The sequence below is a fragment of the Amblyraja radiata genome, chromosome 13, assembly GCF_010909765.2.
Source record: "Amblyraja radiata isolate CabotCenter1 chromosome 13, sAmbRad1.1.pri, whole genome shotgun sequence".
Taxonomy (NCBI): Eukaryota; Metazoa; Chordata; class Chondrichthyes; order Rajiformes; family Rajidae; genus Amblyraja; species Amblyraja radiata.
The window spans coordinates 46,906,053-47,050,231 of record NC_045968.1 but is presented as its reverse complement, the minus strand read 5'-3'; the positions used below and the strand labels follow the sequence as shown (position 1 = coordinate 47,050,231).

At 42.2% G+C, this 144,179-nt stretch overlaps 1 protein-coding gene across 1 annotated transcript; it reads right to left on the bottom strand.

Annotated features, from left to right (window-relative positions):
• Window positions 1-54,678: 54,678 nt before the first annotated feature.
• On the bottom strand, window positions 54,679-115,803 carry irs1 (insulin receptor substrate 1). The gene is made up of 2 exons (XM_033031986.1): window positions 112,089-115,803; window positions 54,679-55,719 (listed from the first exon to the last, which is right to left on the bottom strand). Exons 1-2 carry the CDS (start codon window positions 115,360-115,362, stop codon window positions 55,715-55,717), a joined length of 3,279 nt encoding a protein of 1,092 aa, XP_032887877.1. The 5' UTR covers window positions 115,363-115,803; the 3' UTR covers window positions 54,679-55,714.
• Window positions 115,804-144,179: the final 28,376 nt, after the last annotated feature.

Genomic DNA, 144,179 nt, shown 5'->3' with positions numbered 1-144,179 from the left:
TTTTCTGTTTCTGCCCATAATAGTTCTATTTACATGATTCCTGGAATGTGCCACTTTCTTTGTGGACAATTAAACCCAATTGATAAATGGAAAGTAATGCTAAACTAATCAATCTGTAAGCTCATTTGGCTGACCAGTTGTTGTGGCAGTAAAGGTCTTGAATGTTTCCTGGCATTCCCTGACTTCTGATGGAAACCTAACTTGGAAAGCTCGCATGAGTCACTGAATACTTGAAAACCCTAACCTAACATTACTCACTTAGCACAAGGGGGTGATGCATCCTATTACCAGAAGCAAGTGATACATAAGAAAGCATACCTGAGCAGACAGTCAGTAAAGAAAACAGAGCTAAATTTAGCAGGTGAAAGCTGGGGATGGAAATGCAGTGGAGTAGCATTAGTGTAGAGTCCAAACATAAAATGATCTGAGGAAGTCTTCTTGTCCAACTGCAAAAGACTAGAGAGACTTTTCACATGAAATGCAAACGGAAGAGGAATTGAATACATTTTTTGCATCAGTCTTTATTGCCGAAGACACCAGTAACGTATCTGAACATCAAGAGAGTCAGGGGGCAGAATTTATTGGGGTGGCTATTAATAAGGAGAAGATGCTTGGGCAGTTGAAAGGTGTGAAGGTGGACAAATCACCTGGACCAGATTGACTACACCCCAGGCTTCTGAACGAGGTGGATTTAGAGTTTGTGGGGGCATTAGTGGTGATCTTTCGATAATCACTAGAGTCAGGAATGATTCCAGAGGACTGGAAAATTGCAATTGTTACTCCACTGCAAGAAGGGAGCAGAGCAAAAGAGGGGAGACTGACTTCAGTGGTTGGTATGATTTTGGAGCCCATTATAAAGGATGAGGTTTCCAAGAACTTAAAAGCACATGATAAAATAGGCCAAAGACAACATGGTTTTATGAAGGGGAGATCTTGCCTGACTAATATGTTGGAATTCTTTGAGAAAGTCAATAGCAGGATAGGCAAAGGGGAGTCAGTGGATGTGGTTTACCTGGATTTTCAGAAGGCCTTTGATAAGGTGCCTCAAATGAGGTTTCTGAAGAAGTTTAGAGCTCATGGTATTGAGGGAAGATACTAGCATGGATAGAAGGCTGGCTGAATGGCCTCTACTCTTCAGGTAGTATATCAATGATATAGATGGGTGATTAATCTGTGGGATTCATTGCCACAGACAGCTCTGCAGGCCAAGTCATTGGGTATTTTAAAGTTGCAATTGACAGATATTTGATTGGTAAGGGTGTCAAGGGTTAGGGGGAGAAGGAAGGAGAATGGGGTTGAGAGGGAAAGATAGATCAGCCACGACTGAATAGGCTTAATGGGCCAAATGGCGGAATAGGCTTGATGGGCCAAATGGCCTACTTCTGCTCCTACAACATGAACGTATAAGCGTATGAGTTCCCCACAGCCTCTGACACCCCAGAAGACCAATCCAAGTGTATCTAACCACTCATATAGCTAATACCTTCTAATCGAAACAGTGTTCTGGTAAACCTCCTCTGCACCTTCTCAAAAATCTCTACATACTTCCTGCGATGGGGCGACCAGAATGCCACACAATACTCTTCCAGATACTGCCCCTCGTGTGTAAGGGGGTGGATGTAAAAGTGGGATAATGGAACCAGTGTGAACAGATGATGGATGTTAGGCGCCGACTCAGTGGGCTGAAGGTCCTGTTTCCATACTCGAGCTCTAAATTAATCTAAACTAAACTCCATGGCCTGCAACGTACTCCGTAACAATTTTCAAAACCATCAATCATACATTGAAGTACCGGTGGCAGCATTAATCTACATTTTTCTCATTTTTACACCAAAGGTTTTCCAGGATTTACCGGAGAGATGACTGGAATCAGCCATTCCGATATTCTGGCATCTGGACATCTGCAACATTCTATTCTGCACAATTAGACTCCAAGTTATGATATAAGTTTTTCTTAGATTTTTCATTGTTCATGGTGTATTTACATAATGTGGTTTGCCGCACATGTGCCATAAATTTTTCCGCTTACCCAAGTGATATTCATTCCTTACTTGTGTATTTTCCAGTAAGCCCAGTAGCTTCGTCCAAAGACTTTAGTCAATTGCTCTGAGCAGCTGGAACAGTTCTCCAAGCAGTTAGAATGTGTAGGTATGAACTGCAGATGCTGGTTTACACCAAAGATGGACACAAAAAGCTGGAGTAACTCAACGGGTCAGACAGCATCTCCGGAGGAAAGGAATAGGTGACATTTTGAGTCAAAACCCTTCCTTAGATTGAGAATCAGGGGGGAGAGAAACTAGAGGTATGAAATGTTTGAGGACAAATCAGAGCCAGCGCTGATGGCCAAAGAAACATTATCTATTCCTTTTCTCCAGAGATGCTGCCTGACTCGTTGAGTAACTCCAGTATTCTGCATCCATCTCTAAGCAGTTAGTTCAGAAGTCACTGTTGAATGATGAATGGTCAGTCGTTTTCCCGGGGTAGGGGAGGTTAAAGCTTAAGGGCAAAGATTCAAGATGAGAGGGGAATGATTTAAAGGGGACTGACGGGCAACTTTTTCACACAGAGGTTGTTAACTATATGAGGTTTCAAAGGATAGTGACATAGACAGATGCAATTATCTCTTTAAAAAAACGTGCATACAAGTACATGGATCAGAAGGGTAAGAGTGATTTAAATCCAAACATAGGCGAATGGGATTAGCTCAGGTAGGCGATTTGGTCAGTTTGAACAAGTTGGACCAAAGGGCCTGTTTCTATGATAACTATGATTCTATGACTATGCCCATATCACATAACCCCATTCTGTAGTGTTTTACTGACCTGGTCCCCTTCCTATTGCAGAAGAAGGTGATGCAAAGCTAGTACAAGCAGCAACAAGATAGCTGGAACTGCAGGGTTGCAATATTGGGTAATGGACCCATAGATTCACATAGAACCAGGCACTTCAGCCCAACTCACCCATACTGATCATTTTGCCTAAGCAAGCAAGCTCACTTGCCTGTGCCTGGCCCATATCCCTCCAAACCTTTCCTATCCGCGTATCTGCTGAAGTGGGTTTTAAATGTTGGGTTATTGGAATTGTACCCGTTCTTTACCACTTTCATTTTGGTAAAACACGGCGGAGATCCGCTAAGAGTGGATGTGGGGGGGGGGATGGAGTGAGTAGGGGGGGAGGGCAAGGGGCAGAGTGGGTGGTGAGGGGGCGTCACAACAGGAACCCGTCAGCTGAGCCTGCACAGTTGGGGGCTATGCGTGAGTGGTGGAATATTGCATTGGGGGCCCAAGTCTCCCGTGTGAGAATGGGATCCAACAGGTCCCACTTAGTCTTGTTTAGTATAGTGATTTCTTGTATGACAGGAACAGACCTCCCATCCAAGGTTACTGCTCCCTCAATGAAGAGGACTCATTAGTTTCTACTTTAAAGATAAAGCAGGTAAACAGGCCCTTCGGTCCACCAAGTACACCCAGACCAGTGATCACCCTGTACACTAGCACTATCCTACACACTAGGGATAAATTACAATTTACAGAAACCAATTAACCTACAAACTTGCACATCTTTGGAGTGTGGAAGGGACCCGGACAAACCCTATGTGGTCACAGGGGTATTGTACAAACTCCATACAGAGAGCACCCATAGTCAGGATCGAACCCGGGTCCCTGGCGCTGTAAAGCGGCAACTCTACCACTGCGCCACTATACTGCCTCGTTATTTCAGCAAAGATTTCCAAATTTGATATCAATTGCCTGTTAGATATGTGGGGACCTGAAGGAACTTGCAAGATCATTTAGGCTTCTGTACCTCTCCCAGCAGGTTTATAATTCTTTGTATGCAGTAATTTACATACATTGAGAAAGAGTTAAACAGGTACATGGATAGGACAGGTTTGGAGGGATATGGACCAAGCGTGGGCAGGTGGACTAGTATAGCTGGGACATGTTGGGCTGAAAGGCCTGCTTCTACACTGTATCACTCTATGACTATGACTATTTGTTATGTTGTTATGGAACACTGGCCTGGAAGACAATGAGGGCAGATTGTCAGCGATTGTTGCAAGATTATGCCTACCGCAGAGTTTGGCAGCAGCCCCGCCAACTCTGCAGGGGCAGAAGGAGAACCCGCTGCGGTATGTCCCTGTCACACTGGAGATCCTCCGAAACCACAGGATTAAATGCCTTTGCTAAATAAGTGCTGATGGCAAATTCCCATTTCCGTAGAGCAGCTCTGGAAACGACTTCTATCTACAATCACCGCCACTAGAGACGTCTGTGTGAGGTCTGGAACTAATACTGTATATCCTGGACCCGGCAGAGTTTAGTTTAGTTTAAAGATCCAGCATGGAAACAGGCCCTTCGGACCATCGAGTCCAGGCCTGCCCATACCGGTTCCATATTATACCACCTTTGCATCCACTCCCTACACGCCTGGGGCAATTTACAGAGGCCAATTAACCTATAACCCTGCACGGATTGGGGATGTGGGAGGAAGCCATAGCACCCAGAGGAAACCTAGTGCAAACTTCACATAGATAGCATTCGAGGTCAGGATAAAACCCTGGTCTCTGGCGTTGTGAGGCAGCTGCTCTACCAGCTATACAACCGGTTTCTTGTTCAGCATCACAATGCTGACGCTAGTTCACCAGAAAAGCTGCAATAATCTGCAGCCAATGTGTACCACGATGATAGAAGTGTTATGCTATCTGTCTCTTGTTTATTGGACACATCAGTCTAGGGGAGACCAGGAAAAGTGGGCATTTTCAGATCCCAAGAGCTGATCAATATTTTCAGTGGAGCTCTCGACCAAAGCAGTAATACCTCTGACCTGCGAGTTGGCTCAAAAAGGCTACGGTGGAGGGCCAGAAACATGATTCTCTCTTTAGACCTGATAACTCTAGTGAAAGCATCGATTAAGGATATTAGCAAAGAAAGAAAGGCCTGGATAGAGTGGATGTGGGAGAGTCTAGAACCAGAGGGCATAGCCTCAGAATAAAAAGACATGGCTTTAGAAAGGAGATGAGGAGGAACTTCTTTAGTCAGAGGGTAAGAGGGTAGTCAGAGGCCATCGACAGCTGTGGAGGCCAAGTCATTAGGTATTTTTCAGGCAGAGATTGACAGACACTTGACAGGGGTTGAGAGGGAAAGATAGATCAGCCATGATTGAATGTTAGGGTACACTTGATGTGCCGAAGGGCCTACTGCTACTCCCACGACTTCTAAACTTATGAAAATGTTTCTCTGTAGTAACAGTTTTTTTTCCTGAGGAAATGTGCTTTTGCACAAATGAAGAACACCGTATGATTCCATCGTTAGAGATAATAATTCTAGAGAAATTAACAGTTGGGTCCTTCAGAAAAAGAGCAATGGAAATTTATTCTTGTAATGCACAGAGTGCTGGAGTAACCCAGTAGGTCAGGCAGCATCTCTGGAGAACATGGATAAGTGACGTTTTGGGTCAGGACCTTTTGGGTCAGTGCAAGGAAGGGTCCTAACCTGAAATGTCAATAATCCATATTCTTCAGAGATGCTGCCCGATCTGCTGAATTACTACAGCACTTTGTGTAAACCAGCATCTGCAATTCCTTCTTTATACATTCTTGGAATGTTTCACAAAGCTGAAAAGTAAAATGGGTCATTAAACTCAGCGGATTGCAACGTTTTCATAATACCCATTAGCTTCCTATGTTCTAAAGGCACATGACCATACTTACAGGTGGTAGAGTTTATGAGTTTGCCTTTAACTTGGAAATCATTTACTTTTCTTACTGCAATGCACTGGGATCAGCTAACCTCACTGAAACATTGATCAAATATGGTTCCATCCATTCTCCACATTCAACCACATTTAGTGCTATTTTGATCCTTTCAATTTTCATCTAGGCACATATGTTTGCTTTTATGTGATATGTTTGCATTTTACCAATATGGATTCTAAGAAATCAAAACAAATAACTGTGGATGCTGGTTTATACCAAAGATGGACACAAAGTGCTGGAGTAACTCACCAGGTCATGCAACATCTCTGGAGAACAAAATGGGTGATGTTTTGTGTTGGGACCGTTCTTCAGACTTTTGGCAGTCTGAAGAAGGGTCCCAACCCAAAATGTCACCCATCCTTTTTCTCCAGAGATGCTGGTGAGTTTTATGCCTTTGAGTCTCAGCACTGTGTCTATCAATGGTTTCTAAGAATATACTTGTCATAGGCTTTCTGAAAGTTCCTAAATATTACAATTGTGGCAAACCCTTTATATAACCAATTACTTCCTAATAATCAAATAACTACTTTCTTAATTAAACACATTTTGCCTTTTACAAGCGTGTGCTATTTGTCCTTGATTAACCGTTGCATTTCAAAGATTTTACTAATTTAATCTTGATCTGTGGACCTATGAGGTAATTCACAACTGAAGTTGAATTGCTGACATAAGGAACTGCAGATGCTGGTTTATAAAAAACAAGTCGCAACGTGCTGGAGTAACAGCAGGTCAGGCAGCATAACATAGATAGGTGACATTTTGGGAAGGGTCCCAATCCAGAACGACACCTATCCATGTTCTCTTGAAGTTGAATTGTTATCTAGAGAAACAAAGTATATAAATCCATACCTATTCCAACTATATTCTTTCCTCTGGCTTCACATTTTATGCCTTTTCTATCTCATTATCTCACAGCTTTTGTCTTTTTGCCTCTGGCCTTTGTCCAGCCATCTGCCAATCAGCACGCTCCCCCCCCCCCCCCCCCCCCCCACCCCGTATCCTCCTATAAACTTGCCGAGCTTTGTCTCGTTCACACCTCTCTTCCAACTTTCTCCCCACTACAGAATGCAGAATGATCCCAAACTGAAACGTTGCCTATCTCTGTTCTCTAAGCTTTCTGTACAATCTGCAAACTGCTGATGAGTGTTTTGTGCCCTCTGCAAAATGAAATGAAAGCGAAAAATGCTGGAAATACTGAACAGATCATGTGACATCTGAATGTAAGAGAAAGGCAAGGTCAATGGCCTTCCATTAGAATGCACCCACCCACTAGAACAAGCCCCATTTGCTCCACTGCATTCCTCAGAAACATCTCTAGTAATGCTTCACCCACTTCGGACTTGAAACACACTGACCAAGGAAGTTCTCTCTCAGTAATTGTATCCTATCATTGTTTGTACCCTGTTACTTTCTCAAACTATATAATGATAACTGAAGTTATCCATTGTCTCTATTCTAAATTGTTGCATCTTTCTGTAATTTTCCTCCAAATTCCTTACTCTCTTCTTCTGACTATGTTGAGTTTAGTTTAGAGATACAGCGCGGAAACAGGCCCTTCGGCCCACTGAGTCCGTGCCGACCAGCAATCCCCACACACTAACACTATCCTACACACACTAGGGACAATTTACAATTTGACCAAGCCAATTAGCCTAAAACCCAGCACGTCATTGGAGTGTTGGAGGAAGCCGATGCTCCCAGATAAAACCCTCGCATGTCACGGGGAGAACGTACAAACTCAGTACAGACCGCACCCGTTGTCAGGATGAAACCCTGGTATCTCGTGCTGTAAGACAGCAACTCTACCGCTGCGCCACTTTGCCACCCAGATGTATCTAGATGTGTAAGAGCTCTTATTTTATCAGGGTGCATCACGGCTTGGTTTGGGAACAGCTCCATCCAAGACCACAAGAAATTGCAGCGAATTGTGAATGCAGCCCAGACCATCACGCAAACCACCCTCCCTTCCATCGACTCCATTTATACCTCACACTGCCTCGGCAAGGCCAGGAGCATAATCAAGGATGAGTCGCACCCTGGCCACTTCCTCTTCTCTGCTCTCCCATCAGGCAAAAGGTATAGAAGTGTGAAAACGCACAGCACCAGTTTCAGGGACAGTTTCTTCCAGCTGTTATCAGGCAACTGAACCATCCGACCACAACCAAGGAGCAGTCCTGAACTACTATCTACCACATCGGGGACCCTTGGACTAACTTTGATCAGACTTAACTGGCTTTACCTTGCACTAAACATTATTCCTTTATTATGTCTTTCCACTGGCTGGTTAGCATGCAACTAAAGCTTTTCACTGTACCTCGATACACATGACAATAAACTAAATTAAGTTACACAAAACTAAACTAAACCAAATAAATCCTGATTTTGTAACTCGTAAACATGTCATTGTTCAGACTGAAGAAGGGCCTTGACCCAAACGTCACCTATTCCTTTTCTCCAGAGATGCTGCCTGACCCTTTGAGTTACTCCAGCATTTTCTATCTTAGGAGTAATACGTTCCCGTATCTCACCTTTACTTATTGTTCAACTGAAAGTTATCCAGAGCTGTTATCCCATATATAAATAGTAATGTAATGTATTTGATATTCAATGAAATTCTAGCAAAGGATCTCAGAAGTGAAGCAAGCATTGTCTTTCTCCTTCCACAGAGGCTGCCTGAGTGTTTCCATCATTTTCTGTTTCTATCTTGCTCTTAATATAGTGTGTATTAGTTAGGACTTTTATCATGAATAATCTTTCTTAAGTTGTGCTAAGTATGTTTATTAGAACTGGAAGAAAATGCAGCCCATTCAACAAATAATATCATGAAGTGTAATAGTTATAGTTATCGCATTATATCCCGTTTCTGAACTACAACTAATTTGCTTTCTAAATGAAATGATGAAATTATAAAGGGCTTTACAAGAATGATCCCAGGAATGAGTAGGTTAACCTGTGATGAATGTTTTTCGGCACTGGGCCTGTACTCTCTGGAGTTTAGAAGAATGAGGGGGAACCTCATTGTAACATACAGAATAGTGAAAGGCTTGGATAGTGTGGATGAGGAGAGGATGTTTCCACTAGTGGGAGAGTCTAGGACTAGAGGTCAAAGCCTCAAAATTAAAGGATGTTCTTTAAGGAAGATGAGGAGAAGAAATGTCTTTAGTCAGACGCTGGTGAATTTGTGGAATTCTTTGCCACAGAAGGCTGCGGAGGCCGTTAGTGGATATTTTTAAGGAAGAGGAAGATAGATTTTTGATTAGTATGGGTGTCAGAGGTTATGGGGAAAATACAGGAGAATGGGGTTAGGAGGGAGAGATAGATCAACCATGATTGAGTGGCGGAGTAGACTTGATGGACCGAATGGCCTAATCCTACTCTCCCTGAAGACCTTATGACCTTATATAATTATAATATTCACATTGTACAGGATGTTGCCTGAAATGGTGGGCTTTAGTGAATATGAAGAGATTGGATAGGCTGGGGTTGTTTGTTTGTTTGCCCTGGAGTGAAGGAGGCTAAGGGGAGAATTTACAGAGGTAGATAAAATTATACGGCATAAATGGGGTTAGATAATCAGAATCGTTTTCCCTTAATGAAGGCATCAAAAACAAGAAGACTTTGGCTTAAAGAAAGAGGAAGGAGTTTTAAAGGGGATTTCAGGGGTAAGTCTGTTACACAGAGAGTGGTTTATATTTGGAATATACTGCAGAGTTGGAAGCGGAATCAAATACTATTGGTATGTTTAAGAGATATTTAGTTGCGCATGGAATTGGTGAGGCATAAAAGAATACAGACCTAATTAGAGGAAATGAGATTAGTATAGATGGACAAAAAGATCAGCATTGATATGATGGGCCGGATGGCCTGTTTCAATGTTGCATAGCTGAATGAGTCTGACTTTGATCTGGAAACAGTGATGGATGGCAGCCACAAAAGAAATGAACTGAAAACATAAACAAGTGTAGGAAGTAAAAGGCTAATTTAAGAGCCACCCTCCCCATTATCGCTGCTGCCAACAGCCTCTGTGTAGTTTGCATTGTCACAAGCGGTTTCACTTCAGTTGATTGCCTTACAGAGGTGAACGATTGCAGGGAATACTTCCAGGCTGATCAAACTCAGCCCAATTTGTCTTTACACAATTGCAACTGAGCTCAAATTCAGGAAGCAACATTTCTTCTATTTCTCCACAGTTTTTTGATAATCTTTGGCATAGTCACAGTAAGAGGATATGAAAACTCTTTTGAAAGATACCACCAAAGTGTCGTCAGATAATATCCACCCTGGCCAGTTTAACTCTGAACTATGTTTGTGTTGCCAAGACTGAAAGTTAATATATTCCACCATGGCAATTATCTCTGTTTAATAATCAAGTAAAGGAAGAAGCATGTTAAGGCAATTAAAAAAATATTTATAAATTGTGATTGTTGTAGTTCACTTAAAGGCAGTGACTGTAGAGATCTTAAACACATCGCGGGCAGCACAGTGGCACAGCAGTGGAGTTGCTGCCTTACAGCGCCAGAGGCCCAGGTTCGATCCTGACTACAGGTGCCGTCTGTATGGATTTTGGACATTCTCCCTGTGACCGCGTGGGTTTTCTGCAGATGCTCCAGTTACCTCCCACACTCAAAAGAGGTACATATTTGTAGGTTAATTGACTTCAGTAAAATTGTAAATTGTCCTTCATGTGTAGGATAGTGCTAGTGTACGGGGTGATCATTGGTCGGCACGAACTTTGTGGGCTGAAGGGCCTGTTTCTGCGCTGCATCTCTAAAGTCTAAAATCACATATCGGTTGGATGTGCACTTGTGTGAGGAAACATTTCTTCAATGATATGGGCATGATAGAAACATAGAAACATAGAAATTAGGTGCAGGAATAGGCCATTCGGCCCTTCGAGCCTGCACCGCCATTCAATATGATCATGGCTGATCATCCAACTCAGTATCCCGTACCTGCCTTCTCTCCATACCCTCTGATCCCCTTTAGCCACAAGGGCCACATCTAACTCCCTCTTAAATATAGCCAATTAACTGGCCTCGACTACCCTCTGTGGCAGGGAGTTCCAGAGATTCACCACTCTCTGTGTGAAAAAAGTTCTTCTCATCTCGGTTTTAAAGGATTTCCCCCTTATCCTTAAGCTGTGACCCCTTGTCCTGGACTTCCCCAACATCGGGAGCAATCTTCCTGCATCTAGCCTGTCCAACCACTTAAGAATTTTGTAAGTTTCTATAAGATCCCCTCTCAATCTCCTAAATTCTAAAGAGTATAAACCAAGTCTATCCAGTCTTTCTTCATAAGACAGTCCTGACATCCCAGGAATCAGTCTGGTGAACCTTCTCTGCACTCCCTCTATGGCAATAATGTCCTTCCTATGATATCATTTCAGTTTAGTTTAGTTTACTTTCAAGTGTACCGAGGTACAGTGAAAAGCCTTTGTTGCGTGCTATCCAGCCAGCCAAAAGACAATACATGGTTACAATCGGGCCATTTACAGTGTATAGATAGATACATGGTAAGGGAATAACGTTTAGTGCAAGATGTTTCATGGAGAATTGAGTTAATTGGCCTTCATGAGGAAGAAAAACTGGACAATGGAGAATTGGCAGCCTGTCTGATACCTAGTAAACTGAAGTCAATAGGAAATAGAAATAAAAAGTGATAATGCTAGCAGCAGGTCAGGCAACATCTGTAGAGGGCAGAGATAATGTTTTTGGTTTAAGAATAAGGGGTAAGCCATTTAGAACAGAGACGAGGAAACACTTTTTCTCACAGAGAGTGGTGAGTCTGTGGAATTCTCTGCCTCAGAGGGTGGTGGAGGCAGGTTCTCTGGATGCTTTCAAGAGAGAGCTAGATAGAGCTCTTAAAAATAGCAGAGTCAGGGGATATGGGGAGAAGACAGGAATGGGGTACTGACCTTTCGACCGAACTGGAAAAAGATAGAGATATACTAGGTTTTAACATGCAAAGTAAGGGGGTAGGAAGTAAAATAACAAATGAAGCAGTCTAGTGAGGTGGAAGGTGAGTGGATTAAATGACAAATAACGACCTAAAACAAAAGGGAATGTTAATGTAAAGGAACAGCTGAGTTAATGGAGGGTTGGCAGGTTGTTAGAAAACAGGGCTGCTAATTCGTTATTACCCAACGTACTCAATTGCCAAAGACATCTTCAGCCCCAGAAAGATGTATCGTAAAGCATTGAGAGTTGTTCTCATGACCTGGAACTGAAGCCCAAGTGACAGTTTCAGGAAGGAGAAAAGTAAAAAGTCTACAAATAGGTTTTTTTTAATGCGTTTGAAGCAAATGAAAGCAGCCCTTTGCTGGACAAGAACATTAAAAATCTCAAATCAAGAGAGTACATCCCATGCCAGTTATACCCATCATGGTAACTCACTCCAAGAACTCTAGTACAATATAGACTTGTGCCTTCAGTCTGAAAGTCTCTGCCTGAATGGATGAAGAGGCGGAAACTCTTGGTACATATCAAGTAAGTATTTGGAATCATCCTACCACAAATAGTGAGCAGCCCTGAACTACTATCTATCTCATTGGACCCTCGGACTACCTTTGATCGGACTTTGCTGGCTTTACCTCTCCTATGTAGGGGGCGCTCCTCTGTGTGCAGCCATGTCAGCAGCGCGTCAGTTTTTCCAGCTTTTTTAATTTTTTTAGTATGTTTTAAAGTGTGTATTTTGTGTTTCTTCGTGTGTTTTGTGTGGGGGGTGGTGTGGGGGGGTGAGGGGGAAACCGCTTCGGTCGCCTCCTCCATGGAGAGGCGACTTTTTCCAGGTCGCCTCCCCCGTGGCCTAACATCAAGGATCGACGCGGCCTTTCCCGGAGACGCGCCCGGGGCTTCAGCGGCGGGCGCAGCGTGGACTCTCGGCGTGGAGCGGGTGAACCCTCGCTGGGGCTCGCTGGAGGGGAGCGCTCCGTTTCGCTGGCCCGGGGCAGCCGGCAGCCTGAAGTCGCAGCCTGAAGCCGCGGTCTGCAGAGCTCCAGCTGGTGCGGCGTCTACAGCCCGGGATCCCTCGTGGGGGACCCGGGGGAAGAAGAAGCCATCACTGCCGGCCCGCGGCCAACTTCTACCGCGGGGCCGGCATGGACTTACCATCACCCCTGGAGGGGAGCTTCGACCGCCGGCCCTGCAGTCTACGGTGCTTCTGGCTGCGGCGGGGACTTTAAATCTCGACCGCCGGCCTGCGGCCTACAACAATCTAAAGCCGCGGTCTCCGGTGAGGAAGAGCCGATCCTGGACTGACTGGACTCTGGTCCTGTACACGGGGGGGAAATGGAGGAGGACTGGCCAAATTTTTGTGCCTTCCACCACAGTGATGAATGCTGTGGTGGATGTTTGTGTTACAGTTTTATTGTGTGTTCTTTATTATTGTACTGCTGCTGACAACCCAAATTTCCACCAACCCTGGTTGTGTGGCAATAAATTATATCTATCTATCTATCTATCTATCTATCTATCTACTCAACATTATTTCCTTATCGTATACACTGTAAATGGCTCAATTGTAATCTTGTATTGTCTTTCCACTGAATGGAAAGCACGCAACAAAAAACATCACTGTACCTCAGTACATGTGGCAATCCAACTAAATTGTGGCATCAGGGCAATAATAATTAGACTAAATATCCTAGTGATGTCTTTGCAGCCTGTGTACATATTACCTAGGAAATTCTAGTGATGGCGTTGTTTCAACGCAGCTTTTTTACCAAGCTGCCACACAAGGGCGGCACGGTGGCACAGCAGGTAGAGCTGATGCCTCACAGCGCCAGAGTCCCGGCTCCGATCCTGACTACAGTTGCTGCCTGTGCAGAGTTTAGTTTAGTTTAGATTAGTTTATTGTCACCTGTACTGAGGTATAGTGAAAAGCTTTTACTTTAGACTTTAGAGATACAGTGCGGAAACAGGCCCTTTGGCCCATTGAGTGCATGCCGACAACCAATCACCCCATACACTAGCCCAGCACCTGTAATCATGATCAAACCTAGGTGTCTGGCACTGTAAGGCAGCAACTCTACCACTGCGCTTCTGTGCCACCCTTTTGTTACATGCTAACCAGTCAGCAGAAAGACTATACATAATTACAATCAAGCCATCCACAGCATACAGACACATGATAAATGGAATAATGTTAGTGCTAGATAAAGTCCAGTAAAGTCCGATTAAAGATTGTCCGAGGGTCTCCAATGAGGAAGATAGTAGCTCAGGATTTTGTTCGTTCTCCTTGTGACCGGGTGCTCCGGTTTCCTCCCACATTCCATCGACGAGCAGGTTTGTAGGTTAATTGGCTTCTGCAAATTGCCCCTAGTGTCTAGGATGCGAAAGTGGTATAACATAGAACTAGTGTGCGGCACAGACTCGGCGGGACAAAGGCTCTGTTTCTGTGCTGTATCACTAAATTAAACTAAACTAAACCATGAAATGTTAAGTTATCCTTCTTCTTTCACCAACTGTTCCCCAGTACAGTGGGTATCTGAGCGACCATGCAGTCAGTAGAGGCCATTCATTCTGCTTGGGAAAGGGCCAGGACAATGCATCCACTCAGCCACTTGCATTGCTATTCTGCTTCCTTCAACCACTTCATCTGTTGTCTCTGGGAGATGGTAGGCTGCAACTTCTCATATAATTGGGCACGTTTTATTGCTTCTGGTTGTGAACAAAGGCAATGTGTGAGATCTGTGTTGTCAAAGGCATTGTACTGGGACTAGTATAGGCAGCTGAGACTAAGTGCATCCCTGGAGGAGTTTTAGGAACTGACAAGCCTACTGAAGAAGGAAATCAGGAGAGCGAAAAGGGGACAGGAGATAACTCTGGCAGGTAATATTAAGGAACATCCAAAGAGATGTTATGTACATTCAGGGAAAGAGGGGAAGTAGAGAGAAACCAAAGCGGCCATCTCTGTGTAGAGCCATAGGATACTGACATTGAGTATTTCTCATCTGTTTTTACCATGGAAAGGACACCAAGACTGGGGAACTTGGGACAGTTAATGGAAATGTCTTGAGGACAAGGAGGCGATGAATGTCCTAATGTGTATGTAGGCAGATAAATCTCCCCAGCCAAATCAGATATATCCAAGGGCATGTTACACTTGGCGCTTTAGAAATGCTACACTTGTCGCTTTACCTCCCCCCTTGACTCCATTCAAGGACCCAAGTAGTCTTTCTAGGTGCGGCAGAGGTTCACCTGCACCTCCTCCAACCTCATCTATTGCATCCGCTGCTCTAGATGTCACCTGCTCTACATTGGAGAGACCAAGTGTAGGCTTGGTGATCGCTTCGCCCAACACCTCCGCTCGGTCCGCAAGAACCTGCCTGATCTCCCGGTGGCTCAGCAGTTCAACTCCCCCTCCCATTCCGAATCCGACCCTTCTGTCCTGGGCCTCCTCCATTGCCAGAGTGAGCAACACCGGAAATTGGAGGAACAGCACCTCATATTCCGCTTGGGGAGTCTGCATCCTGAGGGCATGAACATTGAATTCTCTCAATTTTGTTAGCCCTTGCTGTTTCCTCCCCTTCCTTAGCCCTCGGGCTGTCTCCTCCCATCCCCCAGCGCTCGGGCTCCTCCTCCTCCTTTTTCCTTCCTTCTCCCCGCCACCCCCTATCAGTCTGAAGAAGGGTCTCGGCCCGAAACGTTACCTATTTCCTTTGCTCCATAGATGCTGCTGCACCCGCTGAGTTTCTCCAGCATTTTTGTGTACCTTCGATTTTCCAGCATCTGCAGTTCCTTCTTGAAAACTGAATATAGAAGTTGGGATGCATGTCGAGAACATGTTGGTGAGGCCGCATTTGGAGTATTGTGTTCATTTTTTGGTCACCCTGCTATAGGAAGGATGTTGCTTAGCTGGAAAAAGTGTGGAGAATATATTTGAGGATGTTGCCAGGACTTGAGGGGCTGAGCTATACGGAGAGTGTGGGCAGACTAGGACTTTATTCGTTGGAGCACAGGAAATTGAGTGGTGATCTTATATAAAATCATGAGGGGAATAGATAGAGCCTTTTAAGGGAATAAAGAACCAGAGGACATAGGTTTAAGACGAGATGGAAAAGATTTAATAGGAACCTCATGGGTAACATTTTCACACAGTAGGTGGTTACCTATTGATCATGCTGCCAGAGTAGGTAGTTGAGGCAGGTCCTATAACAACATTTAAAAGATATTTGGACAGCTACATGGTTATTCAGATATGGATCCATATGGAGGGATATGGACCAAATGCTGGCTGCTGAGACCAGCGGGTGGGACATCTTGGTCGGCATGGCAATTTGGGCCAAAGGGCCTATTACTGTGCTGTATGACTCCATGACTCTGTGATTCTATCCTCCCAAAATGTAGCATCAAACTCAATATACATTCAGCAGAATCCCCGAGATTTTCCTTGTCTTTTTCCTTTAACACGAGCTGCATAAATAGAGATTCCCCTTAGTAATTATGTAGGAAAGCACTCACCATTATAACGTATTCACGAAAAACAGCAAAACTGCTCCACTGGGTTGTGAGGTAAAGAGCTGCAGATTGAGAAAGCAGATATCGCCAGAAGGTACTGCCAATGTTCCAGTTCACTTCAGGGAGAGAGAGCCATGAAACTGGATCCAATTGTGCACATTATTCATGAATAAATCACCCATAAAAGAGATTTTACCCGCGTTGCTTTGCACCAGTGGTTGTTTCTGAGTGAAACTGTGCCCAATGGGAAATTAACAGGATGACAATGTTAGAGTCGCCAGCTTCAGGTTCCTGGGCATGCATATCTCTCACTGCCCTCTCATCTCACTGCTACCATCGGGAAGATGATACTGGAGCATAACACCATTACCACCAGGTTCAAGAACAGTTTCTTCCCAGTAAACATTAGGCTCCTCAACACCGCACATTAGCCTCAGCAACTATATTCTTCCAAGGACTGTGTCTTTGGATGCAGTACGGACTTTGGTTTATACATTATTATAGTGGGCCAGAGTCGGTTGGTAGGAGAGGAGCTGGGCTACTGCCTTCAACGCCTTCAAGGTCGGCTTCAGGAGGCACCCTGGGACTCAAATACAGTCGGTCGAGGAGAGGGATGTCGGTTCGCGGGCCGAGCCGGTCGAGGGTAAGGTAAGGTAAGGTAAATTTATTTATATAGCACCATTCGTGCAAACAGCAATTCAAGGTGCTTTACATGAAAGAAAAAATTAAATAGTCAATACATTACATTATAGAGTTCAACACAAACGTCCCCCCACAGCAGAATCAATAATTTCCACTGTGGGGAAAGGCACCAGAAAGTTAAGTCCTCTTCCTCTGAAACACCCGATGTTGGGCCCATTTTTGGCCTTGCAGCCAGTCCGATGATTTTCAGGGCCCTCTTGCCGTGAAGATGGAACATCCGGCGTTGGGTGAAACATTCCTCAAGCGGCTTGAAAAGTCTGGAGCGGCTGCCTCCTCCCCGGAGACCGGGGCACTCGTAGCCCTCAGGCCGCGCCGGTTAGAGCTCCAACCCCGGCAACTCGATCCCAGGCTCCGCGACGCTCCAAATCCAGCGCCGCCCGCGGCCGGATGCCCGCAGCCTCAGCTCCGCGATGTTAGGAGTCGGCGGCCAAAGCGCTCCGGAGCTTACCGCACGGCGACCCGGTATGGTATCGCCCGCTCCCTGTTGGTATCCCAGCGCTGCGCCGCCGCCGAAGCCGTAGTCCCGGCCGGTCCCGACAGGAAACGCCGCTCCATTCTCGATGGTAGGCCGCGAGGACGGGGCGAAGAAGCAGCTTAGAGGGATGCTGCCTCTCCGACCAAGTAGGGGACTAAGAATTAAAGTTTCCCCCCCCACATAAAAGACCTCCAACTAACTAACTAACATTTTTTAACAGGACTTAAAATAAAAAAAAAAGGTGAAGAGACGGACTGCGGGCAGGCTGCCATACACAGACGGCGCCCACTCCTGCACATCCGCCATCTTTTTTGACAGACAGACAAAGAGTCCCTGCAGCAACCTGGGGCTTACCTGGGCTTACCTAGATCAGGGGCACTCCAGTAGATCCAGCATGTGGCCCAGACAGTGGAACAGAAATACTTTTTCTTTATCTTTTTGTAAATTATGCCAAAATATGACGACTGTGTGGGCATGTGTGAGTTATGCAAAAAAAATGTTACTGTGCAGTGCATACAGGCCAATAAAGAGCCATTGAACCTTTGAACCATTGAATTATTGATAGTTACTGAATATTACAGTTATTGATTTATTGTATATTTTGATGATGATATATTATCTTGTGTTATTGTGTTTATGGGCCAATTCAAGTGAGAATTGAATTGTTTTGCTGTCGGTGCCCGTGACAACAAAACTTTTTTTTTCAACTTCTGACCCAGTGGCGTCCTCGTTCCCCTTGGCAAGGCTGGTGTTTTTCTAGCCTGGGTTGTACTCCTACAAATGTAATGTGTCGAGCAACGCACAATTTTCCCACTGCCAGCATAAACTGAAGTTCCTTATGACCTCCGTTGTACGAGTGCTGCTTATGGCATTTCCTACACGGGAACTGGCAATAAATCAGTCTGAAGAAGTGTCCCAACCCGAAACGTCACCTATCCATGTTCCCCGGAGATGCTGCTTGACCCGCAGGGTTACTCCAGCACTCTGTGTCTATTTTTACTGCCAATAAAATGTTGGTTACAGGATCTTCACTGCACGTCAATGCCACGCATGTAGTATTGTCCAACTTCAGTTTTCATTGTTCATACGATACGATACGTTAGAACGTTATTCATCCCAGGAGGGAAATTGATCTGCCAACAGTCATGAAACTGAAAATACATGAAACATGAAATTAAAGTGACTAGTGGAAAGGATTGGGGATGTGCAATGATTGGGGAGGAGGGGGGATGGGGGGGGGAGGGGGGGGGAGGTTAATTTCACCACCAGCTATCGCTTCACTATGTATGGCCTTTTTGTACCATTTACCTATATCAGGACTGCATGCGGTGATCTCTATCTCGCACCTCACACTTGCATACGGACACATGACACGGGATTCAACCAGGGCCAGACCTTCATGTGTAGGGAGACCAGATGTATGGGAGAACATACTTCTCTCTCCCCCCCCCCCCCCCACCTCACCAGTGCTGCTTTCCTTTTCCTCCACGTTGCACCTCGATACAGCTGTTCTGGGGCTGTCATGAGGCAAGTACCGACACATCAACTAGGCAATAACGTGGTAGCTGCAAGTTCCTTATGCAGCTTCAGATAAAGCCTACAGGTCCCGTAGCAGTGTACAACTCTGCACGTTAAATTAGACAGTGCTGCTTTCAATGCTTTTTTTAAAAACCTATTTTCATGATTTTCTTTTCAATTTGGCTTTCGCGTTTTATGCAGTAGATGTGTAACACATGCACTTTACGGTGAATTCCAGGTTTTAGTCAAAAATGTTTCATATACAGCAATCCTAAATTTTCATTAGAGTTATACCTGTGATGAATCTGATGCTGGGTTTGAATGCCACGGGCTATATATATGAGCCGCATTATTAAAGGGCACCATACAATAGGGGCTTAGAAAACCTCAGACTTTAGCAACACAATATGCAGTTATGTCATGGGTGTTGAAAGATTGATTATGATCTCCACACCTTGGAATTTGTTTTCCATAGCTTCCCATCATTTATTGCTCAGTGTCTCTTTCACCTGCATAACTAAATTCGAGTGTTGACTATCTTGGGGCACTGCTCGACGTCTATTTATGAATGTGAATCCCCATCACACATCAACCAAGGGACAAAGACGCTCATTTTTACGTCCATATGTGGGTTGTCTGACTGACGGATGTCAGGAATTTCATGTTTGATTAGTGTTTCGAATGGAAACAGTAGGTCAGGGGCATTGAGTATAAGAGTCAGGAGGTCAGGGAGTTAGCAGAGTGTGAGTGCCGGTGGTCCGGATGGGTCCACGGTGACCGATGTATGGCGGTCAAGGACGTGCCGCCAAGAAAACAAAGATCAATGTGGGGGGCGTCAGGAATGAAGAATGTCCAGGCATGGAGGGGGGGGGGGGTCTGCCAAGAATGAAGAAGGATCCAGTGTGGGGGGGGGGCATGAACAAAGAGGGACCATTGGGACTACATTGAAGACTTTGTAACTTTGTCGCTGCCCGGCCTATACGTAGCGACTCTTTGCATACTTCCTGCATGGTATGCAAAACAAAGAGTTTCACTGCGACATGTCACTTGTGATAACAAAGTATTATTCATCATTCATTCATTCATGAATAATGCAGCTGTATAGCACTTTGATTGGGCTGCATTTGTTGGATTGGGTGTACTTCCGGTCGCACATGTACAGGAAGAAAGTGTAGGCTTTGGAAAGGGTGCAGAGGAGATTAACCAGAATTATGCCTGAATTAGGGGGTATTAGCTATAGAGGAAGGTCGGACAGACTTGGATTCTCTGGAGCGCCAGAGGTTGTGGGGAGACCTGATAGAAATATATAAAATTACAAGCGGCCTAGATGGGGTAGACAGTCAGAACTTTTTTTCCCCAAGATGGAAAAATCAAATACTATGGGGCATAGATTTAAGGTGAGATGGGCAAAGTTGAAAGGTACACAAAATTGCTGGGGAAACTCAGCGGGTGTAGCAGCATCTATGGAGCGAAGGAAATAGGCGACGTTTCGGGCCGAAACCCTTCTTCAGAGTGACACAAAATTGCTGGGGAAACTCAGCGGGTGTAGCAGCATCTATGGAGCGAAGGAAATAGGCGACGTTTCGGGCCGAAACCCTTCTTCAGAGTGATCGGGGGTGGGGGGGGGGGAGAAGGAAGGAGGAGGGGATGTGTGGGGATAATTTTTTGTACAAAGGGTGGTGAGTTCTTGGAATGTGCTGTCAGGAGATGGTGTTTGAGGCAGATACAATAATGGTAGTTACTGTAAGAGGATTTTGGATAGGCATATGGATATGTAGAGACTGGAGGGATATGGATTATGTGCAGGCAGATTAGAGTTGGTCTTGGCATCATGTTCGGTACAAACATTGTGGGCCGAAAGACCTGCTCTAGGCTTCAGACATACAGTATGGAAACAGGAACTTTGGCCCACCGAGTCCACACCCTGTACACTAGCACTATCCTACACACTAGGAACAATTTACAGAGGCAATTAACTTACAAACCTGCGCATCTTTGGAGTGTGGGAGGTAACCGGAGCACCCAGAGAAATCCCATGCAGTCACAAGGAGTGCATACAAACTCTGTACAGACAGTACTCGTAGTCAGGATCGAACCTGGGTCTCTGGTGCTGTAAGGCAGCAACTCTACCGTTGTGCCACTCAGTGGGCCGAAGGGCCTGTTTCCATGCTGTATCTATAAACTAAACTAAACGGGAAACAGAAAATGGAAAAGGGAAGCCCACACCACAGAGAATACTCCAGAGATGCTGTCTTTGTGTCTATCTTCTTAAACTAAACTATACTAAAATTGCCTGTTCTATTATATAGCTTGCAAAGTATGTCTGAATATTGCAATTTTGAATCCTAGCAATATTTAACCTCCTTGATGTTGCACCACTTACACTGAGACCGAGGCCCCTGTACCTCTCTAATCAAGCTGTGCTGACTGCTTGTGTTGAACCCTTGACCTAGATCCCACAAGCCTGGATCTGATTGCAGCAAAGCAGAATTCCAATGATGTCATGAAAGGAACATTCAATCCTCCGGAGACCGAGCTTATGAAGTGAACCTCTGGAGGTTGCAAATGTCACACTCCAACTTAGTGCTGGCTTTCACATGCCACAGGGCTATACGGTTCATGGTTGAACATCCCAAAATGGAGTTGCAGTGTTACAGAAATAACTGGAAAAATCTTGTTACAGCAGGTGTCTAAAATGGGCCCCATTCACAAATGAAACAAGTTTATGTAATTTTTCAGTTAATATATACTCCTCTTTAATACATACACCCAGTTACTGTATGGTCATTTGGTGCTTACCGTTTTACTTCTTTGGTGTATGCTGTTTTGTAACATTATAAGTATACTCCCATGTTTCTATCAGTGCCACTAATTCAAGTCAAGCATGGCTGAAATTCATTAATACTTTTTAGTTTTCACAGCGTGGAAACAGGCCCTTCAGCCCACTGAGTCCACACCAACCAGCAATTATCCATACACTAGTTCTATCCTACACACTAGGGACTATTTTTTATTGAAGACAATTAGCCTACAAACCCACAGGTTTTTGGAATGTGGGAGGAAACCGGAGCACCCGGAACAAACTCATGCGGTCACACGGAGAACGTGCAAACTCAGTATGGACAACATATATTCAGATCATTTAGTCAGAAAGATCCCAAAAATTAAAAATGATTGAAAATGTATTCAGAACTACAGGGCTAATAACAATCCTCAGTCACCAGAATCAACGTAATGTCTTAAAAAAATAGGTGGCCCTGGACATCATCTGGCATTTACTGAGTGAGAAAGGTTGGGAATCATGATTTACCTCAAGTGTACAAAACATGGTGAATTAGCTGAATGAAAAGTCATCCCAAATTGACAATTTATGTTAGATTATATGGTGGCTGGTGAAAGTCTAAGAGTGATCCACATTTATCAATGATATTTTGAACTTGTAAGCGCATTCACTGTAATGAAACATTCCTGGTGATATTCAAAGTGATATTAACAAGAATTTTACCATAAGCTGCGACTGGACTTAGAGTCATTGTAAGTCACCAAGGAGAGGATGTGATGCAAGTCAGACAGGCAGGTTTTGGATGAGACCAAGTTAAATGGAAAGTGTAAATCAGGGAGATGTCCAAAATGAATCAGGGATAGATTAGACTTTGAATAACAAATATAGACACAAGGAACTGCAGATGCTGGCCTACAAGTGCTTTTGTTATTATTACATGTATGGCTGCAGGCAACAGCATTTCGTTCAGACCGAAAGGTCTGAATGACAAATAAAGGATTCAATTCAAAATAATATAGGTTGGTGACACTTCGGGTCTGGACCCTTCTCGATTGTTCTGCGAGTCTTCAGACTGATTGTGGCTTGTTTTTCCCCCCCTACTACAATCAGTCTGAAGAAGGGTCTCAAAACAAAACATTGCCTATCCATGTCCTCCATAGATACTGCCTGTGCCGCTGAGTTACTCCAGCACTTTGTGTTTTCTTTAGGGAATGACAAAGATATCTTTCAGGGCTTCAGCAGCTTCTGCTAAGAATGCATAAAGGATAAAGAGAAGCCTGAACCTCTTAAGGTGGTCACGTTTGAGGCCATAACTGGTGTTGGAAGGCTTAACACAGATTGTCACTCCTTTAACCATCTCCCTTAACTATAATGTTTAAGAAGGAACTGCAGATGCTGGAAAATCGAAGATAGACAAAAATGGTGGAGAAACTCAGCGGGTGATGGAGCAAAGGAAATAGGCAACGTTTCAGGTCAAAGAAGCCTATTTCCTTCGCTCCGTAGATGCCGCCTCACTCGCTGAGTTTCTCCAGCATTTTTGTCTCCCTTAACTATAATATTTCCTTTATCGTTTGCTTAATGATGACCTTCCTGTTCCTACACATGTGAACCACCCAGTGCCAGTGCCAAATTAGAATAGGAATTTCAAAGTGAACAGTTAGCCTCTGGGGAGTTTTGTAGAACAGAGGGACCTAGGCGTACAAGTGCAGAGCTCCCTGAAAGTGGTCTCACAGGTAGATAGGGTCGTGAAGAAGGTGTTTGGCATGCTGGCATTAATCAGTCAGAGCATTGATTACAGGAGATGCAGGAGGAGCTATCCAGAGATGTTTCCTTTCCCGCTGAGTTACCCCAGCATTTTGTGTCTATCTTCGATTTAAACCAGCATCTGCAGTTCCTTCCTACACAGGAGTTGCAATGTTATGTGATGTTGGACAATACGTACGAAAGACTATTTGGAGTATTTAGTACAGTTTCTGTTACACTGCTGTGGGAAAGACGTCATTAAGCTGGAAAGAGCACAAGGACGTTTTATGACAATGTTGCCTGGACTAAGTTTTCGGCCTAAGTTGGGCAGGCTAGGACTTTATCCCTTGGAGAGTAGAAGATTGAGCGTTGACCTTATAGAGATGTATAGAATCATGAGTGGCATGGATTAAGTGACTGCACATGGTCTTTTTCCCCAGGGATGGGGAATCAAAAACTAGAGGGCATAGATCTATGGTCAGAGGGGAAAGATTTATAATGGACCCACAGGGCAACATCTTCACAGAGAGGATGGTAAGTGTGTGGAATGAACTGCCAGAGAAAGTGGATGAGGCAAGTACAATAACAACACTTAAAGTATATTTCCACAGGATAACAAACAGGAAAAGTTTAGATGGATATGGGCCTAATGCACGCAAATGGAACTCACTCAGATGGGCATCTTGGTCAGCATTGAGTTGAAGGGACTATTTCTATGATGTATGATTCAATGTGAATAATATGTGAGAATAATATGTGACCACCATAGCACCTCCTGTTATTCACACACACACAATTCTCAACCAGGCAGGCTGCTGTGGGCTTTTGGAACAACACCAAATCTTGTTTATGTCTACAATCAGTCTGAACATGGGTCCAGATCCAAAACGTCACCTATCCATTTCATATCCATGAGCTAGTTACTCCAGCACTTAGCTCAAAATTCCAGCATCTGCAGTTCCTTTGTCAATTCATTTCCTCTACAGAAGCTGCCTGTGGTGGTGAGTTACTCAGGAGATCAGCATCACCAGTTCCTTGTGTCTGCATTTCAATCTTGTTTTCTATTGATTGCATTCTACTGCCTGATCACAGAGTTTATTATATTCAAATTGAACCCTTGAGGTAAGCTCCTCACTGATCACCCCTCACTTGCTTGGCTCGTTCTCTCTGCTGTGAGCAATCCAGACATCAACTTCTCTAGCACAAATGGTGTCTGAGATGTCAGAAGTCAGGACATCTCATATTTCGTCAGGGCAGCTTACAACCCAGCGGTATGAATATTTATTTCTCTGACTTCAAGTAACCCCTGCACTCCCTCTCTCTCCATCCCTCTCCCACCCAAGTCACACCAGCTTCTCGTTCTCACCCAACAAACAGCTAACAATGGCCTGTTTCCTTTATCTTCGTTACTTTTTTGCATATCTTTCTTTCATTGTTCTAAATCTCTCGACATCATCGTCTATATCCCTCGTTTCCCTTTCCCGTGAATTTCAGTCTGAAGAAGGGTGGCGACCCGAAATGTCACTCATTCCTTCTCTCCAGAGATGCTGCCTGTCCCGCTGAGTTACTCCAGCTTTTTGGGTCTATCTTCGGTTTAAACCAGCATCTGCAATTCCTTCTTACACATGTCAAAAGTTAGGTTTAGTTCACTTTTAGTCCATGCTACAGGAAACAGGCCCATCGGCTCGCCAAGTCCACACTGACCATCGATCATCCGTTCACACTAGTTCTATGTTATCCCTTATTTTCATCTACACACTAAGGGAAATTTACAGGGGCCAATTAACCTACAAATCCGCGTGTCTTTGGGATGTGGGAGGAAACCAGAGCACCTGGAGGAAACCCACGTGGTCACAAGAAGAGCGTGTAAATTCCATGACAGAAGAAGGGTCTTGACCTGAAGCGTCACCCATTCCATTTATCCAGAAATCCTGCCTGTCCCGCTGAGTTACTCCAGCATTTTGTGTGTACAGCCAGCACCTGAAGTCAGGATGGAACCCGCGTCTCTGGCACTGTGAAGCAGCAGTTCTACCAGCTGCGCCACTGTGCCACCCACAACGTCATTTAGCTTCTGTGAGAAGCTGAAGGTAAAGCTCTTCACAATCAGTGCAAGCCCAGTCAACAACTTACAAGTAATCGAGGCCCCCCCTCTAAGTGGCAGAGACGGGCGAGAGGGCTTTCCTTGTTACAATGCACCAGATTTCACGCACAACCTTAATCCACTCTGTTGCTGCATTATGTCCTATATATGGTAAACATATAATCAATTAGATAAAAATCAGTTCAATACCGCAATGGAATGCACAGGAAGTGAGGCTCTGGGGCTTGTTATAATTTTCTCAAAAATGTTGGTGGCCAGAAAGCATGATCAACTCTCTGATCAGGCATTAGAGCTCAATCAATAGAAAACCAGTTTGAGAAAAAAAGATTACATAGAGCCCAGGACACGGTCTGCTATAGTTGTGATTTGTGTGTGTGTGTGTGAACAACCGGAATTGCTATGGAGAGTTCACATTTACCATTGAAAGGAAACTCTCAGATTATTCACATAGCTGATTGAAGTAGTCACCGGGTGCTTCACACTTGCGTAGGAACAGGAAGGCAGTTATTAGAGCCAATTGTTTTCCTGAATGCCATTATAACTGAGCAGCAAAGGAAATATTATAGTTTGGCTATCGGCCAGGAGGCTGGAGCTGGAGTGTATTTAGCACACTAAAAAGGAAGGACTCGTGCAGTGGTCAGACTTTACTTAAGATTTCATTTGTTCCTGATTTTGTGAGTTGTTTTTCTCAGTTCCTCAGGGTCTACCACAAAGGCATTCATTCCTGAAGCCCCGCTCACTTCCAATCCTTCACTGTTCTGAGGTCTACAGAAGCAGATTGAAATTGTATAGTCTCTCTGGCATTGAAATTCCACTCACAGATGATGATATCCTGGGACTGACTTTCATCTGTGGTTGCATACACAATATAATGATTTAGCTTAGTTTAGTTTTGAGATATAGCCCAGAAACAGGCCCTTCGGCCCACCCGAGTCCATACCGACCGGTGATCCCCGCAAACTAACATTACCCTACACACACTAGTGACAATTTTACAGTTTTACCAAGCCAATTAACCTACAGACCTGTCGGTCTTTGGAGTGTGGGAGGAAACCAGAGCACCCGGAGAAAAGCCACGCGGGTCATAGGGAGAACATACAAACTCCATCCAGACAGCACCCGTAGTCAGGATCGAACCTGAGTCTCTGGCGCTGTAAGGCAGCCACTCTACCACTGTGCCACCCACAATTTCATGTATGAATGGTGAATCCTCCTGCTGAAACTCAGTTCTGATACCTTCATATGTTATTATGGTGCATATTTCTGTCGTATGTAACTGAGAACAACTGAGAAAATTGCCTCTAATTTCTACCATTTCCAATGTGACAATAGCCATTCTGGACATGCTGGAGTTACATGAGGTGATGTATTACTTCTATTTTATTACTTTCACTATCTACCTCAGCAAAAATGCTTTGTAGGTTTGTAGGTTAATTGGCTTCTGTAAATTGCCCCTAGGGTGTAGGATGCGAAACTGAGATAACATGGAACTAGTGCACGGGTGATCAATGGTCAGCGTGGACCCGGTGGGCCAATGGGCCTGCTTCCACGCTGTATCTCTAAACTAAACTAAACTAAAAATTCTTGCTCTGTTCACCAAGGAACTCAACCCTTACTCTTCCTCCTTGCTCCATCATTCTAGTTCCTTAAGGTCTCCCAGAACTTGTACGACCCACATCTATCCATTCCCTGCCACTCCACTGAGTTTTGCCTGAAGCTCAGCTCAGCTTCCGTGCTGGAATCACCCGTGAACTCTGATAAGATTAATTCTGGCTATTTCTTTGAATAGTCCCTCTGTGTAACATCTGGCCCTTGAAGAACCTCTGCCTGTTTAACTTTAATTAGCACTTCAAACATCTTTGCAGTCTGACCTTACATTGACACATTGAGAACTGTGTGTAAAATGAAGGGATGCTGCGTATTCAACATGATAGCATTCACCAGGGAAATGGAAGCGTTTCTCACAAGCAGCCTGCTCGGGGTTCCTGCTGGTCTGCCAAATGATTAAGAGGAAGATATGAAGCCAGGTATAGCAACTTCAGCTGCTGCAGGATGATGAGTAGAATATTTCCCTCTGTGGGTTGAAAATATTCCTTCTCTGGCAAAAACCTAACGCGACAGAGTGTTATCACTCTCAGTCCCTGAGCCATGTTGATAGATTGGATGCATTTCTATGCGTGAAAAGTACGTTCATCAAAGAAATCCACTGGAAATTTGCCTCTATTTATGCTGAGAATCCATGTGGGTATTGAGGAATACAAAGATGTAGCCAAAGAAAGACACAAAACGCTGGAGTAACTCAATGGGTCAGGCAGCATCTCTGGAGAAAAGCACCAGGTAACGTTTCGGGTCGAGACCCTTCTTCAGACTGCCAAATACAGACCAAACAACCCAAAGCTGGCCCTGGCGATGCATGTAAAAGCACCCTTCAATATCATAGGACTCTCTGTTTATAGAGAGGGAGTTGGTAAAGGAGAACGATTTTCAGATAATAATTGCTTCACACTTTTCTCATGTTGCATATTTCCTAATTAGTGTAAGTGTTACACCTTTAGGAGTTTGTAAAGCATTTCCAGGCAATTTCCAATTATGGTCATCAGCAACAGAGCTTAAAACAGTGCATTAACCCGGTGATTTCCACAAACTTGCCGTATCACATCAGCAACGTTTTCACCCTTCCACCAAGACAGCCTGACTTCCCTCTGTCGAAGTTGCTGTTCCTAATCATGCAGCTCCTGTATTTACTTCAAGAAGAAACTTCCAAGTTTTAATTTATTCTAGTTTTGTTTATTGTCACGTGTAATGAGGTACAGCGAAAAGCTTTTTGTTGCGTGCTATCCAGTCAACGGAAAAACTATATATGATTATGATCAAGCCGTCCACACTGAACAGGGAATAACATTTAGTGCAAGATAAAGTCCGATTAAAGATCATTTAAAGGTCTCCAATGGAGTAGATGATAGGTCTGGACCACACCCTAGCTGGTGAGAAGGTAGTTCAGTCGCCTGATAACAGATGAGAAGAAACTGTGCCTGCAGGCTTGATTGTGCAGGCGTGATTGTGCAGGCGTGATTGTGCCTTGCACAAAGTTGGTGTCACTATCCCACACCAGGTGTAGCTGGGTAAAAGTTAACACTAGTTTTACTGCAACCATTATCATCTGTAAAAGGAAATCTAGAAGAACACAGTCTGAACTATTCTGTCCTTGGCCTCCTCTGTTGCCAGAATTAAGCTTCAGGTAAATTGGAAGAACAGCACCAGATTCAGATTCAGATTCAAATTTATTGTCATTGTGCAGTGTACAGTAGAGACAACGAAATGCAGTTAGCATCTCCCTAGAAGAGCGACACAGAATATGAGCAATAAATAAATATATTTACGTGCATACAGTCATAGTAGCGCAATTATTTTTTTCCTGGTGGAAGGAGTGTCCGGGGGGGGGGTGATTGGTAATCACCGAGGTACAGTGTTGAGTAATGTGACAGCCGCAGGGAAGAAGCTGTTCCTGGACCTGCTGGTCCGGCAACGTAGAGACCTGTAGCTCCTCCCGGAAGGTAGGAGGGTAAACAGTCTGTGGTTGGGGTGAGAGCAGTCCTTGACGATGCTGAGCGCCCTTCGCAGACATCGCTTGCTTTGGACAAACTCAATGGAGGGGAGTGAGGAACCGGTGATGCGTTGGGCAATTTTCACCACCCTCTGCAGTGCCTTCCGGTCGGAGACAGAGCAGTTGCCATACCATACTGTGATGCAGTTGGTAAACATAGAAACATAGAAACATAGAAATTAGGTGCAGGAGTAGGCCATTCGGCCCTTCGAGCCTGCACCGCCATTCAATATGATCATGGCTGATCATCCAACTCTGTATCCTGTACCTGCCTTCTCTCCATACCCCCTGATCCCCTTAGCCACAAGGGCCACATCTAACTCCCTCTTAAATATAGCCAATGAACTGGCCTCAACTACCCTCTGTGGCAGAGAGTTCCAGAGATTCACCACTCTCTGTGTGAAAAAAGTTTTTCTCATCTCGGTTTTAAAGGATTTCCCCCTTATCCTTAAGCTGTGACCCCTTGTCCTGGGCTTCCCCAAGATCGGGAACAATCTTCCTGCATCTAGCCTGTCCAACCCCTTAAGAATTTTGTAAGGATGCTCTCGATGGTGCAGCGGTAGAAGTTCACCAGAATATGAGGAGACAGATGGACCTTCTTTAGTCTCCTCAGGAAGAAGAGACGCTGGTGAGCCTTCTTGACCAGAGTTGAGGAATTGTGGGTCCAAGAGAGGTCATCGGAGATGTTGACCCCCAGAAATCTGAAACTGGAAACACATTCCACCTCCATCCCGTTAATGCGGATGGGGGTGTGCGTGCGGCCCCTAGATTTTCTGAAGTCTACAATGAGCTCCTTTGTCTTCTTGGAGATATTCTGCCTGTATATTTCACAATCCAATGGTATGAACATTGGTATGAACATTCTCTGTCAGAGTGAGGCCCAATGCAAATTGGAGGAATAGCATCTCATATCACGCCTGGGCAGCTTAAACCCAGCAGTATGAATATTGAAGGTACACAAAAATGCTGGAGAAACTCAGCGGGTGAAGCAGCAACTATGGAGCGAAGGAAATAGGTGACGTTTCGGGCCGAAACCCTTCTTCAGACACGTTCTGAAGAAGGGTTTCGGCCCGAAACGTCACCTATTTCCTTCGCTCCATAGATGCTGCTGCACCCGCTGAGTTTCTCCAGCATTTTTGTGTACGTCTGCACTACTGCACTGTGTTAAGCATTATTATTTCCTGTGAATGACCAAAAATTAAACGCAGTCCAAACACAAGGGGGGAAACCCGTTCTCTTGAGGCCACTACACTCATTGATTAAAACTGCACCATGGCTGGTTCGTAGTTAAATTCATTTTTGGTGAAAAAGCAACATTATTTTGGATCCCACACAGCAAGTGCCTCGAAAGTACTTACATTTGTAATGAAACTAAAAGAGCTGAAGACACAAGGAACTTCAGTTGCTGGAATCTTGAGGAAAACACAAAAGTGCTGGAGTATCAGTGGCGGGTTTGATCTCAGACAACGATGAGAAGGCCTACCGGGAGGAGGTGGCTGGTCTAGCACTCTGGTGTCAGGACAACAGCCTCCTCTTGAACATCAAAAAAACGAAGGCGCTGATCGTGGACTTTAGGAGGGCACATCATCCAAGGCCATACACACCATTGAGGATAAATGGGGATCCTGTGGATAGGGTGAGCTGTTTTAAATATCTGGGAGTCCACATCTCTGAGGATATGACATGGACATCACACGCCGCAGCACTCGTGAGTAAGGCAAGGTAGCGCCTTTACCACCTCAGGCAATTGAGGAAATTCAGAGTGTCTCCGAGGATCCTCCAGTGCTTCTACTCAGCGGCTGTGGAAAGCATCTTGTCCGGAAATATTACAATCTGGTTTGGGAATTGCTCTGCCCAGGACAAGAAGGCTCTGCAGAGAGTAGTGCGTTCGGCCGAACGCACTATGGGAACTTCACTCGCCCCCCTGCAGGAACTATACATCAGGAGGTGCAACTCCAGAGCCAACAAAATCATGGGAGACCCCTTCCACCCCTGCAACGGACTGTTCCAGCTGCTACGTTCAGGCAAACGCCTCCGTTGCCATGCGGTGAGAACGGAGAGGTTGAGAAGGAGTTTCTTCCCAGAGGCCATTCGGACTGTAAACTCCTATCTCACCAGGGACTAACTATACTGTACCACTCTACTGCCTTTTTTTAAATTGCTGTTTTTTTCCCTTTTTCCATCCGCCCACAATATTTAATATGTAAAAAAAAATGTGATTCTGTTCCATTCTGTTTGTAGTTTGTTTGGTTGTTTGTTTGTTTGTCTTTTTGCACAAAGTCCGCGAGCATTGCCACTTTTCATTTCACTGCACATCTCGTATGTGTATGTGACGAATAAACTTGACTTGACTTGATGACTTGAGTAACTTAGTGGGTAAGTCAGCATCTCAGGGGGACATAGATCGGCGATGTTTTTGGGTCGGACCCTTCTTCGGATTGATTGTAATGGGGGGAGAAAGCTAGGAAAGAGCTAGTGGGGGATGGCATTTTGTACGGCCAGCCTTTTTATGCTTAGAGAAATCCTTGCTCCTTCATGGAGTTCTGTGTGATACACTGACAGGGAGAAGTCATGCGAGTTATTTTGATGGTCTAGAGAGCAGTACGGTAAATAATTCATATTTCTTTAACAAGATGCTTTGTCTTTAATGTGTGTAAAAGCCAGTGAATCCTACCCAGCCTTTGGTAGCGTCCTCCCAGTCTCACTTCTTAAGGCATCGTTTGAAAATGTAACTGAGCAAGTGATGAGTGTTTGTTGCAAGCTGATGGATTTTGTTTTGGGAAGAAATATTTGAAGGACTTGACACAACAACCTTGAAGCAGGACTGAAATGGTAGACATGGTTAAAACCCAACGACATTATTTAACATTGACAGGAAAAGATTTTTTTTAAATTTCTGGTTTACCTCATTATATTTTCTTTTCACGTTGGAAAAAATCCAACCCCCAATCTAGCCAAACATAATACTAATTCAGACCAAACTAATAACAAATACTTCAAATACTTTATCCTTTCAGACTGATTTAATAAGAGTCAGGAGAAAATTATCTCGATACTTAATATTACAATTTCTTATATCCCTCTCATGATTATGGTGGCATTGCACAAACAGGCCTCAGTTAAGCATCTCATATAACACACTAGGAACTATACATCAAACAAACCTCTTGTAAGTACTTTGAGAATTTCTCAGATTATGAAAGGCGCTATATAAAAACAGATCTCCACAAATGCTGCAAACGTGATTCAAATGCACGTGCGCAACGTGCTTTTACCTTGATTTTGGGCATCACGCAATCTGTGGTCAATGTGAACAATGGCAGGTTTAAGTTTAGAGTTAATAACCTTCAACCATGCAACAAAATTGAGCTGCAGCTGCAGTCTTGAATATAGATACCTTAACTGCTATGGAATGGAGACACAGGGAACTGCAGATGCTGGAACCTCAAACAAAGCGCAAAATGCTGGAGGGACTCAGCATCTGTGGAAGGAATGGACAGACAACAGTATGGGTCATTACGGGAATTTACAAATCTGAAGAAGGGTTCCGACCCATAACATCATGTGTCCATTCTCTCTACAGATACAGCATGGAAATAAATCCTTCAGCACACTGTGTCCATGCCAAACCTCAAATACCCATTGACAACAATTCTACAATAGTTCCACTCAGCGAAACACTAAGAGCATTTAACCTAACAACATGTCCTTACAGGAAACTACAGCACGGGGAGGAAACTCACAGAGACAGGGGGAGAAAATGCAAATTCTACTTTGATGGGATTGAACCTGGGTAGCTGGAGCTGTGAGGTAGCAACTCCAAACTCCATCAGTGTGCCAGCCGCATTTTTGAAGTTCTGTGAGTTGTTGGTGTTGTAGCCAGCCAGACAAGTGGAGAGTTTTACATCGAGCGTCTAGCTTGTGTCTTACATTGCGTGGAAAGACTGGGGTGTGAGGAGGTGAGTCAGTCACCACAGGACCTCTGACCTGAATTCCTGAATTTATTGTAAGAAGGAACTGCAGATCTTGGTTTAAACCAAAGATAGACACAAAATGCTGGAGTAACTCAGCGGGACAAGCAGTATATCTGGATAGAAGGAATGGATAATGTTTCGGGTCAAGACCATTTTTCAGACTGACCTTTCAGGTCGAGACCCTTATCAGGATGTCTGAAGAAGGGTCTTGACCCGAAACGTCTCCCATTCCTTCTATCCAGAGATGCTGCCTGTCTCGCTGAGTTACTCCAGCATTTTGTGTCTATCTTCCTGAATTTATTATTGTCCCTCCACAGTATTAGACTCTTTGAAAATGATCATTGCATGCCACTTATGACAAGTTACTTGCCATTTATCTGACCATGTTGAACTATTCTTGAGTCCTGCTGTGTGTCTGCAATCGTCATCTGATATACCCACATCTGACCTTGCAATTGAAGGAAAGTTATTGATGAAGCAGCTGAAGATGGCTGGGCCCAGGTCACTGGTCTGAGAAACTCCTACAAAGATATCCTGGGGCTTGGGATGATTGAGCTCGGGCAACCACAGCCATCTCCCCTTGTACGAAGCATGACTCCAAACACTGGAGTGGTTTCCCTTTGATACCCGTTCACTTCAGTTCCAACCGGGTGCCTTGATGCCACACTCAGTCACGAGCCACCTTGAGGGAAAGGGCAGGATCTCTCATCCTACTGTTAGAATTCAGCTCTTTGACCCAAGACTGGATCAAGATGGTGACAAGTTCTGGTACTGCATGATCTTGGCACAAGCCAAACTGGGCATTGCTAAGTCAATATGTCATTCAGGAAGTTGCCATTAGATATGGGCTGCTCCTCTGGAAGTTGTACTGTCCTAGGACACTAGATTGAAATGGGTGAATTACTGTAATATGTACAGATTATGTTACTATTACTGTAATTTCAGCTCTAAACTTAAATTTCAGTGTCGGTGATCATGAAACCACTGGACTTATAAAAATCTATTTGGTTAAAAGTCTTTTGGGGAGGAATTTGACCACCCTTCCCTTGTCTGATGTGATTTACAATTCAGTGGTGAAAAAACAACTTAATGGAGTGACAGGAGATGCATGTCCAGGAACTACTACCTACCTCTGACGTCCCATGGACTATCCTTGACCAGACTTTGCTGGCTTTACCTCGCACTAAATGCCATTCCCTTATCATGTATCTATACACTGTAAATGGATTGATTGTAATCATGTATTGTCTTTCTGCTGACTGGTTAGCACACAACAAAAAGCTTTTCACATGACAATAAACTAGACTGATTTAGCAGATATAATTAGATGGTATTCTCAAAACCTTACTGTTAGAGATATAGCGTGGAAACGGGCCCTTCGGCACAGTTTGCGCTGACCAATGATCACCCGTACACTACTTTATCCCAGTTTTCTATCCTACACACTAGAGGTAATTCACAGAAGCCAACTAACCTACAAGCTACACATCTTGATTGATAAATAAACTAAACTGAGAAGCCAGTGTCAGGCTCAGGAGGAACCAGTGCAGAGACCACACTTGGCTATGTGCGACCATCAAACTGAATGCAGTGTGGTTGATATTTAACTGTCCATTCTTGTTCACAATAAGTAACATTTCAATGTCTTCAAAAGTTTTAACTATGATCAAACAATCCCTTTGATATTGAAGATTAATTTTTTTTAAGTGCGTTCACATTCTTTCACATTTTAGCCATTGTCAATAGATCTTAAAATATAACATTGTTGAACTTTGTCCCATTTAACGGCAGTTTAATTTTGCATTATGTATTTTTTTTAATCCCTTTATCGTCTTCTGGTTATTTTGTCATATTTTAAAATCTTTATTCGCTGACCCTATCTATCGCCACCGGAAACAGTTCCTCTCTGATTGCCAAACAGCGACCCATGACTGTTAGAAGCTCAGCTGGGACAGCCCGAGCTCATTTCACGTAGAATGTCAACAATCAAAGGAAAGCGGAAACACCGCTTCCCATTAGTCTGGGTTGCATTCAAATACAGATCCCAGAGGTGACGGGCCTTTAAATAAAGTCATGAACTGCCTGGTGTACTGATTTATTAGTTTGAAACAACAGGAATAAATGTCACATTCTTGAAAACCTTCTGCATTACAAATATTAGATTTCATTTCTCTCCAGCCCTGTGCTCCCTATCTCCATGTTAAATTGTCAGTGTAACGACACCAATTACTTACAGAAAACACTTTTTAAAAATACTTTTTAGACCAGAGACATTGTGGAAACGGGCCCTTCGACCCACCGAGTCCACGCCAACCAATCATCATCCCGTACACTAACACGAGGGACAATTTACTATTTTATTGAAGCCAATTAACTAACAATCCTGTACGTCTTTGAAAATTTGGGAGGGAACTGGTGCACCATTGAGAAAATCCACCAGGATGTTGCCAGGACTTATAGGTCATGAGCTTTAGGGAAAGGTTGGGCAGGCTAGGACTTTATTCCTTAGAATGCAGGAGGCTGAGGTACATAGATACAGAGACAATAGGTGCAGGAGTAGGCCATTCGGCCCTTCGAGCCAGCACCTGCATTCAATGTGATCATGGCTGATCATCCACAATCAGTACCCCGTTCCTGCCTTCTCCCCATATCTCCTGACTCCGCTATCTTTAAGAGCCCTATCTAGCTCTCTCTTGAAAGTATCCAGAGAACCGCCCTCTGAGGCATAGAATTCCACAGACTCACAACTCTCTGTGGGACCTGAGGGACAACTATGAGGGACCCACCTGAGGGACAACTATTTCACTCGGAACGTGGCTGCCAATTGAGCTGCCAGAGACATGTACTTTAGCAGCATTTAAAATATACTTGGACAGGTACATGGGTATGGAATTTGGGATAATTGCAGGCAAAATTGGACTCAGAAGCGATATCCTGGTCGGCATAGACGAGTTAGGCTGCAGGACCTGTTTCTGTGCTCGATGACTGTAACTCTAGGATGGTTTAGTTTAGGTTACTTTAGTTTAGGGATACAGCATGGATACAGGCCCTTCAGCCCTCCAAGTTCACACTAACAAGCAATCCCTGCACATTAACACAAGCCTACACACAATTAGCGATAATTTACACTTATACCAAGTATGCAAACCCAAGGCAATAAACCTACAGACCTCTACGTCTTTGGAGTGTGGGAGAAAACCGAAGACCTCGGAGAAAACACATGTGGTCACGGGGAGAACGTACAAACTCCGTACAGACAGCACCCGCAGTCGGGATCGACCCGGGTCTCTGGTGCTGCAAGCGCTGTAAGGCAGCAACTCTACTGCTGCGCCACTGTGCCACCCCTGGTGATGTGATTCATCTAGATTCCTGGTCTCTGCCAAACCCAAGACTTACCAAAATCACCCAATCCATTGAAAGCTACAGACATAAAGTACAAACAAATGAATAGTTATACATCAAGGAGACCAGTCAGCGGTATAGACTTTCCTACAGTAACGACTTTCACATGTATCATAGGCAGTCCCATAGATATTGACTGTGGAGGATGTCTACAGTTTACATGCCTGAGTTCCCCAATGTTTATACAACAGCAATACATTTGGAGTATTTGTTGTCAGATTACAGGGTATTAGTCTTCTTAACTCACAGGCATTGTGAAGTTCTATACACACATGTTACTCAGTATAAAAAATATTCCAACCTCAAGAAGCTGCATAAACAGTTTCATGACCTCAGAAAATAAAATAGAAAATTCTGGAAATATTCAGCAACCAGGAGAAAAGGAAGGTTGTGAATCTTGAAAAGCGTACATTCTTGAACTCGACAAGTTGCCAAGGGTAGGTCACCTTTTCCATTTTCTAACAAGCATTTCCCAAGGGGGAGAAAATAGTTATGATGTCCTAGCGTCATACAGCATGCCTTTGGCCCAGCTTGCCCATGCAAACCAAGGTGCCTATCTACACTAGTCCCACCTGCCTGCGTTTGGCCAATATACCTCTAAACCTTTCTAATCTATGTTCCTGTCAAGTCTGAGGAAGGGTCCTGACCCGAAACGTCACCCATCCTTTTTCTCCAGAGATGTTGCCTGACCCGCTGAGTTACTCCAGCACTTTGTGTCGATCTGATATACCTGTCCAAATGTCTTTTAAATGTTGCTACAGTTTCTGCTTCAACTACCTCCTCCGGCAGCTCATTCCACATATCCACATATTCATATGTGTGAAATAGAAGGGTAAATGGGATGGTGGCCGATTAGGAAAAGGGGAGATGCAGCGAGACCTGGGTGTCATGGTACACCAGTCATTGAAAGTAGGCATGCAGGTGCAGCAGGCAGTGAAGAAAGCGAGTGGTATGTTAGCATTCATAGCAAAAGGATTTGAGCATAGGAGCAGGGAGGTTCTACTGCAGCTGTACAGGGTCTTGGTGAGACCACACCTGGAGTATTGCATACAATTTTGGTCTCCAAATCTGAGGAAGGGCATTATTGCCATAGAGGGAGTGCAGAGAAGGTTCACCAGACTGATTCCTGGGATGTCAGGACTTTCATATGAAGAAAGACTGGATAGACTCGGCTTCTACTCACTAGAATTTAGGAGATTGAGGGGGGATCTTATAGAAACTTACAAAATTCTTAAGGGGTTGGACAGGCTAGATGCAGGAAGATTGTTCCCGATGTTGGGGAAGTCCAGGACAAGGGGTCACAGCTTAAGGATAAGGGGGTAATCCTTTAAGACCGAGATGAGAAAAACATTTTTCACACAGAGAGTGGTGAATCTCTGGAACTCTCTGCCACAGAGGGTAGTTGAGGCCAGTTCATTGACTATATTTAAGGGAGTTAGATGTGGCCCTTGTGGCTAAAGGGATCAGGGGATATGGAGAGAAGGCAGGTACGGGATACTGAGTTGGATGATCAGCCATGATCATATTGAATGGCGGTGCAGGCTCGAAGGGCCGAATAGCCTACTCCTGCACCTATTTTCTATGCATCTATGTATCTATGAAAATTGGGGGGAGAGGGGGGTAAGGGTTGGTAGGGTTAAATCTAGGCTGAATATAGGAGACTCCAACTCCAGCTGCATAGTCAGTGGCGGACTGGCCAGGGTGTCAGCTTGTCCGATGGCAAATGGGCCCCTGAAGAAGTGGGCTCCCTATATCAAGTGGGCTCCTGATGAAGTGGGCCCCCTTTGTCTCCTGGCAACCAATATTTTTAGACCCAGTCCGCCACTTTGCATAGTTACTCTTGAATAAGCACACAGGTTATTGCTAGTAAAATGAACAGTTAGACAAATCAATTTTCTATTACATTAAAGATTATTTTCTCAAGAGAAAAATGCGATTGTATTATACATATGCAAGCAACTTCCTGTATCTTTTTAAAAATGACAGAAAAAAGGGTAGGGACGTTTTGTCCGACCCTCACCTATCCACGTCATCTAGAGATGCTGCGTGATCCATTGTGTTACTCCAGTACTTTGTGTCTCGTTTGGTAAACCAGCATCTGCAGTTCCCTGTGTACAAGGGCGGCACAGTGGCTCAGCGGTAGAGTTGCTGCCTTCCAGCGCCAGGGACCTGGGTTTGATCCTGACTACGGGTGCTGTCTATACGGAGTTTGTACGTTCTCCCTGTGATCGCTTGGATTTTCTCCGGGTGTTCCGGTTTCTTCCCACACTCCAAAGACGTACAGGTTTGTGCTTCAATTGGCTTCGGTGAAATTGTCCCTAAGTGTGTAGGATAGTGCTCGTGTACGGGGTGATTGCTCGTCGGTGCCTACTCGGTGGGCACCGACGAGCCTGTATCTGGGTGGTATTTCTAAAAGTAAAAAATACTGACTGACTTTACATTGGCAGCTACAAGCTCCTGATGTCAACAGAAGACTGCCCTGAAAGGGTGCACCATGCAGCATGCATAACACATGTGTAAAGAAAGGATAGTGTAGATAGTGTTACTGTCGTGAAGTAACAAGGGCTGCTTTCCAGCGAAGACATGTTCAAATGCTGAAAATCTGAAGTAAAAATAGAGTGGAAGAGAATAGTGACACATTAGCGAGGTACACCTCATCTTGGAAAGGGGATCGTGGTCCTATAGAAATATGTGGCTACTTTAGAAAATAAAGGTAATGCAAAATTAAAATAAATGTTCCTGTGTACTTTGGCCTCAAATGTATTTGCTAATAATATTAAGGTTAAGTCATTATTATGCAGTTAGTAACTGGCACACGATGTCCACACCTATTGGTTAAATGTGGAAATCAGGAAGCTGTGTGAGATATCCTGTTCCCCCACCAGCTATGTTGCAACAGTCTTTGCTGATGGACACAGCCCTCTCAATGTAACACACGAATTGCTGGTCTTCTCATCCAGTTACTCACTGCACACAGAAGACAGAGGCTGACGAATTAAAGAAATGGATGCTGAACAAGATATTAAATAATAATTACTATCAAACAAGGGCAGCACAGTGACACAGTGGTAGAGTTGCTGCTTTACGTGACCCGGGTTCAATCCTGACTACGGGTGCTGTTTGTATGGAGTTTGTACATTCTCCCTGTGACCACGTGGATTTTCCCATGTGCTCCGATTTCCGCCCACACCCCAAATACGCACAAGGTTTGTAGACTAATTGGCTTTGGGGAAAATTGTAAATTGTCCCTAGTGCGTGGAATAATGCTAGTGTACTGGATGCTTGGCGCTTGGCGCTCAGCGCGGACTCGGTAAGCCGGACGGCCTGTTTCCGCGCAATATCTCTAAAGTCTGTAGTTCCCTGGATGGATTAACACTCTTTCTGACATTATTAGCTTGAAGATAGACACAAAAAGTGTTTCAGGAGTAACTCAGTGGGACAGGCAGCATATCTGGATAGAAGCATATCTGGAGAGAAGAAGCATTCCTTCTCTCCAGAGTGCTGCCTGTCCCGCTGAGTTACTCCAGCTTTTTGTGTCTATCTTCTGTTTAATCCAGCATCTGCAGTTCTTTCCTACACATTTATTAGCTTGTACATTTCAATTAAAAAAACTTTTACTTTATCTGTTGTCTCTGTCACTCTTTTTAATCTCGTCTTTTTCTCCAAGTGCTCTTTCTACTTTGTGAAGATTATTTCAATCTATATTTAACTTCTTGATTCTGACTTTGGATCTCAGGGAGGTTTCATGAAACTGACTTGTGGAAGAGTGTCCTGCTTAGTTTCACTGTTTGTATCCACTTGTTATCACCTTTTCCAGGGCCAACAATGGACCATTGTGGGCTCTAAGTTTCCTTGGTCACCGGTTCTGGCTTTGATTTGTTCTTTTCGTATCTTCCATTCATTTGTCCTTTGTACCTTTTCATACCTTTAGATTCCCTCTCCCCTGACTCTGTCTGTAGAAGGGTTTCGATCCGAAACATCACCTATTCCTTTTCTCCAGAGATGCTGCCTGACCAGCTGAGTTACTCCAGCGTTTGGTATCTATCTATCAGAGAGTGAGGGGTGCGGGTAGGGGAAATGTTGTAATTTTCATTTTCAGAGCATTGCTCAATATTGCACGCCTTCAAAGGATCCAGAGTACAACACTCTTATAAATGTGCCCCACCTTGTGTTTCTTCAAATGTTTCTATGACTAAACATTTCCTTTTTAAACAAACCCAAAATAATGTTCTCTAAATATTATAGGCATCAGTAGTTGCACTATAACATTCAGCTATTAGTTTTAAATCCCAGCCCAGGATTTGACCTCAAGGTTGGTTTCCACTTAATAAATTTTCACAGGAAGAAATGCCTTTTGATGTCATTACCAAAGTGTCCCACTCTTAAGTAGAAATAATTCCAATTTAACACACTGTAGGTTAAAATATTGTCTTTACAATTTCACTTTGGGAAGCAAATTCCCATCCCAATTTATATAATATATATGTTGTATAAATATAAAGCATACACTTCAGCTTTTAAATAAGACTTTGAGTTTTGTTTGTATATTTGGAGTTTGCTTGTATGTTCTGAGTAGCAAAGGTTAATACATTGTGAAGGGCTTGTCTTGTGCTTTGCAGACTATATTGACACTTTTTATTTATTGCTGCTTCTATCAACTCCAAATGTGAATGATGTACAGTCTGAAGGGTTGTGAGTACAATCTATAGTCACTTCATGTTCTCTACCATTCTGCCTAATGGCAATTTCTTTCCTTGCTTTCCAATTTTTCTGGCATTGTTGTTCCTTTCAAACTTGCACATAAATTAAATTGTTTACTTTCCCTTCAGTAGTTCCCATTTCAGCATTTTTAGAGCCCACATCTTATTAAGAAACGTTTCAATATTAACCTGTGCTTCCAGGTCTAGTGAGAGGAGTTGGGTTGAAATTCGGAATATTTTGGAGGACCAAGAAACCAAGAACCAAGAAAACTGAGCCTGATTTCCTGCACTTTCTGAGAACAGGTCTCCGTCTTTAAATTCCATCTGGTTAAAGCAGGCGCAGATCATTATTAGCATAGAGCAGCAGTAAATAGAGTCTGGCTTAAGGTTGATTCCAAATTCAAGCAAAATGTAAAATCACCTTAAGGCACACACTGACCTTCAAATGACCAGTGTCTGCCAAATAGTTGTGGCATAGAAAGAGCAGCTGCAGAAGAGATTCATCAAAGCAAAGCAACTCTGGCAGAGAACCCATAACTCAATCACACTTAGCTGCAGATCAGTCCTGAGAAAAGTGGCAAAATAAAGGATACAGACACACATACAAAGTTATATTCACTGCTATTTAATTCCTCGTTGTGTTATCACTTTGCATTCTCTATGCTGCAGACGATTTAGCACTTTTCAGCATTTTAATCTGTGTCATTAAATAAAGCTAAGGGATGATTTAGAGCTCTTCACCTCTAACTGTATTTTCATATTACAACACAGATTCACAACCCACTCATCAAACTCCAGTCCTCCGAAATAATAACTTAAAGAACGAGTTGCTGTGAAACAAAAGGAAAATGCTTTTGGGAATCCTTTTTATGACTATTCCCATGAATAAGGATGGCAGTTAGTCTGATATGCCTCCCCTTTAACGAAGGCAGCGTGTTAAAAACTTCATGTAAATCTGTTTCCCATCATGTAACATCTGTACGAGGGGACACACTGTAACTATTTAATTCTAGATATTAAAGAGAGTCTGAGAAATGAGCAAACATAAAGGCCCCTTGGGTGTCTCGAGCTATCTGGAAGGAAAGTGCAACATTTCCAGCTTTCAACATGTTGTGCTTTGGTTCAAATTTGTAGTCCCTAATATACGGACAAGCAAATATTTCCTATGTAGTCATCAGAGCCACCATTTTGTTTAATGGAAAACGTTGCCATTTTAAATTCCCATATAATGCATGCGAACAATATTATGGTTGCTGCAACTTAGTTTTAGTTTAGTTTATAGGGTGCGGAAACAAGCCCTTCAGCCCACCGAATCCGCGCCGACCAGCGATCCCCACACATCAATACTATTCTACATAGCCAAGGGACATTTTACATTTATACCAAGCCAATTAACCTACAAACCTGTACGTCTTTGGAGTGTGGGAGGAAACCAGAGATCTCAGAGAAAGCCCACACGGTCACGGCGAGAACGTACAAACTCCGTACAAACAGCACCTATAGTGGGAATCAAACCCGGGTCTCTGGCACTGTAAGCCCTGTCAGGCAGCAACTCCACCGCTGCGTCACCGTGCCTGTTCACTGTGCTAAAGGGTGATCATATAGAGGTGTATTAGATCATGAGAGGAATAGATAGGGTAAATGCATTCTTTTACCCAGGATAGGAGAATCTAAAACAAGAGAATGTATGTTTAAGGTGAGTCGGGCAAGATTTACTACGAACCTGAGGGGGTAGATTTTCCACTTAAAGGTGGTGGATTTATGGAACGAGCTGCCAGAGGAGGTTATTGAGGCAGATACTACAACAGCATTTAGAAGATACTTGGATAGGAAAGGTTTACAGGTGTATGGGTCAAACGCAAGCAAATGGTTTAGATGGGGCATCTTGGACAGGCCTGGCGAACTGGGCCAAAGGGCCTGTTTCCGAGCTGTATGACCATGTATAGAAAGACAGATAGGATACACAGTCAGTACCTTTATCCAAGGGTGGAAATGTCAATGACTACAGGGCATAACTTTAAGGTAAGAGGAGCAAGGTTTAAAGAAGATGTGTGGGGCAAGTTTTTTGTCTACATGATGGTGGGATGTTGGTGGAGGCAGACACGATAGTGGCATTTACAAGGCATGTGGATAACTACATGGATATGCAGGGAATGGAGGGATATGGATGACCTGTAGACTGAAGAGATTAGTTAATCTTTGCATCATGATCCACGTGGACATTGTTGGACCTTCGGGCCAGCTCCGGTACTGTTCTATGTTCACTTGTCCTGAGGTAAAATTGCAGTGTTATGCCTTCTCAAACTTTTACTTCAATTTCTAACATCACCCATTGCACATGTCCCTAACAAGACTTGGAGGAAGTGTTGTTACACTGCATGGTGTGAGCCACTCTGATACACCTGGCTATTTTACATTCCCTGTCCTCTTATATTAACTTTAGGAGGCTACGGGTTAATTTACAAAACTGCATTCAAAGTTAAAAGAAAACACATCTAATCTCAGAGTCCGTGTAGAACTCTCAATTAGCCTGGAATTTAAAATAAATCTGGTGTTCTCATGCAATAGGTGTACTTCTCTACTTCACCATTTAATAGGCATGTGAAAAATGACCAAGAATTAGCAAGGTCAAATTAAAACATTAGTTTGCTCCTTACAATTGTCAGTCAGGTCACTTTTAGCTCACACTTGCAAAGGCTCGTCTTCATGCCCCTCTCTTTTTCCATCACCTTGAAGAAACAACGTTGGATTCCACGAATGTGATGACAGTCGCTTTGTCTGATTATTAGCTGAGGATGAATTTTCATTGTTTTCAGTTTGGAAAGACCAACTTCATTATCTTTGGCCAGCGACACTAACTCTGCACATATACCTGAATACCAGCACTTGTTCCTGGACACTCTCTTGGGTTTCACCCAAATGTTCACATCCTCAGCTACTAATTAAACCATAATTATTTAATTAAATTATTGATGGAAATGAAAGAATTGGCAGAGGTTATGGGGAGAAGGCAGGAGAATGGGGCTAGATAGATCAGCCATGATTGAATGGCTGAGTAGACTTAATTGTATTCCTATACTTTATGATCTTATGCTCTAATGAAGCACTGGTCTCAGTAATGGTAACTATGAAACCATTAACTGGTCCCAAAACCCCACCTGGGACCATTAATGACCTTCAGGGAAGGAAACCTACTATTCTTTCATTATCAGACAGTTGGAGATCTGAAATAAAAGCACAAAATACTGGAAGAATTCAGCTGGTCAGCCACATATGGAGGGAGGAACAGGGTTATTATTGGCCGACTGAAAACAACACCTCTCCATTAATTTTGATATGACTGATATAGTTACCTAATTTCTTTCATAAGCACCATTCTTGGTTCCCCATAGATTTTCTTCGGAACCCATGTGAATTTCAGATATTACTTTGACTGTAATGTATTTACAGAATGAAAAAAAAAAATCATGCTCAGTACTCTGCTGATAAATGAGTCCTTAGCAATACTTTCAATTCTCACCAGAGTATTATTTGGCAAAGTAGTACGAGAACATTTAGGGAAAAAAATGGTTTCAATACAAATTTCAAAAGAATTACAATTTAGGGGTTTTATTTAGGTCCAAAATTGCTCATGCTCTTCCATTATGATATTCCGTTGCTCCTTCTATATTAATCATACCTTCCCGAAACATATGATAAAACGTTATTTGGCCGAGGGAGGAAATTGGCTGCCAACAGTCGAAAGATAGTCACAAGGCAGTGAAAGTGTCATGTGCATTGTAAAAATAATGATATTTAAGTGACCAGTTATTGCACAGCACATATGTAATATTACATGATTATCCAGTGGGAAAGTCCAGGCTGAGGGATCTGCAAAGATGGGGGGGGGGGGGGGGGGGGGGGGGGGGGGGGGGGTCAGTCTACACAGCTAGGCACCTGTCAAAGCAAAGCCACTGTTCGGTCTGAATGTCTGTTTTTATTTCAATTTTTAGGCCTATTTTAGATATGGTAATTTTAATTTTTAACGCTATATGTATTTATTCTGTTTTTATTAACCGCACTGATGGGAACTGATTGAGAAACAATGTTTTTGTTTCATCTGTGTATGTAAGTACTCAGTTAAAATGACATTAAAGTAAATACTGAATACTGAGTTTGAGGAGCATCCTCCTTTCTGAGACCACCTCCCATGAATCCAACTCCATTCCCAGGACGGAGACAGTCTTCCTGATAAGCTTGTAGATTCTGTTGGCATCGGCAGCTTTCGTCCTTCTGCCCCAGCAAGCGACAGCGTAGAAGTTGGCACTAACCTCCACTGATTGATAGAACATCTGCAGCATCTTACTGCAGACGTTGAAAGAGCAGAAGTGCCTCCTCAGAAAGCACAGGAACTGATTCTATCTGCTGTTCAGAACTTTAGACAAATGTAATTTCCTCATCAATACCAATAAGAAATGACGCTGAAGTTTATGGCTGTAAGTATCCTTGATGCTCAGGACCATTGGGTTTTAAATGAATACTGAAATAAAAAGCCTGCGATTGCTAGGGCTAATCACAACCAACTATAAGGAAAGCTAGCAGTATAGTTTCATCATCTTCTCCCCAACAATATATCCTCAGCAACTTCCCAACTCTGAAAAACTAAACTAAACCAAACTAAATCTCTTAATTCCATACTAAGGATACTATCCTTGAAGAACGTAGAGCAAATTTTATTTACGTTGTTCTGAGAGTAAAAGATTCATCTTATTATTCCAACTGAAATAAAGTAGTGTTTGTAAAACAGAACACAGGTACATTCTTCTCAAATGTTTCAATATTGATATATCAGATTCTGAAAATGCCTTCAAACTATTGCCAATTACTTTTTGAGGTAATTCTAACATATCTTATTTTTTTAATTTTAATTAGCCTTGGATTCAAGCAAAAAGCTAACTCGATACAAACCACTTTGCCTAACAGCATCCGATAGTTTGTGCCTACTTAATCCAAATAAAACTTCTTCATTGAATGAAAATCTCAAAGTATTCTCGTTGAAGAATTAACAGATGCATGCTTTATTTATATGGATTAAATTTAGGAAGTTACATTATGTTTTACAAATTAAACAACTTGCATTTACATATTATATTTAACGCAGCTGGAGTGGCAATTTGCTTCACAGCAGCATTTTCCAACAAAATTGGAACCACATAAAGATATAATGGTGTCGCTGATCAAAAAGGTGAATTTTAATAAGCGCAATAATGAAAGAAAACATGGCAGAAGATTTTCTTCTTGGCAAAGGAATTTCAGAGCGCAGGTTATTAGCAGCTGAGGCACAGGTGGTAGTAGTGGAGGGCATAATCAAGAAAGTCCCTGCAAGAATAAATGGTGGCACGGTAGAGTTGTTGCCTTACAGCACCAGAGAACCGGGTTCGATCCCGACGATGGGTGCTGTCTGTATGGAGTTTGTACATTCTCCCTGTGACCACATGGGTTTTCTCTGGGTACTCCAGTTTCCTCCCACATTCCAAAGACATACAGATTTGTAGGTTAATTGGCTTCAATAAAGTTGTAGAATTGTCTCTGATGTGTAGGATAGTGGTAGCATACAGGGATCGTTGGTCAGCGTGGATTTGGCAGGCCGAAGGGCCTGTTTCTGTGCTGCATCTCTAAGCTAAACTAGGATGCAGTATTGGACAGGCTCAGACATCATGGAAGGTTGCAGATGTGTGCAGAAGTAGGAAAGGCTATGGAAGGACTTAAAGGTAAGAATGGGCATCTTAAAGTCCAACTGGGAGCCAATGTTAGTTAATAAGCAAAGGAGTGATAGCCAAACAAACTTACATTGCAAGTTAATAAACAGGGTACAGAGCTTTGGATGATCTCAGCATTATGAAGAATGAAGCAACAATTTCTGGTCAGATGTACAATTGGACATTTAAGTTTGGAGGAAGGAAAACTATTGATATGGGTTTCAGCAGCTGAGAATGGCAGTGTTATGGATATGGAAATACACAGCTTCAACGATGATACAGTCCAATCCGGATCTCATCCTGTGGTCAAATCCAGTGCAGTAGTTCCAGTCTGGTTCATTTTCAGGCAATTAGTAAGGTAAGGAATTGTTCAATCGCAATAGTTTGCAGCTTCTCTCGCTAAGCTTCACTTTTCCTACAAATGCATTCAGCTCTAGATGTTAGACGAGCAGCCTGAATTCCTGGAAAGAGGGGAATATGAAGAGAACTGGTGGTAAGCTTTGTTCATTAGTCTCATATAGCTGTAGCAATCTATAGGTTCATTCTAATTTTTGACAGCAAATTAACAGTGAGCAAGGAAATGATCTAAAATGATGGCGCATTCTCATAATGTTCTCCCTGGAATCAATAACCTGCCATAAATGTCCCAGTCTACATTGCTGGGACAAGGGGCTAGAGTTGGCAATAGTATCAATAGAGCAGTCAGTGTTTGAAAAAACACTGGGATGTCAAAGGTGACGTCATGGGTGAAGTTGAGCAAAAGTAGTGGCTGTGGACATGTTATAATGAAGGGATCTGAGATCTAACAACTGAGATTAAAAAATGCAAATGCATGAGAATTAAAGTGTTTTTCTGGGGCAAATACAGCAGAAAAAGATAAGGGAAAGGGGACATGGGTGGAGAGCAATGTGAAATGGCAACATCAGGGGGGTGAATATTGGTTCCGAAATTTATATGGAAAATGAAAATACTGAAGGAAAAGGAAGGTTATGAACATGATGAATTGAGTGTTGATGAGAAATCAGTTACTTAAGTATTGTATTCAAATTTATTGTCATTGTCTCAATTAGAGACAACGAAATGAATTTCCCTTTACAATCAGTATCATAAAAATCAATAAATAATAAATAAATAATAAAACATTAAAAAGAAAATAGAAGAAAAAAAAAAAAAAGAAAAAAAAAAGGTGGAATGGAGTTATATTACTTTGGTAATAAAACATTGAAATTCTACTTGGGTGGCACTAGAAAGTAAATCAAGACATATAGCTCCAGTCTCATTTAACAGTTTGGAAAATTGAGGCACAAAAATGGTAAATTTTCCTCCTAAATTATCACTAAATCTCCAAAATTTGAAAGTAGTCCATGGCTGGAATGAGCTGCCAGAGAAGGCTACAGAAGCAGATATTATTACGACTAACAATATATATTTGGACAGTTATGGGTAGGGATGGTTTAGAGGGATTGGCCAAAATGGAAATTGGGACTAGCCCAAAATGACAACTTTTTTGGCATGGACAATGTGTGCCAAAGGGCCTGTTTCCATGTGATATTGCTTTATGACTCTATAAAGATAAATATTTATTAGCCAGAAACAAAACCAGTAGCGTGATAGTTCCTCTCTCATTGCCAAACAATGACCCATGACTGTTAGAAGCACAACTGACACCTCCTGTGTCTATTTCATGCAGAATGAATAGTGTGATAGTGTGTCTAAACATTCTCCAGCAGAATGATGGCATGCTTCGGTGTTCAATCCAAATATCCCCTCCAAACTCGTCACCAATCTCGAAGGCCTGGTGGCCTGTAACTGGATCTTTGACTCCCTCATCAGCAGACCTCAGTCAGTAGACATTTTCTCACTCCATCAACAAGAGTGCTCAAGGCTGCTTGCTTAGCCTCATTATGCTCTCTTTAAACCCATGACTGTGTGCCCAAGCATAACTCCAATAACATCCATAAATTTGCCGATAACCCCCACTGTTGTTGGCAGAATCAGAGGTGGTGCTGAGTTAGTATACAGGATAGAGTAGAACAACTGGTTGAATGCTGCTGCAGAAACAATGCTCAACATCAACAAACCCAAGGAATGAGTCTTCAGAAAGGGGAATTTTGGAGATTATATACCAGCTTTCCTTTGACAGTAGTGGAGAGTTAGCAGCTTCAAATCTTGAAGTTGGATGACCGGCCCTGGGTCCAGCACATAGATGTTATCACGATAGAGCTGTGTCTCTACTTCCTTAGACATTAAGAGTGATGGCAAGTCACCAAATTCACTGACAAACCTCTACAGATGTAGAATGTATCCTGACCGGTTGCATCATGGCCTGGTACAGCAATTGCAATGTACAGAATCGTGAGAGGCTGCTAAGAGCAGTGGATGCAGCAGAATCTATCACAGGTACAGGCCTCCCCACTCTTGAAAGCATCTACATGAGACAGTGTCACATGAAAAGTGGCATCCATCATCAAGGATCCGCACCATTAGGCTATGCCCTCTTCTCACAGCTACAATGAGGCAGGAGATACAGAAGCCTGAACTCCAACATCACCAGGTTCAGAAATAGCTATTTTCCAACAATTATCTGGTTCTTAAACTAATCTGCACAGCCCTAATCCTACCTCAGTAACAGAATACTGTGTACCACCTCTGCACTACCATGTACTTAATTTCTTATTTGTGATCTGCTCTAATGGATTGTTTTTGGTCTTTTTTTTTATTTTAACTGTCTTGTAGAATGTAATTTTTGTGTAATTTGTTTTGTGTGTTGTCTGGATCAATGTGCATGTGATGCTGGTGCAAGCAATATTATCATTGCGCCTTTACCTCACCATACGAGGATAAATTCAACTTTATTTAACGTTAGGTTACCTCAGAGGTAATTCAAGTACTTCCATCAACTCTTCTTCAAAGCACAAGAACTAGTCTAAAACCCGTGATCTAAACCAGGGGTCTCCAAACTATGGCCCGCGGGCCACATTTGGCCCGCCACGAGATTCTATCCGGCCCGCAGCATGCCCTTAACACATTCCGTGCAGCGGGCTATTTAGCAAAGATCAAAGTGGAGCAAGACACTCCACTCGGTGAAAAAGCCATAGTACGTCATGGGTAATTTTTGCGCCATCTTGATATGCTGCGTTGCGATTACCTTCATGTCGTCCACATCTACAGCTCATTGATTGAATGATACAGATGTCCTGACTGAAAATCACACCTACTTTTATGCTACTTTTTGCTTCTCCCATTTTCAAAATATAGAATTTTGAATTTAGCGTTTGATTGATACAAGGAGACAACGCTCGTAATATCTATTTTTTTTACACTGTAGTGGCACCAAACATGGTGAATAAACAGTTGCTTTATTCAGACATAATAGGTTTAAAATACATACACGTTTGGTCCTCGAACATATTGTCATTGCTGCTGCAGATGAGCGAGGGTGTTGTCTCGAGCTCAGCTACCTGTCGACTGGGGTGATCTCAAGATGAGATGTGCTTATGTAGCAGGACACTCCCCTTAACCCCATGACGTCACGTGACAGCCCTCGTAACCACTGATGAGGGTTCTACCGCAAGTGGTCTATCAGCTGACGCCACAACACACTGTAACTTTATACATTTCTACTTTTGGGTATGTATGCGGCAATTGTGGCTCATGGAATTTTCTCCCACACCACTAGTTATATTCGTAACAACGTATTCAAATACAAGTGAAAATTTTCGATCTTTCCGAACCCCTTAAAACATTTCTGAAGAAGGGGCCCGACCATAAACGTCGCCTAGCCATTCCCTCCATAGACACACAAAATGCTGGAGTAACTCAGCGGGTCAGGCAGCATCTCTGGAGAGAAGGAATAGGTGACGTTTTGGGTCCAGACCCTCCATATATCCAGCCTGACCTGCTGAGTTCTCCAGCACTTTGTTTTTCTCTTAAAATAAATTTGTGGTGCGCTGAAGAAACTCCACGATAGACCACTCTGGAAGTGCAAGTTTTGCTGTACACTTCATACAGTAGAGCACATCATAATACACCCTGAGTGAAATAATGAGGTTAGCTTATTTTTTTAATCCTTTGTCTATAATTAATCGATACCCACCCTATGTACCATATATCAGCTTTATTGTATGAAACGTTCACAAATGCGGCGGCGCAGATGTCATTTACAATTATCCATATGCTTTATGGGTGTGTTTTCAATAGCTACTGTTTCCAACTCCGACCAGAGGTCACATCAGTGATTGAAAACCACGACTTAAATATATGCATCCTACATATTGTAAAATAGAAACAATGCTTTGCCAGCTTTGTTCTCAGCAAAGATCATAGCGCATGTTCTCAGAGCGCAGCGCCACGCCACACCGAAGGAGAACAAAATAATTTTGGTCAAATGTTGTCGTTTGACACCAATTTATGTACATACTCATCCAGAGACGACTACACGGGTACAATATTTCTTAATTTTATGGGTAAATATGAGGCTAATTTCTCCTTATGATTCAGGAAGAAACGTGTGCAGTCTACAACAACCTAATTATAGGTTGCTAATATTAATTAGAAGCTAGTGGCAAATGTAAATGGTAATGTATATGTAGTACATAGGAATGGAAATAGAATTCATAAACTCTGTTCCCAGTTCTATTTATTTTTAATCCAACCTAAGAACAAATAAAGGTGGAAAAACAACTATCATGTTGTTCTTGTAAGAGATGTCTCAAAATAATCAATAATTATATTTTTATTTACCTAGTCACAACAGGTTATTGGATTTCACAGTTCACAGCTGAATTGGTTTAGGCATTTTTTTTGTCATTGTATGGATAGGATTATTATTTCTGATATGGAAATAGGGGGAAGGGGGACTTTTTGCTGTCTCTTAAGATGCTCTTTCTAATCTCCTGGTGACTAATTTCATGCTTCATTGCAAGTTTGCATGACTATTTCAAATTCTACAGGGTTATTAAGTTATATATAGTTTTATTTAGAGATACAGGATAGAAACAGGCCCACCGAGTCCATGCCAACCATCAAACAACCGTTCACACTAGTTCCAGCTTTTCCCACTTTCTCAATCACTCCCGACACATCAGGTGCATTTTTTTTTTTAAACAGGTCGTACAAAGCCATACATCTTTGGAATATTTTGGATCAGAAAATGACAAGCATTAATAGACTATAAATGATTATCGAGCATTTTAATGTCTCATTGAAAAAATTGGTTCAGATTTACATATAAATAAAAATATTCTCCAATATCATGCTAAAACTGAAGGAAACAATAGATTCATAGCAAAGATAGACACACAAATCTGGAGTAACTCAGCGGATCAGACAGCGTCTCTGGAGAAAAGGATGTGGTGACCTTCTCTCCTGAGATGCAGTCTTTCCCGCTGAGTTACTCCAGATTTTTGTGTCTATATTCAGTTGAAACCAGCATCTGCAGTTCCTTCCTCCACATATTCATAGCAACTTGTTTCAGCAACTTTTTCAGCACTTTAAAGTTTTGCATATACAGGTAGTGCAACGGTAGTGCAACAGGATCGAACCCAGACATGGGTTCGATCCTGACTAGGTTTGCTGCCTGTACGGAGCTTGTACGTTCTCCCTGTGACCGCGTGGGTTTTCACCAGTTGCTTCTGTTTCATCCCATATTCCAAAGATGTGCAGAATCCAGCACACTGATACAATTATAAATAAAACACATCAACGCCTCTACTTCCTGAGAATATTACGGAGATTCAGAATGTCAGGTGTACAGTAGAGAGCATATTGACTGGTTGCATCATGGCCTGGTTCGGCAACTTGAACGCACAGGAGCGGAAAAGACTGCAAAAAGTTGTGAACACGGCCCAGTCCATCACCGGTTCTGACTTCCCCACCATCGAAAGGATTAATCGGAGTTGCTGCCTCAAAAAGGCAGCCAGTATCATCAGAGACCCACACCATTTCACCCCTGCCATCGTGAAGAATTTACAGGAGCCTGAAAACTGTAACATCCAGGTTCAGGAACAGCTTCTTCCCTACAGACATCTGGTTATTAAACACTACAACCTCAAATAAGCACTGAACTACGACCATTATTATTATTACACTATTGTTGTTTGTTTTTTTGTGTGTACGTGTCTATATTTATATGTATGTATACATATGTCTGTGTACATGTGAGTATGTGTATATATACACACACAACTTTTTTTCTCTCTCGTTTATTATATTGTTTACAGTACTATGTTTACATATTCTGCTGTGCTGCAGCAAGTAAGAATCTGGGACATATGACAATAAAATACTCTTGACCAAAGATCATAGAGCGTAGTGTGTGTGTGTCTGTGCGTGTGCGTGTGTCTGTGTCTGTCTGTGCGTGTCTGTCTGTGCGTGTTTCGGTATGTGGGAGTTCACGTGTGCATTTGTGTGTGTGTGTGTGTGTGTGTGTGTGTATGTGTGTGTCAGTGTGTGTATGTCACTGTGTGTGAGAGAGTGTGAGTGCTAGTGTGTGACATTTCTTTATTTTTTCCTATGACCTGCAAAAATGTGGCAAATATATATGGCCCTCATGCTGAAAAGTTTGTTTTGCTTTCAGCATTTATATTTTAAAATCTGATATTAACAAAACGCAATGAATATAGAATCAACTCGTAAGAAATACATACGTGATTATGCGGGAGGTGACCACAGTTGAAATGGTAACATTCATTATCACTGAAAGTCCTTTACATTGTGGAGGGATGGATATGTATTTAAAATCCTACACAATGCCCAAGACCAATGCCTCTACCAATCCAGTGAAACAAGCAAAGGCTTGAAGTGGACCCAGTCCTTTAAGACTGCTATTCAGAACTGTTTATGCAATGGCACTTTTACAATCTTTGAAGCCAATTATAATTATTAAGTGAATATTTAAACTGAAGAGTTCCTATGTTGGACACAAAAAAATATTCTGAAAAGCATAGTCTTTTTGCCTCTTGACATTCACAAAAACAGCCAGGTTATTGAGGTAAAATGTTATCATACTGCAACTTTTTTTATAGTTGTTAGCAAACTGAACATGGGACAGTTTCAATTCAATTTTATTGGGTGTAATTTTACAACCTAAATCTACCAAAAGCACAGCACTGATCATCAAGTCTGATTCAGACAGGTTTGTCTGGAGCCCCCCAGAAATGCAACCGGTCTCAACAAGAAGATATTTTTCCAAAACATTAAGTAGATTTTGAACTAATTGCCCAAGTTTAATCCCCATTTCTATTTTAACTAAATAGAGAAAAAGCAGGCAGTTTCTACTAATGGGTAGAACGTCTGAAAATAGGGGATTGTGTTAAATAGCAGGTTATGAAATCGGCACCATTAATTGAACTTAATTAATTGGCATATATTGGTTAACCCACTCTTAAACAGAGTTAAGGTGGACACAAAATGCTGGAGCAATTCAGCAGGACTGGCAGCATCTCTGGAGAAGGAATGGAGAGAAGGAATCTCCAGAGATGCTGCCTATCCCACTGAGTTATTCCAGCATTTTGTGTCCACCTGCAATTTAAACCAGCATCTGCAGTTCTTTGCTACACACTTAAATAGAGTTAAATGTCTTACCAGAATTCAGAAATAAAAATTAATACGCTTTAAGCAATATGTGTAACAATTATTTGCAACTTTCAGCAAATTTACAAAAACAGCATCATGAGCAGTCAAGACACAGTCTATCATTTAATCAAATCACCAGCAGGACAGAAAAATGTAATCATTTTCTAATTTATTACTTGGGGGAAGGGAGTCAGGCTCCAGAAATTACAAACACAACACTGCCCATCCCAGGACAGTTCATGTATACATTGCCCAGGTACATAATATATACATAAAGGAAAGGAAGACTAAATGTGATTGTTTTGAGTACGGTTTTGAATTCCATTAATGTTCAGTACCATGTATAGTGATGTTCACATCCCGACTGCAATATATCTCACATTGGAAGGCAGAGAATAAAAGTGTGAAATTAACTCTATGCAGATGGATTGCATTGCTGGTACTTTAACCATATCAGTGAAAGGGACTGTACACCAAAGCTTGTACTTCTGGATTATGCTTATGTATAAACAGCTTTTATCCAAGAATAGAAACATAATCCATTCTCACGGCATATATTCACAAGTTTTAAACAAAATTTCTCTGTTTATATTTAGAACTGTAATTTACTTCCAGACACATCAATAATGGATGTGCATCAGGAAAAAAAAGTTACACTTTCAGTTCAAAAAAGTATCAATATAAAGGAAGCAAAAATGTTAAATATTATTCTGTATTTTCCAAACATTAGCAACTTTTTAAAAATCAATACTTCTCTATACTTAATAATTTACAGTGAAAACCTTAATGTTTTTTCAGCAGCATGTGAAAGTCAAGGTTAATGCATGTGTTACAGTCCAGGTTAGGCATCTGAATTGCATTGCTGATAGTTTTTCCATTTCTGTTTATTGTTGAAGTAGAATGTGCTGATGAGGAAACTGAGGCAGATTCGCTGTTGTGCATATTTCATTACGCACACTGTGCACCACACAGATACACATATGCGCAAGGACACACACACAATGACGAACATGCAATCCAGTCACAAAACTATGTCCTGAGGTTTCTTGCAGCAAACTGGAGAGATTTTGATGTGTCGTACCATAATTTATGCGAAAGAGTGAGGTCCTAGTTGTACTGTACAAATTATTATTTGAAGCCTGGGGCATCATTAAGTCCATGTAAGGCTTGTCGAAGGCTGGGGAGATGTCATTCTGAAAAAGAGACACACAAAGCAAATTAGGATTTGAGTATATTCACCTCTTCACAGTTAATATAATACAGCCAATTAATTTACACACATATATGAAGCAAAACATAGGGTAAAACAAAGAAGTAATCGTTCCCGTCTCATCTTTTTCGTTCTTGTATTTTCAGTAAATTAATCTCACTATTTCTTTATGAAGCTTTACATTAAAATATACAACTGCTATTTTATAACATAACCACAAATGCATACATATAGAAAGAATGGAACATATAATTAAATGCCCACATTATGGAGGAAGCAGCAATATCCCAGTATACTATTGACTTAATTTACAGGCACAGACAATTTAATAATCTCAATCCACAGGCTCTTTACAATTGTACATTGTATCCGTGGCAAAATACGGCTGCCATAATTGTGAATAAATCCCAACAGAAGGAATCCGAAAGAAAATTATACTATTGTTTCAATTCTATCCTTGAATAGAATTAACATTTTGTTCCATGTAATTATTGACTGTCAATTTCTACAAGCATCTACCATTAAATAGTATGTGGATGCGCTCATAGTTGACATCAATGGGGTTGAGGCACCAACGCCGTTGTAAATAATGTGGGAGGCAAATCAACGTGCAATTCAGCTCCCATTTTCCACTTAAAACCAATTAATTCATAATCATCAATTTAAATAAATCCTCAAATTGATCATGTTCATACCTTTGATGATTATATATTGGAATAATAAAAAAAAGTGACACACGTTTGCAAATGTAACTTTTCAGCGACTTTTGTGCCTAACTGAATAAAATTGGCAAAAATATTTGCAAATATTGTATACAGTTTCTATTCTATTGTTTAATCTGTCGAGTGTAGGACTGGCAAATGTCCCAAAATTTGCTTCACTCAAATCAAATGAGAAACCAGTGGCTAAAGGTAGATATGATTTTTGCCTACATTTTTTCTGTTCTATTTTTCTGGGTTGGTTTTGTAAAGTGATGACATTTAGGAGTGCAGAGAAACTTTCCAAGATAACGCTGGAATGAAAGAGTTTAACCTGGGTCAAGAGTCTTTTAGCAGCCAAATCAGGCTGTGTCATTTCAATAATCTAATTACATATAATTATAGTACTCAGGAAGGAAATCAAATTAAATGGCAGTCAGATGTAATTTCTCAAGATGAGCAAAGGCAGTGTATTTACTAGTTTGCATTTCCATAGGCACCTGATAACCATTATGTTCCTCTGTAGCAACTCTTTTTTCAATGTACTAACTGTCACATGCAATAAAAAATTAATGGAAAAACGTAAGAGGACATCTCCATTAGACCAAATCACAAACATGTTCAGCTCTGTTGATGTTGAACACATTTTCTTCTTCCCACCACTGCAACTTTACCACAGCTTTAAAAAGCAATGGACGAAAGAAAAGGTCAAAAGGCTCAATTGGTATATACAAGCAATTGAAAAACATTCTAAAGAGAATATACCCTGTGAGATCCAATATTATAAAATACTAGACCAAATGGGACCCGTTGGGGGGAGGGGAGAGAGAGAGGAGGGGGTGAGCGAGAGAGCAGGGGGAGAGAGAGGAGAGGAGGGGGGAGATGAGAGGAGATGGAGGGGGGGAGGAGAGAGAGGAGGGGAGGAGAGAGAGGAGGAGGGGAGAGAGAGGAGGGGGAGGAGAGAGAGGAGGGGGGGGGAGCGAGAGAGGGGAGGGGGGAGAGAGAGTGGGGGGGTGGAGAGAGAGGGGAGGGGGGAGAGATGAGAGCGGGAGGGGGGGAGAGAGAGGGGACGAGGGGAGGAGAGGGGGGAGGAGAGGGAGGGGGGAGAGAGAGGGGAGGGGGGAGGAGAGAGGGGAGGGGGGAGAGAGGGGAGAGGGGAGAGAGAGAGAGAGGGGAGGGGGGAGAGAGAGAGGGGAGGGGGGAGAGAGAGAGAGGGGGGGGGGGAGAGAGAGAGGAGGGGGGAGAGAGAGAGAGGAGGGGGGAGAGAGAGAGGAGGGGGGAGAGAGAGAGGGGGGGAGAGAGAGAGGAGGGGGGGAGAGAGAGGGGGAGAGAGAGAGAGGGGGAAGAGAGAGAGAGGGGAGAGAGAGGACATAGAGAGAGAGAGAGTGAGTGGGGGGAGAGGGAGAGAGAGGAGGGGGGAGAGAGAGGGGGTAGAGAGAGAGGGGGGGAGAGAGAGAGAAGGGGAGAGAGAGAGAAGGGGAGAGAGAGAGTAGGGGAGAGAGCGAGAAGGGGAGAGTGGGAGAGAGAGAGAAGGGGAGAGAGAGAGGAGGGGGGAGAGAGAGGAGGGGGGAGAGAGAGGAGGGGGGAGAGTTGGAGGAGAGGAGAGTGGGAGGAGAGGAGAGTGGGAGGAGAGGAGAGGGGGAGTAGAGGAGAGGAGGAAGGGAGGGGGGTAGAGGGGGGGGGGAAGAGGAGGGGAGCCGGGCGGGCAAGCGGTGACAAAATGATTGCGAGTCCGTAACTCACAGCGCATGGAAAACAGTGCGCACAGGTCGCGCGAGCAGACCCATTGTGATGTCATCAGCTCGTTTATTTACTAAGTTATTTGAAAGTTTTAAATATTTTCATAAATAACTTGAGAAATAATGCATGAAATTTTCAGATAAGGCGATTTTTGACCCCAGCGTAAATTCTATCGGAAGCTGTAAAAATTTCACCGTTAGCGCATCGTGTTTTCGAGGAGATGTGAAAGGCAAACGAACATCACACAAATACATAGACATCCAAGATCAATGTTTTATAAGTGTAAAGACTCTTTTGAAGACAATAGTACTATTTCAGCACGAGCTAAACTGTAAGATAGTAATATACAATGCATTTCGGGAATTAATGGGAAGGAAAGTTCGAGAAGGGATAAAAGAGCAAGGTCAGGGCCAATTGCGAGCGGTGCAAGGGGGGACGTGAATACCCTAATGGGACTTATCTACAGGCCACCAAACAGAAGCCTGGACATAGGGTGCAAGTTGAATCAGGAGTTAACATTGACATCTAGCAAAGGTAATGATACTGTTGTTATGGGAGATTTCAACATGCAGGTAGACTGGAAAAATCAGGTTGGTACTGGACCCCAAGAAAGGGACTTTGTAGAGTGCCTTCGTGATGGATTCTTAGAGCAGCTTGTATTGGAGCCTACCAGGGGGAAGGCAATTCTGGATTTAGTGTTATGTAATGAACCGGATTTGATAAAGGACCTCAAGGTTAATAAGCCATTAGGAAGTAGTGATCATAACATGGTCAGGTTTAATCCACAATTGGAGAGGGAGAAGGATAGATCGGAGGTGTCAGTGTTACAGTTGAATAAAGGGGACTAGGGGCCATGAGGGAGGAGCTGGCCAAAGTTGACTGGAAAGATACCCTAGCAGGGATGACAGTGGAACAATGGCAGGTATTTCTAGGAATAATACAGAAAGTGCAGGATCAGTTCATTCCTAGGAAGAAGAATGATTCCAAGGGGAGTAAGGGGCGACCGTGGCTGACAAGGGACGTCAGGGACAGTATAAAAATATAAGAGATGTACAACGTAGCAAAGGTGAGCTGGAAGCAAGAGGATTGGGTAATGTTTAAAGAGCAACAGAGGATAACTAAAAAGACAATACGGGGAGAAAAGATGAGGTTCGAAGGCAAGCTAGCCAAGAATATAAAGGAGGATAGTAAAAACTTCTTTAGGTATGTGAAGAGGAAAAACTTAGTCAATTATAAAAGATGAAATAGCCGCACATTTGGATACCAGTAACAGGATCGGTTCGAGTCAGCATGGATTTACGAAGGGGAAATCATGCTTGACTAATCTTCTGGAATTTTTTGAGGATGTAACTAGGAAAATGGACAAGGGAGAGTCAGTGGATGTAGTGCACCAGGACTTTCAGAAAGCATTTGATAAGGTTCCACATAGGAGATTAGTGGGCAGAATTAGGGCACATGGTATTGGGGGTAGAGTGCTGACATGGATAGAAAATTGGTTGGCAGACAGGAAACAAAGAGTAGGCATTAACGGGTCCCTTTCAGAATGGCAGGCAGTGACTAGTGGGGTACCGCAAGGCTCGGTGCTGGGACCGCAGCTATTTACAATATACATCAATAATTTGGATGAAGGGATTCAAAGTAACATTAGCAAATTTGCAGATGCCACAAAGCTGGGTGGCAGTGTGAACTGTGAGGAGGATGCTATGAGAATGCAGGGTGACTTGGCCAGGTTGGAGGAGTGGGCAGATGCATGGCAGATGAAGTTTAATGTGGATAAATGTGAGGTTATCCACTTTGGTATCAAAAACAGGAAGGCAGATTACTATCTAAATGGCGTCAAGTTGGGAAAAGGGGAAGGACAACGGGATCTGGGGGTCCTTGTTCATCAGTCTTTGAAATTAGGCATGCACGTACAGCAGGCAGTGAAGAAAGCGAATGGCATGTTGGCCTTTATAACAAGAGGAGTCGAGTATAGGAGCAAAGAGATCCTTCTGCAGTTGTACAGAGCCCTGGTGAGACCACACCTGGAGTATTGTGTGCAGTTTTGGTCCCCTAATTTGAGGAAGGACATTCTTACTATTGAGGGAGTGCAGCGTAGGTTTACAAGGTTAATTCCCAGGATGGCGGGACTGTCATATGCTGAGAGAATGGAGCGGCTGGGCTTGTACACTCTGGAGTTTAGAAGGATGAGAGGGTATCTTATTGAAACATATAAGATTGTTAAGGGTTTGGACACGCTAGAGGCAGGAACCATGTTCCCGATGTTGGGGGAGTCCAGAACCAGGGGCCACAGTTTAAGAATAAGGGGTAAGCCATTTAGAACGGAGACGAGGAAATCTTTTTCTCACAGAGAGTTGTGAGTCCGTGGAATTCTCTGCCTCAGAGGCCGGTTCTCTGGATACTTTCAAGAGAGACCTAGATAGGGCTCTTGCCAGTCGGTGCCGCACGGATTAGTCTCTTCCCCGTCACTCTCCGGGACGGTCGCCCCTTCCTGCGCCATCGCGTCTTTACTGAAGCTGAGGGTGGCTGACGGAAGTTTCCAACCAGACTTTCGGAGGGAAGCCCCAGCCCCAAGCAGCCCAGCCCCACCCCGCCCCAAGCAGCAACCCTGCCCCGCCCCAAGCAGCACCCCTGCGCCACCCCAAGCAGCAACCCTGCCCCACCCAAAGCAGCCCAGCGTCAGAGACCTGACCCAGCCCAGAGTCGGAGACCCAGCCCAGCCCGGAGTCGGAGATGTCGCCAAACGGAAAGCGAAGACTAATCCCGGCAGAGGAGAATGACTAGCGACCCTCTTCGCACCGCCAATTCCAGCCACGACCCCTTTGGTCCCCCTCGCTGGCTCCTCCCCCCCCCCCCCCCCCCCCCCCCCCCCCCCCCCCCCCGTGATGCCCCCTCTCCCCCACAGCTCTTCCCCGTCTTTTCTCCGAGCTCAGTCCCTTCTCCCCCCACAACTCCCCCCCACCCCCCTACTCAACCTCCCCCCACACAACACCCCCACACACACACACCCGCCGCCCACACAGCTCCCCCGCCCCACCCCACACAGCCCCACCGCCCCCACAATGAGCCACGCCTGCGCAGTTAGGGGCTATGGGTGAGTGGTGGAATATTGCATTGGGGAACGGGTTGCGTTGGGGGAACGGGTGGGTGGGTGGGTGGAATATTGCGTTGGGGAATGGGTTCCGTTGGGGGATCAGGACTCCCGTGTGACTGGGACCCAACGGGTCCCACTTAGTCTAGTTTCTTACTAACAGCAATTGACTTTCCACATGCAAATATTTCAAATTATAATCTTTTGCCTTCATATTCAATTTTTTTTTTCATGGTCTCTGCACACATTTTCCTCTTCATCTCCTCTGGCCTCATATCCTCACATATTTAATTCTCTTGTCAACAGTTTACCAAAGTATTTTTCCTAATTGTAACAGAGCACAACTGTTGGGTTCCCAACACTTAGCAAATGCGCCAGCAGCATGCACACCCGTGGCCATTTTATTTATGAGCAATTATTTTGGAGATCATTTCAAAAATTTCAAAATATAAAATTGCTTAAAAATAATGTTGAGTGCATCTTAACACTTGCTTATCATTTTCTCCGTATTAATTTGGAAGATGCATATATAATCAACATTTTTCATTTCTATTCACCAGTATCAGTTTCTCATGGCACCTAGATCACCATTTACACTAATCAGTGTTACTTTAAAAGTGTTCCAAAAAGATATTTCTCATGTAATTCCATTGTGGAACCTATTAATCATCCGCTTGTAACTTACACATTGCCCATAAGCACAGCAATTCAATTGAAATGTTTGTAGCAGTTTGCATTGAACCACCGACAATGATCAATGAATCAATGATCAATGATCAATGAATCAATGATCAATGAAGATCAAAGTCCAGATTAATGTTGGGACAACAACCAATTAGCAACCTCATTCACCCAGCAATAATTGCAGGTTATTTCATACGTTACATTTATATTCGATTATTGTATTTGAAATGCAATTTTTATTTAATCTAAGCAATCTTACTAGTCCACTGGGCCTTTCAAAGTAAACATCAGTACAGGAAACCAACGGGGAAGTACATGTACCACTCCCTCCCTCTCAGAATATTTGTTGTAAACCAATTTCTTTAGGAGTTTCCCGTGTCTTTCGCTATTTTCAATCACTTATCTAATTATGACTGTAGTCCAGTTACTCTATCATCATCTGATCTGGTTTTCAACCCTCTCCAGGAAATGCCTGACCACAGGAACTTGGTCTTATATTTAAAAGACAGTCAGCTAACCAAGTAAAAACAAGGCTTTCATAGCAAAATATAAAATTCAATGAATGTTTGGCCACAAGAAAAAAAAAAATGCAAGTTAGCAAGCACATAATTTTGATGAGAAACAGCTGCAATGTCTTCGGTGATCTCCTATTTCAAAAATTGCACCTACATGCATGATCAGTTTTGAATCGAAGAACTAGCGAAGAATAAAACATTTTCATGAAATTAAAGAACTCAATTAAAGAAGACATTAAAGCACACTCTCTCTCAATGCTAAATATTTAAAAGTTTTATATACTTTTAGTATATAAAACTTAAGAGATTTACTGCAGATTTACTGATAGATACCAAAAGTACTTTATCAAGAAGGTTAAATCTCATAGTTCCAAATGCTAAAATAGATTGATCGAATTTTGAAAACTTTATGTAATTATTGTAAATAATTCTCGGGTAGGCAAATGTACAAGAGACAAAAATGATTTAAATTTTTGTTCAGGGCTCACAAGAAAAAGAAAGTACAAGCACAAGTTGTGCTCTATTTCTAGCTAATAAGGACTGAACAATTAAACATTTCTGGAATAATAATATCCATATACTTGAAGAGTATTTGAAGAATTCTATTCCACTCTTAACAGTGGACTGCAAAATAACATGCACAATCTCTTTCTACAAATATCAGGATTGTCCATACGTACTCGAAGTAATAATGGCTTAAAATAATCAAACACATTATAAATGTTTTATGTAGACACAAGGAACTCCAGATGCTGGTTTACAAAACAAAGTGCTTGAGTAACACCGTGGGTTAGGCAACATCTCTGGAGGACATAGAGAGGTATACGTTTTGGATCAAGACGCTTCTACAGAATCAAAAAGTGATTCAGAACTAAATGTTTAGATACAGATAAATGCGAGGTGTTGCATTGTGTGAATCAAAAATGTTCCTTTCTCCATGTCCTCCTGACATGCTGCCTAACCCGCTGAGTTACTCCTGCACTTAAAGGACCTGTCCCACTTAGATTTTTTCGGCGACTGTCAGTCGCAGCAGGTCGCTGAAAAAGCAGCGACTAGACCCACCCCATGACAATGTCTACAACAAACTACGACAACCTACCACCTAGTCGACGTCAAGCTTTGGCAAGCAACTGACAACCGACGACCCATTAGGACGTCCACCTACGATCACACAGGCGACAACCTACGACAGAATTACCTGTCGCCGGTTGACGTAGGTAGTGGTCAATGGAATTCACCAAAGTCAGCACCGGGCGACAACCAACGTCACCTGGCGACAACCTGCGTCATCCTGGCGACAACCCACGACTGAAGACAAGCTTCGTCAAGCCCACAGTCGACGAAAATCTTTGAACATTTCAAAATCCAGCAGTGACCAGAAAAACGACTCTTTAGGCGACTACTCACGACCATACAGGCGTCACCCTGGGAGCATGTGGCGACAGCCTAGTTGCCTGTAGTCGCTGAAAAAAACACCTAAGTAGGACAGGGGTTTAAATGCTTTTTTTTTTAATGTATTGCTGCAGGTTGCAATGTAATCAAAGATATAAGGTTTACATTGCGAATATACGAATGCCACAGTTGGTTGAACCAACCAGAAGAGATTTTCCACACCGTGCAAAAGCTAAAGTGGCAGAGATTGTTTGTAAACCTCCAACTCCAAGTTGAGCTCTCACTACATATATTGGAACACCAAACAAGTGAAGATCCTGCTTATTTTATGAGTTAGGAATGCAAAAGGATAACAGAATTTTCTAATGGACATTTCTTCTCAAAGACTAGTTAGGAAACAAAATCCTTCCACAAGGGTTGTAACATTCTTTGATTGGACCACATTCATAGGTTCATGTTCCATCCTCATCTTCCTTGTCCAGAGAAATATTATCTTTTCATGATTAATGTTGATGTAGACATTGCTGTGACACAGAATCTTTCAATGATTGTGTTAGTACGGATGCTTCAATTATTTGTGATGTAGTTTTGAGTTTTAGTCTAATATCCAGTGAGAATTACGGCAGAAATTTCCTCAGACCACTGATCTCATTAAACCAATCCAACAAATGTTAAATGCATTGCGAGTGTGATACATTTTAGATATAAACAAATTTTCACGAAATAAGAATGAAACTTATTTAAACTGAAAATATCTATATTAGTTTACAGCATGGTAAAAGGCCATTCGACCCACCGAGTCCACACTGACCATCGGTCACCCGTTCACACTATTCCCTTTTGCATCCACTCCATATACATTAGGGACAATTTACAGAAGCCAATTAACCTACAATCCTGCATGTCTTTGGAATGTGGAAGGAAACAGGAGCACCGGGAGAAAACCCACACCATCACGGGAGGGGGGGGGGGGGGGGGGGGGAGACGGGACGTACAAGCTCCACACAGACATCATCCAGTCAGGATCAAACCCAGGTCTCTGGTGCTGCAGGGCAGCAATTCGACTGCTGCACCACCGGGACATTTGTACTGAAGGCCACTGTGTTCAGGTTAACTCCTTGCATTGGGAATCAAGGATTAAAAAAAAATGTGAACAATAACTCAATTATGTTTTTTGTAAACCATTTTGTGTTCAGTAGTTTACAAAAGTTACTAATCTTGACAATATAAATCATTATAATGATCGCAGTGAAAGTCCAGTAGTTTTGAGTAAAAATGTATTTCCAGTTGGAACTAATCAGTACATCAAAGTTATCACGCCATAGGGATTTTTGCAGAGAGGTCAAGGAACCCTTGCAAAGTCTAGGAAATTCATTACAGTGAAGTCAAAGCCAATATGCTGTAGACTCTCCTTTCCTGGACTTTAAAGATGAGATGGTTAAGGTATTTGGTTAAATATCTCCTTCTAAATAATGAAAATATAATTTCAAATCTACTAAATCATCACAGCATGAAAGACACAAATAAAATAAAGATCCTTACACAATCACATAAAAATGCTGAAGCCAAGGATAAAATAACCCCTTGCCAGGTTTCCTGAACAAAAATCTAGACTTCCAGAATTTGCTCATATTTAGGAGCTAAAAGATCGTGTTTTGCACTGTATTTACACCATTGTGACAAGGTTTATTTTACATACAATCTTCCTCACAGGTGTTTTGTTAATTTTTTTAACTAACAGCTATCTGTAACTGGATACAAAACATGACAATTTAAATGGTTGTGTAAATCATATCACGTCCATAAACCACATAGCCAAGAAAAAAAAAGAAATGTGCAGGTGCACTTCATTTAATATCAGCTATCACATTCTATTGATCAGATAAACAGTCTGTGCAGCAGGTCTTTTTATTACTGTCTGGCACACCGGATCTGCAACAGTGAGTGGTTTATTTCCCAAAGGTACAATGGGGTTAGTGGATTAATCTGTAATGACTCCTGTGAAAAATGTGGTCCTTTCTTTTTTTCAATAGGGTATCTAGACCATAAACACTGATAGCTCTCCTGAAGAACTTCATTTAATAAAAAGAAACTAAATCGAATAGATGACTGGAGGTATGAAAAAAATTCTCCTTCAACTTAATCCACGACTGTAAATTTATTCTCAATTATATTCCATTTTCAGATTATCAAATACCCTAGTTTGCTGCATGATTGTAAGAGCATTAAGTAGCAACAACCACATGGATTTAATACCATTTTCTCCTGTTGACATTGTAGATACTTCAATGATTTCGACCTACCAGTGTAGATAAGGTTGAGCAATCAGCAGCAGAAAGACAGTAATAACCGAATAAGGCCGAGCAAGCAGGCATACACCATGACAGAACACTCAACACAGCAAAGGCTAACCTATATGTAGGTATTTACAACTACGATTGTTGAGTTATTTTACACCAGCAGAGTGCAGATTAGGAAGCATTGATGCCTTTCAATGCTGAATTAGCTCTCAGATAGATTAAATAGAATATTAAACAGAAGTTGCACTTCTGCTGCAAGTATACATTTGTAGAAATTGAGGACATATCAAGCCCACCCATGATGTTTGCATGATGAAATAATTAATTGACAATTAAGCCACTGGTCACTTGGACAAGTATGATGGAAATACATGCCTCGGAGAACAAAAAAACATTTCAGAAAGAAGAAAGAGAAGAAATTGAAAAATGGAAGGTAAATGCTGTAATTGGCAATCTTTAACACGTTGTCATTATCACGGACTGAGAATGGAACAAAATAATCTATTCCGTCTCCACAAATACAAGATAAACAACTGGCCCTTTTAAATGAACACGAAAGCGAAGACTAATCTGTCTTCCATCTGTACCCACTGAATTCAATCCTGTAACATTAGACATTTGGCTGTGCATTCCCACATTTAGGACTTTTGGACAAGGTTGATTAGTTTCCCCATTAGTTCAAGTAAATTACTCAAAAGTTATGAATTTGATTCTTAGTCTGCAATCAGAATTTTAGGTTATGGGGTTCATCACATGGCTTTTGTGGACAGTTAATTCTATTGAAAACATTACTAATGCCGTTCTCCAAATATTCACCATTGCATACGCACATTTATATACACACACGTATGATAACAGAAAATCCTAGAACCTATTAACCACTCTCTACATTACAATGTAGCATAGGTTCATGGAATACAAGTTATGCCCTTAAACAGGAGTCTTTTTAAACAGCTGATTTTGCTGAGCAGCTAATAGAGAGCATTGTCAAAATCAAACAACTAATGCAATTCATTATTGCAGATTTGTAAATTTCATCCTCAACTTTTGATTTTCTTGCTGACACAGATAATTACAGAGATCAGTTAATGCACCCAGAGGTACTACCATTTCATCTGCACACCTGTCACCAGCATAAGTACAGCATGTATAAGATGAATACATCTCCCTGCTATTCAAAATCACTCACCCTTCCTGCAGGCAACAAGCCTTCCCTGGAGATCATTATCAAATCTCATTAAAGTCATATTAACACTATCAAATAGCTCAATTCTGGAATCAAATCACAGTATACATTTTGGTCATCACAATTTTTTTGCCAGAGACTCAAGGGGAAATAAAACTTTTCTCCAGTAACTACAAATTGCATCACAACATAGCATAAATAAATGATCTTGGTTCCGATAGTTGACGAGTCAGAATACAAGAACAATGGTCTAAACAGGACATTCTCTGAAAACAGGCATGGAGAGAGAAGGGGGAGGCGAGGAAAGAGAAGGAAAAGGAGAAATTGTGTTGCTGAGTCAACCTGCTACAACTCTTTCAAAGTAAGCAGTACACCAAGCTTATGCAGCTTGCTAATTTAAAACACTGCAGAGTCCAGCCTGTGCTGCTGAGTAGCGAAATGCCTTAGCAGGTGTCAGTAGCTTGTGGCAAGTAGCATTTAAGGCTAGGCTGCATATCTTTATTTCAACTTTATTTCTAGGTCCCTACCTGGTCGGTGAGGCAGCTTCTTCTCCGGGCTGCCCGTCGATCCGTCCTCGTGGCCTACCTGCGGGCTTGGAGCGCCGTTTCCTGGCAGGAACCGCCCAGCACCTCGGCCTCGGCGGCGGCACAGCATCGGAGCGCTGGAGCGGAGCGGAGTGGAGCGGGCGATCCCTTGCCTGGGGCGACGCGCTGGAGCTCTGGCGAGCTGGACCGCCGAGAGCAACAACTCCGGGCTGCGGGTTTGCGGAGCGTAGAGGCGGCGCCGACTTCAACAACGGGAGCCTGGGAGCTCCAAACCGGCGCGGCCTTGTCGGCTTCGGCAGCCGCGGGCTCCAACCAGGAAGCGGCCGAGAGGACTCTCCCGACGCCGGGGCAAGACCACCCGGTGAGAACGGCCAGGGACATCGGGCCTCCGTAGAGGCAATTGCGGTGGCCTCAATAGGCCTGACTTTGGGGTGAACATGGGGTGGGGACTGGACATTGTGCCTTCCTCCACAGTGCTATCCACTGTGGGGGGATGATTTTTTTGTCTATTTGTAGTCTTGTAGGTCTGTGTCCAAGATGGCTGCCGTGAAGAGAGAGTGGACGCTGGCACGATTTGGTTGCCGCTGCTCCCTCTTCACACTGTGTTTTTGATTTTCTGTTTTTGGATTGAATCCTGTTTTTAATTTGTGTCTCTGTGATGTCCTTATTGTTATATTCCGATTATATGTTTACTATGTAAGGTGTCCTTGAGATTTTGTATGAAAGGCGCCCATTAAATATAAAATTTATTATTATTATTATATTTAAAGGATGGAGAATTATGGCTGCAGAACTTGCTAATATTCACTTTCTGATTAAGGATGCTTGTAAAATGACAAAACATGAGTCTTTTGACTGAGAAAACATTAACTCACCAAACCTATTATTCGTATAGATAAAGCTCATTGGGTGAATGTGATCAACGTATATCAAAATTATCTTCAATAAACATATCTATAAAATTTGGAAGTATCTCATGATCAATAATAATTTATTTCCACTAATTATTTGTGGAGGAAAGAACTGCAGATGCTGGTTTAAATTGAAGGTAGACAAAATGCTGGAGTAATTCAGCGGGAAAGGCAGCATCTCTGGAGAGAAGGAATGGGTGACTTTTCAGGTCGAGACCCTTCTTCAGACTGATGTCAGGGGAGTGGGGGGGGAACAGAGATAGAATGTAGTCAAAGACAGTGAAGCCCCTGTCCCACTTGGGCGACCTCTGGCGAGTTTACCCGCGACCCATAGTCGCGGCAAGGTCGCCACGAGGTCGTAGGTCTTCGTCACTCTCCTTCATGAGCGAGAGTGGTCTCCGCGTAGTCGAGGCTTCAGCTAGCTCGCAGCGTATTTTTCAAGATGTTAAAAATTGACCGCGACTAAAAATAGGTTGCCGTGGGAAAAATCGATACTTTTTTAGTCGTAGGTCTAGTCAAAGCCGGTCGTAGTAGGTCGTGATGCTAGTCGTAGGTAATCGAAGGTGGTCGAAGGTAATAGCTCCGGGGTGAAAAAAAGGTCAGTAGAAAAAAGGTGATTTAAACAGCAGAACGTCACCTCTTTCACTCCAAGGCATGTTCATTCACAGCTGGAGAGTTTTTGGAGAGGAGACTTGTGTTTTAGAGATGGCACCAAAAAGGCAGCAGCGCAGAGGGAGGGCACAACACTCAAAAAAACCTGCCATGCATGTGTTGCCCACCCAGGAGGAGTAGTGGCAGGAGGTGATGCCACAGGAGGTGATAGTGCAGGAGGAGGTAGCCCTGCATGAGAGGCCCATGGAGGAGGAGACCAGGGTGGTAGTATATGTCCCCACCACCACCCCACCCTTCACTGCCTCATTTGAAGGCAGCAAAGCAGCCCTTTCTCCTGTGTCTGACACAGTATCAGAGGCAGATGGCCCAATGGTGGTGAGAAAGGGCTGGAGGAAGGTTATGCCCAACACCTTCACCAGGCAGCAGGAGGGGGACCTTGAGGAATGGTTCCAGCAGAATGCCATCCTGTACGAAAAGGAAAATGAGGGGTACAGGGACAGGGACAAGAATGGCATGCTTGCCATCCACTGCCCCACATGTGTGCTTAAAGTTCCATCTTTTGTCAAAGCCCAGCACCACTCTCTTCCAGTCATCTGGTGTACTGGGACAGTCCATCACATCGTCTCCATTCACCCATTGTGACCTCTTATTTTCTTAAAAAGCTGCTGAAGCAAAAGGGCTACTGCAAACAGCAGTAGTTGTATTTTTACTAACATCCTCCAAACTAGTTCCTTCCTTGCTTGCATGGTTCAGAATGATTTAAAAAAAACCTGAGAGGCATTTTTTAGTGAGAAAAATATGCAGACATGACATCATTTTAGGTCTTCTTCATAGTCAAGGGAGGTCTTCAACAGTCGTAGGAGGTCGTACACATAGTCGAGGAAGGTCGTAGGAGATCATAGGTCACCATGACATTGATATATTTTTTTTAGTCGCTTAAGGTCGCGGTGGAGGTCTCCCAAGTGGGACAGGCCCTCGAGACATGAGGAAGAACTGGGAAGTGGGAGGGGATGGGGAGAGAGGGAAAGCAAGTGCTATTTGAAGTTAGAGAAGTCAATGTTCATGCCGCTGGGGTGCAAGCTACCCAAGCAAAATATGAGGTGCTGCTCTTCCAATTTGTGTTGGGCCTCACTCTGACAATGGAGGCGGCCCAGGACAAAGGTCAGATTGGGAATGGGAGGAGGTGGTAAAGTGCTGAGCAACCGGGAGATCTGGTAGGTTAAGGCGGACTGAGCAGAGGTGTTCAGCGAATCGATCGCCGAGCCTGCGCTTGGTCTCGCTGATATACAGGAGTTGACACCTGGAACAGCGAATACAGTAGATGAGGTTGGAGGAGGTGCAACTGAACCTCTGCCTCACCTGAAAAGATTGTTGGGGGTCCTTGGATGGAGTCGAGGGGGGGGGGGGGGGAGTAAAGGGACAGGTGATGTATCTATCTCCTGCAGTTGTAGGGGAAAGTACCTGGGATGGGGGAGGTTTGGGTGCGAAGGGACAAGTTGACCAGGGAGTTGCAGAGCGAACGGACTTTGCAGAAAGCAGAAAGGGGTGGAGATGGAAAGATGTGGCCAATAGTGGGATCCCATTGGAGGTGGCAAAAATGTTGTGTTTATTGTGTGTTTTTGTTATTTTTATTATATGTATGACTGCAAGGCAACGAAATTTCGTTCAGACCGAAAGGTCTGAATGACAATAAAGGATACTTTGACTTTGACTATGAAATTACTGGAAAGGTTGGGTTTGTTGTTCTCGGAGTGGAGAAGGCTTGGGGTTGGGGACTTGATTAATGCATGAACAATTCTGTGGGGTGAAGGATAAGGGTAAGGGTAAGAAACGTTCCCGCATCAGTGCTGTATAAAACCAGAGAGAATAGGTTTAAAGGAGTAGGAGGTTTAGAGGATATGTGCGGAAAAATGATTTTTCTAGACAGTGGGTGAAATCTGAAATGTGGATGGTGAAAACTTATCAAGATAAGTGCCCGATTCGCCAAGGTACATAAGGAAAATGGGATTCAAATCATGAATGTTTGATGGTTGCCATGGATACTGTGGGCCAAGCCACAAAAAATGTTTTAAAATAGAATAGGAAGTAGAATAAACATGTTCAAATATCAAAATGGCATTTAACAGAAAAGATTGGTTTATACAGTGCCATCCAGAATGTTTGGGACAAAGACCCATCATTTATTTATTTGCCTCTGTGCTCCACAATTTGAGATTTATAATAGAAAAAAAAATCACATGTAGTAAAAGCGCACATTGTCAGATTTTAATAAAGGCCATTTTTATACATTTTGATTTCACCATGTAGAAATCACAGCTATGTTTATACATATTCCCCCCATTTCAGGGCACCATTATGTTTGGGACACATGGCTTCACGGGTGTTTGCAATTGCTCAGGTATGTTTAATTGCCTCCTTAATGAAGGTATAAGAGAGCTCTCAGCACCTAGTCTTTCCTCCAATCTTTCCATCACCTTTGGAAACTTATTGCCGTTTATCAACATGAGGACCAATGTTGTGCCAGTGAAAGTCAAAGAAGCCATTATGACTCTGAGAAACAAGAATAAAACTGTTAAGAGATATCAGCCAATATTAGGCTTACCAAAATCAATTGTTTGGAACATCATTAAGAAGAGAGCACTACTAATCACAAAGGGACTGGCAGGCCAAGGAAGACCTCCACAGCTGATGACAGAAGAATTCTCTCTATAATAAAGAAAAATCCCCAAACACCTGTCCGACAGATCATAAGCACTCTACAGGAGTCAGGTGTGGGTTTGTCAATGACCACTGTCTGCAGAAGACGGCATGAACAGAAATACAGAGGCTACACTGCAAGATGCAAACCACTGGTTAGCTGCAAAAATAGGATGGCCTGGTTACAGTTTGCCAAGAAGTACTTAAAAGAGCAGCCACAATTCTGGAAAAAGTTCTTGTGGACAGATGAGACGAAGATTAACTTATATTAGAGTGATGGAGAGAGCAATGTATGGAGGAGAGAAGGAACTGCCCAAGATCCAAAGCAACCACCTCATCTGTGAAACACGGTTATGACCTGGGCATGTATAGTTGCTGAAGGCACTGGCTCACTTATCTTCATTGATGATATAACTGCTGATGGTAGTAGCATAATGAATTCTGAAGTGCATAGACACATCCTATCTGCTCAAGTTCAAACACATGCCTCAAAACTCATTGGCTGGCAGTTCATTCTACAGCAAGACAATGATCCCAAACATACTGCTAAAGCAACAAAGGAGTTTTTCAAAACTAAAAATGATCAATTCTTTAGTGGCCAAGTCAATCACTCGATCTGAACCCAATTGAGCATGCCTTTTATATGCTGAAGAGAAAACTGAAGGGGACTAGCTGCCAAAACAAGCAAAAGCTAAAGATGGCTGCAATACATGCCTGGCAGAGCATCAGCAGAGAAGACTGGCGATGTCCATGAATCTCAGACTTCAATTGCAAGCAGTCATTACATGCAAAGGATATGCAACAAAATACTAAACATGACAACTTTCTTTTACATGACATTGCTGTCCCATACATTATGGTGCCCAGAAATGTGGGTACTATGTATAAACACTGCTGTAATTTCCAAATCCTTTGTCCCAAACATTATGGAGGGCACTGTACGGCGTGGAAACAGGCCCTTCGGCCCTCTGATTCTGCACCAAACAGCAATGACCCCGTATACTAGCACTACCCTACACACTAGGGAAAAATTACAGAGGCCAATTTACCTCCAAATCTGTACGTCTTTGGAGCATGGGAGGAAACCGGAACAGCCGAAGAAAACTCAGAGTCACAGGGAGAAAATACAAACTCCGTGCACAGTACCCACAGTTAGGATCGAACCCGGATTTCTGGCACTAAAAAGCAGCAACTCTACCGTCCCACCACTGTGCCGCCCTAAATGATAACTCAATCAGGAAAAATGAATTACATTTATTTATGTCGATATGTTGAGTTTGGACATTACTTTTTCATTAAACTGACCTACTCCAAGTACATGAAGGAAATTATTTTTGAAACAATAAGCTGTTCTGTGTGGTGCCATGATCTGTATCTTTAATCACATAGAAGCATCTAACCTAAATAAGATAACTCATTAGTAACAGAAATTGCACAGAAGCTCCTTTATTTACCAGAACTCCAATGAAAAGTATTCTTCCAAAAATGGTATCTTGTTTGTTTTATTCATAATTTTAAAACATTTGAAATTTCAAATGCATGGTTTTCCTTATAATCCAACACACACAGCGAAACAAAACAAAATCTGAAAGCTGGCATTTATCAGCTTGATAAAGCACTTCAGATACTAAAATGTTTTACAGCAAGGAATTATTTATGTGCTCAATATAGTGGATTTTCTGTAATTATACTTTTACGTGATTTAGAAATCAGAAGTAAAACAAAGTTCTGCAGATAGTTTAAGAGAATGATGGATGCATACATTTCTCTCAAAATCCAACACAAATTGAATTATCAATCTAACATGGTCAATATGAATTTTCCAATCATTATCGTTTTGCTCAATGTTTCATCCAGCCTGGCATGTCTGCCATAAATTAATGATTTCGCAGAAAATTTCATCTTTTTATCACTGTATAGTTGATGCTAAAGCACCTTTTCATTTCACAACATTCTCTATAAAGAGAGAATGCCAGAAATACTACTAAACAACAACCTTTAATCAGATATTTCAATGGCTCATTATTTTTAATTTCCAGCATTTTGATTATTTTCTTATTTTCGTAAGTTCTATTGTATTTAATAGTGCATAGAAATAAAGATGAGAGTAATGACAAGGAAATAAAATTAAGACAAGGAGCATCATACAACATCAACATTGACCCCATTTATTCATAAACTGTTTTCTGTCCATTAATCTCATATCATCCTTAATCCTATGCTAATTTTGTTTATTAATTCATATGGGAATTTATAGAAGGCTTTCTGAAAGTCCAAACCCGTCACCTACATCAGAGCCCCATTATCTATTCTGTTAGTTAAATTTCAAAAATATTAACAAACTGCTGAACAATACTTTTTCATAAATCCACGGTGACTTTGTTCAATCTTATTCATATTTTCTCAGTGCCTCTTGCCACTTCATTAACAATTGATCCCAACACTTCCCCTAGCAGCAATGCGAGGCTAATTGGTCTGCTGTGCCTTATTTTCTCTCCCTTACCTTTCTTAAACAGTCAAACTACATTTTCTAGCTTCCAATCTGTCTAAGCCATTCAAGAATTAATGTGATTCCAAAGATAACAACCAATGCATACACTATCACTATTGCCATTTATTTCAAAATTTTGGAACACATGGAATTGGAGTCCATCACCATTCAGTCTCATTAATTTCTAAAACACTTTTTTTTCCCCTCACCATCCCTTCAAGAATAAACATAAGTTTTCATAGAAATTTCATGTCCCTCATGTGACCATTTTTGTACTCTGCATTTACTGATCAATTTCTTGGTTCTCTGAAATGTTCCCACTCCTCAGATTTACTTGCTCTTTTTGGCAACATTTTGGGTCTTTAACTTTATTCTATGAGATTTACATTCTCCTGTCAATTACAGCTCATCCATTTTTTCTATGACCAAATATTTATCACCAAAATGTAATAAATGATACTTTAATTCTTTAAGACATTGCCGATTTACTGTTATATGTTTTTAATGTCGTTTCCCAATCTATCATAGCCAATTCATGTTTCATACTTTTGTAGTTTGCTTTGCTTAAATTTGAATAAAATCACTTTACATTTTTAGATTAAATTTAAATATTTAATTATGAAAGAAATCACAGAAAATGGCAATGTAAACTAGCTAAATTAATTTTAAAAAACATTTATTTCCAACGTGTGCCAGATATTTACATAATGTGCACAGAAGATAATCACAACAGGGTGGTTTATATAATTAAACTCCAGGGATAACAGAAGAGTGTTCTGGTGAAAGGTCATCAATTTGAAATGTGAACTGTTTCTCTGCACAGCTGCTGCTTGACCTACTGAGTATTTCCAACACTTAGTCGTTCTTCAAGAATTTGCCATGCTGTTTACCCACCGGAATGTCTATTCCAAATTGACAGTGCTTAGATACATCACAAATATCCATTAGCTTCACTGTATTAATATATTAAATGTTTCCTGCAATAGGAAAGAAAATACTGAATATGTCAAGTACCTGGAAGCATTTTCTGTAATGGTACAAAACCATTTCTTGACTGTAACTGGATCCCAATCTACAACCTCACAAGAACAAAACCCCTGGCATAAAAAAAGATTGCAGACAGTTCAAAAAGTGCCCGAAACAGAAACATGCCACAGCCTTGGCCATCTCTTCAGATGTAAACCTTTCTCCTGTGTCCAACATTCCCGTTCCTCATGGACCCTCCTGTCGGCCTTCTACCCTCTCTGGGCCTTTTTATTGCCAACTGCCTGCACAACATTAACCATCTTGACTTCTTCACTCCCCTTATCCACTCCAATCTCACCCCCTCCGAATGCACAGCCCACTGCTCACTCGACAACAATCCCAACATTGTTATTAAACCAGCTGACAAAGGAGGTCCTATTGTAGTCTGCCAGGCGCCTAGCCCTTGACCATGACTCCACAGTCGAACATCAGGTCATCAGCTATGGCCATCTTCCCTTCACAGCCTTCCACATTTATCATTCCCCAGTTCTACACTGTTGCTTCTATCTGCTTCCTAAAATCCACAAACAGGACTGCCCTAGCAAACCCATTGTTTCTCCCCACTCCTTCTCCATAGAACTCATCACCAAATATCTTGGAACGCAGAACATAATACAGTATAGCACAATGGCAGGCCCTTCAGTCCACAACATCCGTGCCAAACACGATGCCAAGACCATCACTCATCTACCTGCACATAACCCATATCCTTCCATTCCCTGAATATCCATAACCTTCTGAATTTTGTAGTCGGCAGGGCAGTACTCTGAATATCGCCAACTTGGGCAATTTTTAAAAAACATTTTTATCAAGCCAATTAACCTACAAACCTGTACGTCTTTGGAGTATGCCTGTACAAAAGTTTTTTAAATGTCACTAACGTATCTGCTTCAACCAACACCCTTGGCAACGGGTTCCAGACACTCACGACCCTCTGCGTAAACAACTTGCCCCATCCATATCCTTTCTATTTTGCCCCTCTCACCTTAAAGCTATGTTTCCAGTATTTATTTTTTCCATCCTGGGAAGAAAATCTTGATTCTAAAGGATAGAGTTCCCAAGGTCCTCATCTTTCACCATAACAATCTCCGTATACAACACATCATCCTCCGACATTTACGTCGTCCAAAGTGGTCCCATCACATCTTCCCATCTTCACTCCTTCTGCCTTCCTTGTTTCACTCATCCCTACCCACCCAAACCACTTCCTCCCCAGGTAGTTTCTCCTGCAACTGCAGGAGATGTAAAGCTTGTATACCTCCTCCCTCACATCCATCCAGGGGTCCCAGCAGTCCTTCCAGGTGAGACAGAGGTTCACATGCACCTCCTCTGGCCTTGTTGCCGAGTACATCGGCGAGACCAAGCATAGACTCGGCGATCGTTTCACCAAACACTTACATTTGGTCCACAAGGCCTGCTAGATCTCCTGGTTGATAACCATTTTAACTCTTCGTCCCATTCTGACCTCCACCATTGCCAGAGCAAAGCCACACACAAACTGGAGGAACAGCATCATACAACCCAACAGTATGAACATTGAATTCTCCAGTTTTAGGTAACTACTAAACAACCCTCCCCTTCTTCCCTATGCCCCACCTGGACTTGCAGCTACTTCCCTGCTCCCCTGCCTCATCTACATTCCTTCTAGCTTCACAATTCACAACTCTTAAAATCTTTTGCAGGGCTCGAAATTAACAGTTGCCCAGGTGCCAATGGCGATCTAAAGTCCCGCCCGGCAAAATAAAAGCAAGCACCCGGGACACCTATCGTTCAGTTCTGAGGGGGCCACCCTCTCTATCTCTCTCTCTCTCACTCTCCATCTCCGCTCGCCCGCCACCCATGTTGGGCCGCCGGTTCTCTGCTCTCCGTCCGCTCCTCATCCGCCGGTGTGAGTGTGAGTGTGTGTGAGATATACCCACACACACACACAATTTCCCTCCTGGGATTAATAAAGTTCTATCGTATAGTATTGTGTGTGTAGGAAGGAACTGCTGATGCTGGTTTAAACCGAAGATAGACACAAAAAGCTGGAGTAACTCAAAAGGTCAGACAGAATCTCTGGACAAAAGGAAAATATTATGTTTTGGGTTGGGTCTGAAAAAGGTTCCTGCATACCTTTGGAATGTGGAAGGAAACAAGAGCACCCGGAGAAACCCCTGTGATCAAAGGGAAAAGGAGCAAATTCCATACAGACAGCACCCATATTCAGGATCAATTCCGGGTCTCTGGCACTTTTAGGTAGCACTTTTATGCCAATGTACTGCCCCATAGTCTTGAACTAATAATAATAATAATAATACATTTTATTTATGGGCGCCTTTCAAGAGTCTCAAGGACACCTTACAAAAATTTAGCAGGTAGAGGAAAAACACGTAAGGGGAATGAAATAAATAGTAGAGACATGACTAGTACACAAAGTAAAGACAGAATTCAATTCAAAACACAATATGAGGCAATTAATGCACAGATGAAAAGGGAGGGGGACGTGGGGCTAAGGATAGGCAGAGGTGAAGAGATGGGTCTTGAGGCGGGACTGGAAGATGGTGAGGGACACGGAATTGCGGATCAGTTGGGGGAGGGAGTTCCAGAGCCTGGGAGCTGCCCTGGAGAAGGCTCTGTCCCCAAAACTGCGGAGGTTGGACTTGTGGATGGAGAGGAGACCGGCTGATGTGGATCTGAGGGACCGTGAGGGTTGGTAGGGGGAGAGGAGGTCAGTGAGATATGGGGGGGCCAGATGGTGGAGGGCTTTGTAGGTGAGGATCAGGATTTTGTAGGTGATCCGGTGGGAGATGGGAAGCCAGTGAAGTTATTTGAGGACTGGAGTGATGTGATGCCAGGATTTGGTGTGGGTGATGAGTCGGGCGGCTGCGTTCTGGACCAGTTGCAGTCGGTTGATGTAGGTGGAGCTGATGCCAAGGAGAAGTGAGTTGCAATAGTCCAGTCGGGAGGAGATGAAGGCATGGATGAGTCTTTCAGCAGCGGGAGGTGTGAGAGAGGGTCTGAGTTTGGCGATGTTGCGGAGATGAAAGAAGGAGGTTTTAATGACATGGCGGATGTGAGGCTCAAGGGAGAGGGTGGAATCAAAGATCACGCCAAGGTTGCGGGCCTGGGGAGATGGGGAGACAGTGGTGCCGTCGATGGTGAGAGTGGGGTTATTGATTTTGCTGAGTGTGGCTTTGGAGCCTATGAGGAGGAATTCTGTCTTATTGAACTGAATTAAAACATACAGTAGCTGTAAAGGGGGACATAGCGTCACTTAGAGATTTAAGACTGAAAATGGATAGTTTCTTTTTTTTAGTAACCAAAGTTATCAACGTATAATTTTGTGTGTGTTGGAAAACAAAATATAGTGGCACAGCTGGTGGACTTTCTGCCTTACACACTAGAGATCTGTGTTCGATCCTGTCCTCAGGCACTGTCTGTGTTGAATTTGCACATTCTCCATGCAGGCGTGTGGGTTTCCTCCCACATCCCAAAGAAGCATTGGCTTTGTAGGTTAACTTGTCTTTGTAAAATTGCCCCTAATGTGCAGGGAGTGGGTGAGGAAAGTGGGATAACAGAATTTCTGTGAATGGGTAGACAAAAATGCTGGAGAAACTCAGCGGGTGAGGCAGCATCTATGAAGCGAAGGAAATAGGCGACGTTTTGGATCGAGACCCTTCTCCAGACTGATGTGAGGATGGGGAGAGGGGTGAGAAGAAGAAAGGAAGAGGCGGAGACAGTGGGCTGAGGGAGAGCTGGTAAGGGGAGGAGAAAGCAGGGACTACCTGAAATTGGAGAAGTCAATGTGCATACTGCTGGGATGTAAACTACCCAAGCGAAATATGAGGTGCTGTTCCTCCAATTTGCAGTGGGACTCACTCTGGCCATGGAGGAGGGCCAGGATAGAATGGTCGGATTCGGAATGGGAGGGGGAATTGAAGTGCTGAGCCACCGGGAGATCAGGTTGGTTATTGCTAACTGAGTGGAGGTGTTGTGCGAAGCGATCCCCAAGCCTGCGCTTGGTCTCACCGAGGTTGATCATACGCTGAATAATCCAACCACATTGTTTAAAAGAAATAATAGAAATTGCATTCATTGCAACGTGTAAAAAGAGTTGAGATACTGTATATACTGTATTATAATTTTGCTGCATGTCATTGTGGTATATATCATGTCTTGATTGGTGAATATGTTTAGTTTGTGACTTTATTTGAAGCAGAAATAATATGTGAAAGCTTCATTGAACATAATTTCGTCTGGTAACTATGCACTTCGTCCGAGCACATTATCGCACGCCGTCTTAAATGACCAGCTAAACTGTCATTTGGCAACCTAAAAAGGTGCCAAGGTTGCCCGGCTGGCATCAGAGAAAAAAAGTTAAGCGAGAGCCCTGTTTTGTCTCGCATCTTCTGTCTTTTCATCTCTGGACTTTGTGCAGCCAACCACGGATCCAAAAGGCAACCATTCCAAGTGGCTTCATTCTAGCAGGGCATTTTTCTCATACTACAATCTTAGCTCACACATCCTGCTTTACATTGTTTCCCACTTTGGAAAACACACATCATATTTAACCACCTCAGGATCAACCTATTCATGTAACACTTTAAATTTGACTTCTTTCAAAATAATAAGGCAAATTATAACAAATGACCCTGCTGCTTATGCCACCTTTGCTTAGCAGGTCATTATTTTTGTAAAAGAAAGTAACACTTTGCTTAATCCACAGATTTACTGGAGTTGACAGGTGCATTTTATTGCAAGTTATATTCAATTACATCTTATGCATCCCCATAACTACAGACTATTTGTAAAGAATGAAATGTGTTTGAAATTAGAGAAGAAGCAAATTGAGATGTTTAGAACTTCAAAGCTACCATGTTATATAATTGGAAACCAAAAAAGACGCTTTACTGATGATAGCTAACATTCTAGGAAGGAAAACTATATGCAGTGGGAGCAAAACACTGAAATATTAGTCATAATAGTGATTTGAATTTATCTTCACTCAGTGCTTAGAACAGTGAATTGACTTTGTTCTGCATTTTGTTCACAGCTGCAAACTTGGGAGCAGTATATAATTACAGGCATAAAAGCTTCACTGGATAGTAGTATGAGGAGATCGGACTTTCTGCACTATACTAGATTGAAAGGTCAGATATAGCAAGTAGCTACAACAATGCATGAAAGGAATGTTGCCCCTAAGTAATGTTACACAATCTCCTCACGAGGTTATTTGCACTGGAATACGAGTTAAACAAAGAAAGTTAAAACGACAGGACAAATACTCATGGTCAGTTTGGTTTTCAAATAATGTCTGGTGCTATTAATGAGGTGTACTTGCCAACTTGGAAATAGTGACTATAAATGTTAGGTAGCAGAATTAGCACAAAATTTACAAAATTGTTTCAAATCTTCACAGAGTACATGCAGAGCTAATGTTTCTTTGGCAGGAGTTCATTACACCAGGGGTCATACTGGTGCATTCAGGACAGATAAGGAATTCCTCGTTCCAGAGGTGGTGAACCTTTGGAATTCTCTATCCAATAGGGCTGTGGAAACTCAATCAATCAAATATTCAAGTCAGGGATTGATAGATTTTCATATATTCAAGAACTCAAGGGATAAGGGGGATAACACATGAAAGGTCATTGTATTAAATGGCACAGCAGGCATGAAGAGCATAATGGCTTACTGCTACTTCTGTTACGTTCTTATGGTAAATAGATCTGGGGGGAAGGTTGAGATGAATCTTCCAAAAGAAAATTGCCAAAGAAAAGCAAGTAGTTAACAAGTAAAGCTGGTTCCACAAACGTAATCATACTCAATGACTATAGAGCCTAGCATGAAAGTGCAAATTATGAAGTTGAAGCATTCGCCACCATATTCAAAATGGAAGATCCACCTCAATTTCTCCCCCATATCACCATTACCAATACTGCAATCTTTACCCAATTCAATCCATGTAATATCAAGAAATAACTGAAAACAGACAAAGTTCTGGGCCGTGACAAATTTCCACATGTTGATATGCACAACTGCCTCTAACTGCTTAATCAATGAACTATCCTATAAAATGAGGAAAAATGAAGATCATACACACATAAATCGACAGTTTTGACAATTGACATCTTCAGATAATAAAGCAATTAGTGCAGACATACATGAAGACCTGAACAGCATTCAGGCTCGAACTGGCATCAAGTAACATTTGCGTCACACACAAATGCCAAGCAGTGACTGTATCATGACAACAGTGGAACTATCTGGCTGTGAGGTTCAATGGATGATCAGTTTCATTGCTATAATGCCTTGGAGATTACACAAAGAAATAACAAAAACAGGAATTTAAATACTGTACTGCATAGATAGTCAGTGACTCAATTCCAAATCTCTACCACCTAGAAAGTACGGAAGCATTCCAGGATAAAGAAGTCCCGATTTATCCGACTCTGCACAAACTGTCCCGTTATTTTTCAAAGCATTTTTCAAACTGGTAATAATAATAGCAATAATGTTTTTCATCATTAAAAATGACTGACTTGTGTATATTCCATTAGTTAAATTATGGGTAGTGTTAGGCAGAATAGTCAATGAAACTAAAGATTTATAGCGTGTATGCAGAGCAATATGATATGATCTACTGTAGATTATGGACATTGCTGACATGGAGAAATCGGCATTCAGACGTTTCTCAGAAACAAATCCTTATGTAACCGAGGACTGCCTGTAATAGTAAGCAGTGATGGAATAATCTCCGTTTGCATTGGTGATACAATTCCAACAAATGCTTGACGTCATTCAAAGCAAAGACGACCACTTGATCAGCATGCTATTTACCTCTCTCCTTCACCACTGATGTAATGAGGGATCACAAGGCAGCAGCTGCATTTTTAGCAAATCACAAGGTTTCACCAACAACACCTCTCAATCCACCATATAGAAATAATTTAATAATTTCTTTAATGCATCAAAATCCTGGAACTTCGAACTTCTTGTATCTTTAGCAAAAGAACTACCGCAATTCAAGAAGCTACACCACCAGCAAAAATAGAAAAAGCAGAAGGAATTCAGTGGGTCGAGTAGCATTTGTGGGGGTAAAGAAATTGTCACGGTATCAACTGAGAACCCTGCAACAGAATGGAGTGGAGAGGGATATCAGTATAAAGAGAAGAGAGGATGGATGGATGAGACAAGGGTTAGTAATAGGTAGACAATGGAGAGATGAAGGATGATGGGCTGTTGGAGCCTAGGGTACCTTGGAGGGGGCGAGCGGGTAAGAGACGAGGCAGAGAGCGGGTAAGAGACGAGGCAGAGAGAAAAAGAGTAAGGAACAGGGACGGAAGGATTACCTGAAATTGGAAAATTCAATGTTCATTCCACTAGGCCGAAAAGTAGACAGAGAAGTTCTTCCACTAGCTCCCCTTACCCTTGTCTCCTAACTACACCTCACGTGGTCTAATCGGTCCATCATCCTTCACTCCTCCTCAGTCGACCTGTCCCCTACTGACCCATCTCAACCCCCCCCTCTTAATTGACTATTTCTCTCCTTCATATACTGCTCAATCCAATGATTTCCTCCAGCAGTGTGTTTTTACTTCCATTTCAGACTAGCGTCTCAGAGCTAAATAACCACTTTTGAGCTAATTATTAACCATAGCATGGTTAATAATTACTGACATGTCAGCAACATTCACATCCCAATGAATAAATAGAGTGCTTCAAGTATATATTATATATTGATTCACATAGGTTTTACTCTTTCTGGACATCATTATAGTTAACACAAAGAATAAATGTTATATTAAGTACGAATCAAACTGTGCCACAGTCATCACAGAGGCAGCAGAGTGGTGTTGAAATCAGAACTGGCATTTCATTTCATTTTTGACCGAGCAAGTATTACTGGCATCCATGGGATCTCTGGAAAAGAATGCCTTGAAAAATACCTTTGGGAATCATTGCATACATGGCACATTCACGGTTCAATGGGAGCCACAGTCTGCTGTTGTCAGTAACCAATCCATTACAAAAAAAATTAATCTGAAAGAAAATATTTTATGAACTTGAACAAAATCAATTTTTAACACAACTCAAATTTTAAGCAGTCACTTATTCACCGGAGAACTTAAATCTCCCTTGTATGGACCTTAAAATGTACCATGGAAATCACAGTAAGAAAATACAGATCATGTTGTTTTTAACTTTACTTACAATCAACAAAATACGCATATCTAAGATTGTTAATCTTTTGGATATAAAATAGTTATTACACATCCGTATTCTAGTATGAAAATGTTACAATACACATTTAGAAAAATAAGCTAACTTATTTTCATAGTGTCTTAACATCCTAAAGTGCTATTCAGCTCCTAGTTACAACCACAACAAATATTTGGGTTCCAATTTAATCACACCTTCATTTGATCGAGGAAGGTGAAATAACCTCAAATATGTAACATGTATCAAACATGTGTACTTTTTAATGACAATTCACATTACAGACCTGGCTACTTAAAAAGAGCTGAAATCAATAACTAAAATCCAATTTAAGATAATTTCAAATCAATACCCATCAGTATATGTGCACAGCATTACCCTTAGTTGAAAGCAGATATTTCCTTTAAAAACCAAATAATCTTATATCTATCTTATTGTCCTGTGTTGTCGCGTATCAAGTTTCGCTCAGATTGATGTTATATTTTACATTATTCACAATTTTAACTTTACAAAATCCCACTTTGAGAAAATGTTCTTCCATCTGCACTGGCAGTCACAATGGGATTGTAGCCCAGGCGGCCACAATGTGTGCAATCCCAATACACTGAGTCCTGGCAGGTGCAATTGCATTTTTTTTTTAAGTTTAAAATGAGGGAGGGTGAATAAGGGGAAATGAGCCACCCCTGCACAGTTGGGGGCTATGGGTGAGTGGAAGAATATTGCGTTGGGACAAACGGGTGAGTGGTTGAATATTGCGTTGGGGGACCAGGCCTCCCATGTGACAGGGACCCAATGGGTTCCACTTGGTCTAGTAATACTACAAAAGGCAGGTCTTGAATTTTAAATACAAATTGTTGGGTTGTTTTTACTACACTATATTTATATTTAATATTTTGCTGGCGTCCACTATCACAAGGACAGGCCTTTTGGCCTATGGTTAATGTATGCTGAAAATATGCCAAATTAAATGAAGCTCTTCTGCCTGCACATGATCAATATTCCTCCATTCCTTACATATCAATGTGCCTCTTCAATGTAAAAGCTTATTTGACTCCATGATGATATCTGCTTCCACTACCACTCATGGCACCACAATCCCAGCATTTGTCACTGCATTAAAAAAAAACTAAAAAAATAAATAAATAAAAAACTTGCCCTCTCCTTTAAACTACCCTCCTCCCACCATATAACTATATCCTTGTGGTTGAATGGGGAAAATGTTATGTCCACTCTATCCATGCATCTCACTTTTATAACCCTCCAGCCAGCCTTCGTACTCCAATGCTTCAGGAAAAAACAACCAAGTTGGTCCAACTCTCCTTCAAGCTAATACCCTGTTAAACTTCAATGCCCCAACCAATAAAGGTAAGAACACATTCTTTACTACTCTAACTACTTGTCTTGCCTCTTTCAGGGAGCTGTGGACTTGGACCTCAAGGTTTCACTGTACAAGAATGCTGTTACATGTCCTGAAACTAACTGTATACATTCCCCTTAGATTTGATTGCCTAAAGTGAAACGTCCCATACTTGCCCAGATTAAATTCTATCTGCTATTTCTCCACCCATATCTGTAATTGATCCTACCGTATCCTTTGACAGCTTCATCACAGACCGTAACTCCACCAATTTGTTGTCGTCTGCATGCTTAATATCCAATCCATTTATGTTGAACTACGTAGAAAAGATTACCAAGGCCTCTAGGCAACAATAACATCAAATTTGTGAAGCATTCCATATTTTTTACATCTGCCATTCCTTGTGTTTATTTTTCCTTCCAAGTAGTTTATATTTATCACAAACAAAAGAGCCCCCAGAACCGATCCTTGTGGAACAACAAAAATCACAGATCTCTAGCCAGGTTTACACATATCCACCACTATTCTGTCTTCTGTGAGTAAACCAGTTCTGAGTGCAAACTACCAAGTCACTGTGGATCCCATGCATCCTAACATTTTGGATTAGCATATATTTTAGGGACGTTGTCAAATACCTTACTAAAATCCACGCAGACAACATCCATTGCCCCACCTATTTTATATGTATCTATGTACCTCCTCAAAAATCCAATCAAGTTTGTAATACAAGACCTTCCCGGCATAAAGCTATGCTGAGTATCCATAATCTGCCCATTCTCATCCAAATGCGTGTTAATCCTATCCCTGCGAATCCTCTACAATCGCTTCCGTACCACTGATGTGAGGCTCACCATTCTATAAATTCCTGGGTTATCTCCATTTCCCTTTTTTAAACAAAGGAACAAAATTGGCTGCTCTCTAGTCCTCCGGAACCTCATTTGTGGCCAGAGAGGATACAAAGATCTCTCATCAAGGCCCCCAAAATCTCCTCCCTTGCCTCTCTCAATAACCTGGGATAGATCCCCATCTTGCTCTGAGGAATTATTATCCATCAATACCCTTCAAGAAACCCAAGACCTCTCCTTCTTGATTTTGAAATATCGTAGCATATTATTACACTGATCTAACTATCCTCTTTATCCTTCTCCTTGTTGAATACTGAGGCAATGTATTTGTTTAGTACCTCATCTCCATCCTCTGACTCCATGTCTAAATTCCTTCCTTTATCCTTGTGTGGCCCCTAGTTACCCTAATGTACAGAGCATATGCTTTAAGGATTCTCGTTTTCTTACTTGCCAATGGCATTCCATGGCCCCTTGTGGCCCTCCTTATTCCATGCTCGAGTTCTTTTCTGCTTTCTTTATATTCCTCAAAGGTTCTGTGTGATTTCATCATCCTCGGCCTTACATATACTTATTTTTCTTTTCGACCAAATTTACAACTTTGCTCATCATCCAAAGTCCCCTTACTTTGCCATCTGATCAGCTGGTCTTTAAACAACCCGTGTCAGATGTGAATTTACCGAATAACAGCTGCTCCCAATTCAATCACCCAGCTCCAGCCTAATGCGGCTTTTACACGGGGCGACTTGACGCAAGAGTTAACCAGAGTTCAACATCGTGGGAACCTCGTGCGATAACAGTGCGGCATTCGTGGACCACCGTGGACCACCGTAGCGCTAACGGCAGGTCATCGTGTAACTTGGTCACTCGGGAGAAAATTCAAGAAAATTGGAATTTCTCCAAGAGTGACTTGTACACTTGTGGTTGAGTATTGCAACATTATATGAACGTAGTGGCCAGTGCGATATCCGTGCGATATCCGTAATAACTCTTGCGGGTACCGTGGGAACTCCTGCGAACGGTGAACCCGGAAGCTGGACAGAGGGGACAGAAGGTGATTACATATTATCTTCAGTGGGATTGAATTTAAAAAATAAATAAAAATAAAGATTTACATCCGCATATGGACATCAACTTATTCATGAGTTATGTTAATGAGATTCAAGAAAATAACTATAATCTTTAAAAGGGACTTTAAAAGGGACTTTACTGAAAGGTTACGCATTTTTATGGTCCGTGAGATATTTTTCACATGTACTTCTTTGAGAGATACAGGTCGGAGTCCTCGGGTCCAGGGGTCCGGAATGCTACCAATCAATGTTGTGCAGAGACCCGTGTAAGGAGTGAACTGCACATGCTGGTTTAAACCGAAGACAGACACAAAAAGCTGGAGTAACTCAGCGAGTCAAGCAGCATCTCTGGAGAAAAAAAGCTGATGTTTCGGGACGAGACACATCTTCAGACTCAATTCCGATCAGGATGTCTGAAGAAGGGCTCCGATTCGAATCGTCACCTATTCTTTTTCTCCAGAGATGATGCCTGACCCGCTGACTTACTCCAGCTTTTTATGCTTTTCTTCCCAGATCTGACTTACCTGCTGAGTTACACCAACATTTTGTGTCCTTCTGTGCATATTAACCAGCATTAACCAGCGTCTGCAGTTCCTTTAGACATTACATAACTTCAGATTTTAGAGATATAGCGCGTGGGAACTCCTGCGAACGGTAAACCCGGAAGCTGGACAGAGGGGACAGAGGGTGACTAAAAAAGGTGGTCTCAAAAGGACACATGGGAACATGTGTCCTTCGAGGACGTCCCACCTAATTGTCATTGTTGGATAATCTTTTTAACAGGAACAATTGCAGAGATGGCTCCCAGAAAATCTCAAAGGAAGGGGGTAAAGCGGGTCAGAGATGTTTTTGCCATGCAGGAGAATGAGGAGGAGACGCAGCAAGAGAGACAGGTGGAGAGGCAACAGGAGATGCCACAGATAACACTGCCTGTGGGCTCCTTGGAGCAGGGAGAGGGTGAGCAAGGTTCGGCAGCCTGGCCAGCTGTTCGACCTTTAGACTTTCGCTTACCGCCGACACCTCCAGCCCTCCTTCTCATGGCCGATCATCGGTTCATGAGTTGGATGGGGTGCCGAATATTCTCCGGTGCCCGGGCCAAAACTCCTCAGCTGGCCCACCGGCTCGGTCAACGAATTGCCGTCGGCAAATTTGTCCCTTATTTTGACCCTTTGACCCTTATTTAGGAGTGAGAAAGTTGTCAACCCTAGTTGGCGTGGGCAAGTTGGGCCGAAGGGCTTGCTTCCGTGCCCAATTACTTCATGACTTTGCACAAATATGGTTAGAATTCTCAATTAATGCAGATAACTGTCTTGCTCTTCCGACCCCTGTGCATGCCTGGCACGCTTGCCAGATGTGGGCTTGGCGTGCAAGCGGCTGAGCAAATAGGGACCCATCTAGCAAGCCAGAAGGAGCTCAGAGGGTGGGTGATCCACCGAAAGGGTCACGTGGGGAGAAGGGGGGGGCGGTTGATTGACAGCGGAGGCGACCATTCGCAGGCAGGCGGCGACGACGTCACAAAGGGAGGGGTCGGGGAGGGAGCGGGCGGGCCAATGGGAGCGGGCGAGGTGGGCGGGACCATGCCCCCTTTGTTACTGTAGCGAGGGAGGAGCCGTGGGCGCGGGGGCAGCAGCAGCAGTGGCGCCGCGGCAACAACAACAACAACAACAACAGCAGCAGCAGCAGCAGCGGCAGCAGCGGCAGGAGATGCCTCTGGTTGCACTGCTTGTGCTGCTGCGCCCTGCTCTTCCTCCTTGTGACTCTGCAGGTCAGGCACTTTCTTGCTGCTCTGTCCCATTTGGAGACAGAGGCCCTATTGCCACCTCCCTACCCCCCTAGTCTGATCGGAGCAGATCACGGTGCAGGGATGGATCATCTGCGAGGCAGCAGTAAACACCCTCTCTGTAAAAGGTCATGTCCTTCCTTCACATCGTTTTTGCATTCACGTCCACGTTTTTAATGCAAGCTCCGAGTAAACTTGCACATTCCTGCCAATGGGTCTCTCTGCCCATATACTGCCAATGAACTTGCATTTACGTGGCGCCTTTCACCACCTTGGAAGATCATAAAGTGCAATTCGGCCAGTAAGTTAGGTTTGAAGCATTACAAATCAAAGCAAGTACTGGAATCACAGCATCTGTGGTTACTACTGGATAGATTAATAAAGGCACTCCCGTTATAAAAGTAAAACGAATTCACGAATTGAAAAGTTGACTGGTAAATGTGTGCACATGTAAGATTTTTATATGCATATGTGCAAGCTTCATCTTTATGAATAGCGCCTGGGATAAACCATAGTTTAGACATTTAAATGATCGCCATACAAAAGTTATTAATTTATAAAAACTATTTTCCTCCATTTAAGTTTCCCATTCATTTAAAATCCAGTTGCAAACATTTTGATGGCTACGTTGCAATTTACTTTCTTGCCATAATACAGAAGACATTTGAGCCGATTCAACCAAGGGAGGATATATATAGTGTGTGAAAAAAAAAGTTACATCATTTGTGTCACGTGTAGTTCACGATGTTCATTCAAGATTTAACGCGACAGCTCGGGAAACGGCCAAGTCACTCGCACGAATAACATAAATGCCGAGTACCGTGGGAACTCTTTATCTACTGCCGTTATATCGTGCGAGACTCGTGCTGGACCACGACCTCTTCACTCTGGTGACATCTTGCGTCAACTCGCCCCGTGAAAAGGCCCTTTAAAAATGTTGTAATCAGTCCTCCACCAATTTTATACCCCACCCCCCCCTCCAAATTTCAGACTTTTCCTTATGCATAACTATCTTAAAACCTGAGTTAAACCTCATCGATTGGTTTGTTCAGCTAATACAATCATTTGCCATGGAAACATTTATGCTCCTGGAAACAAAACCAACTCAGAGGAATTGAAACTGTAATTCACAAATCTTGGGATTTAACACTCATACTAACAGCAGCAAGATCTTAATTAACTATTAATGTCCTGCAAGTGCCCTGGGTCTCGACAACTTGAGGATGATGTTCAACTCTGGCCTGTGTATAAAACAGATCTGACAGCATTCTTTTACTTAGCCATGTTATGTTTGACGGGAATCAGCCTACCTTGTAACATCCTGTACTGAACCTGAATTCCACCAGCTTGACTGTGTGGTAATTAAATAATCTAATCTAATCTATATCGCCTGCCGGGTTTCATTTCTATTCCGTACCCAACAGCCTCTTTAACCTCAGGTCCATAATGTAAAAACTTTTATCTAAAATGTATGAACTTGCCATAGCCTGCTCATTTGCAGATGGCAAGAAATTATGGTAGGATTTTTAAAAGGGACGAGTTTAAATTAATTGAATAGTACTTAAAGCCTGATTAATGAGGAAAAGATTTGTTTTGAAAATTCTTCATTTCTTCACTGTACTCTACAATATTATAGGACTTTCTGCTATTCCATTAATATATAATAAATTAATTTATACAGTTGCTTTTTGATTTTCGTGTGAAATAATGAACCTCTGTATAGATCTTAGGTACAACTACTGAGTCACCTATAATACTCCTGGCTCAACTGCAAAGTGGCCCTTGAAATAATAAGATCTATTTACCCCATGGCTCAAAAACAATTAACTTTATTTCTCTTTCCAGATCCTGCTTGACTCTGATTACTCCAAGCATTTTCTGTTCTTATTTCGGAGTTGCCAGGTGATTTTACTTCACTTCCCTTGGCAATGAACCCGTTATCATGCAAGATTGTTTACACTACATATGCTACACCGAGTACTACCCCAAAATCTTCATGAAGTACGCAGAAAAATAGGTCATTCTGCATCCATATTTTGAACTATGCAACAAATCCAATATTCATTCAAATTTAATGAGATGAAGGCAAAACATTTTAGTGTTCAATTGAAACGCCATTTTTGAAGATCCGTGCTTTCCTACCACTAAAATTGACGGGGTTCAAGTGGGAATGGAAAGAGTGTAAAGAAAATCTGATTTGCAGTAGGTCAAATAAACTTGGCTACAGAGATTTTGTTCAATGCTACAAATCATTACAGATCTCAAAGCACCTATGTTTTACGAAGCACATTGCACAGTAGAAGCTTTTGAAGCCCAAATTTAATATGAACTTATTATAAATCCTCAGATACTATGCAGAGTTCCCTTTATTAATAAAAAGAGCTCCTCTATTTTCAATTACTCTAGACATAAAATCAAGGAAACCTCGAATCACAATGAAAATTGTAAATGTTCAAAGATAGTTCTTTTCAAATTTGTATGACCTATTTTTTGTGCTTACTTTATGGTGCTTTAAATATACTTGGCTAATATAATCTTGTTTTAATGATTCATCTGGAACATGATACCAAATCACGATTACAGATTTATTATTTTGGCATGGTGAAAAATGGACATCAAATTATAATACTCTATAACGTATTCTTGATAGTTTAAAATAATCATGCAAAACTTTCCACTTCCCGACCAAAAACAGCGTTGCACTTAGAGGCCAATGGCAAATGTACAAGGAATGGAACAGATGCCACTCAGAGCTCGGTTAATAGAATCGTCGAAACATTGGTGTGGCAAGTGTCTTCATCAGATATGACAAAGCTGGAGAAACTGGGAGTAATCAGACCTTAAGAGAATGCAGGTTGAGGGAAATTTAATCAAGACAGCCATGGATGTCTTGGGGCTCTGAATGGATATTTCTTGCTAATTCATTCTGTGAAACGGAGACAGAAAAATTGAGAAAGGAAAGGAAACATTCTGGCTTAGCATGTGCCATCGATCGATCAGAAAAGCAGAGGGGAAAAGGAGGGAGCATCCTACAGATCTCACAAAGATATAGGCAATGGTTGGATCATTAAGGAATCTCAAAGATACACTATTTACATCACGTGATCCAAATAAATTAATGTGAGAAAAAGCCCACAGCCAGATGGAAGAAGGTGCTACTTGGATTTCTGTTCTAGGAAGCGCTACTGGTGGAAAATGAAGATTTAGAGGGATTGGGCATCCAAAGTGAAAGTGAGCCAATTAAGGCCAGGAATGTGATGAAGTGTCAGAGGACACAAAAAAAGTCACATAAACAGCTGGAAAGTGATTGGAGGAAAATAAAAGTGCAACATGGGAGAGATGTGGTTTGAAATGAAGGATCTATTGAATTATTCTCCTTGTGTATGCTGGGTGTGGCTGAAAAAAATTAATGATGTTAGAGGCTGTGAATACCTCCAGAGAGAATAAATTTGGCAACGGTCTCCGAAATAATGCCTAGATGTTTTGGTAATGACTCAGAGGGAGGTATGAGGGATTACCAGAGAGGTGGGCATTAATTCTCTGCAAGATAAATGGTGGCAAACCAAATGACAATGGCACCACCTTTGTCAGAAGGTTTAATGAGTTGACTTTCATTGAAAAGTGTGCTGCAGGCTCAGAGGGACATGGGTTAGAGTAAGCGAATTAAGCGCTAACATGAAACTGTCTGGGATGGGTAAGAAACCAGAGGATGGGTGAAAATTTGATTTTCAGGTTGGAAGAAAAGATTTGCCGTCTGAGGTAAAGCTAAAGTTGCGGACGCAAAGATGAAGGAAAAGGTCCACATCACATAGAGGTCAGAACTCACTGTGGGGATGTAGAAATGAGGTCAAGGCCACTGTTAAGGACCATTTATTTGGAATCAAAAGGGAAGGAAAGAGTATATGATGAAAACAATATAAGAGGCAAGACTGGGAGGAGAAGTAAGTGAAGAGAAAGGAGGATTCAAAGTTGGTGAAACTTGTGATCCTTGGAACATGAAAATAAATTCAAGTTAAAAGCAGCGAATGAGGTGAAGGATGAAGTGCAACCGTCAACAAGGGAAGAAATTGAACATCTGATTACAAAAAGTATTAAAGTTTCAAACTTTTGAAAATTAGTACATTCTTTGTTGTATCGATAAAGCCAGAAAACCTAGAGATAAATGGCACTCAATGACAATAGCAGCTGGCTTCTATACTTCAACATCCTGAAATTCAGCATTGCTGCAGTCATCCGACTATGACTGCAGGCATAAAACACAAACCACCTATCCTTGTCTGTGCGGGAGAGGGCAAGAGCAGTGATGCAGGAAAAAAGACAATATGCATTTAAAACCAGAATCCACAATAAATAGGAAAGGAAGACATCTTGGATAGTCTCATGGAATATGTCATTGCCACAAAGCTTCTGGTTTAGAGCTCCCATAAGCGACATTACTCCACTGAACATGTTTTTGAGCTATTTATAAGGAAAAAAGGCTTAAGCTCAAGTGAATAAGGCAGTATGTCAGACACAGGAACACCCAAAAATGCAGTGTCAATTTTCCAACGAAGTATGTTACCAAAAATCCACACAGTAACTGACACACATTACAAGTTCAATGGATTTAATAACATAAAGGTTTATTCATTCTGCAAAACAAAGTTAAAAGAAGGATTTTGCCCCAGGGCAGGTGACACTGAGGGATTTTGCAGCTGCTTTGTATTATATTGCTATCACCAAAGTCACTACTGTAAAATTATTTCAGAAATACCTGCACTTTTAACATCATACATAACAATTAAACAGGTGTTACTTTCTTTTGCAGCTGGAGTCGAATAAAAAGACATTCCAGGATGGTGAGTGCAAGTTGCTGAAAACTTCCATTATTAAACAACCAGTTAATCTACCCACACAAGTGTTTGATTGGATTTGTATATTTTGGTTTGGATATTTGGATATTAGAGCTCTCCAATGTAAACATGTTTGACATAAATGCTTTCCCCACTCCCCGAATAATTTGTGATATTTTAACACCATCTGAAATTCCTTTATTTAGTGGTATAATAAAAAAGTCTGAAAGTGAAAATGTGTAGGGGTTTTATTTTAAATAAAGGCTAATTGTTATAAATCCATTACCTCAATTTTAAGGACATTATATTTAAGCCATAATGGTCTACAACCACTGTACATATGCAACAATCCTAACGTGCAATGCAGAAGGTTATTTACATATAAAGTGTAAAGATTGAAGCTTTCAGAAATTCAAAGGTTGACCAGGGCATGTCTTCAATGAATAAATTCAGAACCACAGATAAAATGCTTTTGTTTTAATAATGCATTTTTTGTAAAAAAGTATTACATTTACATATGTAATTCCTTATAATTTCAGTGAGGAAATCAAAATAAATTGCAAAACTCAAAAGTAGTGTCATTCTTTTACTGCCATTACAACCAAGAGACATTTCCTCTGTTGACGAGTCCAATGGGGCTCCAGGTAGTACAGCTGTCTCCCAGTTGCAGTGACCAGGATTTAAGTTTTCAAAAGGGAACTGCAGATGCTGGAATATCGAAGGTACACAAAATTGCTGGGGAAACTCAGCGGGTGCAGCAGCATCTATGGAGCGAAGGAAATAGGCGACGTTTCGGGCCGAGACCCTTCTTCAGACTGATGGGGGGTGGGGGAAAGAAAGAAGGAAAAGGGGAGGAGGAGGAGGAGCCCGAGGGCGGGCGGATGGGAGGGTGGGAGGAGACAGCTAGAGGGTTAAGGAAGGGGAGGAGACAGCAAGGGCTAGCCAAATTGGGAGAATTCTATGTTAATGCCATAAGGACGCAAGGTCCCCAGATGGAATATGAGGTGCTGTTCCTCCAATTTGCTGTCTGCATGGAGCTTCACATTCCCCCCATTTCCAGTGGAATTCTCCTAGGTCCTTTAGTTTCCTCCCACATTCCAAAGACATGCTGGTCACTTGGATAACCTGCAGCTCTGAAGCATATGTAGGTGCCAGGAGAATCAGATAAATGCTAATTGGCATGCATAAGGTCGGAGGAAAATAATTGGGTACATGCAATTGATGGAATTGTCACAGATTTGATGGGCCAAATGGTAACACCTTATGTTGCGAAGAATAAGCGCTTATGCTGCCCAGTCCAATAGCAATAAATCAGACACACACACAAAACTTAATTCCCCAATTTGTGCCCCATACACACTTTTGAGTAGGATAGCATGACTCCAGAAATGTCCACAAATTTCTATGTCCATAAACTTCTAGCCAATATGCAGAAAAAGTATGAAGACGGGTCTCGACCCGAAACGTCACCCATTCCTCTCCAGAGATGCTGCTTGTCCCAGAGTTACTCCAGCATTTTGTGTCTACCTTCGATTTAAACCAGCATCTAGTTTGTTAATATAAATTTTGATATAAATCCTGACAGGCAAGATAACAGGCGAGAAAGCAATAGCAGCTATAGAATAAAGATCACCTGCTGCTGATGTATCCAATGTCTTCATTACGTATATATTATGCAAAGTTCAGCTGCAATTTGTAAATTTACTAAGTTCAATTCTTCAGACATCAATTTCATCACCAAAGCCTCTTTTTCTTTAATTGCTCTGAATATTCAATGACTGTCGATTCAATTTTGTTCTTATTGGTTAAGTTTCCAGCTTTACTTTCAATCAAGCTTTTAGATAAACATATACCACTTTTCAAATAACGGTGCGGTCTTCAATTCCTCTCTCGTGCCCCAAAATACAACTTTCTCCTCAAACCTACTTTAATTTTAAAACTGCATCACGTTTCTAACTTCTAGCGCTTCTCACACTAGTCCGCCCTCAAGTCCCTGGAGTGTTTGTACTGGCCTGCAACCAGCTCTCAACTCTGAGCCAAGGAAGGCTGGGAATCAAGTTGAAACAAGGACACCAGCAACTGACTCCAAAAGCTCTGTGAAATCAGCAGATCCTGTGTTAGTAGAATTTCAAACCAATGGCTAGTGCAGAAAACAAATAATATTGAAAATGTGGTTTGAATTAATGAGACGCAATTTGTTTCTGCACAAGGCCTCAGACTCCAGAAACTTCCAGACGTAAAATTTGTAAAACTCTACATTTAACACTCTGACCCGCTTTGAATTCTGAATTCGTGAAGAGAAAACAGAACAACAGAAAGAAACAAGCTAGTACAGAGAAGGTGCAGAGCAGTCTTTTTACAGGAAACCACTTCAGCAGGTTGAGCTCTGCCCAAAAGAGCTAGGAGGCCAGAGTTTTCAGTATTGGTCCACCTCTTCTCCACAATAACCAAAGATAGAACAGGCAATTATTAACCATCTGTGACTTCCAGGTAATTGGAGGAAGATGGCTCTGTTGTTGGGCCTAACAGGGTAAAGCAAAGTAGACTCTCCTTCTGGAACCAATGAATACTTCTGCCCTCCAGACTCAGATAAACATTTTTGGCTTGTCCAAAAGGGCCTCCTGTCCACACAACAGCTGCATAGCTCCAAATCTCTTGCAGGAAAGTTCTGGTGAATACATTGCTTGGTCCTTTGCTTCGTTGGTCAGGCCTGATTAAAACTCATTTGGAATGTTATTGGCATAATAGAACATATATTTGCATAGTTTTGAGACTGTCTGCTGTTAGACTTGCAGGTTAATGTCAAGCTTAGTTCTGAACAGGTAAATAACTTCTTGTCTTTCATTTTTTTCAGCAGGTAGCATTGCAATCAACCCCATATTGACAGTGACAGCAAGCTGCCACTCAAGTCAAGCCATTAGGAAATCCAAGTCAATGTAATGGAGAACTATTATAGCAACTGAGCAACAGAGTCAGAGGTAGAGAGCTAGCTGGCAATCTTTACATATTCTGTTGTGCTGCTGCGTGAGAAGTTAATTGTTCTACATGGGACATATGACAATAAAACACTCTTGAAATATTATCCATTACTTTTGTTCCTTCTCATACTTACTATTACATCAAAAATTTCATAACTATCATCCAAATACAATCCTACTTTAGGATTGAGGAGATTCGGCATGCAGTATTCAACAAATATTCTCTTGAACTTCCACATGTGTACAGTGGAGAGCATATCGACTGGCTGCATCACGGCCTGGTTCGGCAACTTGAACGCCCAACAATGAAGATTTTAAAAATGTGATGAACGCTGCCCAGTCCATCACGGGTATTGACTTCCTCGCCATTGAAGGGATCTATACGAGTCACTGCCTCAAAAAGGCAGCCAGCATAATCAGGGACCCACACCTCCCCGACCACACTCTCATTTAACTCCTGCCAAAGGGAAGGTGGTATAGGAGCCTGAAAATCTACATCCAGGTTCAGGAGCAGCTTCTTCCCCACAAGCATCAGACTATTAAACACTACAACCTCCAACTAAGCTCCCAACTACATAGATTTGGGGGGAAGGGGGGGGGGGGGGGGGGGGGGGGGGCACTGTTTTTGTCTTGGCACAATGATTGGTTGTTTGTTTGTTTTTTATAAATACAGGTACTGAATGTTTTTTGTTGTTGATTATCATGTTTATTGTGCACTATGTTTACATATCGGAGGTGCAAAGGGAATTGGGAGTGCTGGTGCAGAATTCCCAAAAGGTTAATTTGCAAGTTAAATCGGTAGTAAAGAATGCAAATGCAATGTTAGCATTTATTTTTACAGGACTAGAGTATAAAAACAGGGATGTAATGCTGACACTTTACGGGATTTGGAGTATTGCGAGTAGCTTTGGGCTCCACATCTAAGGAAGGATGTGCTGGCATTGTAGAGGGTCCAGAGGAGATTTACAAAAATGATCCCGGGAATGATTGGGTTAACGAAGGATGAGCGTTTGATGGCACTGGGCCTGTACTCGTGGAGTTTAGAAGGATGAGGGGGAGACCTCAGTGAAACTTACCAAATAGTGAAAGGCCTGAATGGAGTAGATACGGAGAAGATACACTAGTGGGCGAGTATAGGACTAGAGGGGAAAGCCTCAGAATAAAAGGACGCACTTTTAAGGGCCTGTCCCACTTGGACGACCTAATCCACGAGATTAGAAGACCCTAGACGAGTTGAAAAAAAATGTCAAGGTCGTGTTGACTCGCCGAAGCAAAAGACCTCCTACGACCATGTCTACGACCTCCTACGACTTGTGTCAACGACCTCCTACGACCCCCCTCGACCTCAGTCTTCCACACCTAAGACCAACTACACGACTACCAAGGAGTGGAAATGATTACATGATAAAATGTCATGTTTGCATTTTTTTTACTCAGGCCAGTTACCGACCTACGACTACCATCACGACCTACTACGACCTACCTACGAGTAAAAAGTATCAATTTTTTCCATGCCAACATTATCAGGCTGGAAAAAACGCCGCAACCTATTTGAGGTCACGAGTACGCGGACATCACTCACGAGCACGAGGAAGAATTATGAAGACCTCCTACGACCTCGTGGAGACCATGCTGCGAGTATGAGTCAAGGGCAAACTCGGCAGAGATCGCCAATTAGGTTGTGAAAGTGGGACAGGGCTTTAGAAAAGGGATGAGGTGGAATTTCTCTAGTTAGAGGGTGGGGAACCTGTGGAATTCATTGCCACCGACGGCTGTGGAGACTGCCATTGAAAATTTAAGGTGGAGATTTAGTTTCTTGACTAGTAAGGGTATCAAGGGTTATGGGGAATAACAGGATTCAGCCATGATTGAATGGCAGAGTAGACTCAATAGCCGAATGGCCTAATTCTTCTCCTATGACTGATGATCTTATATATGTTGTCCTACTATGTAAGAATTTCATTGTTTGGTTTCTGGACGTATAACAATAAAACACTCCTGACAATAAATTTATTCAACTACACCATTTAACAAGAGACAAGACCATAAAGACTCTAAATATTTCAGCCTAGCATAAAACACAAATTCATATGCAAATGTAAATGAATCTTTTCCTAACATTTCTAATACATCTTTGCACATTCTATAGGAATTGAAGTTATTTGAACTTCATATTGACCATCAATCGTTTTGTTCTCCCTGAAAAAGTTGGCAAGTTTCTTCAAATACCATTTTCATTCAATCTTAGTCTGTGCTGGAGTGTTGAAAATGGTGACAAATTTTATCAGGTCTGTCCTTGCTGAGGTGGTTCCAATATAGTGCTCCATATTTTGCAGGGTCCTGGCATGAATCTTTATTGTTAAAGGTTGATGTGGTGCAACAGGTGCAAATTGGTAGAGGACATTGGTAGAGGTGTTGAATGCGAGGCTCATTTTCTGATATTATTTCAGTCAATAAGTCACCAATAGCTTGGAGCTCTATCACAGAGTTTGTGCAAAAGCAAGCATCATATACGTACTGGAGCTCGACTATTAAGATCCAGATAACCTTGTTCTGATGTATAGTTGATGCAGATTGAACAGATTTCCCACTTGTTTTGAAGATTAACTTCATTTCAATGGGAAGTGTGATGGAATGTTGTGAAAGTATGATTGAGAAAGTGTTGCTGCAATGACAGTCTTATTTGACAAAGGTCTTCACTAATATCGGCTCTGTGGACTCACAGGCCAGGATGATGGATTGTATAGCATCATAGAGCAAACATAAAATAAGATTCAAATTGACATGGAAGGTCCAATCCGAGGACTCACTACAGGGAGGAGGCACTATACAAAGATATTTACACTTTATATCAATAATTTGGCTAATGGAACAAAATGCTACATTTCCAAAGTTTGCAAATGGCACAAAATGAGATGTAATTTATGAGTTGGGAGGAGGATATAGAGGCCTAGGAGATAAAGATTAACAGAGTGTGTGAAGGCAGGAGGAAAATAATGTGAAAAAATGAGGCTAATGGACGTGCATGAAAATGTTGAAGTTCAATGGGGCATAGGTATCCTTGTAGACAAGTCACTGAAAATGCAATGAGCAGCAAGCAATAAGCAAGGGAAATATTGTTGTGTTTATTACAAGAACAAAGATATCTGACTGAAGTATATAGGGCCTCGGTGACACACAGAGTACAACCTTGCTCTCCTTACCCCAAAAAAATATTCTCACCATAAAGCAAATAGAATTGAGATACATCACATTGTATTTTGAGATGGAATGTTTATCACATGAAGATTGGGTAGGCTAGGTCTGTATTTTTATACTTATAACGATGTAATGAGTTCCACTGGTCCCACTCCTTGTACCCTTTGTTTCCGTTAACCATACAACTACAGCTCTCTCTACCTCGCCCATCAACTCCCCTTTGGTCAACCCTGACCAACACTATGGGGTAATTTAAAGTAGCCGTTAACCCACCGCCACGCATGTTTTTAGAAAGGCGTCTAGTCACAGAGAACATGCAAACTCTGCACAGACAGTGCCCAAGTCATCAGGGTCAAAATCAAGACGCCATGCCACTGTATACCCATGTAAACTTGAAAGTTTAAAAGAATTAGAGGATATATATATATATATATATATGGATATATATATATATATATATATATATATATATATATATATATATAATTTCTTCACTCGCGCGGACGGAGGTGAATCACAGATTCTCCACCCTGAAAGGCTGCGGAGCTTCAATACTATGTCCACTTGCAACAAAAATCAACAGGTTTCTGGATGTTAAAGGAAGAGATAGATGGAGGAAAACAGGGATGGACATTGCACAGTAAAAATGACAACATGGTCTACTCCTGCATCTAATTCTTATGTGCTTATGTTATAGAGAAAGTAACTAACTGGAAATATTAAGAAATGTATCTGTCAAGGCCTCTGAAGGATGTGTAATTTACGAACAAAGCAAATTGTTCTACAATCAGTTCTAATGTATGACATATATATTATGGTATTCAGCCAACTGATATCAACCAGTGAAACAGTTCCTTTTCTAGAAAACAGCTGCACTGATTTACGATGTGCTTTTATGCATAAAACCTCCTGGTAAGCCTCTCAAAGGCTTGTCTTTATTCAGCTATTGTGGTGTAAATGTATATATCCTTCAACAAAACTTCATATTGAACGCAAATGTAAAGACTGTCAGCTGGGGCTCAGTTAAGTCAGAACATTGTGAGTTTAAGTCCCATTTCAGAACCTAAGCACAGACATTCAGTTGGACTGTCCACTGCATTAATATAAAAGTGCTACACGTTCTTGACTGCCTGCCTTCAGGCGAGACATTCAATCGTGGCCATGTCTGCTTTCACAGATGGAAATGCTTGATGTTCGAGCAGGATAATTTTATTCAAAAAGGAACCCTCAACTTAGCTAATTATGTTGGCCTCTACCCACCTTCATTTATTTCTCTCACTACCATTCTCTTTTGCTATTGTCCTTTACTTGGCCAGGTTGGTGGGAGAGAGGGTGTACAGAAGCAGCAGGGGGGAAAAAAAAAGAGCTACAGGTGTGGTTCTTTGAAATAGCATTCTGTGCCCGTTACCACATTAAACTTTTTAAGTGCAGCTGGAGTATTCCATGACACTGTTACTTTATGTTTTTAAGATAATGGAAGTCAAGAGGTAGTTTATTACTGCAGCATACCCAACTTGCACACCTGCAGATATTTGTGGAGGGTATTTGACGATGCTTGTTTCTATGAATATTAAGGAAAGTTGGTTAAACTCTTATTTGTTATGGATCTTCATTGCTGGCACATATTTGATACAGAAAAGATGGGGGGGGGGGGGGGGGTTGAAAGAGGGTGGAAAGAATGTAGGAGGTTTAACAACTGTAACTTGCCAGTTCTTGCCCCACACTTTCTACTCACCTCTCTTCTAGCTTTCTCCCCTCTATTCTATCAGTCTGAAGATGACTCACAAACCAAAATATCCTTTGTGTTTTCGCTCCACAGATGCTGCCTTGGGTGCAGTTTCCCCACGCTTTGCTTTTTTTTTTTTAGCTTTAGCAACTTACTGATCCTCACAATGCAGCGCTCGGAATTAACAGTTGCCTGGCTGCCAATGGCCACCTAAAGTCCCGCCAGGCAACCTAAAAGCAGGGTCATTTTGCCCGGCTTGGCAAGCACCCGGGACACCTGCCGTTCAACTCTGAGCGGGCCACCCTCTCTATCTCTCTCTCTCTCTATCACTATCACTCTCCGCCCGCCATCCGTGTCCGGGCCGCCGGCTCTCCGCTCTCTGGCCGCTCCTCATCCGGCGGCACGGCCAGCCGCCTTGCACATGCGCACTGCCACGGCCTGCACATGCACACAACCACATCATCAGCCGCCCTGCACATGCGCACTACCACGGCAACTGGTAGGCGCTGGGCACTTTCTCCCTCCCTTTGCATTGTGGTAGATCTGGCCGCCATTGCAGGCCAGTCGCCGCCTCGCCGAGATCGCTGAAAACCAATGCAGAATCACTCCCTGGAGTAACTCCTGCTTCTTGATTTCCTGGTCCTCCAAAAATATTCTAAATGGAATTTAAACTGGAGGTGGTGGAGGGTCCACCACCAAACTCCAAACTGAAAAATAACAGCCTATTGCACTTTATCTGTTTATTTATTATGTGTATATATATGGTCTATGGTATATAGACACACTGAACTTTTAACTCCTGTTCTGTATTACGTTTACATATTCTGTTGTGTTGCAGCAAGCAAGAATTTTGTTGTCCTATCTGGGACACATGACAATAAAAACCTCTTGACTTGGACTTGGGCAAAAAAGGGTTCCTGGGAAAAAAAGAGCTACCTTAAATTTAGTTGTGTCTGGTTGGGTGAAGACTATTCAATGCTTTAATTGTGCAGGGGAACTCCATGGTGCCACCAGCATCTCTGAATAGAGGAAATTGGGTGACGTTTCGGGTAGAGACCCTTCTTTAGATTTCCTCTGGTTTTAATGTTTTTAGTTTAATTTAAAGATACAGCGTAGAAACCTTTGGAATGTGGAAGGAAACATGAGCACCCGTAGAAAACCCATGCGATCAAAGGGAAAAGGAGCAAACTCCGTACAGACAGCACCCATATTCAGGATCAATTCCAGGTCTCTGCCACTTTTAGGCAGCAACTTTATGCCAATGTACTGCATCATAGTCTTGAACTGAATTAAAACATACAGTAGCTGTAAAGGGGGACATAGCGTCACTTAGAGATTTAAAACTGAAAATGGATAATTTCTTTTTTTTTTAGTAACCAAAGTTATCAACGTATAGTTTTGTGTGTGTTGGAAAACAAAATATAGTGGCGCAGCTGGTGGACTTGCTGCCTCACACACCAGAGATCTGTGTTCGATCCTGTCCTCGGACACTGTGTTGAATTTGCACATTCTCCCAGTAAGCATGTGGGTTTCCTCCCACATCCCAAAGACGCATTGGCTTTGTAGGTTAACTTGTCTGTAAAATTGCCCCTAATGTGTAGTGAGTGGGTGAGGAAAGTGGGATAACAGAACTTGTGTGAATGGGTAAACAAAAATGCTGGAGAAACGCAGCGGGTGAGGCACATCCATGGAGCGACGGAAATAGGCATTGTTTCGGGTCAAGGCCCTTCTTCAGACTGGTGTGAGGACGGCGGGGGGGGGGGGGGGTGGAAGAAGAAAGGAAGAGGCAGAGGCAGTGGGCTGAGGGAGAGCTGGGAAGGGGAGGAAAAAGCAGGGACTACATAAAATTAGAGAAGTCAATGTTCATACCGCTGGGTTGTAAACTGCTGTAGCGAAATATGACGTGCTACTCCTCCAATTTACAGTAGGCCTCACTCTGGCCATGGAGGAGGCCCAGGACAGAAAGGTCAGATTTGGAATGGGAAGGGGAGTTGAAGTGCTGAGCCACCAGGAGATCAGGTTGGTTATTGCGAACCGAGCGGAGGTGTTGGGCGAAGCGATGTAGAGCAGCTGACACTTAGAGCAGCAGATGCAATAGATGAGGTTGGAGGAGGTGCAGGTGAACCTCTGCCGCACCTGGAAAAACTGCTTGCGTCCTTGAATGGAGTCAAGGGGGGTGGTGGTAAAGCTACAAGTGTAGCATTTCTTGCGGTTGCAAGGGAAAGTGCCAGGAGATGGGGTGGTTTGGGTGGGAAGGGACGAATTGACCAGGGAGTTACGGAGGGAGCAGTCTCAGCGGAAAGCTGACAGGGGAGGAGATGGGAAGATGTGGCCAGTGCTGGGATCCCGTTGGTAGACAAAAAAGCTGAAGAAAATCAGCGGGTGAGGCAGCATCTATGGAGCAAAGGAATAGGCGACGTTTCGGATCAGGACCCTTCTTCAGACTGAAGTCGGGGGGGGGGGGAATGAAGGAAGAGGCGGAGACAGTAGGCTGGAGGAGAGCTGGGAATGGGAGGGAAAGGAAGGAGACAGCAAGATCTACCTGAAATTGGAGAAGCCAATGTTCATACCGCTGGGGTGTAAACTACCCAAGCAAAATATGAGGTGCTGTTCCTCCAATTTGCAGTGGGCCTCCCTCTGGCCATGGAGGCCCAGGAAAGAAAGGTCGGATTCGGAATGGGAGGGGGAGTTGAAGTGAGAGCCCTGTAATGTGGCAGTTTCTGCAATGCTGCCAAGGCCTACATCACCCAATCTCCCAAGTTTGGCTGCACAGAATTTACCTCCACCTTACATTTACTACATGGTGGCATGCAAGCTGCAGTCTTTATTACCTTATTGACTCCCAAGGGCCTTTCCCCCATTTCAAGCCATACGGTAATTGAATACATTAGCAGCACTCAAAAAGTGTAATATGACCCAGGCACAGCAGATGCTTGATAGAACCACATTTGCTTCTCTTTCCACACAATCTTAATCAACAAATGCACAGCCAACCAAATCTCAGTGCTAACAGGTGTCAAGTGAGACCATGTCATCGTCTCAACGCTTTTCTCAACATTTCTCACCATAATGTTGCACTTAACTTCCAACAAGCTCTTCATCGTAAAGCTTTTCGACCTACATCATCTCATCTACAAAATCATGGTTACTTTAACCAGTCACTGAGTTACAAGATTTGCATACAAATCAGTCATCTGAGTCACTGTCAACTCAGTCTTTGAATCATACTACTGAATGGATCTTATACTTTACACCCATAGAGCAGACCTTTTACTAATCTAATATGGCTGCACAACAATGCCATTTGACCAAAGTCCATGACAAAACCCAGGGAGAAGTGGGCCACATACTACATCTACAGAGCCACATCTCAAAGGTAGCAAAGATCAACAATGATATCCACCAGCATTTTTCGTCTTCCAAGGTAAAATTTGTAGGAATATAAAGAATTCAAACCAGGCACAACAGTCACTGTTGATTGAGCAGCATGATCCTTGCCCCCTTGTACAAAGGACTATTCCTCAGCATGCACCCCAAAGCATCAAAAGCAATACATTCACTACAAAATCCTTCAAGTCCACTGTAGAATACATAAATCAATGCCAGTTTACTTTTCTAGGTCAACATCCCTAGCACTAGGCCCTTATAATACCTCAGTCAGCTCCAATGAACAAGCCATGTTACTTCGTCTCCTATGTCAGTCTCTAAAAATATTGTTGGCCAAGATGGCCATTTCAGAGGACAGTTAAATCAGTCAGACTGAACATGGTTAACAGATTTGCATCAAGGCAGAGAATGGCAAGAAATACTTCTGTCTAGGTTTGAGGACCACACACTTGCACTTCACTTCTGGAGGTTCTGAAGTGGTCGGATAAAGACCCAGAGGTGGGTTTTCATGTCAATCTTTCATTTACTTCGATGACAGCATTTTCATTACCCCAGTCTCTATTGATCACCCCTTCCTCCCCCAATATGAACCAAACGTAGTCAGTACACCTTTCTGCCTACTATTACCCCAAGTCCTTCCCTGATCAGGGGACATCTCTCCCTACCCAACCTGCCCTCCATGCCTCATTCCATCTTTGTTTCTCTTATCTTCTCCCTAGACCAATGCATCCACACAAACATCCCTTTCTCCCCATCTGTGTATCAATTCTTCTCTTTCCAGGTGCTGTTGACTCGTTGGTCATAGTTGGAGATTTTCTGGTTGTCTCAATAGAGACACATTTCAATATTTAAAATTTCAGATTTTTCCAAATACTCATGAATTATTGAATTGAAATCTTTCATTTCAGGCACTATATAAATCAATCCGGGTGCAAGATTAATTCTACAATTACTCTACAAGATTAATTTAGTCAATGATACATATGTGGAAATGTTATCATCAGGTAGACAAAAGGCATTTATATTTCCTTTACACAACTTTACACTGCCTCAGGTGTGCCACTCTAGTTGTCAGCTAATTCTAGCCCACATGCTTCAGGTGGTCCGTCTGAGCATTTGGTCCTGCTCTCGTTGCATCCTGTCTGAACAACCGGACTCGCTCCTGGCCATGCTCTGGCTCCTGCAGAAACCTCACTTATGATCAATGGGAGCTACCACTGGCTCAGGAGACTTGCAATGAAGAACGCTGGTATAAAGTCTCATTTTAACCACTGTCCCCAAAACTGCAGCACAAAGATTTAGGCAAACAATCCTGCTAAGAACATAGGAAGTCTTAGCAAGAGCATCAGTCCAGATTTTTGTGCTAGACTTTCTAGAGCAGGACTTGAAACCAAGATAACACAACTCACAAGTCTGATCTTTTGAGCAAATTCCCAATTTTTCACACTTTTCTAATATTATTTAAAAGGAAATAGCTAAGTATTTAAATTTGGTACTACATCATCAGAAAAATGCTACCTGACTTTCAGTATAGTTTTTTTGTGCCCTTTTCACTTGTGCCCCAGGTCCAACAGAGAATCCATTAATTTTTAAGAATACTTCCTTGGCAAAACTCATCTCAAAATAATGCATGTGAACGTGTCCCGACATTCAGATTAGGTAAAAAAGTGAACTTCCAGAGGCCCCTCACCTCAAAGCTGGCCAAATAATTACTTTCCAATCAGATCAGGAAGGCCAGACAGGCTGGATAATGAAGAATCCTCCACAGGCATTCTTCCTCATAAAGACATGTGAGAAGCCTGCTCTAAAAGACACAATGACATTCCTCCCCACCAGTTTCAGGCCCTGGGGCTGGTAGCAGCAAACGATCATTCAGTCTCTTCGCAGACACATTCCTTATCCAGTTCAAAGGCTCCATAAGTCAGTTCCCCCACCGCATGCAACTAAGCACCTGCTTTGAAAAAGAACCTTCCTGCAGAGACATGCTTGATGTCAAGATTTTGATATCACAAAAATGTTTGAAACAACTGCAAAACAAGTCCCAATAATTATCAGCAAACCTGCTCTCAGTTATAAAGAGGATACGAATTCACAAAATAAAAAGCAGATGTAACATGCTGGTTCAGTACTGTACGTTCTTGGGAGGTTTAACACCAAGACTTAGCCTGAAAGGCTGTTCATTTTCTTTTATCTCCATTCATTAACAATACATCCCCCTTTAATTGTGCGCCCCGCAAACAGATTTCCATTACACAATCCTTTTGGATTGCTCTGATGAGGCTCATATTACACATTAATAGATGTCGATAATGTAGGCATGATACAGAAGTGCAAGCTGAAGGGAGTGTCACACAGATATTTCATTCAAAACACAAGTAGTAAGTGCCAATACAAAGGCATCAAACTACTTCAGGAACCTAATCAGTAAAAACACAACGCTGACAGACCTCCCACAATGATGCAGTAACATTCCACTCTATCTGCTACATCCATTTCATTAACGAAAGTGAATTTTAAAAAAGTTCTCAAGACCTCCTGAATTAAAAAAAATTTAAACTTCTCAAGATCTCTTCAAAATAAGGATGTTCTTGCACACACTTTATAGATCATTAATTAGTAGGTAAAGTTGAGCTGTGGGCAAGTATAGAGCTAAAGCACCATGAGGTTTTACCAACTAAAAACCACACCCTGCAGATACCAAATTCCGACAACTCTAGTATTATAACCATTGCCCCACAGCAGCTTCCACACCCACAACAAAACAGCTTTCATACAATAGCTCATCTTCAGATATTACTCTCGCTTCCACCCAGCTGCCATTCCAGGAAATGTACCTTTTGTCTTATTTTATCATCCTGCATTGCACATTTAAAAAAGTTATTAACAGATTTAGAAGCTGTTTTTCGTTTCCAGGTCTTCAGTATATCCTTATAATATTTTTTACTTTCAAGCTACATAAAGCCTGAAAAATGGTTTAAAGATTTAAATCAGAAACAGAAGTAAATTATCCAATCTCATGAAAAAGCATCTGGAACCAGATTCATCTCTATCCACTTACAAAAATGTCTAATTGATCCCTGACCCTACAATGTTCATTTATTGTGGAACAAAGAAAAAATAGGCTGATGTAATGCAGCTGGAAAACATTTCCGTACAGAAAAAAATATGGACAAAGGCGAATTTGTTTTGAAAGGAGAATCTCTCAGGCAGCTGAATCTCACACCTATCATAGTCAAGAACTGTCAGATGTATTTAAGATTCTTCATTTTGACTACATAACTTCCCAAACTTTTGCCAACTTTACAATCAAAATGACAAACTGGACACTCAGTTAATGTTATCTAGTTCTCAGTTAATGAAACTAGCTACCTAGTTTCTCAACAAAACCACAGCTCCTATATCAATATGGACACAAATGCAGGGCCACATAGAAAGCACTATAGTAAGAACATTGCATAGTATGATGAAATGAGTAATACCTGTTAGTTTCCAAAGGATCATGTATCATCCAAATTAATCTTAAAAAATGTTAAAGCACTGAAATACTAGGTATTTGTACCTGCTTAAAAGTTAGCAACTAATATTATACTCAAGCATAATCTTATTACATTAAAGAACTGCTTTGCAGTTAAAACAATGCATATGTGTACCAAACAGACAGTCAAAACGGGTGTAGTATGGAGAGGAAGTATTGAGTAGGAAAAGATAGAGAGATAGTTACTGCAATGGATACTGTATAATCACAGAAAGTATGCCCCTTAACTTCAATCCTCTCATTCAAATTAAAGACATGTCCTCAAAACAATTTAGATAAAGGGTTCCCAACCTGGGTAAATTTACCCTAGGGGTTAAATTTGTTGATTCTGGATTTGTACATATTTTTTCTCATTGACTGACTGTGTTTGGTTCTGGTATACGTTAATTGTTCATAAATAAGTGAAATAGCATTGTTAAGTGCTATTAAAGTTGCCAGGGGTATAAATGGGACGAAAAAGGTTGGGAACCCCTGATTTAGATAATTTCAGGAATGCATGTTTAACTATCAAATAGCATGCTTTTGAGTAGCCCAGATAAAGTGAACAACCAATAAGGTTGAATTGAAAAGATCTCAATGAACAGAGGTTTTCTTAAAATGTTTGGTGACAAAGCTGTGCATCCTTGACTGTCATGAATGAACATGAGTGATAGATGTCAGAATACGTGCATGAACAAACAAGCAGACACACATATAAATACACACACTTAGTAACTAGTATCTAAACTGCAACATGAACACATTGATTAAAATCTGCAATTCCCTCTGAAATTGTGCTGTGAACCAAAACCACATGATAAAAGTGTCAGAGATCAGCAATGCAGGAAAGAATGCAGGTACAATGAGAAAAGAAGCTCTGATTCTTATACTGCAGAATAGAATACAAAATGAGACATTCATCCAACAAGTGATTTTCAGAATGAAGTAAATAGAGATAATTTCCTATCAACTCGGGCAATGATTTCTATTCTAATCAACCATTGTGGTTAAAACAAGCTAGCAATAAGTTACATAGTTATGGAATGGCACAATCCCTCTTCAGAGCTGAAGCTATGCTTTACTACCATAACATATAATTTACTGAAGCAGCTGCCAAGTCCAGAAGGATTCACAAACTTTACAGTGTCATGGCTTTAAAAAAAATTAAATAAAAGATTGGTTCAGAATTATATTCTTTTCAGCTGAGATAACCCTTGAAGCAATTAAATAACCATAAGCTTAGCTAATAACATTAATAAAAACAGAACTAGACCATAGACCTGAACTTAAACATACAGTTTAATTTACGGTTATTAAACATCAGGCTTCACCAATCTGATTTGTCTGCTTAACATGGATCCTTTTTACAAAACAATTACTCAACAAGATTTGAAATGGCACAATGACTAATTAAATCTCTAATTTAAAAAAGATTTGTTTAATCTGCCAAATCATAAAAGTTTTTGTTTCTAAATTCCAGGACAAGCTTTCCTTCAAAAATTAAACAAAGGCCATAGAAATCCAATATCTTCCTCTGATACGATACAATGTACAATTTGTTTGTTTTATTATACTGACCAGCTTCACATGCTTTGGTTTTTACCAGTCACTAAACAGGAGCAGAGCAGAGGTCAGTACCATTAAATATCCAAGCAACATGTTGTACGCATTATGCTTCTTTCCACATCCATCCCCATCTCAAAACCACTCCATGCCCCAAAGAAACATTAAGAACTATCTGCAAAGCTGATAATTATGGGAGATCACAAAATCATAACTATTTCTTTTCGCAGACAATGCTGTTTATGAATGCATTATCATCTCTGCAACATGACCAGAGAAAATCCATATTTTTGTACCCTTGAAAAGTTGAAGCAATCTACTGCAGGCATTTACTATACATATTCTGCAGCACAATACACAATACATTGCCTTTTCTGTTTAAGAGCGAATAAAACAGTAATGGTACAGTTGCATGAAAATATTCTCTGCTTGTTACTTTCCACATATGTATTTAAATTATAATCATAATTGCAAATAAGCCAATGAATTGCATATTTGAAGGTACCCGATTCTTCCTTTGCTCTCTCCATCTTCACACCCCAGACACCAGTACTAATTCCTAGCAGAAGACATTCAACTACCTCAGCGCTATTCTGCTCGTACTTCGTAAACATGTACAATACAGAATTTACCAACTCATTCCCCCACCACCCCAAACTATTTGTAGAATAGTCTGCATCACCCCAATCTTCACATTTTAGCATTATACACTAGGCTTCTTCACAATTAACAAGCTGTCTTGCAAAATGTTGTATACTTATACTTCACAAAAATATAATTTGGAAATTTTACAGAAAATATGATTTACTCTACAAGAACTTCAACTCTGACCCCGATTCCTGTTTTCAATGATACATTCTTGAAGACTTTCCTGCCCCTTCAGGCACTGCATCAGAACAACACATGGATTCAGGAAATTATTCTTAATTCACATTTGTTGAACTAACAGAAGACTTATTTTGCTAGAGAGCTGTTGCTTCAGTTGTCAAAGGGGTTAAGTGACGTGTTCTTGTGGTGAAGTAACTGTCTGCCAAACCATGAAGGCAGCTCAGTGGCTCCACAGATTTCTTCAAAATATTCAATAAATGTTGCAGCCATTTCACTATTTTTATAAGCATGATATAAGGAAAGCTACAAGGTTCTACTGTGTTCATGCCAAGTCACAGGAAGTGACGCTTGGATCCAGTGCGTATTACATTCTAATTGTCAATATCTTTTGAAGCTTCGCACATGAACTCAGCAGTACTGTTCTTGTATCATAATTGATAAGCTAAGTACAACCAATCTCACAATGTTGCTCCCGGTTCAAGCTGGGGATTCCATAATACAAACTCTCACTGGAATTGCCCGATTCAAAACCAGCTCTTACTGAGCAATAAAAATTCCATAAACAGACCTAATTGGGAAAATGTATATACTTCTCAATTGCAAAACATTTTGTGCAACCAAGGCAACTAATTCTTGAGGTTCAGGTGTATCTTCTTCAGCTCAGAAGACTTGTACACATACAAGTATAAATCTTAGCTCTTGGGAGAAATGTTTTCTGCCACATTTAACATTTACAGAACTGCTTTATTATTTGTTCAAGAACTAGATGGTGCCCCACATGTATTGACAGATAATACAGTAAATAATTTCTGTGCCAGTTTTCAAATATATAACTATAATTTCCAAACCAGAAGTTGATGTGGAAATTTTCATACAAGCCAAACTGAGATATTACCCAAGGACTTCCCCATTTAATTTGGTGAAATATTTAAATTAGATACTATTTCCACAGTATGATGCAAAATATCTACAAGAATAATAAATGAGTCAATCAAGATTTAAAATATAAAGCAATTTACAGAAAGATTAATCTCTTTTTTTAAATAACATCCTTTGCAGTTATCTTCAAACATTTCAATCAACAAGCAAAATCTATTCTGTCGTCCTAAGCAAAATGCACCCAAAACTGCAAAAGCATCGTTAAAGAGGTGAAATATAAGCAACTATTAGAATTCACGTGGTGCCTTTACCTTCCCTTTCTGCAGGCTTGCTTATTTCATCTGGCTTCTGGAAGTTGATGCTTGCATACGAATTCAGATCATCATCATTACCATTACCACCAGAGGTACTTCCTTGAAGTTGATGAGGGGTTACGTGTTGAGAGGCAGGCCATTCTTTGTTAAAATCATTTATCAAGTCTAAATCAATGTAGTTCATACCGTTTTTACAATCATTCTGCACTGTTACATCCTCTGACTGATCTTTGGAACTTGAAGCCAGAGAATCTCCTGGTTTGTTAAGCCACACATTCTCAAAAGACACCGAACTATGTCGTTTAATATGGTCAACGTAAGACAGTGTCATGCCAGCTACACTGGCTGTGGAAGTGAAAGTCTCTGAACTATGTCTTCTTCTACCTTGGGGATCAACACGGATAACTTTGGCACCTTGGTTCCGATTAGGGACAAGATTAAGCACAGTAAAGGCACTCCTCCCTGAAATTTGGTCCATCAGGGGACCAGGTACTACATCAGAAACAGCATTCAGTGAGCCCTCTTCTGCTCGAGGTAGAACAGAAATAGAAGGTGTTACACCTCCACCAACCGTCATCTCAGCATAGTTACTCAATGAAGGTTCCAGTAAATCTGAGGTGGCAACTAGCTGCATGGTAACATAATCACAACTTCCCTGTCCTCTATCCTTTCTGCAAGTGCTGGAAGCACAGCTGGCTGCAGACTTGATGTCCACTGAAGATTTCGATGTGTAAGAAAACTTGGATGCATCAGTTCTTAAATTCATATTCATGTATTCTGACATTGGTGGCCTTTGTCGAACAGGATTTCCCACAACTGACGACGGCTTGACAAGGGACAATGAGCTAGAAGAAAAAGTTTTGTCACTGAATTCAATATTTACATACTCCCCTGGACTTTTTGGCTCTGGTGGAAGTGGATGCTCTCGTGCTCTGGGCAATGTACTTGCTTTAGTGTTATCAAGCGAAAGCCTGGTAGGCCGTACAAGTTTACTTTTCATTGGCACATACAATTCGTTTTTAACAGGATTAACTACATGATGCCCACCATCTTGACCCCCTAAACTATCACTGCTTGTAGATGAAGAGGAATCATCTGCATATAAAAGGCGACTCGAGTTTACAGCAATTCGTAAAGGGGACTCCTCGCTTTTTCGGTGCACGTGTTTAAAGGAACGAGGCAGTGAGAAATATGAACAAACAGGTTTATGAGATTCTTCAACTGGATTGAAGAAGCAGTCTGGTGGTGTGCTGGTGGTTGAACAACTCGCAGGAGACATATTTATGTAGTCATTAACGGATAATTTTCCCTCATTACTTTCAACAGATAACTTAGAACTCCCTCCATTGGTCCATATCTTTCCATAGTTCACATTTTCTGGTGAGCAGCTACCACTGGGCGACATCATCATGTAACCATCTTTTCGAGAGTGTTGGCGTGGATTAATAATCTGCTGTGGAGCAGAAACACTTTTGGGGCTCATTGGCATGTAGTCACTTTTATTGGGCACAGGGGCCACTCCTGGTGACATTGGCATATATCCATCATCCATCTGGCTGAAACGCCTGCCTTCGCCCAGCTGGAGGTCTAAACATTCCTCGGGGTATGAATGAGTAGGTACAAAAGCAGAATTTTTACATGTGGTTATGTGACCACCAGGATAACACGGTGTCATCTCTGTGTATTCCTCAAAGGAAACGGTGGAAGATTGAGAAGGAGTCTTTTGGTGCATCACTGTGGGTGGCGAAGTGCCTGACGAGTGAGCTCTCTTCCTAAATCCTTTATCCGAATCTGCATCTTCTGATTTAGTAGGAGTCCACCTTTGGGTACCCCTGCTCTGACAACTTGGAACCAGATTAGAATGTTTCCCCATATAGATATAATTATTTAACTCTTGTTCCTCCCTTGCAGGAGGAGTGTGTCCCAAAGAATCCGGAGTGACGCTTCTGTAGGAGTTCCTGAAATCACACGGACTGGATCCGTATTCATCCGATGAAATAAATCCCCCATCGCTCGGCGATCCAGAGATGGAAGCGCTGGATCGCCTGGGGAAAAGGCTGTCGGAAGTGGATCCGTGGCCACTGGTGCTGCTTGACGATAAACTGACCGGGCTTGTGGCCGACGGTGAATAATGGGTCGATGGCATGGGGATAGACCTGCTGTGATTGAGAGGAGGATGCAGCCTGCAGCCGCCCCGGTGGCGCTGAGAGTGGGTCCTGGAGGCGCTGGGACTGACGGGGCTGCCGTCCACCGAAGCCGGTCTCGACATGGTACCCTCGCCGTCGCTGGAGGCTCGCACACGGAACGAGTGATGCTTGCCGGCGGCCGGTGATGTGGCCGTGATGCTCTCGGTGCGCGACCGGCGGCTCAAGCCCACCTGGCTGGGCGGCGGGTTGTTGAGATGCCGCCTGAGGGGCACCGAGATGGGGTTGGTGCTGGACGACGACTGGCTCTTACTGCGCGGCCGGAACTCCTCGCTCATGGCTTTCATGGCCTCCAGGATGGTTTCGTGCATGTTCTGCGCCACCACCGAATCGTCCACCTGCATCCAGAACTCGCCGGGACCCGTCACCGCCGACCTTCCCACCTCGATGAAGAAGAAATTCTCCGAGTGGCCGCAGCGGCGGATATTCATGAGCTGCAACACCACGGCCGCCGCCTCCGAGTTCAGCTTCACCAGGCTGATGGTCTTGCTGGTCAGGCACAGCCGGTAGATGCCCACCAGGTTCTTGGTGTGCCCCAGACCTTTAGGCTTCAGCACCACTTGCCACACTTCTTTGAAGGCCGGCCCGGGGCTGACCTCGCCGTAGTTGTCCTCGACGGTGGCCGAGCCCCCCGGGTGAGCGGCCGAGCCGGCGGCACAGTCCCGGTCCCGCTCGTCGCCGGCCAGCTTGCCCTTGTTGTGCAGATCCAGCAACGCCTGGTACCAGCTGTCCTGCTCGCTCTCGCAGTCGGCGGCCATGGCCAAGTACTCGTCCTTGGTGTAGAGGGCCACCAGGTACTTGTTCTTGGAGTCGGCCCTCTTGTTGATGTTGAAGCAGCTGTCCAGGTGCACCGAGCGCTTCGGCGCGCCCGCCTTGTGCCTCCATTTCTTCTCGTTCTCGTAATAGTCCAGCCGGGCCGGGCCCAACTCGCTGGGTGCCCGCAGCACGAAGAACCTCTTGTGCATGCTCTTGGGCTTCCTCAAGTAGCCCACTTTCCTCACGTCGGAGAAGCCGTCGGAGCCTCCGGCGGTGGGGGCGGGCGAGGTGGGCTCGGGCGGACTCGCCATTGCTCGGAGCCCCCGGCCAGCCGGGCCGGCCGGACTCGCAGTCAGGATTCAGCAAATAAATTTAAAAGAATTACAAGCAGCGTGCGGGCCGGCAGGCAGGCAGGAGGGGAGGACGGAGGGGAGGGAGAGAGTAAACGACTGATCTCTCCCCACAACGCAAAAATAAAACACCTCCAGCCACTCGGGATCACTTTCCTCACGGCTTTCTTGTTCCTTGATTTTTCCTCTTTCCCCTTTCACTCTCTCCCCATTTTCCCTCCTCTCACTTTTCAATTAAACTTAAAATGATGATGATTATTGTTTTTTCGCCTGAGAGAGAGAGAGAGGGGAAACCACCACAACAAGCGCGCAGCCCGCCCGATGCGAGTGACCCCTCCTCCCTCCTTACCCCCCTCTCTGCGCGCTCCCGCGGCGGGCGGGCGGGCGGGCGCACGCGGCGATTGACAACACGACTTTTGAATCGGGAGGGCGCGCTCTCGCTCCCGCTCCCGCCGCGGTGCTGGGAGGGGAGGGGAGGGGAGGGGAGGGGCGGGGGGCGCGCGGCGGCGGCGGCTCCCTCCCCCGTGCCCGCGCTCGCGCCCAGCCAACCGCCTGCCCGCGCGCCGCCCCGCCTCCCTCCCCCCTGCCCCTTGTTTACGTTCTATTTCGGAATGTTGTAGCCTCCCTCCTCCTTACGCGGGTAAGATACCAATCATCCCCCCAAAGGGGTTACACACTCACACACACTCACTCGATCACTTCGCCGTCTCCTCCTCGCAAACCTCCCCTCCCCAACAAAGCTCATTCTGCAGCCGCCCCCCACCTTCCCCAACCCTCCCTACCCTCCCGCTGGCTCGCCGGACGCGTAACGTAGTAAGGTGCAGCCGCCATTCATTACTATTGATATTTGCCGCGGCCAAAAGCAGGCCTCGCAATTGCAAATTAATGGTGTATTTCCCTTCCTCTGTCCTTGCAAGAAAGTGATATGTAGCAAATCCAAGACCATTTGCGTGATCTGACAGAAAAGACCAAGCCACATGCAGCTGTAAACGGGATCTACATACGATTTCAATAGTACAATCTTTTAATTCACCACATGGGACAATGCAGTTTATTTCGTTAATGACATTTATCTCGAAAATTGTGCCTATTTAAACCTTTGGAGAAATAGCAAAGCTGCAAGTTTGTGATGCAGAACTGCGGGGTTTTCGATTCAAATCTCAACCTCCGCATTCTTCTCTGCATTGCACGTTACCCCAGGTGCAGTCACAATGTTCTTGCCGTTTTCAAAGAAAAACAACACGTTACCTCGTATTTTGTGTTCCGCAATTACAACTGCCATCATCACGAAGCCACATGAAAAAAAAGGCAAACGAATGTGTTCGCAAAAATAATTAAATGACAGTCTATCTTTGATTGGGGAAAGGGATCCAATTGTATAAATTAATTGATTCACAATGCTCTATAAATGAAAACGCCATAAATACAACGATGTAGGGAGCACAGACTCAGCATGTTTAGTAGGTCCGTGAATCGTAAACAACATATGAGCTGACAGACAGGAATCCCTGGTTTGTTCTCTTTGAGGGCCAACGAAAGAGGGACACTGTTTACATCGAGCTGATAAAGTGATTATTTAAAACTTTCTGATATACAATTTGTATATTTTAAGTTTCAGCTTTTAAAAATGAAACAAATATCACCGCCTAATAAATCTCTTGCTACATTTTCATTGGTGACTGAATCCAGCTTAAACAAAACACGTTGTTTAGAGAATATAATTTCAGCCCGTTTCCATTTTGCGGCTTTTGAAGTGTTACTTTCAATGATACTGCTGTTGAGATGCCTTGTTAGCAGGCTGGCACCACGATACTGCCACCTACTGAGTGCCATGGAATATCCAGCCTGGGAGAAAACAACAGACACTATAGGCACTTGGGGTGATTGCTAGAATGTTAAGTACCTAGGTACAAATAAGACAAATGTCATGATTACATATTTAGCTTTATTATTGTCCCGTTTACCAAGGTACAGTGAAAAGCTTTGTTTTGCATGTTATACAATCAAATCAGATAATACATAAATATAACCAAGCCAAACTCAAGTACAATAGGTAGAGCAAAGGGAAAGATACTGAGTGCAGAATATAGTTCTCAACATTGTAGTGCACCAGTTCCAGAGACAAAGTTCAATATCACACGGTGGATTACAGATGAATTGGATAGTGCCCTAGCTTATGGAAGGACCATAACAGAGGGAAAATAGCTGGAGCCCATATCCTAAATCATAAAGATATGTTAACTGAACACATTCTAAAATCATTGGAGTTTTTGTCATTGAAATTAATGGCACACTACACATAAGTTAATGTTCACACCACACCTAATCTGAGCATGAAATGTGCTCAAACTATTTTTAAAGTATATGTTTATTATTGTCACGTATATAGAGGAACAGCAAAAAGCTTTGATTGCATGTTATCCAATCAGATCAGATAATAAATACAATAACATTAAACTCAAGTACAATAGGTAGACCAAAGTGGAAAATACAGAGTGCAGAATAATGTGCAGCGCAACAGTTCCACAGACAAAATCCAATGTCCGCAATAGGCTAGAGGTGAATTGGACAGTACCCTAGCTTATGAAAGGACCATTCAGAAGCCTGATAACAGAGGAGAAGAAGCTGTTCCTGAGTCTGGTGGTGTGCGCTTTCATATTTCTGTACCTTTTGCCCAATGGGAGCAGGGAAATATTTGGAATGAGTTTGATCGGACAAGTCTTTGATTATATTTGTTGGTTTTCTGAAGTAGCATGAAATACAGATGGAGTCAATGGTGTGGGGTCTGGTCTGTGTGATGGACTGGGCTATATCTACAACTCTCTGAAACTTTTGCAGTCTTGGGCAGAGCTGTTCCCAAATCAAGCTGTGAAGCAACCCGCTTTCCATGGTACATCTGTAGAGGTTTTTAAGTTTCCTCAGTCTCCTAAGGAAGTGGAAGCATTGGTGTGCCTTTTTGGCTGCCACTTCAATGTCGTTGGTCCATGACAGATCGTGAGTAATATTAACACCAAGAAACTTGAAGCTCTCAACCCTTTCAACATAAACACCATGGAGCTCATGGGTGCCATGGGTCAAGGAGATTATTACCATCATCTCTGAGCAATTATTGACGGCAAGTAAGTGCTTCTATAGCCAGAATTATATTCATAGGTTGAGGATGAAACTAGGAAAATGGACAAGGGAGAGCCAGTGGATGTAGTGTACCTGGACTTTCAGAAAGCATTTGATAAGGTCCCACATAGGAGATTAGTGGGCAAAATTAGAACACATGGTATTGGGGGTAGGGTACTGACATGGATAGAAAATTGGTTGGCAGACAGGAAACAAAGAGTATGGATTGACGGGCCCCTTTCGGTATGGCAGGCAGTGACTAGTGGGGTGCCCCAAGGCTCGGTGCTTGGACCGCAGCTATTTACCATATACATTAATGATTTAGATGAATGGATTAAAAAAAACATTAGCAAATTTGCAGATGACATAAAGCTGGGTGGCAGTGTGAACTGTGAGGAGCATGCTATGAGGATGCAGGGTGACTTGGACAGGTTGGGTGAGTGGGCAGATGCATGGCAGATGCAGTTTAATGTGGATAAATGTGAGGTTATCCACGTTGGTGGCAAGAACAGGAAGGCAGATAATTATCTGAATGGTGTCAAGTTAGGAAAAGGGGAAGTACAACGAGATCTGGGTGTCCTTGTACATCAGTCACTGGAAGTAAGCAAGCAGGTACAGCACACAGTGAAGAAAGCTAATGGCATGTTGGCCATCATAACAAGAGGAGTTGAGTATAGGAGCAAAGAGGTCCTTCTGCAGTTGTACAGGGCCCTGGTGAGACCACACCTGGAGTATTGTGTGCAGTTTTGGTCTCCAAATTTGAGGAAGGACATTCTTGCTATTGAGGGAGTGCAGCGTAGGTTAATTCCCGGGATGGCCGGACTGTCATATGTTGAAAGAATAGAGTGACTGAGCTTGTATACACTGGAATTTAGAAGGATGAGAGGGGATTCTTCTTGAAAAATATAAGATCATTAAGGGATTGGACACTAGATTGGACACTTGAGGCAGGAAACATGTTCCCGATGTTGGGGGGGGTGCAGAACCAGGGGCCACAGTTTAAGAATAAGGGGTAGGCTATTTAGAACAGAGATGTGGAAAAACTTTTTCACCCAGAGAGTTGTGAATCTGTGGAATTTTCTGCCTCAGAAGGCAGTGGAGGCCAGTTCTCTGGATGCTTTCAAGAGAGAGTTAGATAAAGCTCTTAAAGATAGCGGAGTCAAGGGAGGTTTAAGAAAGAACTGCAGATGCTGGTAATATCAAAGGTGAACACAAATGCCGAGGCAGCATCTATGGAGAGAAAGAATTGGCGACGTTTCGGGTCGAGACCCTTCTTCAGACAAGGGATATGGGGAGTCGAGATATGGGGAGAAGGCAGGAAAGGGGTACTAATTGTGGATGATCAGCCATGATCACAGTGAATGGCGGTGCTGGCTCAAAGAGCCGAATGGCCTTTTCCTGCACCTATTGTCTATTGTCTATTATGAAAGTGCATTTAAAATAACTTTCCACCTGAAATTGCGGCACAGTGGCGCAACGGTAGAGTTGCTGCCTTACAGCGAATGCAGCGCCGGAGACCCGGGTTCGATCCCGACTACAGGTGCTGTCTGTACGGAGTTTGTACGTTCTCCCCATGACCTGCGTGGGTTTTCTCCGAGATCTTCGGTTTCCTCCCACTCTCCAAAGACGTACAGGTTGGCTTGGTAAATGTTTTTTTTTTAATTGTTCCTAGTATGTGTAGGATAGTGTTAATATGCGGGGATCGCTGGTCGGCGCGGACCCGGTGGGCCGAAGAGCCTGTTTCCGTGCTGCATCTCCAAACTAAACTAAATAAAACTAAAGTAAACTAAACCTCAGTCCAGTAGAACCAAAGATTAGTTTGCTCCAATCTTTGGTTGTACTGCATTTGTTCTCCACATCTTCTCTGCATAAAAATTGAATGCAGATCCAATTCTCACACAGAGCATTGATGGAAATCATTAAATACAATGATTTCTAAAAGAAAATAAATACTGTGAGACAAATACAGTCAAATTAATGGCACACAAATCATGTTAGAGATAAAATCTCTGACAGAATTCAGTTTATGCTGAGTTACAAATAATCATCAATTTTATTTATGATGCTGAAAAGATTGCACTGCAGACTTTAATGTGAATTAATTGTCGGTTTAAATTCCAAATCTGGTTTTCTGAACAATCTGTTTCCAAAAATACAATCAAGCTTGGAGAGTAACAAACCACAAATGAAGAGATTCAGCAAAACACAATTGACCTTTGCCGAGTAATTTGTGTAAATACATTTTGTAGAAATATCTATATTTAGGAGGAGTTTGAAATTTATGAATACATGGTTCAGCACAATGAATCAAAAAAGGAACAAAAGTTGTTTTGTCCTAGAGTGATCATGAGTGAGAACTAGAACAATGCATAAGTAGTAGTAGTGAAGTTGGAGATGGTAGATGGTATCAAACAGGAAATTAGAAATGCGTGCGACAAAGGCAAAACAGTTATAATGGGTGACTTCAATCTACATATAGATTGGGTGAATCAAATTGGCAGGGGTGCTGAGGAAGAGGATTTCTTGGAATGTATGCGGGATAGTTATCTAATCTAAATCAACATGTAGAGCAGTGGTTCCCAACCTTTTTTTGGCCATGCCCCACCTAATCACCTCTAAAATCCTGATCTCCCCCCCCCTCCCATATTTTAGCACGAGCAGACAAAGAAATAATTCTCAGAAAATGGAATTTACTCAAAATAACATCTGAAACATAAACTACATATGTTTACCTGATGCCCCCCTTAAAATCAAATTGCCCCCCTGTGGGGCATACGCCTCACGTTGGGAACCACTGATGTAGAGGAACCAACGAGAGAGCAGGCTATTTTAGACTGGGTATTCAGTAATGAGGAAGGGTTAGTTAGCAGTCTTGTTGTACGTGCCTCCTTGGGCAAGAGTGACCATAATATGGTTGAGTTCTTCATTAGGATGGAGAGTGACATTGTTAATTCAGAAACAATGGTTCTGAACTTAAAGAAAGGTAACTTTGAGGGTATGAGACGTGAATTGGCCAAGATTGACTGGCAATTAATTCTAAAAGGGTTGACGGTGGATATGCAATGGAAGACATTTAAAGACTGCATGGATGAACTACAAAAATTGTTCATCCCAGTTTGGCAAAAGAATAAATCAGGGAAGGCAGTGCATCCGTGGATAACAAGGGAAATCAGGGATAGTATCAAAGCGAAGGATGATGCGTACAAATTAGCCAGAAAAAGCAGCATACCAGAGGACTGGGAGAAATTCAGAGACCAGCAGAGGAGGACAAAGGGCTTAATTAGGAGAGGAAAAATAGATTATGAAAGAAAACTGGCAGGGAACATAAAAACTGACTGCAAAAGTTTTTATAGCTATGTGAAAAGAAAGAGATTAGTTAAAACAAATGTAGGTCCCTTGCAGTCAGAAACAGGTGAGTTGATCATGGGGAACAAGGATATGGCGGACCAATTGAATAACTACTTTGGTTCCGTCTTCACTAAGGAAGACATAAATAATCTGCCGGAAATAGCAGGGGACCGCGGGTCAAAGGAGTTGGAGGAATTGAGTGAAATCCAGGTTAGTCGGGAAGTGGTGTTGGGTAAATTGAATGGATTAAAGGCCGATAAATCCCCAGGGCCAGATAGGCTGCATCCCAGAGTACTTAAGGAAGTAGCTCCAGAAATAGTGGATGCATTAGTAATAATCTTTCAAAACTCTTTAGATTCTGGAGTAGTTCCTGAGGATTGGCGGGTAGCAAACGTAACCCCACTTTTTAAGAAGGGAGGGAGAGAGAAAACGGGGAATTACAGACCAGTTAGTCTAACATCGGTAACATTGCTAGAGTCAGTTATTAAAGATGGGATAGCTGCACATTTGGAAAGTGGTGAAATCATTGGACAAAGTCAGCATGGATTTACAAAAGGTAAATCATGCCTGACGAATCTGATAGAATTTTTCGAGGATGTAACTAGTAGCGTGGATAGGGGAGAACCAGTGGATGTGGTGTATCTGGACTTCCAGAAGGCTTTCGACAAGGTCCCACATAAGAGATTAATATACAAGCTTAAAGCACATGGCATTGGGGGTTCAGTATTGATGTGGATAGAGAACTGTCTGGCAAACAGGAAGCAAAGAGTAGGAGTAAACGGATCCTTTTCACAATGGCAGGCAGTGACTAGTGGGGTACCGCAAGGCTCAGTGCTGGGACCCCAGCTATTTACAATATATATTAATGATCTGGATGAGGGAATTGAAGGCAATATCTCCAAGTTTGCGGATGACACTAAGCTGGGGGGCAGTGTTAGCTGTGAGGAGGATGCTAGGAGACTGCAAGGTGACTTGGATAGGCTGGGTGAGTGAGCAAATGTTTGGCAGATGCAGTATAATGTGGATAAATGTGAGGTTATCCATTTTGGTGGCAAAAACAGGAAAGCAGACTATTATCTAAATGGTGGCCGACTAGGAAAAGGGGAGATGCAGCGAGACCTGGGTGTCATGGTACACCAGTCATTGAAAGTAGGCATGCAGGTGCAGCAGGCAGTGAAGAAAGCGAATGGTATGTTAGCTTTCATAGCAAAAGGATTTGAGTATAGGAGCAGGGAGGTTCTACTGCAGTTGTACAGGGTCTTGGTGAGACCACACCTGGAGTATTGCGTACAGTTTTGGTCTCCAAATCTGAGGAAGGACATTCTTGCCATAGAGGGAGTGCAGAGAAGGTTCACCAGACTGATTCCTGGGATGTCAGGACTGTCTATGAAGAAAGACTGGATAGACTTGGTTTATACTCTCTAGAATTTAGGAGATTGAGAGGGGATCTTATAGAAACTTATAAAATTCTTAAGGGGTTGGACAGGCTAGATGCAGGAAGATTGTTCCCGATGTTGGGGAAGTCCAGGACAAGGGGTCACAGCTTAAGGATAAGGGGGAAATCCTTTAAAACCGAGATGAGAAAAACATTTTTCACACAGAGAGTGGTGAATCTCTGGAACTCTCTGCCACAGAGGGTAGTTGAGGCCAGTTCATTGGCTATATTTAAGAGGGAGTTAGATGTGGCCTTGTGGCTAAGGGGATCAGAGGGTATGGAGAGAAGGCAGGTACGGGATACTGAGTTGGATGATCAGCCATGATCATATTGAATGGTGGTGCAGGCTCGAAGGGCCGAATGGCCTACTCCTGCACCTAATTTCTATGTTTCTATGTTAAAAATGGGTTGTAAATTACAAGCAATAATCAAGAAATTAGTTTGATTACTCAATGGAATCAAGCTGAAAATTGTTTTTTAATGTTTAGCAATGTAGTTAGTTGTTACTCCAAACAATGTCTGAAATGGGCATTTCATATTTTATGTATTTTTGCCAGAAGTATATTGCAGAAGATTATAATGGCATTGCATAAAAAATGGGATTAATATAGGGTTAGTGTAAATAAGTGATTGATGGTCGAAGGACCTGTTTTGGTGTTGTATTTCCTCTCTGTGATGTCTTTTTTGCTAATTTGCTAATGTCAAAATAATACAGAGAAAATTTAATTCGTACACCACCAGGTTTTTAAAAGACATTTGGACAGGTATATGGACAGGAAAGGTGGGACTAGTGTACATGGCGTGTCTTGGTTGGCATGTGCAAGTTGGGCCAAATGGCCTGCTTCCGTGCTGTATCACTCTATGACCATCAGCAGTAACCGCCTATGTGGCTCACAAAGGATCTTATAATAAAGCACAATAAAGTACGAGAGAAAAATATGCAGTCCAATAAGATATGCGAAATAGTTCCTGAAGTTTATAGTTAATGAAACAATTGCTCATTTTTATTTTACAAGGAAACTACATTTGGTCAGGTGAACCCAGAATGAACAATGAGAGATGCTACTTGGAAGTGGCAGTTTCACCAGCAATCCCTAACCTGCTGATCTATTCCAGCACTTTGTGTCTCTTTTTTTAAACCAGCTCCTTGTGTCTACATTTTACACTCACTCCAAAATCTCCTCAAACTATGCTTACTTTGAAGTTCCCCTATTTCTGAAAGGAGTTATATGAGACCCTCTCTCACTGCTTCCCCTCTGTGATTCCTGTTGTTCTTCTGCTCTTTGACTTTGTTCTGACCCAGACTCGCTACTACAACCACATGTGTTTCTCCACCAATTTCTACTACAAACATTCTGAAGAACGATCCCAACCCTAAATGTCACCTATCCACATTTTCCATAGATGCCGACACAAAGTGCTGGAGTTACTCAACAGGTAAGGCAGTTTGGATAGTTGACATCTCAGGTCAGGACGTCCCTTAAGTGTCACCAAGCCATGTTTTTCAGATATGCTCCCTGACCTCTTGAGTTACCCCACCACTTTATGTCTCATTTTGTAAACCAGCATCTGCAGTTCCTTGTTTCTATTTCTTTATAAATGCTACCTGACCCACTGAGTTACTCCAGCACCACATGTGTCCCTTCAAGAACTTTCTCTCACATAGGACAAAGGACAAAGGACATTTATTGTCACATACACCAATGGTGCAGTGAAATTTGAGTTACCATGCAGCACACAAATAAGATAAACACAACACTATAGAATTTAATATAAAACATAAAAACATCCCCCCACAGCTGAATCAACATTTCCCAATGCGTAGTTGTCATCAAAATGGTTTGGTTGTTGATATTACTGGGTCTTGGGTAAAGTCGTGATGTTGAAAAGAATGGTTATGGTTTTTGATTTTAGAATAACTGGATGTGTTCAGTCAATTTGGTCATTTTTTAAATTATGCAGCAGATTTAGTGAGGTGATTTCCATAATACCAAGATTACAAGATAAATGATATCAATTTATTATGAAAGACAAAGACCAAAATAGTATAGCTTTTTTCATAATTGCATATATAATTCTAAATAGGTTTAGTCTAAATAGGTCAGCCTAAATAGGTTTAGACTGACTCAACTTTCACGCTCTCACCTCTAAAATTGAAGGTCATAGGGTGACCTCACACTCCAAGATGTATTTGAAATTTTTCGAGATGTTTTTCAAAAGATGAAATTGAAACGGAGCATCTAGCTTTTGAATCCGACATAAAATTTCCACAGGGAGTATTTGTAGGAAAGTAGGAGTAACCTTCAATGTTCAGTTCAACATTTATCATCCAAACAAGATCAAAAACAAATTAACACACCAGCTATCTCATGGCTCTCCCCGTTGGATTACAACCTTGTCGTGGTCGGGGAGATTGTGTGTCTCAGTGACCCCTAGAGCTATGCCAGCGGGAGATTCGTCTCCTGTTTGGGTCTCCCATGCTGGACAGGTCGAAGAGTAGAGGTGAGACGAAGAGCGATCCACTGGTCCTCCAGGTTGGAGGTTGAGCACTGGGCTAACAACCCTGTCTTGTAAAACAATTATGTTATGGAAACAGCAACTGAAGGAATCAACAAGGACCTTCGTTACTGCCTTACATGCCAGGAGGCATAATAGGCAGTAAGTTAGTAAGTATCTCATGGCTATATCTATGGGACTTTGCTTTTAGGCTTACCAACAAGTGAACTCCATATGAGCAATCTAATGACCATGAATTGCTTCAAGACATCTCAAGGGCTTGGGAATGTAGTACACATGCAAGTCAGTTTTATCTTTTTCTCCCTTCCTTTGTTTCCTAATATTTATTGCTTTTTTTTCTTGTTATTCTTATTTTCCCTCTTCATATTTTCCAGAAGATAGACACAAAAAGCTGTAGTAACTCAGCGGGACAGATAGCATCTCTGGAGAGAAGGAATGGGTGACGTTTCGGGTCGAGACCCTTCTTCATACTGGTTACGAATAAGGGAAACGAGAGATATAGACGATGATGTAGAGAGATAAAGAACAATGAAAGAAAGATATGCAAAAAAGTAACGATGAAAAGGGAACAGGCCATTTTTAGCTGTTTGTTGGATGAAAATGAGAAGCTCGTGCGACTTGGGTGGGGGAGGGATGTAGAGAGAGGGAATGCTGGGGCTACCTGCTTAGAGAAATCAAAAATCATACCACTGAGCTGGAAGCTGCCCAATATAAATATGAAAATCATTCTTTTCCAGTATATGTGGAGGTCATGAATGATGTTCTGAAACACATATCTGATAATGTACCAAAGGATGATTTTTGAAAATATTTTCACTAGTTCTAGTCCAAGAACTCGTGCCAGCAAACCTTGCCCACGATATAAAATCCCTCCTCCCTTTCATCACTAAGACAACTTATTTCCTCTTCCAGAACACCCCTCTCCATTTTTACCTCATCCCCCATCCTTTATCCATGCCATCACCACTCAGTCTGACCCTTCAACAATTTGTCATCTTATATCCTATTTTAGTGGTCTGAGAAATGACTACTGGAATTTTCAACAGATCTTTATTCAAAAGTTCGATATCCAGTATACAGGTTCTCCAGACACGTCTGCCCACAACGGTGGTCAGCGCTGAACTAACGCGCGCAAGTGAAAAACCGCGCGAAACAAGCAGCCCCTCCCGAGTCACGTGACCGCGGCTTCCGAACGCCGGGTTTGATATATGCGTGCGCTAGCAGGCGCCGCTACACTATACACAATAAGATCTGACTGGTTAAAACCTCAGCCACAAATATTATTTTCTGCATCATACTGTAACCTGCTGTAATTTTCCCATCAACTCGCACCATCTCTAAGTCTCAGTGAGTTAACCTCAGTGAGTTAAATGTAAAATAATTTTCAAATTCCTGCAAGATCTTGTTCTAGCCTATTTCTGAAACCTCCTTACAAACTTTTATCCCCTCCGAAACCTTCTATTCTTAGTCGAATTTTCAGTTGTCACTCCTAATTTTCTCACTAAGTTTCAACATCTTTTTTTTTACCCCCTTTTAAAGAGCCCAATGATGATTTTATGTGTTAGTTCATAAAATAATACAAATTATTATCATTGTGCCATGTGCATTAGAACCGACAAGTAGTCAGACTCTTCTCAGAGCGGTACCAAATCAGTGCCACGTTGTCTGTGGTGCTATGTTGCAGGTGAAATATTAAATTGAGACACCGTTTTATCTTCTCAGTGAACTTTAAAAATCTCATGGCTAGATTTTAAAGAAATGCAGGGAATCCTTCATTATGTATTTCTCCGGCAATGTCTTTAAAAACTATTTACCAAGTTATTAATTTCCCAGTTCACTAGTTTTAACATTAGCAAATCGTGTAAAATTTTCAGTTCTCACATGATAATTTGTCAAAAGTTTTCTTTTTGACTGTCCACTTCAAATATATTATTTATTCCTCTTCTGCCACTCCCACCCACATAAAATGAGAAAACAAACTTGTCCAACTCTACGTCAACAGCTAAGTCCAGAACTCATAAATTCAGAGGATAAGGCTGCAATCCAGAAAGCCAACAGAGAGTGCTTTCAAAGGCAGGACCTCTGCAAAACAGCGCAGAACTGCTTTGAAAGGAAGGTCTCATGGAACCTATGACGGAATCACAGAGTCGACTGGTGAGAGTCTAATAATACTGGAGTCCTGAATATAGAGGTACCAATCTGACTGACAAGAGCAACTTAAGCAATGGACTAAGCATAACAAATAACGTGACAAGAGATACCCCTATGGGTGATGCTGACATTGCCCAACTTCCAATGATGCAGAAACTGGATCTAAAAACAATGTTCAATATGACAGAAAATACTCTCAATAGGATTGCGTCAGGCAATAATCAGATGTCTTGAGCAGCGGTAAAGAAGTTTGTGAATAAAGTCCAAAGATTTCAGGGTGCCATCTAGAAAGAAAGTGACTAACACTACAATATGGAAAAGTATAAATATATTTACCCTACGTCACAACTCTGTAGACAATTTCCACATATTATATTTGGAATGATCAAAGTTTGGACAGGCAATAAATAGTTAGAACAGATCTATAACAAATATTTCATATGCATTAGAACATTAGTATGAAATGAAAACGAACATTGGATTCCTCAAGCCTTTCTCATGCAAAAGATAATTTTGAAATATAAACCCTTTTTTGGCACATTTGAGTTATTGACGTGTTTGAATAATCACAAACAAAACTTAAAATAATAGAACATTTGGTCATTCTCCCATGATTAAAGATGGTAATTGCTTATATTGTCGGTACAAACCTTAAAGTCTATCATATTTGAATAGTTTGTTCAATATCTAAAAAAAAACATCAGTATGTTATCCAGTATTGATTGAAAATTATCACATCACCCAACTAGCTATGGAAAATGTAATAACATATTTTAAGATTGCCCTTACTTAGATTGGAATCTTTCAAGCTTTGTAAATTCTCCTTTGAAAGATTACTGCTTATGGAAAAATGGGGCTAATTTAAGAAGGAATTACTCCAGCACTTTGTGTTTTGTTTTAGTAAATCAGCAACTGCAGTTCCTTGTGTCCGTTTCTGCCATGGCTCCTGATCTTAGCAGGAGAAGCAAAAATAGGTTCTTTATGCAGGCCTGTAGTTAATGGCAGTGGCCCTTTATGATCACCATATTTAGACTCATTCCTAAATCTCCGTATTCTTCTTCTGAGTGACTCTATTGACTTAAGATAGGTCCGTCTAGAGTGCAAAGAAGTTTAGGTTAGATCGGAATTCCCAGAAGAGCAGCAAAACTGAAAAGGTAATTTACACAAGGTACTTTGGTTGGCCAAGCATCTGGTTCTACAGGGAGTGGAAGGGTTAAAATTCCCACTCACCTCTCTCTTGAATATCGCATATCATAACTACATAAATCAGTTGTGTGAGTAATCAAACTAATTCTGATAAATGGGACATTCCCTTCTCAGGTGGACCATTAACCATTTAGAACAAGAGGAAGGCTGTTCCCACCAGTGTCCCTCTCAGCATCAGCCCCCACAGCTAACATCATGACAATGGATGATCTGGTGGAGTTTCTCATTGATGTTTCTGCGATTCTTTGCCCCAAGAACCATTCCAGCTTCATTTTCAAATTAGTCACATCTTCCGTTGAGCTATGATCTTTCAAGAGAGAAATTACATTGTGCTCAGCAACAAACTGTGTCTGCGGTTATTAACAAAGAATTCCCTTTAAGAGAAAATATGATATACAGTCCTGGGCTCAACCAATATGCACGGGAGTTGGCTTCTCAGTTTTAAAGTGAAAACAACAATTATGCCTATTTATCTTTCAAATGTGATCTTAAATCAAAGTCTTGTATCTGGTGAGTATAGTGTCTAGTGACAGCGTGGAAAATGAGCAGTGTTGTTCTCATCAGTGCCCTTATCTCCACCTGTCCCTTAATTAACGTCATTATAATGGATTAACTGGTCAGTATCACATTACTGTTCGTGGGATTTTGCCGTATGCAAATTTGGTGCCGTGTGACCTAAATATTGCAAGTATTTCTCTAACTGCACAGTGTTTTGAGATGTGTAGGAAGGAACTACAGATGCTGGTTTAAACCGAAGTTAAGCACAAAAAGCTGGAGTAACTCAGTGGTATAGGCAGCATTTCTGGAGAGAAGGAATGTGTGATGTTTCGGTCAAGACCCTTCTTCAGATCAGTGTTTTGAGACATTATGGAGTAGTGAAAGATTCTAAAGAAATTTAAGTCATTGTACTTTCATTTCTTTATTTCTTTCTTTTTACATATTTAAATTCCAAGCTGTTTCATCAATGGCACCCTGTTTTAACCGTACAAGATATTGACATTCCCAAAGAAAGCTTTAGGATAAAAAACACACATGATACCCACCTTTTAAATTGGGACAGCGTGGATGACTTGATTCACTCTTCAAATAAAGTTGAATTGAAGTTAATAGAACAGGCGGAGCAGTCAAAACAATGCAAGATAGGAGATCAGAAAGATTCCTGTCTCCACATCAACCCACAACCACCATAGCTCCCTGACCAAGGGAGGTACATCAGTCTAGTATTTAGTTGCTTCTAATTTATGGTATGTTTTTCTTAACAGTGCGATGCTTCGGCATTTTCTGTGCTTTTCCTTTACCCTAAGGCGTTCAGCAGTGCTACACAATATATCTGCCAGCAATGCGTAAGGGGTTAGGAACAGGTGTGTGAGTTAATACCACTCCCTTCTGTGGGAAAGTGCCTAGCTTACACTTTCCCACCTCCTTTTGAAAAACAACCATGAATTACAAAATATCTACATGCAGGCAACTGGGAACCATGACATGGTACATCGGAATAAAAACACATAGGATTGTCATGCTGGTATTATATGTGGGTTACCCATCTTTGTGCAATTATTGTAAACAGCATGGTGCACTTTATGATCATGAGATAAGACAGTAGTTATGATAAGAATTCAGTATTTGCTCTTCAGTATCAGAGTGGAAGAGGTTAGCAGGCATATGCTGTTATTGTAAAGTCGGGCATAAATAATATTCTGTTCATAATATTTTGTTCTGCAGAATGTAAAGAATTACATCCCAGTTGAAGAATAGTAAGGCTGAGAGGTAGCTTCATTCAAGTAGTGGGAGATGGAATACAAAGGTGCCATTTATATTCGTCAAACCAATTCCTGAGTTATTTTCTCAGGTTAACTTTGAAGAGCTCCTGACTTTATTTGCAGAAGTGTAGTGGAATTCTGACATGCTGGACTGTTTCTCAATCAACACCTCAAACAAAAATTACCTTGTCTTTTATGTCATGACTTTCTGCAGATCCTTGACGTGTGCAGATTGGTTTCAGCGACACAGTGACTTATGCCCCTGTCCCACTTAGGAAACCTGAACGGAAATCTCTGGAGACTTTGTGCCCCACCCAAGGTTTCCGTGCGGTTCCCGAAGGTTGCAGGTGGTTGCTGGAGGTTGCAGGTAGTGGAAGCAGGTAGGGAGACTGACAAAAACCTCCGGGAACCTCCGGGAACCGCACGGAAACCTTGGGTGGGGCGCAAAGTCTCCAGAAGTTTCCGTTCATGTTTCCTAAGTGGGACAGGGGCATTACAGTGGAAACCTTTTCCATTTCAGCCAATGGCATAACCTACAGATTGATAATTTTTCTTTTTTTGAGAATTGAAATGGATACAAAAATCTGATTATGTGGAAGGATTTGTCCTAGCCATTAACACATCGACTTGCTTTGAGCTCTGCAAAATTATCTGCCACTGTCTCGACCTTGCCTTCTCCCCACCTCGACCAAAGATCTTTCTCCAAATTTCCTTCGCTCCAATCATGCACTAATTAGTTTAGAATCAAATGTCAAGTGTACGTTTTGCAAGCGGATCAAAGGATGAAAAGTAACAGAAACACGTGCATCTGATATTTACCCATGATATTTTTGAAAGGCAGCAGACTCATGTGGCTGAAAGGCATTCGGCTCTTCCTGTACTGATAACGTCTTTAAAGGATGCACCAATGTGAAAATCTTGGAAACTTTATTTTCTCTCTCTCTCTCTCTCTCTCTCTAACGTTTACATAAGGTGAGGCGAAATGAGCTGTTGGGAACCAAAATTCACACACTTCATGGCAAACCATATCAAACAATAAAGCTAACAAGAACACTATCAAATATTTCAGCTTATCTGGTCAGGAATATGGCCCTTTTTAAGTGAAAAATCAAGATTTGAGTCAAGAGTGTTTAATTGTCTGAAGTACCAACAATGGAACAATTAAATTAATACTTGCAGCAGCATAAGAGGCCTGTGAACGCAATACATATAGATAATATATATTAAACAATAAATCAATAACCACAATTCCAGTGCAAAATTCCAAAAGTCTTTAATGCTTCCAAAGACAATCCATAGGGATTTATAGTTGAGATTAGTGTTGTGTAGGGTTCAATAGCTTGATGACTGTTGGAAAGAAGCTATTCTTGAAGGCTGGTGGTCACGGTTTTCAGATTCCTATACCACCTTCCTAATGGTAGAAGTGAAATGAAATGTGGCCAGGGTGGTGTGGGTCTCTGATGACATTGCCTGCTGCTTCTTTGAGAGAGTGCCTCCTATCATAATGCCATAAACATTAAAGCAAAACATCTCAATTCCTCCTCCTTATGTCCTGCCACTCTCCAGCCACTGACCATTTCTTCTATTGGATGAAGGTAATTTCCCAACTTTTGGTTGTCCTCCACCTGCATCTCATTTCTCATCTCCCCTGGAACCAAAGCCCAACTACCAAACATTGCTGCTCCTCTCCAACCACGTTGTCCCATAGAAAATAGCTTGTAACATTGAAAGCGACGGCAAGCCATAGTTTCAGAATAGTTATATTAAACCATTGATGGGCAGGGGGCAAAGATCCTCTGATATGAATCAATTGAAATGTGTTTTTGGTAGCACATATTTTTTAATTTTTTTTATTTTTTTTATTATTTTTATTAGAAGTACGGTAAATTACAATAATACACAACACATATATCTTAATACATTTTTTGTACCGCTTCATTTTTTTTGAGCTTTAAGAAAAAGATAGAAGTAAGGAAAGTAAAGAAAGTGCGCAAGAGTCGTGAAGTGCAAGAGAGTGTTGGGAAAAGAAAGCCCCTTAGAAAAGAAGTTAGAGAAGGAAGTGAAGTAAGAAAGTAGACCCTAGAAAAAAAAGAAAAAGAAAGTAAGGACACTCGCTCTATTATAACATTGAACTCCGCAGAAAGACTACCAACCAAGTCTGTTTTTGTTGTTTTACCTCCCATTGCCAGGTCCTGATACCATTTATTTATTTATTTATTTTTAAAATTACTATTGCACCTCATGCTTGTAATAGGTCCATAAACGTAGACCACGTCTTTTGGAATTGGTTTGCTTTACCTGCTAAGAGGAATCTCATCTCTTCCAGATGTAATGTTTCAAACATATTTGATGTCCACATTTTTATTGTTGGTGTGGGCGCATTTTTCCAGAATTTAAGTATGAGCTTTTTTCCCATTATTAGCCCGTAATTGAGTAAATTCTTCTGATACACGTTTAATTCAGGGATACCTTCCGATATCCCAAAAATGATCCATTCTGGTTTTGGTACCAGTTTTATTTTAATTAATTTTGAAAAAATATCAAATATTCCATGCCAGAATTTTTGGATTTTTGTACAAAAAACAAAAGAATGCGCTATGGTAGCTTCTTGACACAAACATTTATCACAGCATATTTAAAATTTAATAGGGTGCAGGAACGGTAATTGATTTCACACTTTGGTGATATTCCACAATTTGTTACCAGTCAATAATCCAAAGGAGGACCTGATGAATGGAGCTGATGCAAGGGCCTGAGGTCCTGATGCATGCAGCTGATGTAATGAGAAAGGGAGTGGGGGCAGCTTTCTCACAGAGTGCTATACAACAAAACAATCCTATCTTTAAAAGAATGAAGAAGTACCTGTTGTCCAAAAGATGTTCTCAGCCATTCTTTTTGAATATCGCTTCACCTTGCGACCTCACCTGCAATAGTACGAGCCCTCACACTGAAAAACAGCAGCCAACCTCCGTATAGGATCTGCTGTGTATTGCGGGGACAGGAATGCTGAGGCCAAACATCTCTTCAACTCTTCACCGCGGACAGGAGAAAGTTAAACCATTATGATAGGAAGATGACTGAGCAAAACAAACAAATAAAAGGAAAGACAGTTTTATAGTTCGCGGAATTCAAGTTTTGCCTCAAGGACTCATTTTCATGGAAATATATTAACCTGATGGCTTTAGGATGTCAGTCATGGGCGTGTGAACTGAAAACAGGCAGCATGAGTGAGCTTGAATGTAACGATCAGAGCAGAATCACAAGCAGGATTCTTGCAAAGTATGACCTCAGAGGGTCTGATGTTGCTAAAGGAGACATCTGTACCTTCAGTGAAACCCTGCAGTGCAGCCAGCAAGCATTCTTACTCGAATGATCGAGAAGATAAATTAACTCTGGGATAATGTAAAAGCACCCGAGGGCAACACAATGGTAATTATTATTATGATAATAATTACAGCTGTCATTCATATAGGTACGACCTGTATTCAATATACAGGTATGACTGTCACTGATTCTGGAATCAGTTTCCACATGTAGGATCAGGGAACTTGTCAGGGCAAGTTGATGCTTACATTCCCTCTTAGAAAAACTAAGGTGATGCAATGATATTTCTATTGCTCATTTTGCTTCCTTTATACTGTCTCGTGCTTCATTAGATCTGAGGATGTTCTGCAATGTTCCTTCACTTGCCATGCATTTGCTTCCTCCCCTATTGACCTCTATATTAATCTAAAGAAAACAAAAAGCCTGAGAGGCGCAGTAATGCAGCTAATCGAGCTGCTGCCTCACAACGCCAGAAATCTGGATTTAATCCTTATCTCTGATGCTTTCTGCATGGAGTTTGCAAGTGCCCACAAGGGTTTACTCTGGGAATTCCGATTTCCTCCCAAATCTGGGCGGCACAGTGGTGCAGCTGGTAGAGTTGCTACCTCACAGTGCCACAGATCCAGATTCGATCCTGACCTCGGATGCTGTCTGTGTGGAGTTTGCGAGTTCTCCCTGTGACCACGTGGGTTTCCTCCGGGTGCTCCGGTTTCCTCCCACACCCCAAAGATGCACTGGTTTGTAGATTAATTGGCCTTTATAAATTTACCCCTAGTGTAGGGAGTGGATGTGAATGTGGGATATCATAGAACTGGTGATCTATGGTCAGCATGGACTTGATGAACCAAAGTAGACACAAAATGCTGGAGTAACTCAGCGGGACAGGCAGTATCTCTGGAGAGAAGAAATGGGTGACGTTTCGAGTCGAGACCCTTATTCAGACTGATGTCAGGTGAGTGTGCGAGACAGAGACGGAATGTAGTCAGAGACAGTAAGACTGGTGGGAGAATTGGGAAGGGGAATGGAATGGAGAGAGAGGGGAAGCAAGGGCTATTTGAAGTTAGAAAACTCAATGTTCATACCGCTGAGGTGTAAGCTACCCAAGCGAAATATGAGGTGCTGTTCCTCCAATTTGCGCTGGGCCTCACTCTGACAACGGAGGAGGCCAAAGTGCCGGTTTCAAGGCTGTATCTTTAAGACTAAACTAGATTAAACTAAAATTAAATCACTTGCAGGTGGATTGGCTAATTAACCACTAACCTTTGTGAGCAGGTGGAGAGGAGAATGGGTAGCACCAAAAAAGTTGTTTGCCAACCGCCAAAAAACACTACATAGAAGAAGAAGAATGGGTAGGAAGGAGGTAGGGGATGTTGATGGGGAAAATAGGTTACAGTGCAAACTGGCAAGAGAAATAGGATTGTATTTTAAGCAGTCGCAGTCTTGATAGCCTGAAATGGCCTCCTGCTTCATCATCAGGAGATATGGAAAACTCTTGTACTATTACTTCCTGCACGATTCCACTGATGAGAGATCTTTGACCTGAAACATTAACACTGTTTCTCTTTCCACACATACTGTAAGTGATAGGAGCAGAATTAGGCCATTCAGCCCATCAACACTACTCTGCCATTCAATCATGGCTGATTTATCTCTCCATTCTAACCCTTCTCCTGCCTTCTCCCCATAACCCCTGTTACATGCCAAATCTAATGAAAGTTTGCAGCACATTTTGTTTTTATTTCATATTTCCAGCATCTGCATTAAAAAAAAAGAATCCTTCCAAATCCAGGCAGATTGCATATGGCATTTGATGTAGCTTCATACCATAGTTTGAGTTGGCCAACCTTCCAATTGTCTTCTTAAAATTTGCAGTAGAGATTTATCTTAGGCAGTCGACTGTCATCCAGCCCAGATATAGCCATGGCTTCCATGCCTGCCAAGACTGCTGGTCATTGTTGGTGATCCCATCAGGCCAGTTAATTGCCTTTATGTTGCCAGATGGCGTTACTGTTGGCAGGAAAGAGGTTTGATGTGATGGGAAACAAGGGAACAGGAGGATAAAGGTGGAGAAGATAAGGTGCAGCTGCTGAAAAGAAGACAGAAAACAAAGGAACACAACAGCTCTATCAGGCTGGCATGTGGATTACAATTCGACTGACTGCTCCTGCCCTTTGCTCACCCCCCACATCCAGACTGTTTTTTGGCCACAGTGATGCAGCTGTATTCAATCCTGATCACTGATGCTTTCTGTATGGAGTTTGCAAGCTCCTGTCCTTCACCCACACTCAATCTGTTTTTGAGTTAGCATATTGGTCTCTAGAAAGCTCGGTGCTAATGTTGGTGTCAGTGGTTCAATCTGAAGATGGGTCCGGACCCAAGATATCTGTTCATTCCCTTCGGCAAATGACTACGGATGCTGTCGGTACGGAGTTTGTACGTTCTCCCTGGGACTGCGCGAGTTTTCTCCGGGTTCTCCGATTTCTTCCCACACTCCAAAGACGTACAAGTTTGTAGGTTAATTGGCTTCGATTAAAATGGTAAATTGTCCCTAGTGTGTAAGATAGAGTTAGTGTATGGGGATCACTGGTCGGCGCGGACTCGGTGGGGCGAAGGGCCTGTTTCCGTGCTGTATCTCTAAACTAAATAAAAATAGTGCATGGCTTGCTAAGTCCCTCCAGCACGTTGTTTTTCGCTCAGGTTTATGGCTTCTGCAGTCCCTTGTATTTGTAGCAGGATGATTTAACTTTGCTCAATCAGCTGTTGATATATTTCTGGAGATGATTTTTGTTTTTACTGCAGATGCTGAAAATCTGAAATAAAACTAGAAAATGCTGGAAACACTCAGAAGGTCAAGCAATATATATGGAAATAAAAAGCAGTAAATGTTTGAGGTCCAAGACACTTTGTCAGAACAAGGGAGTCTCATATTTCTGTTATTGATGGAAATGTTGGCCTGCTGCCAGGAGGAAGTTGTATAGGACTCGTAGTCTTTAGAATAGAAAGGTGAAAAGGGGAGGAAGCAGGAGCTTAGAATCCAGTGAATATTGCAGAACATTCTCAGAATTTGTGAGGCACAGAATCACTGACATTTAGTGGTTCTCTTATTCCACTTTGATGAGATTTGCTTTGGTTTTGAATCATGGCGATTTAGAAATATACCATCAAGTCTTGTTACAGGGTGACAACTGTGGTGGATGCAGGGGCAGCATTTACCTGCAGTCCAGCCAAGAGATGCATCAGTGACATGTAGGCCTGTGTGTTGTCATGGAAGCAGTGTGAAGTTGATTAGTTTATTTGGATGGCTAAACTTTGTAAGCGGACGTCGCTGCCTAAAGCTCCTTCTGGCGACATGCCAATTAAAGGGGCCAATATATACAGTACATATTGCATAATAAAATAAACAAAGGTACTGCAATTGAATTAAACTTTGCGGTGAGCATTTATTTGCAATTGATTGCAATGGGGCATCCTAGTATTAGTTGGCAGTGGGTGTTAGGTGATCAAGTGGGAATTACAATGAGAGAGAAAATATTTTAAAGTATATCTTTCATGTCACAGTACATAGACACAAATTGCTGGAGTAACTCAGCGGGATAGGCAGCATCTAATGGATAGAAGGAATAGGTAACGTTTTGGATCGAGTCCCTTCTGGGTTGGCCTGAATGACCCGGAGATGCTGTCTGTGTCTAACTTCAATTTGTCCTATCTTTGGTGTAAACCAGCATCTGCAGTTCCTTCCTACACATGCCACAGTACATACCTTTTAAACAATTACACGACTTGAAAAATGACCGGATGCAAGACCAGGAGCACCAGCTCTTCTTGTTTTTTAATTGATTGTACAATATTTTCTGACAGTATTCCCCCTTCTGCCACAGCTTTGCACATTCAATGATTTGGAGATCCCTTTAGTGGAAACACAACTTGTTCCAAGTCTCATTCAGTATTGTAATTTCACTGCTTACCGCTCTATTAAATTAATTTTGGCTTCTGTATTTCCCGTACGGTCTACACATCAGTATTTTTGAAATGGGGCTTCACACTGGTGGATATTGCTAGTGAGGGTTTCACACCACTTGGGCATGTGCATGCAAGCATTAAGCCAGGATCTGATGCTTAAGTTATATTGCAATATACATCCTGATATGTGTCCAAATTCATAACCACAGCCTTGGTTTAAATTGAAAAATATTTGACTGCTTCTTTTACAAAAACACTTTCCAAATTTGCAATATCAATTTCCCTGTAATTAAAACAAACATGGATCTTATTCTGACCCCTATCCCCTCATCCCTTCCTCCCTCATTTTCAGCATCTACAGCATGACGATGCCTGAACTTTCTCCTTACTTTCGTCCCTGTCTTATCTACCTTCATGATCTCTCCAAGCTCATGTTGACCTTGGCATCCACCAATTCATTCCTTGAATCGATTCCCACCACAATATCCTTCTTGGCTCCCATTTTGGCTGACATTGTTAATATTATGCATCAGGTCCTCTCTGCTTCTCCTTCAAATTTTCTATCGTCGCCCAAGTCCTCAAAAAAAGGTACCATTGGTCTGTTCTTGCAAGCTATTGCTTTCGTTCTAACCTCCTTTATATCTTTAATGACTTTGAATGTGCATTAACCTCTCAACTCTCAACCCGTTTAAACATTGTTTAAAACTCTTCAACCAGTCATTCCCCACCTTTGTATCAAAAGAGTTCTTCACCAAGATCACTAGCGGTATTTTGAGTAATTAAGGAATTGCCAATGTGTCAATTCCTGACCTGCCATCAGTCTTTGTGTTAATTGGACCACCCTGATCCATTGCCGCTTTCTAGCTATCTAACCGGATGAGATTGCATTCACTTGATTCTAATCTTAACCATCCGATCGTTGCCAAAAGATTATCTGTAATGCCTTCTTTTCCCACTGCACAGTTTTACATCTGCTGGTCCCAATGATTATCCTTGGCCTTTCTTAGTTCATCTATTGATTGATTGATTGATTATACCTTTAATAATCCTTTACAGGAAATTACAGTGCCACGACAGCTACATGCTGCCTCGCAACATCATCATCCATAAAAACTAATCTCCTCAGATTTCTCAATTCCATTTTGTAAATGTGACTATTGATGGTATGGTAGCACTTTAAATATATGTTATCTTTAAAGTTACCATTGACTGTTCTTGAGTAAGACATTTTATTCAGCATTCTACAGAAATGTACAGTATAATCTTTTTAAAAATTGCAATTTCATCAGTAAAAGTTTTATCTCAACAGAATTGTTGTAAGGGCTGCTGAGAAGGAGCGATCGAGAGTAGTGTAGATTTTGACAATATATTGTGAATACGCTCATAGTTAAATACAGTCATTCGTCCAATATGGTTGGTATTCTCATGAGGTTTAAAGTCTCATGACTGTTTAGAGATGTTCTGTTTAATCAGTTTTGACAAGTCATCAGGTGCAAACCTTTAACATACATAGAATGAAGCTGAACAGCGATTGAAAGGAGACAAGAAGACTATGAAGTGTTAGCCAGGAGTGGTCAAGAGATGGTTAGGGGACTGCTATAATCAGTGGACAGGACAATGTTCAAACATTTGTCAGTGGATCAAAATGAATATGCGACAGCCATCACCAACATCAAAAAGAAATATGTGAACGGGTGAGTACTTGCAAAAAAATTCAGAGTCTTCCCCAAGCAAAACCCTGGATAAACCAGATGTGCAAAGAGACCATTCCAGACTTAGCTGGAGCCACAAACTGATGCATGACCACTGTGGCAGGGCTTGCACGCTATTACCTCCTACAATGCAGAGTTGGGTAGCAAAAGTGGAAATGGGGCATCATGTCCGGATGAGCTTCAGGCTTTTTATGTACGTTTTGTAAAGTAGAAAAATGACACACCTACACAATACCACACAGTCCCATATGACCCTGTGATCTCAGTCTCTGAGGACTATGTCAGAGCATCCTTCAAGAGGGTGAATCCATGAAAAACATTCGCTCCTGACGACATAGTTGGCGAAAGCGAAAGACCTTTGCTTGCCAACTACTTGGAATATTTAAGGACATCTTTAACTTCTCGCTTTTGTAGTCTGAGGTTTCTACCTACATCAAATGACATATATTTATTCAATAGTACGCAAAGAAAACATTTTGGGATGTGTTGTAAATGTGAAATAAAAATGTTGGTAATACCTAGCAGATTATGGAGAATTTGTGGAGGGGATGTGTGGTTAACATTTCATGCCAATAATATTAATTACATTGGGCAACATTATTTGAATTGAAATAAATGCCAATGGTTTGAGAAATCCTTCATGGTGCCAACAAACTGGTTTAAAAAAGTGTTTAGAAGAAGAATGAAGAATTGAACTGTTAGAAGGAAAGGGTTTTGTGTAAGGTAGTTGGATGAATCTTGATTTCAAGTCCCTAGCGGTGCAACAAGTTGGGTGATGCACAATTGTATTTGGAACTGAGGTGCAAAGTACGATGCAGAAAGAACAAATGCCACTATCATCATTGACATAATTAGGGTAACAACATTTGGAAATATGGCAAGGGCATGGGAAGAATTTTGGAACTTGAGGCACATTGCAGAAATAACAATGTTACACTAACAATTTGTAATGATAAAGTCAAGAGAATTTCATTATCTTTTTTCCGAAACAGAACAATTAAATTCTTCCTTGCAGCAGCAAAACAGATATGTAAACATGGTACTCTGTAAACACCATGACAAACAGCCAAAAAGTTCAGTGTCAAACAAACAAACAATAATAGTGCAAAGACAAAATCAATGCCCTCAAGTTAAGGGCCTGTCCCACTTAGGAAACTTTTTAGGCGAGTGCAGGAGACTCTGCGCTCACCACATGATCGCTACATGTCGCGACATGTTAGCTGGTGGTATCTGGTGACTCTTCTTCATGGTCGCGAGGAGTTCCCACATTCTGGGAACTAGTCGCGGCCTCAGTATGGTCACCGCAAATTTTTCAACGTTGAAAATGTTTCTGCAACCAAATATTGGTCGCCATAGAGAAAATCGATAGTCGTGTAGTTGTAGGTGCAGTTGTAGTGGGGTCGCCATGTAGCTATGGGTAGTCGAGGTAGTCGTAGGTAGTTTTAGTTAATCGCCATTGCTGACGGGGCATTTTCATTGGCTCATTGGGGGAAAAAAACGTAAGCACGAGTTTTCAGAACCAAGCATAACCGACCGGTAATGTTAAATGTCTGCGAAACTTCACAGCTGTGTATTTCTGTCTTAATAAAAATTGCCTGGCTTCTTAAAAGTGTCTCCACTCCTTCTCCCCAATTCTCCTCCCTTCTTCCCTATTATCCCCACTTCTCCCCTCCCCCCCTCTTTTAAAGGACTTACCATACACTGTGCTAGCCGTCTTACGCTTCCTGTTCATCGCGGTGTGTGTCTGTATCACCTTGGCTTTGCACCGTGTGAATTTCAGACAGCACTCCCCCGCTTTCCTTGCCCCCCCCCCCCGCCTTTACGATGTGTTTGTGTTTGTGTTCCACTCTGACAGTCGCCGTTCCAGTTCCCACTTTTTCAGGCGACTGCCGGGAAATTGACAGTCGCCGGCAGTCCGCTGAAAAAATACCTAAGTTGGACAGACTCTTTATCTGGAGCTTATTTGGAGGTTGTAGGGTTTAATAGCCTGATGGTAGGGAAGCAATTGAGCAGGGAAGGAGCTGTTCCTGAAACCGGATGTTACAGTTTTCAGGCTCTTATACCTAATTTCTGATGGCAGGAGTGAAACGGATGATGATAATACTTTGTTGTCATATGTACTTGTTTGGTATTCATTGTAAAAAGAATGCAAAGAGTCGACACGTTGACAAAGTGTTCCATTTAATCCAGATGGTCCCCCTTCATTCTCGGCGCACCCCCCCAAGCTGGGTCTATCTTCGTTCTCGGCAGCGCGTTCTTGGCCGACCGCCGGGACTCACGTGCGCGACGGCTCACCGATGGCCCTCCTCACTCACTCATCGCTCACCAAAGGCCCTCCTCCACGATCGTGTGGGTCTCTGATAATGCTGGCTGCCTTTTGAGACAGCAACTCCTGTAGATCCCTTCAATGGTGGGAAGATCAGTACCCATTATGGACTGGGCAGTGTTCACCACCTTTTGAAATCTTCTTAATTTCTAGGCATTCGAGTTACAAAACCAGGCCATGATGCAACCAATATGCAATCAATATGCTCTCTGTATATCTGTAGAAGTTCAAGAGAGAATTTGCTGACATACTAAATCTCCTCAATCTTTTACGGAAGTAGAGGCGTTTGAAAGAGATAATAGTCAAATCTAATAGTCAAATCTAAAATGGAGTAGTTCTTCTACAAAAGTATGGTCTAGTAAAACAAAAGAATGGCTCAGTGCCAAGTCTGAATGACTTTTTAAATTGTATAGAACACATTATGGAGGACAGGTTGTCTTTTCAATCAAGACATCAAGATGGCAGCCTGCAGTATTAACATGTGCTTCATTCAAGGCCATAAAAATTGAAAAAATAGCCGATGCTCCAGTATAAGTAATAACTAGTTATGAGCTTGAGCTATTATGAGCTATTAGTTATGAGCTTGATTTGGACCCAGCTTTCCTATATTGTGAAAGGCCACAGAATCTTTCAGTCATGCCATATTCAGACTTGGTAGGAGTGTTTTACTGATAAGGAAAATGTATAATTGTGCTAACTGTTCTTTGTTCTGTGAGTGGGAGCCTGAGAAGCACTGAGCAACGTTTGTGCTCATTGTAATCTCGACACTCCCGTCTGACGAATCAATTAAATATTGCCACGGTTTACCTTTAACAGTTTTTGTTGCTATCTGCTTTTTAAGAAACAAACTTTGTCACGTTGATGGGCTTTCTTTATGGTTGCATCAATGTGCTGGGTCCAGGACAGATCTTCAGAAATATGCACGCCCAGGAATTTGAAGTTTTTGACTCAAAGGTTGTTGTTCTGGTCAGTCGATCGATTTCCATCCTATAATCATTTGTAGTTCATCCAACAATGGTGGTGTCGGCAAATTTGAAGATGGAGGTGGAACTGTGTCCAGCTGCACAGTCATGAGTATAGAGTGTGTATAAAAACCTTGTAAGTTTCAAGGAGCATTGCGATTAGGGAACCAATGGTTGAATTGGGCAACAATCAAAAGAGAAACTAATAAAGGGCAGAGGCAATGAGCTCTGTTTGGGAAGAGTTTTGAGGCTATTGACAAATATAAAAATACTAGACTAAGTGGGACCCATTGGGTCCCAGCTTCACACGGGAGGGCTGGTACCCCAACAGAATATTCCACCTCCACCAATTCCAATACACACACACACGCTCACACACACATACACACACCCTCCACCTCACGCACACACATACACTCACACACACACATACACTCACACACACACACACATACACTCACAAATACACACACACACACACTCACACTAACACACACACATACACACACACACACACACTCACACACACAGACTCCCACACACATATACTCACACACACCCATACACACACACACACACACACATATAGTCACACACAAACACATACACTCACACACACACCATATATATGACAGTAAACTTTCTTGAATTTACTCACATGGCTGAGCGCGGCCTCTCCACTGTGGGGCATCCGCAGTCAGTGGCACTTTGGCAATTAGTGTGACCTCTGCACTTACCGGACATTATGCAATCAGCGCGACCTCTGCACTCACCGGAAAATACACAATCAGTGCGACCTGTCCACTAAGCGGAAGTCACGAAATGAGCGGGACTTGTGGACTAAACACAGTCAAACCCAATAAAGCATTTATTCCTTCCAAACACTGTCGGACCTAATAAAGCATTTATTCCTTCCAAACACAGTCGGACCTAATAAAGCATTTATTCCTTCCAAACACAGTT

Coding starts and splice junctions, on each gene's coding strand:
- irs1 (XM_033031986.1), bottom strand. CDS start 115,362: ATGGCGAGTCCGCCCGAGCCCACCTCGCCCGCCCCCACCGCCGGAGGC.